General features: G+C 33.7%; 11 protein-coding genes, 2 non-coding genes and 2 pseudogenes across 23 annotated transcripts; 8 read left to right on the forward strand and 7 right to left on the reverse strand.

Annotated features, from left to right (window-relative positions):
- The first annotated feature begins 2,471 nt into the window (after nucleotides 1-2,471).
- LOC100527694 (uncharacterized) lies at nucleotides 2,472-6,745 on the forward strand. 3 transcript variants are annotated; one of them, XM_003551827.5, is made up of 9 exons: nucleotides 2,472-2,770; nucleotides 3,515-3,540; nucleotides 3,850-3,931; nucleotides 4,010-4,219; nucleotides 5,186-5,308; nucleotides 5,385-5,442; nucleotides 5,551-5,624; nucleotides 6,040-6,128; nucleotides 6,210-6,745. In XM_003551827.5, exons 1-9 carry the CDS (start codon nucleotides 2,696-2,698, stop codon nucleotides 6,277-6,279), a joined length of 807 nt encoding a protein of 268 aa, XP_003551875.1. In that variant the 5' UTR covers nucleotides 2,472-2,695; the 3' UTR covers nucleotides 6,280-6,745. The 3 variants fall into 3 exon arrangements, with proteins under 3 accessions (XP_003551875.1, XP_040868243.1, XP_006602192.1); XM_041012309.1 differs by having other exon boundaries at nucleotides 2,492-2,770; nucleotides 3,646-3,931; XM_006602129.4 differs by having other exon boundaries at nucleotides 2,492-2,770; nucleotides 3,814-3,931.
- Nucleotides 6,746-6,843: 98 nt separating this feature from the next.
- LOC100788249 (small heat shock protein, chloroplastic) lies at nucleotides 6,844-7,849 on the reverse strand. Its single transcript, XM_003551828.5, has 2 exons — nucleotides 7,442-7,849; nucleotides 6,844-7,343 (listed from the first exon to the last, which is right to left on the reverse strand). The coding sequence occupies exons 1-2, from the start codon at nucleotides 7,665-7,667 to the stop codon at nucleotides 6,877-6,879; spliced, it is 693 nt and encodes a 230-aa protein (XP_003551876.1). The 5' UTR covers nucleotides 7,668-7,849; the 3' UTR covers nucleotides 6,844-6,876.
- Nucleotides 7,850-9,386: 1,537 nt separating this feature from the next.
- On the reverse strand, nucleotides 9,387-9,851 carry LOC102663570 (uncharacterized protein DDB_G0290685-like). The gene is made up of 2 exons (XM_006603126.1): nucleotides 9,629-9,851; nucleotides 9,387-9,559 (listed from the first exon to the last, which is right to left on the reverse strand). Exons 1-2 carry the CDS (start codon nucleotides 9,849-9,851, stop codon nucleotides 9,387-9,389), a joined length of 396 nt encoding a protein of 131 aa, XP_006603189.1.
- A 1,385-nt stretch (nucleotides 9,852-11,236) lies between these two features.
- Nucleotides 11,237-16,999, forward strand: LOC100789149 (pentatricopeptide repeat-containing protein At3g62890). Of its 7 annotated transcripts, none has more exons than XM_041012315.1 (3): nucleotides 11,237-14,439; nucleotides 14,903-14,944; nucleotides 15,989-16,999. In XM_041012315.1, exon 1 carries the CDS (start codon nucleotides 11,271-11,273, stop codon nucleotides 13,596-13,598), a length of 2,328 nt encoding a protein of 775 aa, XP_040868249.1. In that variant the 5' UTR covers nucleotides 11,237-11,270; the 3' UTR covers nucleotides 13,599-14,439; nucleotides 14,903-14,944; nucleotides 15,989-16,999. The 7 variants fall into 7 exon arrangements, with proteins under 7 accessions (XP_040868249.1, XP_040868248.1, XP_040868247.1 ...); XM_041012314.1 differs by having other exon boundaries at nucleotides 11,237-14,421; XM_041012313.1 differs by having other exon boundaries at nucleotides 11,237-14,421; nucleotides 14,907-14,944.
- Nucleotides 17,000-19,261: 2,262 nt separating this feature from the next.
- Nucleotides 19,262-19,422, forward strand: LOC113000313 (U1 spliceosomal RNA). The gene has a single exon (XR_003265603.1). It is a non-coding gene; the product is annotated as a U1 spliceosomal RNA (small nuclear RNA).
- A 3,316-nt stretch (nucleotides 19,423-22,738) lies between these two features.
- LOC113000262 (U2 spliceosomal RNA) lies at nucleotides 22,739-22,936 on the forward strand. Its single transcript, XR_003265553.1, has one exon. It is a non-coding gene; the product is annotated as a U2 spliceosomal RNA (small nuclear RNA).
- Nucleotides 22,937-40,848: 17,912 nt separating this feature from the next.
- Nucleotides 40,849-52,248, reverse strand: LOC100791260 (uncharacterized; annotated as a pseudogene).
- LOC102669969 (L10-interacting MYB domain-containing protein) lies at nucleotides 41,833-48,695 on the forward strand. 2 transcript variants are annotated; one of them, XM_026126643.2, is made up of 4 exons: nucleotides 41,840-42,246; nucleotides 42,487-42,668; nucleotides 46,534-48,059; nucleotides 48,138-48,695. In XM_026126643.2, exons 3-4 carry the CDS (start codon nucleotides 47,177-47,179, stop codon nucleotides 48,602-48,604), a joined length of 1,350 nt encoding a protein of 449 aa, XP_025982428.1. In that variant the 5' UTR covers nucleotides 41,840-42,246; nucleotides 42,487-42,668; nucleotides 46,534-47,176; the 3' UTR covers nucleotides 48,605-48,695. The 2 variants fall into 2 exon arrangements, with proteins under 2 accessions (XP_040868251.1, XP_025982428.1); XM_041012317.1 differs by having other exon boundaries at nucleotides 41,833-42,668.
- Nucleotides 52,249-61,765: 9,517 nt separating the features above from the next.
- On the reverse strand, nucleotides 61,766-65,203 carry LOC100791790 (GDSL esterase/lipase At5g55050). Its single transcript, XM_006602134.4, has 5 exons — nucleotides 64,778-65,203; nucleotides 63,811-63,956; nucleotides 63,081-63,314; nucleotides 62,398-62,644; nucleotides 61,766-62,185 (listed from the first exon to the last, which is right to left on the reverse strand). The coding sequence occupies exons 1-5, from the start codon at nucleotides 65,007-65,009 to the stop codon at nucleotides 61,965-61,967; spliced, it is 1,080 nt and encodes a 359-aa protein (XP_006602197.1). The 5' UTR covers nucleotides 65,010-65,203; the 3' UTR covers nucleotides 61,766-61,964.
- Nucleotides 65,204-77,076: 11,873 nt separating this feature from the next.
- Nucleotides 77,077-81,244, reverse strand: LOC100792315 (probable tetraacyldisaccharide 4'-kinase, mitochondrial; annotated as a pseudogene).
- Nucleotides 81,245-89,944: 8,700 nt separating this feature from the next.
- On the forward strand, nucleotides 89,945-95,663 carry LOC100792844 (uncharacterized). The gene is made up of 9 exons (XM_006602135.4): nucleotides 89,945-90,540; nucleotides 90,958-91,021; nucleotides 91,189-91,267; nucleotides 91,418-91,463; nucleotides 91,555-91,653; nucleotides 92,886-92,954; nucleotides 93,052-93,388; nucleotides 93,530-93,675; nucleotides 93,781-95,663. The coding sequence occupies exons 1-9, from the start codon at nucleotides 90,136-90,138 to the stop codon at nucleotides 95,137-95,139; spliced, it is 2,604 nt and encodes an 867-aa protein (XP_006602198.1). The 5' UTR covers nucleotides 89,945-90,135; the 3' UTR covers nucleotides 95,140-95,663.
- A 2,577-nt stretch (nucleotides 95,664-98,240) lies between these two features.
- On the reverse strand, nucleotides 98,241-100,413 carry LOC100793367 (probable tetraacyldisaccharide 4'-kinase, mitochondrial). Its single transcript, XM_041011760.1, is given in 5 exon segments — nucleotides 98,241-98,663; nucleotides 99,143-99,352; nucleotides 99,516-99,665; nucleotides 99,949-100,182; nucleotides 100,405-100,413. Coding segments are annotated over 5 exon segments (738 nt in total). The 3' UTR covers nucleotides 98,241-98,528.
- A 5,702-nt stretch (nucleotides 100,414-106,115) lies between these two features.
- LOC100793896 (uncharacterized) lies at nucleotides 106,116-111,757 on the forward strand. 2 transcript variants are annotated; one of them, XM_041011934.1, is made up of 10 exons: nucleotides 106,116-106,800; nucleotides 107,539-107,590; nucleotides 107,786-107,864; nucleotides 108,009-108,054; nucleotides 108,144-108,245; nucleotides 109,267-109,335; nucleotides 109,426-109,759; nucleotides 109,903-110,048; nucleotides 110,149-111,259; nucleotides 111,428-111,757. In XM_041011934.1, the coding sequence occupies exons 1-10, from the start codon at nucleotides 106,405-106,407 to the stop codon at nucleotides 111,496-111,498; spliced, it is 2,406 nt and encodes an 801-aa protein (XP_040867868.1). In that variant the 5' UTR covers nucleotides 106,116-106,404; the 3' UTR covers nucleotides 111,499-111,757. The 2 variants fall into 2 exon arrangements, with proteins under 2 accessions (XP_040867868.1, XP_003553076.1); XM_003553028.5 differs by having other exon boundaries at nucleotides 110,149-111,757.
- A 20,381-nt stretch (nucleotides 111,758-132,138) lies between these two features.
- LOC102664736 (putative glycine-rich cell wall structural protein 1) lies at nucleotides 132,139-133,024 on the reverse strand. Its single transcript, XM_006603129.1, has 2 exons — nucleotides 133,005-133,024; nucleotides 132,139-132,427 (listed from the first exon to the last, which is right to left on the reverse strand). The coding sequence occupies exons 1-2, from the start codon at nucleotides 133,022-133,024 to the stop codon at nucleotides 132,139-132,141; spliced, it is 309 nt and encodes a 102-aa protein (XP_006603192.1).
- A 49-nt stretch (nucleotides 133,025-133,073) lies between these two features.
- Nucleotides 133,074-141,353, forward strand: LOC121173922 (uncharacterized). The gene is made up of 7 exons (XM_041011761.1): nucleotides 133,074-133,107; nucleotides 133,638-133,731; nucleotides 133,802-133,943; nucleotides 134,098-134,255; nucleotides 134,333-134,395; nucleotides 134,495-134,553; nucleotides 141,296-141,353. The coding sequence occupies exons 1-6, from the start codon at nucleotides 133,074-133,076 to the stop codon at nucleotides 134,502-134,504; spliced, it is 501 nt and encodes a 166-aa protein (XP_040867695.1). The 3' UTR covers nucleotides 134,505-134,553; nucleotides 141,296-141,353.
- The last annotated feature ends 2,826 nt before the right edge of the window (nucleotides 141,354-144,179 follow it).

Raw genomic sequence — 144,179 nt, forward strand, 5'->3', positions numbered from 1 at the left:
AATATCAATTTCCCTTGTCCTCCTCTAGTTATGTGTTTCTTATAATTAAAAATTATTTTGATTGAAATGAAATCAAATTTTATATGACTATTATTTTTCTTTATCAGGCAAATATTATTTGGTGGATTTTGGTTATCCAACACCAATAAAATATATTGGTCCATATAGATATGAACATTATCACCTTTCAGATTTTAGGCATCAATGTATATTTGATAACTACAACGAGGTATTCAATTATTATCATTCAAGTTTAAGGTGCACAATTGAAAAGACTTTTGGGGTATGAAAAAATAGGCTCACAATTTTATGACAGATGCCAAAGTTCAGATTTGAAACACAAGTTTAAATAGTTAGTGCAACAATGACTATCCATAACTTTATTAGAAAGAAGTCAAAAACTTATTCTGAATTTCAGCACTATGAAGATGAAAATATAGTTGAAGATGAAAGTGGTAATCATATTCATGAAGATCAATCCTTACCTTTAATTGTGGCCTCTTCAAGAGAGATGGATCTTGTTTGTGATTCAATCAAAGATTAAATTATAGAGCATATGTAATCTAATTAGTAATGTTATTTATATTACAAATGTATTATATTTTTCTATGTTGTACATGATTTTGGAGTATAATGAATTGATTATTGTTATTCGGTTGATTGTATTTTATTTTAATTATTGTATTAATTTGCATTTCTCATATCTTGATTAATTAAAAATATATTTTTAAGTATATATATTTTTGAAAAATTATTCTTTTTAATTAATAATATTACCACCAATTTTTAACAAGATGTAATAATATATTATCAATTCAAATATACTAAAATAAAAATAATGAAACAATTCAGTGTAGTATTATATTATAAAATCTATGCATATTTTAGTAATTATATATTTCAACGTACTTTTCCAACAAAATCACCCAACACAACTTTGTTTTCTTAAAAGTACTTTTAGAATAAAACTATCCATACATAAATCAAGTTATATTTAACTTACTCTTATCTTAAGTTTAAAAAGTTACGTTTAATGGAACTTAACTTTTTAACTTTAATTCAAACATACTTTATATCTCCTTCTTCAACAACAAAGACCATCAAAATCGAGTAGAATATAAAAAAAAGATACTCACCCTAAGGAGATTTTTTTAGCAATTCACAATTAGGGCCGCTAAAAAGATTGGAATTTTCAGTTCCTTTATTCTAGAATTGTTTTTTCTGTTGCGGTTTTTATATGAAGTTGGTTTTTGTACATGATTCATTTTCTTCCCACATTCAATCCTTATCTTCTACAATGTTCAATAATAAACAATAACATATGTTCTGATCCACTAAGGTTGAGCTTTGTGATGGACAAACCTTTATAAATAAAATCGGATGCTCTTAATTTTGATCACCAAGCTTACTCTTCTCTTCAGATAAACACACCATCAAGTTTGAACAAGTGAGGATTTGGAAAGTTAAAATGGTGAAAGCTGAAGAAAATTGATAGCAATGACTGGAGGTAGATATCTCTAAAATTTATTTTTCTTCTCTGCTTTTGTTGTTTGGTCTAAATGTGTTAGTTATGGTTGTTAACATGTTCAAACCAATATATTTATATATTTATGTTATTATAAAAAAACTAATTTTGAAATAAATAACCATAATTAATAATAATTTAAGTCATAATCCTACCTTTAAACAATATTTAATCCCAATGGAGGAGATAAAAAATATTTATTCCTATGGGACAAGAATCACCATTGGTGAGTAAAAATACACATATATCATCTTACTACTCAGTATCTCATTACCTCTTAATGCTCCCTATGCTCCCTACGAGTACGCTTTTTGGGTAAAATATAATCATTGGTAAAATAATCAAGGATTGTGATGAATTGAAGTGATATTTTTTAGACACATGTTTTGAGGTTTTCGTGTGAATTGTTACATTTGTACCTACTTTAAACATATTTGTATATTTATTTTAACAAACTTTAATAATAAAGATATTTCAATAATTAGTATATATATTCCTATAAAAAAAATGTTAAAGAAACACATATTTTAATTATTCCTAAGCATATAAAATATATTCCAACATTTTCAACAATTAATCAAACATATTTTTTTATAATATACGAAAATAATATTTTCATATTTTATTCCCAAAAATAATATTCTTAGGACTAAATAAATTATCCGTAAAACAAACACCCCTATATATATATATATTATTTTATGAGAATAGTATAAAAAGTTTTATATCCTCGTTAAATCAAAATTTATTATATATATTAGGTTTGATGATTTTAAGATAAATATTTTAAAAATCTTATCAATGATAAATTATGAGGGGATAATTATATAAAATTGTTTTACATTTAATTCTTACTTTATTATATTTTATTAAATACATGTTAAAAACTGAAATATTCTGAATCTATATAAAATCACCTCACAAGTTACCAATGCAAAAGAAAATTGAAGTCAACGAAGCTTAGACCCCAGAAGTCAAAGAAAGGGGCGTGCCAAATATTCCGTGGTTTGCCACGTGGCAAGTTCTGATAGGCCAAAGCGTCGTGGCTGCACAGGGGGGTTCTGGTACCCAGCAGAGACTGCACCAGAACATTTTCGGTGCAAGTTTCAATTTTTTTGGGTTAGGAATTTGCTTTGAACGGAACAAGAATCCAATAGAAGAAAGAAGAAGATGTGGCTTTCGGATCATCGATTGTTTCTTCTCTGCATTGTTTGTGGCCTTTACTTTTCTCTGCAGTTCACAACGGTATCTTTCAATTTCACCTGCTTCATACACTGATCATGTAATTATTAAAAATAAACATTACCCTTTTATGTGTTTTTGTCAGTTTTATCAAATTATTCAAAATGCCCATTTTTTTCTGGTGAGGATTTTGCTGAATTCAATCATGGGCTGTTTGGATTGTGTGAATTTGGATTGGCATAGATTGGAAATCCAAGTGTTTGAGGATTTTTGGTTCACTGTCTGCACAAATCAGTAGGTTATTGTGTGATTTTTCTACTTGAGGAATGGTAATTGCATGCTGTGTTTCTTGTTCTCATTATGTGGTTACCTCCTGTTTCTTCCCTGAAAGTTTGATTTTGTCGCCACGGGCTGTTTTGATTGCTTGAATTTAGATTGCCATATATGGAAATGTAAATGTGTAAGGACTTGGTTTGTTTGTTGGAACAATTAATAGCTTAATTTGTGAATTTTTCTACTTGAGAAATATGAGAATAGAAGTTCTTATTATCTTTTTTTGACAGCAAGAAGTTCTTATTATCTAGCTACCTCCTTTTTTTATGTTAATATTGATCTGTATGATTTTTCAATGAAAAACCACAGAACTAGTAACTTTTTAAATTAGTTTTGTGTGCTTTTTTTGGAATTGTCTTCAGCTACAAGGTTAGGTCCTTGTTTAGTTTGTTTTTGGTTCAGAACTTCTGCACTTATTTTTTCTAATTTTCGTGACAGTATAGAATTAAACCTTCAATTGTTGCTTTGTTACAGGGTCATGCAGATTCAAATGCTGGAAGGTGAGTGAGTTTTAAAGTTTGATTGGAGGTATTTTGAACTAGGAGAACATTTTTAGTTTGCATTTTAGAGTTAACTGCTTCACTTCTTGGTTATCCAATTGTTAGTATGGGCGAGGAAATAAATAATGTAAAATGGTGTTTGACACTGTGACTGGTACATGATAAACTCCCATCATTTGTTTCATGTGAGCAATTGATATGCTTTGTTTATTTGTTTCCTTCTTTTACTTTCTTTCAGTCTATGTTTTCTTCCTTTCGTGCTTTTTGTTCCAGGAATTGGTGTGGCTAATATATGATGTCAATGTTCAGAACTTTGAATCAGGAGGGTGGTGATCATCAAATACATTGCTCTAGAGAAAGAAGTAGAACAGCTTGGAAAATCATTCAAGAGGTATTAGAATATATCCAAACAAATAACTCTCTCAATGATATTAGTGTGCATTCTCTTGATATATGATTTTTCCTGCAGTATTTGATGCCCTTTGTGGAGAAAGAAAAATACCACATCTCAAAAAGGTGTAGGCTTCACCCTGACAATGACATATACAGAGATCAGGAGCAACATAAGTTTCATACAGATATAAACGAATGGCAGTGTGGGTTCTGTAAGAAAAGTTTCTATGAAGAGAAACATCTTGACCAGCATTTTGACAACAGACACTCCAATTTGCTTAATTTGGTATGAACTATGATGCTTCTTGTTCAATACAGTATATATTTTTTCCTTCAACGGAAAAATGGCTAGTTAGTGGAAAACCACTCATCATATCTTTGAAAAGGACAAATTGGGTTAGACTGAATAATCAGAATGCTGTTTAGATAATGAATGTTGTATTTCATGACATTATTATGGTCATTCATGAGGAATATGGAGTTGTGATAGTGCCAAACTGAAGCTCTGTGACTTCTTACCATTGCCTTGAGAAGATTCTGCTGGTCAAGCCTAACATTTAAGAACATACTTAATTCATGTTCAGGACAAAATAAAACACTGAAACAAGGTTTTGGGTTGGTAGTAAAACAAACTGAAATAGTTCAGCCAAACCTTGAGACCGTACTTTCCCAAAAATAACAACACCTTCATATCTTTACTTTATTTTAAGTTTTAAAGCTCATAATTTGAGCTGTTTCTTTAAGCTCTATCTCTCTCTGTTTTGTGAGTTATCCCCTCTTGACCTAGAAGCACCTCAAAAAATTTAGTGTTAGGCACCCCCATTAGTAATTAGTTATTCATTTGTCAGTTATGTTAGTGAGTTAGTTGGGGCTGGGATAATTAGAGAAATAAGGCATGTTGCCTATAAATAGGAAGAGGGCTTGAGAGGAGGAGTTAGTAGGTTGATCAGTTGGTATTGTGGCTAGGGAGAGCCTTGGATCTCTCCAATATCCAGGGAATCTACTATTCTTTGTATAGTTTCAGTTCTTGGCAGTTGGTACTGTACACAAATTGGCAGTTTCAATTCTTGGTGTTGTGTGGTTGATTTGATTCTTTAACTTCCCTTGTCAAAAGTAAATAATATTTTACAGCACTTAATTGATCTGTGATTCTAATAGTAACTCAAAAGATGACAATTTTGGTAGCTTTCTCTGCTCAAACTGTGATGCAGTAGGATTAATTACTGAAATGAGATAGTTGTGTTCAATCCAGAGTGAAAGCCAGTGCATAGCAGATGTTTGTGGTGCACTGCACTGTGACCATGAAATGAATTCTGGATCAAAAAAATCAAAGTGCAATCCTGCTGCTGCTGCAAAAAATAAACATCTATGTGAGGTATGCTTTGGTCTGTATTCATTTGCTGTAACGTAACCAAATTTATTTGTGTTTCTAATTTACCTGTTTTTCATAGAGCTTAGCCGATAGTTGTTTTCCTGTCACTGAGGGCCCTGCGGCAAGCCGACTTCATGGTATTACAAATTTACAATATTTTCTTCATTATTGCAAAATATTGTATACTTTGTATTGTGTATTTATGTAGTTTGTGAAATTGCTTTCTTATGTTAACAATTTGGCAGAATTCTTCTTGCACCAATTCTGTGATGCACACAGCTGCACTGGAAATAGGAAACCTTTCTCCAGAGGGCGCAGGGTAATTCTGAAATCTTTAATTAAACTCTTCTTTTTCCAAATCACTTCATAACTTTGATGTACTTTTATGGGTGCTTATGATATTTGTCCAATTCTATATGTTATCTTGTATGAGTGATGTTCAATTTTTTGGAAATCCTAATTTGTGGTTAAGGACTCAGAAATTGTGGAGAATGTAATTTGAAAAATGGTATGGCTAACTGGAAAGAAAATTATCAAATATCCCGTTTACTTGTTACAAGGGATCTTAGGAAATAGATCTCTCGGTGAAGATAAGACAATAAAGGTCAACATGATATTTGCAACTTTGTGGTGGAATGGTGGAAATATATCTGTGGGATGCAATTCCCTTGATGTCAAGCTGTAGGGTCGAAATTAAGAGAAACTATTGTTAACTGGTTTCTTGATATGTGCAGAAGAAGACAAATGTGTTCTACATCTTTGTGTCTATTTTGCTTGTGATACTGCTGCTACTATACTACCTCTACATTTACTTATATCAGAGGTATTTACTTCAAAACTTCTCAGTCACGACCTTATTTTAGGAAACTTTATAATGGCTCCAATTTGGTCTTTTCTATTACAGAGGAATGAAAAGGGAAACTCAAGTGCTGAAGCGCGTCTCACAAGCCAGCAGAAAGAAAAAGCCATCTTAATTGATTGTTCTTTCCACAAAAAGAAGTTCTCAACCTACATTTTCAGAAAGTAAAGGTGTCACTAATGGATAGAGTGTGAACTGCACGTAAATCTACCTACATTACATTTTCAGAAAGTTAAGGTGTAACTAATGGATACAGTCAGAACTGCACTTGGAATCCAGTTTACGCTATTCTGCTATTTGCAAGAGTACGTTTGAAGGCAGAAAGAGATTGTCAGCTTCAAAAATGACTTCTATGTGATTTGCTAGTTTGTAAACCAAATTCTTGTAAACTTTTTGAACAAAAAGGGGGCTGCATGACTGAATCCACCTTAGTTGGCCATTTGCATTTGATTGTGCATGACAGCACTAACAAGAAAAAATAACATGAACATTTGCAACATATTCTCTCAATTTGTTTACTGACTTTATCAGGATTTATTATGTACCTTTTCACATCATCTAAAGTGATTTGTTTTAAATGATCTTTGAGAATTTTCTTCTGAATTTTATGTTATGTGTAGAATGAATAAGGTCTCAGTTTATCCCTCATAGCAGAAATTAGATAACAAAATCTTAAATGTAGCCGTGAACAAACTTTATTATGAGCTTATAGTTACTGTACATCTATGCCAATTATTTTTGCAGAGGTGCTGGATTTAGGAATTGTTACATAAAGAATCCCATCTTTGACCTGTGCCTTAATTTTATCAAACTCAATATTTTCTGGGAGGGCTATCCTGTGGTTATATCTACCATAGCTATTGGCAGGCCAGTCTTCATTGCCATTTGCTCGACCTTCATGATTCTCTTCGAGTGCCTTCTCTGCCTTCACCACCAGCATGTTCTCTTCTACCCATACCTTGACATCATTCTTGTTCATTCCTGGCATGTTGAATCTCATTTTGTAATCTTTTTGGCCTTCCTTTATTGCCCAAGGAATCTTCCCCTTACTGTATTCATCATCTCCCGCAACTATCACAGGTGAAGTTCTACCATAAACCAAGAGATCCTCCCCCATCCTCTCCATTGTATCCATCATTTGCTGCACAGTCCTTGCTACAGGAAACTGGTTCAGCAGCACTGTATAAAGAATCATTATTTGTCAGCTGTCAGTGTCACTATATTCAATGTCTGAGGAAGGAATAAAAAGAATATATGAACCAGTAATGTTCAATTACCTTTAGGTGAACCTTGTGGCACCTTCATCTTTGGCTGCACTTGCTGCTGGTGCTGATTTGACTTCTGCAAACTCGCTTCACCTCCTGCCATAGCCTTTACACTGTAGCTGAAAGTTCTATTCCTTGTGCTTGACACTGGTAGCAATTTGACATTGGAAAATTTGTTCATTCTGCCAGATGAAGTGTGGGCATAGAAACTCATATATGGTACTACAGTTGAAGCCATTTTCTGTTAGACAACGATGCTAGAGGGATGCCAATGCTATTGTAAGGCATAGAACATTGAGAAGCTGACGTTTGCATTTAAATTTATAGGATGCATTGGACTTTTCTGGACCCAGATAAGCATTAAAAAAATCTTATCTTTTATGATTGTGACTTGGGTTCTTGGTGAGATCTAGAGTTCTCTATACAATTCTTTAGTGTCCTATCCTATTTCCATATTTGGATGGGGATTTGGGAAACATATTCCACATTCCAATTTATTTGTCCTTATGTAGCTTACATACTACTAATTCAGCTTGTAGAGAATTGTTGTGAAGTCCTTAGTTTGTCTTTTTGAGACAAAGCCAAGCAAAACCCACTGGACCACACACACACAAATGCAAATCCCTTCCTTATTCTAACCTAAAAATGTAAATTTACTTACACTTTCTGTATGATTAGGTGTAAAAAGTGTTTCAATGTAATTAAGCTATATTTAGATGAAGTAAGGTTTGTAGATATAAATAAAATGAATAATTAGTGTCCAACTTGTGTGTTATTGCAGAACCGTTAGATGTTGCAGTTCTACCAGATGCAATATTGTAACCTCTTCACTGAATTCCTTTCTCTTTTTCCTCTTCGCCGGCAACCACCAATGGTTAACCCCACCGCCTCCTCCGACGGCAACTCGCGGCGGCACGAGTTTTACATCAAGATTCAAGAGCCGCGGGAGAATACAACCGGAGTGGTAAAGTTGCTTGCATATTAATATTATAATTTAAATTTTATGTATTACTTAATTAGAAATTACTTTATATATTTTTTAAATAATTATTATAAAACTCAGAATTTCAGTACATACTATAATAATTTATAATTAAATAATAATACAAAAAGTATTTATATTATTAATTTAATTAAATTCGTATAATAAAATAGAAGAATATAAAAAAGTTTAAAAAATAAATGTAAGTTAAAAAAACCTATTTAAAATAATAATTTCTAAAACTTAATTAAAAATTGCTACCAAATAATTCAAAAAATAAAAAATAATTTAATTTATTTAATTTCTCTTCATTGAAATACTTAACTAATTTGTTCTCGTGATTGTCATGCTAATTGACACGTTGGTTGCATTATTATCTTTTCTTTATATATATATATATATATATATATATATATATATATATATATATATATATATAGTTTTGCATAGGAGTGTTGATGACCTGGCTTTTGGATTTTTTATTTATCAAAATGTTATGATTTGAATTTATTATCAAATTTGAATCAAACCAAATTAATCTTTTATGATTTGGTTTGGATCGATTTTTGTAGTGTTTATTAAAATATTATTTCATTAATAACAATATACAAAATTTGTTAATATGTTAAACATTTTATAGTAAAAATTAATCTACCAAATTTTTATCCATTTTAAGTTAAAAGCACATGAAAAGTTCACATAAAAAAGAAAGTAATATACAATGTATAAGTTATATATATATATATATATATATATATATATATATATATATATCACTATAAAACGTTGTGAAACTTAAGTAGTATACATATAAAAAAAACATAACACTAAATGTAATTTTCAAAACAAAATGCATTTGACAAAAAATGGAGCTGAAATGATTTTTAAATCATTTTCGAAACACTTTTGCACTCATCTTCAAAAAAGAAAAAATGTTTTGTGAATTTGGTTTAGTTTTTAAAAAATACACAATTTTTACATTTGACAATCCCACTTTTTGTTGTTACCACCATCGCTATTATCATCATTGCTCTCAATGTCGATATCACCACCATTACCACCACTGTCACTACCATCGTCACTGACACCAATTATATTATTACTATCATCACCACCATCGTCGCCGCTATCACTACCACCAATACCACCTTAGTTATCGTCACCATTGATATTACTAATATCACCACCGTTGTCGCCACTTTCGTTACCACCAATACCACGTTTGTTATCGTCACCATCAACATTGTCGCCGCTACCACTACTACTATCATCGTCAATGTCATCACTATCACTATTGACATTGGTATTACCATCATCACTACCACCACCACTATCATTGTCACCAATACCACATTTGTCGCTGTCGCCACCAACGTCATCACCACTAGTTGCCACCACCATCAATGCCACCAACACCCCCACCATTTGCATCACTACCATCACCACTATCGTTGCCCCATTACCACTGCAACCATTATTGGTATCTCTACCTTCATTGCTGCTGACCCCATCACCATCATTATTGTTATCACCCTCACACAAAATACTCTTAAACTAATTTTAATATAGTATGAAACTTTCAAAATGAGTTTATTTTGGAATTAATCATATTTTAAAACCTAGTTTTATTTTTTAAACTAAAACTAAAATTTGGTTGTTATTTTTAAAAATTTCAAAACTCAAACCTAAGAATGACCCCAAACACGGCTTAAAGTAGTATATAAGTGTTGCAATTTTGTTCGGTTTGAACACAAAATAGTCCAAACAAATCCAAAAATTATTGGTTTGGTTCAATTTTTATTTTAGACCGATTTGGATTTAAATACCCCTAGTTTTGCACTATCTTTTAATCCCAATCTATAAAATATAGGTTAAAACATATTTTTCGTCCTCATAAATATAAAAATGTTCAAAATTTGTCATTGCAAAATTTTTAGTATTTTTTTCCTCGCAAAATTAAAATGTGTTATTTTTTGACACGAAACAAGGTGATGACATCCGAACCTATGTGCATGACTTTTTTACATTTTTTATGTGCATAATCAATTAAAAAAATGTCATATTTTACATCGATTATATGTGTAACTAATGTAAAAAATGTCACAGTTACATCAATTATATGTATAACTAATGTAGGAAATCATCATTGTATGTTTGATAATTCCAAACCTACATTTGGACCAAAAATGATATATTTTATTTTTGTGAGAATAAAAAATATATTAAAATTTTTGCAGGAATAAATTCTGAATATTTTATATTTAGGAAGATGAAAAATATATTTTAACCTAAAATATAATAAATTTATTAATTTTTATAATAATTATCTTAAAAATTATATAAATATTAATTTTTAATTAGTTAAGAAAGTAAAGAATTTTGCCCTACTATAGCACATTCATTTATTTTTTTATGTGTGTTTATTTAATTTGTTACTTTTTTTGTATTCTAATGGAAAAAAATAAGTTACTTTAATAATGCCTATTAAAAAAGAATGTTTCCTTGATTTTTTTTTCTGTTTTGTTTCCTACTAAGTACTAACCAACCATGTATACCAAAACAAGTTAAAAGAAAACAAAGGTTATTTGTCATCAATGAGCACATCAACATTAATTCTTAGGAGATGTGTAAATTTAGGATGAAAAATAACCTTAATTTCATCAAACATAATCTCAAGGGTTGGTTGAATAGAGTGGAAAAAAATAAAATAAAAATAAATTTTTTGAATTAAAGTAGAAAAGTAAAGGTCTAATTTTATTTTCCTGTTCATTTTACTCTGCTTTGCAAACCAAGCTTATAATAGTTTCATAACATGCACAGATGCACTAATGCAGCAACCGTAGATATGTGACTTGAAGCATGAAGGTAAGCACGTTAGACTCATTGTTGCAATCTTGCAAATGTCCGAGACACTTCAAACAGCTTCTCTCTCAAACGATCCTCACAGGCCTCATCACCGACCCCTACGCCGCAAGCAGACTCATCAACTTCTCTTCCCACTCCACTACTCTCGTTCCCTTCCACTATTCCCTCCGCATCTTCAACCACCTCCGCAACCCCAACACCTTCACATGGAACACCATCATGCGCGCCCACTTGTACCTCCAAAACTCCCCCCACCAAGCCCTCTTGCATTACAAGCTCTTCCTTGCGAGCCACGCAAAGCCCGATAGCTACACTTACCCGATCCTCCTCCAATGCTGCGCTGCCCGCGTGTCCGAATTTGAGGGCCGGCAGCTGCACGCGCATGCTGTGAGTTCCGGCTTTGATGGGGATGTGTACGTCCGGAACACGCTGATGAATCTGTATGCTGTTTGTGGGAGCGTGGGGAGTGCGCGCAGGGTGTTTGAGGAAAGTCCTGTGTTGGATTTGGTCTCGTGGAACACGCTTTTGGCCGGGTATGTTCAGGCAGGGGAGGTGGAGGAGGCGGAGCGTGTGTTTGAGGGAATGCCGGAGAGGAACACCATTGCTTCGAATTCTATGATTGCGCTCTTTGGAAGGAAGGGGTGCGTGGAGAAGGCGAGGCGGATTTTTAATGGGGTGAGAGGGAGGGAGAGGGATATGGTTTCGTGGAGCGCGATGGTTTCGTGCTATGAGCAGAATGAGATGGGTGAGGAGGCATTGGTTTTGTTTGTGGAGATGAAGGGGAGTGGAGTGGCGGTGGATGAGGTGGTTGTGGTTAGTGCTTTGTCGGCGTGTTCGAGGGTTTTGAATGTTGAGATGGGGAGGTGGGTGCATGGGTTGGCGGTGAAAGTTGGGGTGGAGGATTATGTTAGTCTTAAGAATGCGTTGATACATTTGTACTCGAGTTGTGGGGAGATAGTGGATGCGAGAAGAATTTTCGATGATGGTGGTGAGCTCTTGGATCTGATATCTTGGAACTCGATGATTTCTGGGTACTTGAGGTGTGGTTCAATTCAGGATGCTGAGATGTTGTTTTATTCCATGCCGGAGAAGGATGTTGTGTCTTGGAGTGCTATGATATCGGGTTATGCTCAACATGAATGTTTCTCAGAGGCTTTGGCATTGTTCCAAGAAATGCAGCTTCATGGAGTTAGACCAGATGAGACTGCTTTAGTGAGTGCCATCTCGGCTTGCACCCATCTGGCTACTTTGGACTTGGGAAAATGGATTCATGCTTACATAAGTAGAAATAAGTTACAGGTTAATGTTATTCTGAGCACGACACTTATAGATATGTATATGAAATGTGGGTGTGTGGAAAATGCATTGGAGGTTTTCTATGCAATGGAGGAAAAGGGGGTTTCTACCTGGAATGCTGTCATTCTTGGGTTGGCAATGAATGGTTCGGTAGAGCAGTCACTTAACATGTTTGCAGATATGAAAAAAACTGGGACAGTTCCTAATGAGATAACATTTATGGGAGTTCTTGGGGCCTGTCGGCACATGGGCCTAGTGAATGATGGGCGTCACTACTTTAATTCCATGATCCACGAACACAAAATAGAGGCTAATATTAAGCATTATGGATGCATGGTTGATCTTTTAGGACGTGCAGGTTTGCTTAAAGAAGCAGAGGAACTGATTGATAGTATGCCTATGGCACCTGATGTTGCCACTTGGGGTGCTTTGCTTGGGGCTTGTAGAAAACACCGTGACAATGAAATGGGGGAGAGGCTGGGAAGGAAACTCATTCAGCTTCAGCCTGACCATGATGGTTTCCATGTATTGTTGTCAAATATATATGCTTCAAAAGGAAATTGGGGCAATGTTCTTGAAATTAGGGGAATTATGGCACAACATGGGGTGGTAAAGACACCTGGTTGTAGCATGATTGAAGCAAATGGGACAGTTCATGAATTCTTGGCCGGAGATAAGACACACCCACAAATAAATGATATTGAGCACATGTTAGATGTAGTGGCTGCAAAATTAAAGATTGAGGGCTACGTACCAACCACAAGTGAGGTTTCACTAGACATAGATGAAGAAGAGAAGGAAACAGCACTTTTCAGGCACAGTGAGAAACTTGCAGTGGCCTTTGGACTTATCACTATTTCTCCGCCAACTCCAATCAGAGTTACGAAGAACTTGCGCATATGTAATGATTGCCACACTGTTGTAAAGTTAATCTCCAAAGCATTTGATCGTGACATTGTGGTAAGGGATCGTCATCGCTTTCATCACTTTAAGCACGGAGCTTGTTCCTGCATGGATTTTTGGTAGCAAATTGTAAGTGCTATTAAAGTGAGTGACTATCCTATGCTTCAGGAAGCTGCACCCAATTTTCACAATATTCTGGGCTCGCATATCAAAGCATGAAGAATTGAAGATTTTTCACATTTGGTTTGTTTCCTTGCTGCAGAATCAAATGTCGTTCAATCTTAATGCTCTTGCTGGCAAAGAATGATCGGTAGAGTACCTTATACACTCCAAGATATATCATTCCAACTTTTCTGATGTTGATGATCTATCTTTTCCAGTCTTGAAGCTCCAAGGGTCTGAAGAGAAATGATATGTAATGAAATGTATTATAAGGGTTCTTGTTGTTGCAGATACATCTGTCAATGTTGATTGAGTTTGCATGAAGGGGTTGACCACTCTTCTTGGTGAAGCATGCAATAGTCCAAAGCATCTCTTATTCAGTCCTTTGAATCAATAGCCATTCTTGTGAAGAAGCTGGGGTTGTAGAGGGACTCATCTACTGTATTTGTTTTTGAAGCAAACCCTTTTCTTAGGTTTGGGATAATGCTGGCTGGTGATGTTACTGATTTTTTGCCATGCACACTAAAGTTGTTTGCTCAGGCATTCGGGTTAAACGGACTACCCATCCCACCAATCTATGTGCAAATATTTGAGATTCTTTTATCTTCTAATTTGTGCAAAAGAAACCCAAACAAATGTTCCTTCCCTTTAGCATCTACTCTAGACCTTCTTCAAAAGGTACCAAAGGAGCCAAAAGGATGCCCTTGGCATATTTGACAGCAGGCCAGTTTCTATGCACTGTTAGTATAAACTTTTATACGCTGTCAACCGATAAAAAAGGATGGTAAGTATGACTTTTAAGGTAATTATTGTAAAAGTCAACAAACTTATCGTATATGAAAATTTGTGATTGGATAGTAGTGTAAAAATCCTTTAAACTGTCAGTGCATAAACTATTTACTTATTTGACAAACTTATACAATCTTGAAGCACATCTGAGCAAGATTTTATTTGCTTAACACTGTCATTGAAAGTCTTCGGTATGATGTTGTTGAACCTTATACTTCTCACATTTGGTCTGCCCTTATAGATAGCTCCAGAAAAGGCACACAGTAAAGCTCATCAAGTCTCTTTTGTTATATATATCATTCTTTCTATTTAAACATGGTTCTCCAAATGTTGTTTATACTGTGAAACATGTGTCAAATGAGATTCGTACTACAGACTGTGTCCAGCATGATATATTAATCATTTAAGTGATCTGTGTGGTTCTTGATTCTTTAAATTGTCTAAATCATAACTGGTGGTTCATGTTTGTTTGGAAGGTAGCAAGAAGAATCTGCAAGAATGAAGAGGATATGAGTTTGGTATCACCATTGGCCCTATTTTGCATTGTTTCCTCTGTTTTTCTCTACAGCTCACTAGTGTTTCTTAAACTTCACCTGCTCCACACAATGACTGTAATTATAAAAAATAATTATCTTTCATTGAATTTTTCATTGTTTTCCAAATAATTGAATCTCCCATTTTTGTTATGGTGACAACTTGACTGGATTTAATCCTGGGTTGTTTGGATTGTATGAATTTGGATTATCATAGAATGGAAATCAAACTCTCTAAGGATTTTTGGTTCATAGCCTGGACTAGTCCACAGTTTATTGAATGATTTTTCTTACTTGAGAAATGGGAATTGAGAGCTAATAGACGTGTTTTAGTTCTAATATGTAGTTATCTCCTTTTTATTTACTGAAGGATTCATTTCATTCCCATGGGTTATTTGGATTTCTTGAATTTGGATTATAGAATGGAAATGTGAAAGTGTAAGGACTTGGTTTATTTTCTGAAGCAATCAAAAGCTTAATTTTTTAATTTTTCTACTTGAGCTAAAAGAGTAAGTTCTTGTTGTGTTCTAATTAATTTTATCAAGCTACCTCCTTTTAAATGTATATTGATGATCGATTTTTTTTTCAATGGATTACCAAAAAACTGCTAACATTTTAGCTTAGTTTTGTGTTACACTCTTTCCGGAATCATCTTTTGCAACAAAGTTAGGCCTTATTTTTTGTTCATTGTTTTCCTAACTTTTCACGAAACTATAAAAATAAACTTACAATTTTTTATCTGTTACAGGGTTATATAGATTCAAATGCTGAAACGTGGTTGAGTTTTTATCGTTGATTGGAGGCATTTTTGAATATGAGAACATTTTAGTTTGCATTTCAGAGTTAACTTCACATTTTGGTGACCCTTCCTGTTATTATTAAGGATGAGGAAATCAATAAATTAAATAGTGCATCTCATATATGATAAACCCCCGTCGTTTGTTTCATGTCAGTAATTGATATGCTTATTTTCATTTATTTCCTTCTTTTACTTTTGTTTGGTCTATGTTTGTGCCTGTCTTGTTTCAGTTTCCAGGAATTGGTGTGGCTTTCATTTAGTGCCTACGGAATCTTTACCTTGCTGTATTCATCATCACCTGCAACTATCCAAGGTGAATTGTAACTGTGAACCAAGGGATGCTCCACAATCCTTTCCATTGCATCGGATCATTTGTTGCACAGTCCTTGCTACTAGAAACTGTTTCAACAGCAGTGTATAATGAAAGTCAACATTTGTCAGTGTGACTAAATTTAATGTCTGATGAAGGAATGAATAAAAAGAAACGTTGAATCATTACTCTTCAATTACCTTTTGGTGAAACTTCTGGCTCTTTAATCTTTAGTTGCAATTGCTGATGGTGCTTTGACCTCTGCAAGCTTGCTTCACCTCTAACCATAGGTATTGATTGTGCTTTCATGGCTGAGATCATGGCAGCTATTTCTGAAAATTGGGCTTGGGTTTGGCTTGAAACTGATTCTAGGCTTTTAATTCATGCTTATTTTGAGCCGGCTATTGCACCTTGGGATGTTTACAATTGCTGGTTGAATTGTGGAGTCTACGCATACTTTCAACTTTTGGATTTCTCACATTTATAGGGTGAGCAATGCTTGTGCTGATAAGCTTGCCTCTTTTGTTGGCAAAGTTTAGGTTATACTTGGTGGAATTCTCCACCCTCTTTCCTTTCTCAGGAGCTTCTTAGGTATAGAAATGGGCTCCCATCGTATAGACTCAGATAGTTTGGTTTCCTTGGGTATGGTTTGGTCCTCTCAAGTGTACTGATCTTTTTTTCATCAATGATATTCTGGGTGTGCTGTTTAGGTGCGGTTGGGGTTGTTGAGGTGTCAACATAGTTGGGATGCCAACTTCCTTAACTTGACCTTTGCGCACCGCCTCCTTTTTTGCTTGAAAAAAACCCTCTAGCTATAGATTTTGCATTGTTGCAGAAAGTTCTGTTCCTTGTTGACAAATGCAGCAATTTGACATTGGGAAATTTGTTGGTTCTGCTGCATGAACTCGAAGTAAAGCTCATATTTGGCAGAGTTGAGGCTATCTTTTTTTATTTGACTAAGATGCTAGAGGAATGTTGATGTTATAGCAAAGTGTATTGAAGCTGACGTTTGTTCTGTTAACCTTTGAAGATGAAATCAATTCTGAGTGGTATATTTCAATGATCAAATTATATAATAATGTGTATAAAATCACACAAAATTTGCAAGAGTTTAATTTCTATATTATGTCAAATTTATCACTATCAATTATTTAAAAATCACTATTAATATAACTTTTAATATAATTAATATAAAAGTCAATAAAATTATCATAGATGACAAAATAAAAATTCTTTATACAATCTATGTATTTACTATTTACTTTGAAAATTAATTAACTGATATGATATCATTGAAAATAACTAGTGATCCTTTTCTTTAATTCAAGTTCTTTTTTTGTTAATGTATACTTTATGAAATCAAAATAGCTTCTTATAATACCGTCTTAATATTTGAACCATTTTTAGTATATGGGATAAAAAGGAAACAAACAAAAAGTAAAATGCAAAATATCAACACATTAAATGATCTTCTAGAAAATTCTTAACAATAACAATAATAAATAAAAAAATAACAGTTTTTTATTTGCTAAGAAAGTATTAATCTATCAAAGAAAAAGTATGAATAATTTTTTGAATAAATATCAGTATCTATTATTAGTAAATAGTAATATACTTTTTTTCTAAAATTAAATTAAAATTATGAGTAAAAAAGTAATCTTGAAAAATATACAAGATGCCTTTATTTTTACATCACCTGAAAAATTAAATGGTTCAAATACATCTTAGAAGATTATATGGAACCAGCTTTCCTAGTGTATGGTAATTGTTCAACAATTCCAACACGATTCAGGTTCGCATGCGGGTACCTTACAGAAAACTATATTGATTTCCTTTAATTTTAAACACTGAGAGATTAAAATGACATCCAAAATCTTTATAGGACCTTAATATCTCGGATATCTAGAATAACTTCTTTAAAAATTTAGTGTAATTAGAATAACTCATTCTAAAAAACATAATCTCCTTTATAGTTAACTTCCTCAGAATTTTGGCATGATAAGGGTTTTGGCATAACATTTTTCAGAGAACTCTTGCAAGTTGCAACTAAGTAAAAGGAATGTAATAGATTACAAATCCTATTAAATGTATATGCTTAACAAGTTTACATAAACTTGTATGGTGAAAAAAGAAGACTCTGAAACAATTTAAATACAACCTGATCTAAAATGAGATCAGGATCTCCACAGATATTACAGAACTGCCTTTGCAGATGATTATATGATCTTTTCCTCAGTCTCTTCTCCAAATGTAGGCTAATTGTATTGATGCACAAAACTCACATTTCATTAAACACAAAGTCTTCAGTTTCAACAAATGTTTGCCATCACAGTGTGCCATGTTGACAAATAACAAAATAGATTTAAGTTTGATTAATTGAAATCTGCATCATTTCCTTCCACGTGGAACCTGACTAATTCTATATTTTGTCAGTGTTTTAATGTAAATTCTCAATAGGGTAAATTTTGTAGCTTCCTAGATGGTAGAAATAATCCCAGCAATAAATACCAGTTTTATGCATGTCATCAAAATTGAGCCTGGACTATCCAATTCAAGAACCTTGCATCACATTTTAGTTAAGAGATTAGACATGATTCCAACATAACACCCGGTTCAAGGGAACAGTTATTTAACAACATAATCAATTGAATTCATACCTGACTGCTGGTGAAATAACTCACCGCTAACTTACAGGAAACAAAAAGCCCGTGAAATAGATTGATGCTTTTCATTGGGACTTGTCGTTTCATTTTGGTTTGGTCTGACTGATTTATAAATGCTAAAATCAATGTGGAAAAACCTATATATAACACTGCACAGAAAGAAGGTTTGCTACCTTTTTCGTATCATTTTTGGCTTTTACAATCCAAATTACAGAAGATACCCACAGACTGAAAGAACAACATCACCTGCTGTGTAATCTTGTACCATTAAAACAAAGAAGACACAAGAGCATGTATGAAGAGTTCTAGATGCCAAAACAGGATCAACCCCTCAAGCCACTATAGTTTTCAGTTATAGTTCTGCAACCAGATTCATGTCTACAATGGTTCAAGTTTGGAAGGAGCATTTGCAACTTGAGACCATGCATGGATTGCCGGGAGCCAAATCAGAATGAGTCCCACATCGAAAACATTAGTCAAAGTAGTCTGACACTTGAGTTATAAAAGTTAAGTGTAAGACATTAAACAACATACTTACCTGGACGGGGTTAATGGATAATCATGAAGGTCCATGGCCTAGGGAAGTGACCTCCATTGCACTTAGGAGGGGTGTTTTCCTAAGGTCTGTCCAAATGGCAGAGCCTACGTCATAATTTGTGATAGTGGGGGCCTGCGTTCGCGCGGCCCCTTTCAATAGAGTCTAAATTTCCATGATTTAGGGTTTGGTTTATTAGTTTGCTACTTGGGTTCTTGCTCTTCCTGTGCTCTTCTGTGAAATAATAATAGGTCAAAATACTGAGATGACAAAGGAGATTGAATAAGTAAAAGGTATCAACCAATACCAATTAATTTATATTTGAAGTAAATAATTAAAAACAGAAAAATAATTGTTGCAATCATCGATTTAAATTTAAATTAATGAATCAATAATAATTAAAGCATATATATATATATATATATATATATATATATATATTATATGAGAAAAAATGTTATACCCAGTATAAAATAATTTTATATTCTATAACTCTTAAATAATGTATATAATAAACATAAATTAAGATAATGATTTTATAATTTTAAAATATAAAGACAGATCCGTGTATGCCATACTAGTATTATATATTATTAATTATCTCACAACTTAGTAAGCGAGAAGAAAAGCTGTGTTTCTTTGTCCATCTTTAGTATGGCCTAGCCTTTTTCTATTTTTGTTGGTTCCTTATCTTTGGGATGGAAGAGGGTGTTTTCCTTACTATGATCTGCATGGATTTGTAGATGAAATGAAACTCAGAAGAAAATTTTTCTGTTTTCTCTCTGAATTCCAACACATGGAAGCAACTCAAGCAAGTGAGCATGGATATATTGAACCCAGCAAGGTCCCATCGTTCTAGGTAAGCAGGCCTTACACTGACAGCAAGATAGGGAAGTTGTTGCCAAATATAAACTCAAGACAAAGCAAAGAAAATAGGATAATCAGCATGAAATGGATGTGCATATACCAATGAGAGACACTGACTAACAATATACATTCCAATTTTGTTGTTACAAGCATAGATACAAATATCGGTCCCAAAAGTAACACTCTACCTTTATCAGAGTTTTTTGGATGCCAAAAAGTAGATGAATTGCCCTACCCTACGACAATACTTTCTTGCAAAATCTACTTTTCTTTAAATTTCAAAAGAAAAGGAATCAAAACATCATCAAAAGTTTTGATTCAAAAGTCTCCATTATGAAGTTGACACCACCTTTAAATTTTCTGTGGATCCATGCACGAGGGTCAATATATATCCATAACATGTGAAAACTAACTTTTTTTTTCTTCCTTCTGATAGATTGTGAAGCCCGGATACGTGAAAAAAGGAAAAGTATCGGTGTCGCACCCGTATCCGACACCGATACTCCACGGATACGGCCAGATACGTATCCTAGGAGTATCCAATTTTTTTTTTTTAAATACAAGATACGGCTAGGATATGGCTTCCTAAGGCTAGACACGGCTTCAATACGACTCCAATACGGCTCGGATACGGGACTGTTGAGCAGCTTGCAGATCCTCGGACACAGCTTCTGAAACGCCGCCACCGGCACCGCCTCCCCTCCTCCGCTGCCACTGCCACACTCCACCATCTTGGCCATGCACACCGCCGCCCCCGCCTGCACCCCCTTGTTCTGCTCCCCCATTGCCTCGAACAGCGGCTTCACGAACAGTCCCACCACTGTCCCTACACCTCCCCTGCCACCCCCTCCATCGTCTCCCTTCAAATACTGCACGATGAGGGCTCCCACGGTGTTGCGGCAGGCATCGCGGACGGCGGAGTTGGCGTCTTTGAGGCGGCGGACGACGTGGGCCACCGCGGCGTCGGAGTGCCTGGCGCAGACGGCGGCGAGGAGGCGGAGCGTGACCCGCTTGACGGCGGGCTTGGGGTTGGTGGCGGCCTCGTAAAGACTGTTAAAAATCATTGGAATGGCGTCCGGCAAGAGTCCCAAGATAGTGTTCTCCAAGTCCTCCACCGCGATTTGATGCGTGTCGCAGTCGGAGAGCTTCGAAAGAGAGGTTAAGATCTTCTGCTTCAGCTCCACCATAGCGAGGTGGGACGAGAGAGAAGAAGATCTTGAAGAAGGTGATGGTGTTGGGGTTGATTGGGTTTGGGGTTTTGGGTGCTTCATTGTGTGAAGTGAGTGAGTGAGAGAAAAAAAATGGTTTTGTTGAATGAAATTAGAGAGAGAAAGGTGGAAGAATTAAAAATAATGTGTGAAAGGAAAATGTGAACTGATTTGAAGGGGAGTGAGGGAGGTGGAAAGGAATGGTGGATCTATGAGTAGTAGTAATGGAAAAAAAAGGGTGAAAGACAAGTTTTGAAATGAAAATGATGGATGAGGTTTTTTCTTTTCTGGTTTGTGTTTTTGTGAATTGTAAGTCAAGGGATAGGGGCCATTAATGCATTATTATAATTATGGGAAAATGGAAATAGTTTTTGGGTACAACAAACAACGGGTTTTTGGAATTTGTTTTTGTCCTTTTTCAAGTTATTTCTGTGTTGTACCTTCGAATATTATTTTTAGAATTTTTAAAATTAAATCACAATTAAATATTAACACAAGTGTTATGTAAAATTGTTTTAAATAAACAGCAGAGAAGACATATCTAGATTCTTGCTAGGGTAGAAAGATACCCAGGACAAGGTAAGAGATCTTAGGGGTATAGGATGGGGTAGGGGTTACTGTGTTAGGGTAGACAAGGTAAGGGATCTAAGGCTAGACATATCTAGATTTTTTTTAATATGAATTTGAAGCTATTCCAATGAAAAATCTAACTGTTCTAGAAAAAAAAATCTGAAACTATATATAACTTTTTATATATTTTATTAATGTATCCAAGACGCTTCGTATCTTTAATTTTAAAAATTTGCCGTATCCCTATATCTGTGTCGTATCGTATCCGTATCGTATCTCGTATCTAGGCTTCATAAGACAATGAAAACTGAGAAAATTGTGTTGTTTCCATTGTCTTTTCTTTCATCATCGTTAGTGTTATTTAGCAACAAGATGGACTCAGGTGCCGGGACTGACACCGTTCCAAAATAACTAGCATGAGTTTTAATTCACAACCTGTGTAAAATTTCATATATGAATACTAAGAAATACATACAAGAGATCTTGTTCTTCTGTTAGTAGAATTTTAAATTATCCTCTTCCATGCAGGAATCAGTCCAATCGTTCTAACAATCCATGATGATTTGCAAGGTCAGAAGAATCAACATAGTAGGTAATAGTAACATATCCAAGTAAAATATTTCTGGGAAGATTATAATTTGTTTGAACCTTTATTAGTCTCAGGTTTGAACAACAATATATAAATTCAGTTGCTGATCTAATTTTTTTAACCCTGTTGCTCTTGGCTAAGGGATGTTGGGACGATCTGATGCCAGTGATGAATTAGTCCCACATTTGTCAGAACTTTGTCAGGCAGCTGAAGCTTCCAGTATAAAAGTTGGATACTTACATGATGCAGACCTTTTGGCTAAGATCAAGTGTAGTATCTGTTCTTGCCAGTTTAATATTTGATATGTGGGCCATTGGTTCACATGATATTAAAATTACTTTTTAAGGGTAGTGTCCAACACAGTAGCTTGCTATTGGGGTTCTTAATTAAGTGTCACTCAATCGTTGCACTATAGCATGGGTCTGGCGCACCATACAACTCACTTTAGGACTTTTTTTCTTTTCTCACTCTTTGTTCTTTGGACGGAAATTAAATGGCCATTGGCTAGAATTTTCACTTGTGCTCTAAGATTCACTTCAGAACACAACCTTTTATGCTCTAAGATTCACTTCGGAACACAACTTTTTATGCTCCAAGATTTTTATTTTTGAAGACAAATGATTAGATAATTTTACCAAAGCTTCATCTCTTTTCTTTGATAATTTTTCAAGGGCTTTAGATAAGCATATTCATTCTTTTTATTTTTAATATCTTTGGTCTTGAATGTTATGAGTTGCATAGCTTGTGCTTGGGTATCCTTATTTATATGCTTTAATAGATTTTAGGTAACATTGTGGTTACCTATTAAACCAGCAGTATGCAGTAATTCAGACCTAGGTAGCATTTACTAGACAAGGAACTGTGTAATTTGTGTCAAGAACTTTTGCTGCCTAACTAAGAATCATCCCCTAAAACAACCAAGTTTTTTTAATGTTTCTGCAACCGGGTGATGGTTCATGCTCAAAGATTACTGGGACTTCACTGTTGGAATTTTCTATAGTATTTCATTCCCTTTATGTTATGTAGTGTTAATTTTGCCTCCTTTTGCTATTATGAGTGTGCATTATGTCCTAAAATTCCTGCTTCAGACTTTGTCTCCTATAATATAGACTCATGGGATATAACACCGACATACTGGACTCTGCTTTAATTTCTTGTGTTAGTATAAGACACGATAAGTTGAATACATAATACACAAAACTTTACTGGTCATCACAGGCTTATTTTTGCAGCTGTTTAGACGAAGCACACAGCAACTTCGAGACCATTTTACTGTAGCCAGCGAAGTACTCAGCTCAAATAAATCCAGGGAGAATGGCCTATAAAAATGAGATGGTGTCAGTGAGAGCAACTTGAGTATCTCCCGATGACCTTTCCTAGATAGAATCTTCAATGAGTGGAAACAACTTACTAATCAAGTTGCTCATGAATTGGTAATTAGTTTGATCCAATTGGGCTTATGGATTTTTTTTTCTTTCTAATTTGTTAGTTTGTTTAAACTTATTTGTTTTTTAAAAAAATTTATCTTTAAGTAATTTTTTGTGTTTTAATATGCTTGTTTAAATTGTTCTGCAAAAAAAAAAAGTAATTCTCTGTTAATTTTGAGAAACAAATTTTATTTGCTTATTAAATAAACATTTTTTTAAAAGTGCTTATTTTAAAATTACTTATTTTAAGGTAAAACAAATGTTCCTTCCCTTTAGCCTCTACTCCAGACCTTATATCATTATGATTAATTAACGCGGTTCTTACAAATGCTGTTGATACTATGAAATGTGTTTCAAATCATATTGAAATTGAAACTATGGGCGGTCTCCAGCATGATATATTAATTGATGGAGCAATCTTTGTGGTGTTTTGATTCTTTAAATTGTCTAAATTAAATATATACATGGTTCATATTTGTTTGGAAGGTGACAAGAAGAATCTGCAATATTAAGAATAAAGAGGATATGAATTTGGTATCATCCTTGGTCCTGTTCTGCATTGTTTGTTTCCTGTTTTTTCTCAGCAGCTCACTAGGGTTTTCTTAAACCTCACCTGGTCCACACACTTACTGTAATTATAATATATATATTATTTTGCATTTTTCAATTTTTCCTAATTATTTAATTACTTTTTTTTTCTTATGGTAAGAAAGTTACTGAGTTTAATCATGGGTTGTTTGGAACTTTGGATTGTCAGCCCAAGAGATTTTCAGAAACAAATTATGACCAAAAATCATTTTTTATAGTTTATTTTGAAATTTTTTTTATATCAATTCCTATTATACAAAATTTAATTTAAAGTAAATATTTAAAGGTTTCATAAAATTTTCATTGACTTAACGTAATAAAACATTTATTGACTAATCCTACTTTTACTTTAAATATAATAAAAACATATAACCTCAAAAGTGTAATGCTAAATATCTTCATAAAAAAATATGCTTCTTAACTTAAAGAACTAAAAGAAAAATATGTATAAGTGTGAGGAAGTCCCATATTAAGAGTAGAGTAGAAGTAAAAAAATTGAACACCATATAAGTGAAGAAAACTCATAATCTTAATCTTTAAGGTTTTGGGTTAATGTGATTGCTCATGACTTATTGGTATAAATCTCTTTGGTATTTATTCTCCTCAATTCCCTAACAATTATTTACGACTATGGTTCAGAAACAAACCATGCTTTAATTTTTCAAATGTTGTGGGTACTTGTGTGTGTCGTTTAATTTTTCCTAAAGTTTCTCTGAGTTTTTTTCTTCTTTAAAACTTCTACCAGAGCAGCAGAGCCAAGAGCACACTGACAAGGTTGTTCCATTCTGTAGTTTTTCAGTTTTTATTTATTTTATTATTTTTTTATCAAAACACCTAAAGCGGAAGTAGTGAGAAACAAATTTGCATTGTGAGGATTGTTTGAGCTGATTTCTATTGACCTATGGTTTGACCTGATTTCATTTCTGCGAAGTTTAGTCTCAATTGGTCCTTCTATTCTATTGTGTAATGACTGATTGACTTTTTTTTTTTTTTTTTTTTTAAGTTTTGATTCATGTTGTTGCATGTAAGGATTCAATCTTAACTTTAGATTTGTAAGTTTTTTATTCTCTTGACAGTGACAACGTGGAAAGTTTGAGAATCTAATATTTTTTTTCTTGCATTGCAGTGTCAGATGCATGGTAATACCATTGGACTTGGGAAAACGTGTCAGAAGCATGGTATATATTCCTTTGCAGCAACTTTCCCCAACTGTCATGGCTGTATAACTTTAATGTAAACCTGTGTCTTTAGATCTAACACTGGTTTCATTTAGAATCTTAGTACTTCATGTCAGGAATTGCAGTTTTAAGTGTATGATCTTTTATGGTGTAGGGTTTAATCAGTTTAAGTGTATGATATTTTACTTGAAAAATTTGTATATCTCCAAGACCTGCTACCTACTACAATCCTGTCAAATAATTGAAATGGCATCTTATTTGTAGAAAAAAACCACCTTCACTACAAAAAATTGGTGAGTGCAATTGTTAAAAATATGAAACCCTGTAAGGTTTTGCAAACCACAACTTCTAATGCAAGGTATGGTATCAATGATAGATCTGCTATAGAGTTGACACACAGTGAACGCAATTGTTAAAAAGAAAATTATTTATTATATTTTTTTTATTAAAAATACATATTTGATAATATTTTTTTCGTCTGTACATATAATGGTTAAGTGGATTGCTTGAACTAAACCTACTTCAAGTCGTCAATCTAACCACAAAAGAAGTTCCTGCTTTATCGTACATTTTTGGGAAATCAAATGTAGATAAAATGGATAGGTAAATTTTTTAGTTAAAAACTAATGATAGTTGTATTGAATATGCATTGAAGTGAACAATGATTTTGCTTTTTTTTTTTTTAAAAAAAAAAAACTTGTATAATTGTTGTTATTGGATTCTAATTTACTTATTTGTAATATTTCAACAATGAGATTTTAATAACTACATCTAGAGATTTTTGCCGTGGTAATAGGAAAACATTAAAAGATTTGGTGCCCAGAAAAAAAATTTGGCAAGAAGTACTCATATCTATCTACCTTTCTTTTGCTATTAATTTTTTTTATTAATTAACATTATTAATAGGTAATATTTATAGATACTTGATCTGATGACCTATGAAGTTAGATCAAAATCCAATCACCGAAGTGTTTGGTTCATGCCTACCCATTTTTTAGTATTTTTTCTTCATCTAACAGCATTCCATTCAGTTAATTTGAACATTATTTTTACTTGACTTTTTGTTTTAAAAAAATAATATTAACATATTTTTTTCACTTGGTAGCATTGTGCTCTTGGTTTAATTAAGCCCCCCTCTCTCCAAAAAAATGAGAGAATATTATCAAGATTCTTTTATAGGTAAAGTGGAATTTTTTTACAAAAGCAAGTAACATCAATAAAATTTTATTGTCATTTTATCCTTACATTTTGATAGTCTAATTTCTTGTATATGAATAAATATTTTTCCCTGTCAAAGGAAAAATCCCATTGATTTTTGGTGGTTGTTGATGTGTCAAAGAAAGAGATTGTTGTCCTTGACTCATTTTCAACCACATCAAACAGGAATGAATGAGAATCCAACTTTAAACTATTGGTAAATATTACCCACTATTATAATACTTAAAATGACATTAATTCAACCATCATTGTTAATGTAATAAATCAATTTTGTGTAGGCACGGTGTGTAGAAAAATTTATGCAGCATGAATCTTTCTACTCATGTTTCTTGGTAGAGATTACTAATTAGCAAATATGATATTGTGCATCTTGAAGGAAGAGATTTAAAAAAGCATGGCTCGCAAGTTTATTTATTATATTTAGTTTATTAAATATGTACACTAATTACAAGTTAAAAATGGGTGATTTTATAAAATAGGAATGATTGTGGTGTTTGGGTAGCAACTTGGATGACGCAAATGGGTGCAAATGGTTGCATAATACAAGTAAGTTTAAATATTAATTTTAGTTAACTATTTTATATTGTTGTTAAATTTTACAAGTATATTTCATTAACAAATAATTGAAAAAAAAATTGTTTATAGGTGAACGATGGAACAAGAATGCGGTTCAACTTAGATTTGACTTTTAAGCCTCATAACCTAAAGAGTAAAAAATTGATTGAAAGGTCACTTGAGCACCTAAGTTATGAGCTGACATAACATGAACAAATTATGTTATAGTGCTTTTTGATGATGTTTTCTGTCTCGAAAACATTTTATTAGATACAATATTTTAGTTTTCTTTAACATTTTAGATATCAATGATTATTCGTTAATGTTTTAAATGTCACACTTTGTCGAATTTTCTTATATAATATTTTTGCTTTTAATATTTATATTTTTAGTGTACACATTTTTGTTAAATATTTTTACACCTGAACTATAATGAAATTCCTTTACACCAATGTATCGATTAATGGATAAGATGGTAAAAAAATATGGTTATTATTATTGTTATTATTATTATTATTATTATTATTATTATGCATAATATAAATTAAAGTAATAATGTAATAAAACATTATAATTATATTTTCAGGTTAAACATATTTTAAGTTATTTCATATATTTAATTTATTAAATTATATTATTATAATATTATTAAATATTGAGTTTAATTGATATACATTCTTATTGCAAAAAAAAAATATTATTGGTTAACGGTGTAAAACATCATTATACCATCTGTGTATAACATCATTATTATTTTATTAATTAAATATATATTAAAATTAATTTTATTTAATTGATAATATTTATTTGATTTTTTTTATTGTTTAAGAATAGGATCTTTCCTAGAGTTAGAGATCTCCTATTCTAGAGTATAAAGTGTATAAAAGCTGCACTATTTCATATTACGTTGCCACATCAAAGAAAATGATGATGTGGAAGAAGAAGAGCATTCTTCTATTCAGTGATACTCACCATCTTCCAAAATCTTATATAATACATTTCAATTGAGTGATACTCAGCATTCCCTTCTACGTACCAGCTCTTTATCTCAAGGTTTTTCACATACAACTTCATCTTCTCCCAGATCTTCAGCATAGAAGAACCTTCTAAAATTTGATCGCTTCATTCATTCGCGTTTCACTTTCTTTAGATTTTCGTCAATATTAGATATTCTACGTTCGCAATTATGATGATGATGCTATAGCAGCAGTATTTCGTGTACCATATTCACATCAAAGACTGAATCACAGGACCTCCAATCACATATGGCAACTGATGATAACCTCAATCATACGAATTTGGGGTTGTGCAAGCCTCTTCGCATCAAACCCCGAATCGCATGACACTCCATGAAACCTTGGTCAGACCCTCCGAATCGCGTGACACTCAACGAAAACTCGGTCAAACAAATTTGGGTATGTGCAAGCATCTTCACATGAAAGACTGAATCGCAGGACACTCCATGAAACCTTAGTCAGGCCCTCCGAATCGCGCGACACTCGATGAAAACTCGGTCAAACGAATTTGGGGATGTGCAAGCATCTTCATATGAAAGACTGAATCACATGAAACTCTCCCAATCGCAGACACTCCATGAAACCTCGGTCAGACCCTCTGAATAGCACGACAATCGATGAAAACTTGGTCAAATGAATTTGGGGATGTGCAAGCATCTTCACATGAAAGACCGAATCGTAGGATGTAACACCCTGAAATATTTATAGTTATAAATTGATGTTTAATTGTATTTATTGTGTTATTTGACTATATGGTTGACTTGAATGATTTGAGGTATGACTTGAGTTAGTCATGTGTGAATTTCTTGATGTGGATGTTGAGTATGTGGAGTTTTGTTGAGCTAAGTTGAAATTATGAGATTTTAGATTTTACCTAAACCTAGTTCAGTAAAATCACAATCCCGAATTTGTTAAACGTTGGATCGTCTTCAAATTTTGTCTGGAGCTTTCTAAGACATGTTTCCACAGTCTGACTATTGGGATTTTGAAAATAACAAATTTTGGTCTCTCACTAAGCGCAATTCCAACCCAAGAGGGAATTGCACTGAGCGAGCAGGGGCGTGCTAAGCGAGCCATAGTGTAGTGGAAGTTTCGCTAAGCGCGAATTCTCACACTAAGTGCGAAAAGTGGACTCTAGCTTAGCGAGATGAGCTTACTAAGTGAGATTTGCAGGTTATAAATACGTTTTCAGCATGAAAAACACAATTTTTTCACTCTCCTCTTCTCCAAAACGCCACCCAAACCCTAAAACCTCATTTTTCCACCACCTAAGACCACCGGTGGCCGTTGTTGCTTGCCATTGAATCCTCAGAATCCTCCTCAAAGATTCGATGGAGAAAATCCCTCAATCCTCCATTTCAAAGTTTCTCTGAGGTAATCTTGACTTCTAAACCTTCTCCTAGTTAGTTTGAGTTCCTTTTAGTGTCTCTTATGTGTTGGGTACTATCATAAGGTGTTTTTACACTTTCTTTGAAAAACCCTAGAGAATGAGACATTGTAAAAATTATCTTTTTACAACATTGATGTTATTTTTGTGACCTTCACTGAACCCCGATCACATTGGCGTGATCGAAATTTCAAAATGATGTTTCCTTTTTGTAGAATTTGAAACACCCCTCAGTCCTTTATGTTTTGATATGGGTATTTAACTCCGAATGTTGTCTTTGACCTTGTTTTTTAAATCTATATTGATTTTCCTTCAATTTGGCATATAGAGCCTTACGTTTGGACTGAAGAACGTGAACAAGAGAGAGAGGCCTTAGAGCAATGCAAAGAGGAACTGAAGGAGAGATCACGATAGGTGAGGGGAGTTTATTATAAATTTACTGTTTTGATGCCACGGTTAGGGTCAGGGAACCTAACTATGGGAATATATGCCTATCCCTATTGCATGTTGATTTTGATTTTAGAAAACAATGTTTTTGACGAATGGGATGTGATATATTTATTGTTGATGAATAACGTTATTGTCTTTATTAGACTTGTTTTGTCTGAAGACCTGGGGAATGTGAATCCCAGGCATGAAAGATATATGTATATGCGGGATGCGAATTACTGTTGATGTTGCTATTGATGACTTAAATTGATATGTGGTGATGTTGATATTTATGATGATATTGATTTGAGATGACGTTGTTAGTGATGATTAGGTCAACATGAATTGATGTTATTATTGATGATTATGTTGATATGGAATGAGGTTGTTGTTGTTGATAATGTCATTGAGATGAGATGATGTTTATGTTGAGAATGATATTGAAATGAAATGTTGATGATGTTGGAAATGCATTGAGATGATGCATGTTGTGTTGGACATTTTAGTGTAATTGATATCTTTATTATGTTAAAATAAGAGTGCACACTTGTTTTAATGTAATAACGAGATGTTCGGTTTAGGCAAATTTTGGAAATTACATGGAAGTGACTTTCAGGAAAAGGCAGTTTTTAAAAAAAGATAAAACTTCCATCAACCGCCAAAAACCACATGTTCTTTGATCATAAATAATCATTCTGGTTCAGAAAGCATGACGGGTGACAAAACATACAAGACCAAAACAAAACTCTTGAATTATAATCTTCTGATTTTATCCAATTGAACAATTTTGGTTGAACCCCGAAATTTGATTCAATCTGAAAGTGTTATACATGACTTCAGATTTATCCAGTATTATCTCGATTTTCAAATTAAACAACAAAAGATTGAATCAAATCTTTCGAGATGACAAACGATAAATCGAAGATGACAAGCAAGTTTGCGAAGTTGGACAAGTTTGAAGGGCAGGATTTCAGAAGATGGCAGAAGAAGATGCACTTTCTCTTGACAACATTGAAGGTGGTGTATATGCTGAGTACACCGATGCCGGTGTTTATGGAAGACGAAACTCTGGATCAAACAAGGAAGCGTTCGAAATGGGAGAACGACGATTACATTTGTTGTGGACACATTCTGAACGGTATGCCTGACTCTCTCTTTGATATTTATCAAAATGTTGAGTCTGATAAGGAATTATGGGACTCTCTTGAATCCAAGTATATGGCAGAAGATGCCTCAAGTAACAAATTCTTAGTTAGTAATTTCTTTAATTATAAAATGATTGATTCGAGGCCTGTTGTGGAACAATATAATGAACTGCTGCGGATTTTGGGTCAGTTTACTCAACATGATTTGAAAATGGATGAATCCATTGCAATTTCATCTATAATTGATAAACTGCCTTCTTCTTGGAAAGACTTCAAGCATACCTTGAAACATAAAAAGGAAGAGTTGACTCTGGTTCAACTCGGTAGTCATTTCATGATTGAGGAGTCGCTGAGGGCTCTGGAAATTGACAAAGTCAATGATAAAAACGTAGCAGGTTCCTCTTTTGTTAATATGGTAGAGGAAAGTGGAACAGTTAAGCAAAATTACAATGCTAAAGGTAACAAACGAAAATTTCAAGGAAATAAGAACAAAGGTCCAAACAAACAGACAAAATTGTCATGTTGGAAGTGTGGGAAACCTGGTCATTTAAAGAGGGATTGCCGGGTGTTCAAAGGAAAGAACAAGGCTGGTCCAAGTGGGTCTAATGATCCTGAAAAGCAACAAGGTCAGATTGTAGTGAATAATTTTAATTCGAATACGAATTTAAATTATGTATCACTAATATCTGATGCATTCTATGTGTAGGATGATGACGTTGCTTGGTGGTTTGATTCGGGAGCAACAAGCCATGTGTGCAAAGATCTTCGTTGGTTCAAGGAATTTAGACCAATCGATGATGGCTCTATTGTGAAGATGAGCAATGTTGCAACTGAACCAATCCTAGCATTAGGTTGTGTGAATTTAGTTTTTACTTCCGGAAAAAGTTTGTATTTGGATAATGTCTTATTTGTACCTGGTATTCGTAAGAACTTATTGTCTGGTATGGTTTTAAATAATTATGGTTTCAAGCAAGTACTTGAAAGTGACAAGTACATCTTGTCAAGACATGGTTCGTTTGTTGGATTTGGTTATCGTTGTAATGGAATGTTTAAATTAAACATTGATGTTCCTTTTGTTCATGAATCTGTTTGTATGGCCTCGTGTAGTTCTATAACTAATATGACAAAATCAGAAATTTGGCATGCTAGATTAGGACATGTTCATTACAAAAGATTAAAAGATATGTCAAAAACAAGTATGATTCCTCCTTTTGATATGAACATTAAAAAATGCAAAACTTGCATGTTGACCAAGATCACTAGGAAACCTTTTAAGGATGTTAAAAGTGAGACTAAAGTCTTAGACCTTATTCATAGTGATTTGTGTGATTTGCATGCTACTCCATCATTAGGTCATAAAAAATATCTTGTTACTTTTATTGATGATGCATCAAGGTATTGTTATGTATATTTATTAAATACAAAAGATGAAGCTCTTGATAAATTTAAAATTTATAAGAAAGAGGTAGAACTTCATCAAAATGGGCTAATCAAAACTCTTCGTATAGATAGGGGAGGTGAGTATTATGATCCGGTTTATTTTCAATCTACTGGAATAATACATCAAACTACAACTCCCTATACACCACAACAGAATGGTGTAGCCGAAAGGAAGAATAGAACCTTGAAAGAAATGGTGAATTCCATGTTATCCTATTCGGGTTTAAGTGAAGGATTTTGGGGTGAGGCTATGTTGACAGCTTGCTACTTGTTGAACCGAATTCCTAACAAAAGGAATAAGGTTACCCCATATGAACTTTGGCATAAAAAGACACCAAATTTGAGTTATCTCAAAATTTGGGGATGTAGGGTTGTAGTCAGGCTTACAGAACCTAAAAGGAAAACCATAGGTGAAAGAGGTATAGATTGCATATTTATTGGATATGTTGAACATTCTAAAGCATATAGATTCTATGTGCTAGAATCTAATGATTATGTTGCTGTGAACTCGGTTATACAGTCACGGGATGCTATCTTTGATGAACAAAGGTTTACATCTATACCTAGGCCAAAGGACATGAATTCCATGTCGAAAGTCTCAGTTAATATTGAGGATATACCTTCAACTAGTACTGAAACTAGAAATAGTACGAGAGTAAGAAAGGCTAAGTCATTTGGTGATGACTTTCAACTCTATTTGGTTGAAGGGTCAAGGAATGATGAATTTCAATATCAATATTGCCTTAATGTTGAGGAAGACCCAAAGACTTTTAGTGAAGCAATGGCTTCAAGGGATGTTGTATTCTCGAAAGAAGCAATCCAAAGTGAGATGGATTCCATCATGCAAAATAATACCTAGAAATTGGTTGACTTACCTCCTGGATGTAAGCCATTAGGATGTAAGATGATCTTTAGGAGAAAGATGAAAGTGGATGGTACCGTTGACAAGTACAAAGCCAGATTGGTTATCCAAGGCTTTAGGCAAAATGAGGGTATTGATTTTTTCGATACATATGCTCCTGTTGCTAGGATATCCACTATTAGACTATTGTTAGCACTTGCTGCTATCCACAATCTGGTGATTCACCAAATGGATGTGAAAATTGCATTCTTAAATGATGAATTGGATGAAGAGATATACATGAAACAACCTGAAGGGTTTGTTATGCCAGGAAATGAAAATAAGGTGTGTAAACTAATGAAATCTCTTTATGGCTTGAAACAAGCACCTAAACAATGGCATCAAAAATTTGATGAGGTTGTGTTGTCTAGTGGTTTTGTTCTAAACCAAGCAGATAAATGTCTATACAGCAAGTTTGATACTCATGGCAAAGGAGTTATCATTTGTCTGTATGTAGACAACATGCTGATCTTTGGTACCGACCAAGATCAAGTTGATGAAACTAAGACATTTTTTTCTTCTAAGTTTGATATGAAAGATATGGGGGAGGCGGATGTGATCTTAGAAATAAAGATCAAATGTGGAAACAATGGCATTTCCATCTCTCAATCACATTATATTGAGAAGATATTGGAGAAATTTAATTTTAAAGATTGTTCTCCGGTAAGTACTCCCATTGATCCTAACCTGAAGCTATTACCTAATAAAGGTGTAGCAGTGTCTCAACTTGAATACTCAAGGGCGATAGGATCACTCATGTATGCAATGATTAGTACTAGGCCTGATATAGCTTATGCTGTTGCTAAACTTAGTAGGTTTACAAGTAATCTCAGTTCTCATCATTGGCAAGCTATGAATAGAGTATTCAAGTACTTAAAGGGAACCATTGACTATGGTTTGACATATACTGGATTTCCTTCAGTTATTGAAGGTTACTCTGATGCAAGTTGGATAACCAATATGGAAGATTATTCATCCACAAGTGGTTGGGTATTCCCCCTTGGAGGAGGTGCTATCTCTTGGGCATCCAAGAAACAGACCTGCATTACAAATTCAACAATGGAATCTGAATTTGTAGCTTTAGCAGCAGCTGGTAAAGAAGTTGAGTGGCTAAGAAATCTGATCTATGAGATTCCATTGTGGCCCAAACCTATACCTCCCATGTCTATCAGGTGCGATAGTCAGGCTACTTTGGCTAAGGCATATAGTCAAGAGTATAATGGGAAGTCTAGACACTTAGGTGTTAGACACAACATGGTCCGGGAGTTAATCATGCATGGTGTGATATCAGTGGAGTTTGTGAGAACTCAGCATAATTTGGCCGATCATTTAACCAAAGGGTTAAGTAGAGATCTCGTGAAAAGGTCGGCTGTGGGATTAGGATTAAAGTCCATATGAAATCTCTTATGTTAAGATACCCAATTCCCATCTAATATGACATTAGGTGCTGAATTCAATGTGGAAAGCTTAACATGTAGAGATTGGAACACATCATCGAAAGTATCCCAAAAGGTATGTGTTCGGTTCTGTAAGTTAAAGAGGTTGAAGTATAACTTCTCAATGGTTCTTTTGAAAAATTGCATTTGCAGGTGCAAGAAAGAAAAAGACTACCTATATAAGCATAAAGTTTAGCCGCTTCAAGAAGCTGAGACTTGGCTTTGATATGCTTATGAAGGATAGGGACACAGGCTAGTAAACTAGTGTCGAGCAAGAATAATGTTATAAACTATTGTGCAGATTATCTTCATGTATTCATTATGAATAAAAAGGGTTCAATCCTTAGTGACACCCTGATATTCGAATATTTGAAACGTGTAATTTGCTAAGATGAAATTCAATCGTCACGATATTTCATCTATGCAGTAGTTTGTGATATGTTATGACTTTGGTGATTTGATCGGTAATTACACTAAAATGGGGGAGGTTTGTTGGACATTTTAGTGTAATTGATCTCTTTATTATGTTAAAATAAGAGTGCACGCTAGTTTTAATGTAATAACGAGATGTTCGATTTAGGCAAATTTTGGAAATTACATGGAAGTGACTTTCAGGAAAATGCAGTTTTTAAAAAAAGATAAAACTTCCATCAACCGCCAAAAACCACCTGTTCATCAACCGCCAAAAACCACCTGTTCTTTGATCATAAATAATCATTCTGGTTCAGAAAGCATGACAGGTGACAAAACATACAAGACCAAAACAAAACTCTTGAATTATAATCTTCTGATTTTATCCGATTGAACAATTTTGGTTAAACCCCGAAATTTGATTCAATCTGAAAGTGTTATACACGACTTCAGATTTATCCAGTATTATCTCGATTTTCAAATTAACCAACATGTTGTGTATGTCCATGGGGGGTGCATTGGCCTTGTTGGATGTCCCTGGTGTGGGAAAATAGAGTGGTTAAAGAGTTTAAGCATCTCCGAGGGGATGCCTTAGGATCTTTAATTCATCCATGATCAGTGTACTTGATGGTGCCCATGTTTCATTCGTTGGATGTTGTGTATGTTCGTGGGGGGGGGGTGTATTGACCTTGCCGAATGTCCCTGGTGGGGGAAAATAGAGTGGTTAAAGAGTTTAAACATCTCTGAGGGGATGTTTAGGATCTTTAATTCATCCATGGTCTTTGTACTTAATGGTGCTCACGTTCATACGTCGTATGTTGTGTATGTTCATGGGGGGTGCATTGACCTTGTCGAATGTCCTTGGTGGGGGAAAAATAGAGTGGTTAAAGAGTTTAAACATCTCTGAGGGGATGTTTAGGATCTTTAATTCATCCATGGTCTTTGCACTTGATGGTGCCCATGTTTCATGCCTCATATGACACGGGAAATAGTATAAACTATGGCAGTATGTACTTGTAGTTCCTTGTGAGGAGGACTACTTGTACTAAGGGGGTGTCACCCAATTTAGGAACTCCCTTGTGGCCCAGGCTGATCGCCGTGAGGGAGAGTTACGGTGCATGACAGGGTGGCCTCGACACTTATTGCATAGTTTCCCTAAGTGAGGTGTCCTGGGGACACGCTTAGGCTATTTCCTTGAGAATGGTACGTTACCACATTGCATCTAAGAGTTGAGGTCAGGTGCATGCATCATACTGAGCAACGATTGATGGGATCCATGGATGAATAATGACTAATTGTTGAGTGCATGTGGATTAATGAATGTATGTGTATTCTTATGATAATTGTTAATGTGTTTCTTCTAATTGTGATTGTTTGGTTTTTGTGTTAATTCTTTTTATAATGAACTTACCCTTGCAATTTTGTATCGTGTGGTTGATACCTGTGATGATCGCGAACCTTGTTCGTGGGAGCAAAATGACAGTAGTAGGGTGCAGGAAGTGAGACTCTGTTGAGGAGCCGCCAAGCCGACGTGATGATGCTGGGATTATTTTGGGAAAGAGTTGTGTTTTGTTAATCAACTTCTCCATAGTTGGTCCATGATTATTTTGTTGAACTAAAGATGTAAATGATAGAGTTAATTACATGTATGAACAAGTTTAATTTCCATTATGTGTATGACGTTTACTGAGTTACTATTCCTATATGTATATGTATTCACTTATTAAGTAATGGTGTGTTGTTTGGTGAATGTATGTTGAGACAAAAAAAATTACTTCCATTTTTTTCATTAGCAAATTTACGGAGTTTTTATCTAAAATTTGAAATTTAGAGTGGTGATATCATAGTGACAAGGCAGGTCAGGACACTCCCCCAATTGCATAGTGAGAGCCTCTCCATAATCGCATACTTCAAAGTTTTGGTCCCACACATATGCAAGACTTTTGATACTGAGTTTTGTTGATTTTTATTTTCACTTTTGTGATATATTTATTTTTCTGATGCGTAGATTTTCCCATTGTAAAAAATAATTCTGCTAAAAAATATTCAAAAGATAGATGCAAAATTATGAAAAGAGGGTAGACACTGCAAAAACACAATATAACTTGAAAAGAAGAAGGAGATTAGCAGAGAGGTGCATCCAAATGATGGTATGTAAACAATTTATATTTCTTCATATGCAAATTATTTTTTGTATTAAATTGAAATTCAAATTAGTCATTGGAATTTAAATTCAAATCTAATAGACATAAGTGTTTGATTTGTGTCCTTTTCTTTAATATTGACATTTTATAAGCTAGAAACCAAATGCACAGACACGCACACACACTTGTGTGAAAGTTGATCTATTAGTGTTTTATATAATTTTAAGTAAATGTGAACTTTTGTTAGGCTTAATTAATAAGGTTGATGAATTTGTGTCTTCGGAATGTTCCTTTGTTTAAATAATCACATTTTCTCACTTTAGGGATACAAGTATACATTTTAAAATATATTGTTAGTCTTTGGTTGATAGCAACAGAACATGGTTCTAGAGAAAAATAAGCATAAGAGTCAGAGGTATAACTCAAAGGCATCAGATCAACATTTGAACGTGTATCACCCAGAAATTTAAAATACACAAATTTTAACAAATAAAGTCATTATATATTTTTGTTAATTTATTTATCTCCATATTTGTTAATGTATACACATGCTTATTATATATGTTGCTTCAAGAAATTTATTTCACCTCCAAGAGTTCAAGGAGTTGATTATGAATATCACAATTTTTTCTCAATATTAAGATAATTGACCAAACAGACGTTTCATAAATTCTAATAATAGGTCCAAATGTAGCAACACAACTTTATCTCTTCTAAGGACATTATACAATCATGGTTACTTAAGACCCGCTTTCCTCTTTTAGAAGAGAATGCTCTTAATATAGACTTGCAACTACAATCTACAAGGATTTTTTTTTCTAACTCAACTTTTTATAGTTAAACAATGTTTTTCACAATTTATGAATAAATTTTAACTTAAATAAGATATGCTTAATTATTCATTGCATACAGGTAAAAAAAAAGACTTCAAGAAGTTGGTTATGAATATCACAATCTTTTTCCAATATTAAGATAATTGATCAACATGACAGAGGTCTTGGAGATGTTTGACCATTTGGTTAGCCATCAACATAAGCATAAAGAGGGAGAGTAGTTGTGAGAATAATTTGATGGAACACCTGTTTCAAGTGATTAATCTCTTCTCATCTTGTAGCTATTTGATATAGTTTAATTTTTTTATATAATAATGCAAATAAATTATTTAAATATTATTTAACTATAGTGAGCAGTTGAGTGTCAATTGTTTATCCCCTATTTTCATAGCAAGGTGATGTGCATTATATTATATTTTACCATGACAACCTAACCATGATTAGCATGACACAAAACTTGCATAAATGTTACTTTTAAATGAATATACAATATCATGGGTGTGCTAGCTAATATGATCTAATTTTAATATTTTGGCATGATACTTCATGAGTGGCTGATGTTCAACTGTTGGTTTGGCCTATTGGTCTTCCACTACCCTATGTCAAACATGAATTTATGATTATTTAGTAACTTTAGGAATATATGCTATGTTAAAGGTGAATTTATGATTATTTTGTAACTTTGTCTATAATTTAATTTGGACTCAAGCATGCTCTATAATTGATTAGTGTGTAACGGAAGTGTGTAGCAGTCACTTTGTTTATAATTAGTATTAATGCTATCATAACATTAGACCATGTTGTATGCAACTTAGTATCCATGCTCCTTCTCTTTTCTTTTTGTTTTTGTTCTAACAAAATACATATATGAAAACTAAAACATTTTCCAGCACATCTACCACCATGGATATCAAGTTAATCACCTAGAGTAGCCTGGACTTTGGCTCAAGCTCCTACTATAACTCCTGCTTATGCTATAACTCCTACTTCTGATGCGGCTTCTTGATGCATAAGGTGATCTACAATCCTATACTTTCTATCCCTTGGTGAGATTAACCTAAATCATAATAAAGGTGAGTATAAACACTGTAGATCATAAAAAATGAAATTTTAGCTAATGTAATAACAAACCTGTAATGTCACCTTTGTCTTGGAGGACAATAGTCTCGATTAGGTATCACCTAGAAATTTAAAATACGCTAATTTTAACAAATAAAGTCATTATATATTTTTGTTAATTTATTTATCTCCATATTTGTTAATGTATACACATGCTTATTATATATGTTGCTTCATGAAATTTCATTATTACCTCCTTAATTTCATAAATTCTAATAATAGGTCAAAATGTAGCAACACAACTTTGTCTCTTCCAACAAGTCAAAAGGTGCATCTTTATCATTTGATGAAGAAGTTTATGAAATCTCACAAAAAAAAGGCAAATGAAGAAGATGACACAACTCAAAGTCCAAAGCTACAACTATCCAAGTCAAAAGATGCATCTTCATCATCAAAAGAAGAAGGAAGTCCGTTAAAGAAAAATGTGGAAAAAAAATGTCATAAGTAAAAGCTCCAAGCATCCAAGAAGCCAAAAGATACATCATCATCAAATAAAGTTTATTCAATCTCATAAAGTCCATTAAGGAGAAAGGTCAATAAACAAATTGTTCTAATATCCTCTGATGATGAAGAGTCAATCTTATTTCAAAATTTAAAAAGAAGCACATCAAAGAAAACAAAATTCAACAACAGGTCGTCAATAAAAAAGAAATAAATACAAAAAGTCTATTTAAACAAATAATTTTTGGAGTTTTATTATCATAATTTTTATGTGTTTTAACATTATAGTTGACTATTTTTATTTCATTATATATATTTCACATTATGTGTTTTAACGTTATGTGTTTTATTATGTCAATTTCACTTTATTCTTATATTACTCTTATAATATTTATGCATAACACTTACTTTTACCTTCATGTTACTTAACTTTAGTTGAACGGTCATACTTTAATTTTAAAATATTTTCTTATAAATATATGGATAAATATAAATTATCTTAATTTATACATATTTTTTTGACTCATTTAACCGTCAATGATATAAAATATCATTAATAATTATATTTTTAATTTTTATTTATCAATCAAATTATTTATTTAAATATTTTTTAAATTATTTATAAACCCGTACATCGCGTGGGTCTATCTAGTTTACCTAACAAGAATACCTAATCATGTTTGAAATTACCCTTTGCATTTACATCAGTAAATAAACTAGCAAGTGAATCCCCCATGTCATCCTTTGTTTGGCTACTTCAATTTCCCATGAAGTTGAATGTCTTAACATTAGTAGTTAAGATTTGTGTCGCGTTAGTGTAGGATTCTTGATTGAGACAAATGCCACCTTCTTCGAACAAGAATGAAGTTTATCAATGGTAAAGATTTGTTTATGGAGGCTTTCATGATGCCTTGATTTTCTTCTTCCTCATTATATGTAGTCTCCTTATCATCAATATGTGATCAGCCAGTCAACAAATCAGTACTCATCATTGATATGACAGGGATCTTCTTTGGCAGCGACATCTGCTTCTACTCTCTTTGGGACAAACTGATCATCTGCACAAGACAATTTACCAAGACTTGGTTAAAACTAATGACACCAACAAATTCCAAGTTAACTTTGGATATAAAATGATGTCACAAGTAAAGGTGAGAGAAAGTATTTCTTTTTTTTTTTGCAAAGCAACAAGGCCAGATCCTGAAAAGCAATTTATTTATGTGGTTTGTATTCAACTTAATGCATACAAATCAGTAATCACTTGCAAACACTGTCAACCGTTGATATGCCTATTTTTAATCCTAATTAAAAGCTAGAACTCTGGAAACCAAAGTATAACAACGCTGACAAGATCAAATTAATAACAACAAACAATAATAGTCTTATCCCATTAGATGAGGTCAATCAACATGGATCAAATGATGCCATTGAACTCGGTTAAAAATCAAATTCTAATGGATATTACTCATAATGAGATCCCTTATAATAATTTCTTCCAGTGTTCTTGGATGACAAGATCAATTCAATCAAAATAATTAGTTTTATGTTGCATTTAACAACATTGGAATGTTTGAGATCCAAAGATCACAGAAACAACTAAAAGAATAGGATATTGGCTCCCAATTGTACTCAACAAGTGATTGAGTTTGGTACTATGGGCCCGTTTGGATGTGGCTCAGAAGATCTTTTATCATCTTATCTACTGAAAAAAGATCTTTTTTATTTTTTAAGAGTGTTTGGTTATTATTTTTTTTAGCTTTTACAAAAGCAAAAGCTCTCAGTAGATCTTTCTCTTAAGCTCTGATTTCCAGCTTCTCAAATCTCCTTTTTGGGAAGCTGATCCCAAAATAAGGCTTGGACAATAATGTCCTCAAGAAAATTTCAAAATGACAAGCATACCCTCCTCATTTTTCTGAACCCTAAAATTTTCTCTGGTTCCTGAGAACGGCCGTGCTGTGCCTTCCTCGAAATTTTTCTCCCATGCTTCCGATCTCCTTCGTCATCTCTTCCGATCATCCTTGGTCATCTCTTCCGATCATCCTTCGTCATTTTTTCTTCTTCCTTTGTTAGCATCACATGTTTTTTTCTTCGTCATTCTTTTTCTTCTTCCTTCGTCACATTTTCTTCTTCCTTTGTATGCTTTTGTTTGTTTCGTTAAGCTTGTAAAATGTCTCTCAATCAAGTTCCTGTGAAAAGAAAGAAAACAGAATGGTGTGATAAAAATACTGAGATTATGTTGAAAGTGTGCATAGAAGAGGTGAATGCTGGAAATAAACCTCACAACCACTTCACTAAGCTTGGTTGGGCAAATATTGCAGAAAAGTTCAATAAGGCAACAAATTTGAGATATGAATATAAGCAATTCAGAAATAGGTGGGATTCTTTGAAAAATGAATGGCAATTATGGGCTAAGCTTATTGGGAAGGACACAGGTCTTGGCTACGATGGGGAGAAGAAAACCATTGCAGCTAGTGATGAATGGTGGGAAGCCAAAATTCAGGTATGTGTTATTCAACGAAAACCATTGCAGCCTTCTTTTGTTCTTTTGTTTTTTATGTGTGATTCTTGATTTTGATTTTGATTTTTATGTGTTATTCAACGAAAACCATTGCAACCAGTGTAATGACAAGAAAACTGAGGTAGAACCAACCTCGCCTATTATTTATTCTGATTTTTGTTAAATAGACATACATATCATTGAAGAATAGTTGCTCAATATACTAGTGCTGGAACTTACACTTTTGTCAGTTTGGGAATAAATAGAAGGGTATATTCAATTTTCTAACTGTGATTTCTTTGCCTGAATGTGTATGCAAGGACAAAACAGAAGAAGCAAGTAAAATCAAATATATTTGACTGATGAATTGTCTATATGACTTATGAACTAATCAGCAAAATGATTGGATAAGTAAACTATTTTCTCCTCTTGAAATCCTCATCCGAATCCACACTCTTGAGTCTTCTGTGTTCCACAATCCAGAAGAATGAAGTGAAATTTATTGTATTAAACTTCAATTGTTTTCTGATTGAGAGTTGTGTATCTCCATCTCTCCTTCTCCACAAAATCAGCATCAAGGAACCTGGCAACAAAAGTCCATAGTTTATATACATCTTTAAAATTAGCCAGGAAGCTTAATGCAGCAGTAACCACAGTTACTCCTAGCTCATCTCTATCTTTCTTCTTGTTGGTGGTAACTCCTTGGACTCTTCCTTCTTTGGTCTGTAGAACTTTCCCCTTGTCTTCTTCATACTTATCTGCAAACCAAACATGATGGAGAAATCCATAGCTGAGAGATATATTGTTCCTATCAGCAAGCTTCTGTACAAGGACAGGCTTAACCTTTTCACCTTTCCAATCAAACACATTGAAAGCCAAAGCAGGTCCCCTATCAAATTTCACCTTAGGACCATAAATCTTGACTAGGGGAACCCCTTCTGCATTAGGGTGCTTCAGCTTCATCATGGAGTTCACCAGCCAATTTATAAGGTACCTCGTTCTATTGGTGATCATTATCAATCCCAAAGAGTCCACTTGATCCAAACATCTGCACTCAATGTTAAACCCCCCATTCTCACCACTATCTTGTGCTTTCTTACTTTGAAGGCTCTCAACTGGTCCTTTTGCTTCCACACTTCCAGAACCTTCTTTTGGTTTTGCAGGTGCTGCTATGTGCCTTGGCTCCTCTCTTCTCTGAGCAACTAATCATTGCTTCCACTGCCTCATTCTCATAGTCACAAACTGTCAGAAGCTTCTTGCTAGATTGGAATGGATATGAGTCTGCCACAAGCTTGAAAGCTGAGGTTCTGTTTGCTGTGAAAACCATGTAGTCATTGTCAGAAATGTTGAGGAACTTCATTATTCTTCTCCTCATTGCAGACTCAAATGCATCGCACAAGACTAAGGATATTCCCAGCACATCCTCTGCTCAACAAAGAAAGTGGTCCATCCTCTGCCTTTAGTCTCACAGCTAATGCACTTTTACTGTGAGATTGGTACCACAGATTTTTCTTCTGAAACTCCATGCATTTAATTTTAATCAGCAAACATGTCTCTGCATAAACAGAACAAGCAATGAAATGTGAGTCTGTGACAGAAAATTCCATCCATGTGAAAGGCATAACTCTTCTCTATTCCTTTTCTAAGTTAAGAATATGCTGGCAGTGAATACCTATTCCAGAACTATGTCCATTCTCAATGTCATGGTTGAAAAATCAATCCCCCTTTTTTTTTTTCACAAGTGACGCATTACCAAATTCTGAAATGACAACAAGTCTAATGATATTGTGATCTGCTTTCAAAAATCAATGTGATCTTCCCATTCAAATGACTAAATGTATTAGTGATTGCTGAGATCATACGGCTTGTGTAGTATACTGAGTAACCAGTGCAGTTGACACTTTGAAATTCCATTTAGAAATTGAAATTTAGATGCAAGTTGTTTAAGTGCTTTTCGTGCTATTGTCTAATTAGAATTGGAATTTAGATTATTGAAATTAAATTCTAATTCTGATTTGAAAATAATAGTAAACATATTCAAGAAACTGCGTCTAAATTTTGTGGACAGTGTCACAGTGATATGGTGTTTTATGTGGGTGTTTAATTTTTCGTATAAGAGAGGTCAGGCGTGCCTTATGTTATGTATGTGTATATCTTAGGTCTAAGAGCATTGTTAGTTTAGGTGAAAGAATGAGATGAAGACCGTTCTATTTGATGTTATTGAATTTAGCAATACCATCAAGCACCAGCTCAGGAGATTAGAACGTAGTTCTATGCTACTATATTTGAAAAATGTGAACTCCTGTACCTTTTTTGTGTTCATTGTTCATATAAGTCAAAGATTGCATCTTGCTGCTTGTAGCAAGAACCAGCACAGGGTTCACACTGAGTCCATGTAAGATCACTACCTGTGTCAAAAATGAGTGACAAGTCCCTCTTGGGTGTACCAAGACCAACAACAAAATAGTTTCCAGACCCAAAATGGCTATCAGACTTGGTGGGTAGGGTAGTTGAATCCAATTCCTTCACACTATTTTCTCGACCCAAATTCTTAGAGAGCCTGGAGTGAATATACTTTACCCTTTCATTGTCTAGGTTCATAATATCATTGTGTGATATTGTAGCCTCTGCATTGCCATTATGATGAAGTCTGAAAGGTTGAGCCGTTCAGGTGCTTAACACATTTTAAGGAAATGCAGACTTGCTTATGCTCATAAAAAAGACAGGTCTAAGGGTGCAGGTTTCCCTGTAAAGTTCTCATCATTGTCATAAAGTTTTTTTTTTAAAATTTAAAAATAACAAATAATAATAATTTAAATCCTTTCTCCTTTGCCATCTCTCATTTCTACCTTCTACAGCTCTGCAACATGATGTCTAATCTAAATGGTGTAGGTATAGCTAATTAGTTATAGGTATATATGAGTTGGCTCACCACCTCTCATTTCTCTGTTTTGCCTCTGTAAGCTATTACATTGTTATTTGTATCTTTCCAATAGTTAAATGTTAATACAACGATTTGATTGATAATTGATTTATCATGTCTAGTGTGATAGTGTCGATAGTGGGATTGAATTATTCATAACTAACAAAGTTCAAGTCCTTTTTTAATATTTTATAAATAGGAAATCTAAAATTAACGTATTAGCAATTAAGCATACGTTTAACTATTTCTTACCATATTATATGAAATCAAACAAAATATGAATGCCTTGCTGTTACTTGTGGTACGTAGGCCAATAAGACCTTCCAAGCTGTAGAAGCTGTTTCCTTTTTTTCTTCAGTAGTACTCTTTGGTTCCAATCCTGTTATCCTCCTAAGCAGATTTCAGAAAAGTATTATAAATGTTAAACACGTTATAGAAAACTTTAAATATTATATTACTTTAAATGTTAAACACGTTATAGAAAACTTTATTAATAGAAATGAAAGAAATTTTATAAACTTTATTAATAGAAATGAAAGAAATTTATTATAAATGTTCAACACGTTATAGAAAACACGTTATAGAAAACTTTAAATTAATAAAAAGTTTATTACATTTATTGTTGCACCTAATTAAATTATTTTGCTTACTTGTACTGACTAGTGACCCCTCTCCATTTCTTATTCTTTTGTTCTTTTGCTCAATTCAACTTGTCATTTTTTTTAATAGTGATTATTCGTGATAACACTTGAAGGTCACCAAATTGATTATCTAAATAGGCACAAATACTACAGAACACAAGTTCTGTCAGCTAGAAAGTTGGTTTTGCTTAATTTAAATTATATAGGAATGTCAACCTTACCAAATATATTATAATGAGATTGATTTTTATCTCTTAATTCTCATGCTAAATATATATTATAATTTTTATTTTTTATTTTATAGGAGGATCCTGAAGTAGCAAAGTTTAGAGAGCAATGCCTCAAATTTTTACCTGAGATGAAATTCCTTTTTAAAGGTACTATTGCTACTGGTTTTGCAGCATATGCACCATCTGAAGATTCAAGAAAATATGAAGGATTCAACACAAGAACAGAAGAGACAAATGATAACATTGATGATAACACTGACATGGAAGTGAATGAGCCTGAGATAGACACGACAACTCAGAACACGTCTTTGGCAAAGGAAAATGGACAGAGGAAGAGAGGAAGAGAGGGTGATAAAAGAATTGGGGTTGCTGCCAAGCTTTCCTCACAATTAGATCGTATTATTCAAACATTTGAATCTAGTGTATATGCTCAAGACCCAACTAGCATTACTACATGTGTAGCAAAGTTGAAAGATCTACCAGGACTTGAGCGTGGGAGTCAACTATTTTACAAAGCCACTAAACTTATAAAAAAAAGGGCAAATAGGATCACCTTTGTTGCTTTAGAAGAGCCTGAGCTACAACTTGGATGGATCAAGTCTGAAACTTAAGCACAAATTCCTAAGTTTCTCCTCTATTTGATATCATTGACACTTGCTAGTTTTGCTTGGTTATGAACCTTGGTTGTGTTATGGATCTTAGTTTTTAATTTCAGTTATGTCATGGATCTTTGATTTTAATTTTGGTTATGTTATGGATATTAGTTATGGTTTGGCTCTTGATTTTTTTATTTTCAGTTATGTTATGATTTTTTTTTCCTTCTACAGGATGTCTTCATCATTATCATCAAATGACTCAGCACTATCATCAAATGACTCTTCATCTGACGATGACGATCACATTACGAAGAACAAAGTGTTGATGTTTGCTGTAGCTAATGTTACCAATTACTTCATGAAATATGTTGTGAAAAATCCATGTAGAGATTCAAGCATGACAGGCCATCGTTGGGTATTTGAAATTCTAAATGGTCATCCAATACGTTGTTATCAGATGTTTAGAATGAAGAAACTTGTCTTTCTTGAATTATGTGATATCTTGGAAACCAAGTACAACTTAAAGAAAACTCGAAATGTCAGCATTTATGAGCAAGTTGGCTTGTTTTTATACATGTTGAGTCAACCAGGTTCTGTTCGTAATTGTGAGGAAAGATTTCAACATTCAGGTGAAACAATATCTAGACATTTCCATAATGTCTTAGAAGCTGTGTGTATGTTTGCAAAGGATATAATTAAGCCTGTTGATCCATCATTTAGGGATACTCCTGATGAGATTCTAAAAGATGCCAGATATCGCCCTTACTTTAGGGATTGTATTGGTGCAATAGATGGTACTCACATACGAGTTTGTGTTCCCTCTCATCTACAAGGAGTCTATATTGGTCGGAAAGGCTACACTACCACTAATGTCATGGTTGTTTGTGACTTTAGCATGTGTTTCACTTTTGTTTGGGCAGGTTGGGAAGGTTCTGCACATGATACTAAGATATTTATGGAGGCTTTACATAAGCCTGCATTGCATTTTCCACATCCTCCTCAAGGTACTTAAAATTTATATATTATAAATATGTATCTTTATAATTTTGTGCCCTAACATGCTCTATTGTTTTATTCTTTAGGTAAATATTATCTTGTTGATTCTGGTTACCCTACTTTTATGGGTTTTCTAGGACCGTACAAGAAAACTAGGTATCATCTCCCGCAATTTAGAATTGGGCCTAGAATCAGGGGAAGAGTTGAAGTTTTTAATTATTATCATTCCAGTCTTCGAAGTACAATTGAACGTGCATTTGGTTTATGTAAAGCAAGATGGAAGATATTGGGTAATATGCCACCTTTTGCTTTGAAGACACAAAACCAAATCATTGTTGCTTGCATGGCTATACATAACTTCATTCAAAGAAATGACAAGAGTGATGGAGAATTTGATTCGCTAGATGAAGATAATGAAGATATAGATAGTGATGAGGATGAAAGTGAAGTTGGTCCTAGTACTATAACATGGGAAGAACCGGATGCTCAAAGTACTCTACAAATGGAACGATTTAGAGAATCTCTGAAGAATATGTTTCCAACACGTATTTAATTTCTTTATTTTTTAATACTACAAGGTTGCATGTTTATGGTATGGGTACATTTGAACAATTTTATATTGAAAGACATTATTGATCGTATTATTACCAGGTTAATGATATTTTATATTTTGTTATAAATTATAATTACATAGATAATAATTAAATTATAAACTAGAATGTATGTGACAACATTACTAAAACAATAAATTAATTAGATTTTAAATACGAAAAGTAATTATGTAGAAAGGCGTATAATTATATTTTTATGAGATACATTTATTTTATTTTTATAAAAATAATTATTTTTTAATCAAAATTTCTAGAAAATATATAACAATATTTTAAATATAATGATAAAGTTAAAATATTTTTATAAATGAAATAGAAGAAAAAAATAATTTTATTATTTTTAATAATATTTAATTATTTAAGGCATTTAATAATTATATAATAATGTTTAAGTATTTAATTATTAGTTTTAATAATGTCAAAGCATATAATATCCTTTTTGGTAATTTTAATTATGCAAAAGATCTTCTACAATTTCATCCAAACACCATATTAATTTAAATAAGCACTTAAGAGTTTATTATCCAAACATCAAATTAACTTATGTAAAAGTAACTTTTCAGATAAGAGCTTCTTGAATAAGTTCTTTCTCTATAAGATCTTTTACAATAATGCATCCAAACAGACCCTATATAAAATTGTTGAGTCCAAACATATAGTAATATGAAAAAGACAAAATGGTTAGCAGTACATTTTTTATAGAGCAGTTAAATTGCTATAAACTGAACTACCCAGCATAAAATTAAATATTAAAATTAATAAGACTTGGAGAATATGAACAGCAGACACAAGCACACCATTCTTAACCCCCAAGAAAAGACACGATACAATTATAATTAACATTTGATGTTTGGACAGAGACGTTTCCACCAGAGTCTACAGCTTGACTTTCATTCACCGTTCTATGCTTCCTCTCAAGTAATATAAACACATTCTAATGTAACAAAATCATCACTAACAGGGTAAAAATCTCTAAAAACCTGAATCAATAGTATACACACACATATATATGACATAATATATTAGTATGTAGAAATTAGAATATCACTTTTGAATCATATCCATGTTTATGCATAAATACGTATACAATAGAGATTTATGTAACAAACCTCAGTTCCATTGTCAGTTATTTTTATTGATTGCTTCTTTATAGCGAGGGAAGAAACCATGTTGAACAATGAAACAACATCAAGTAATATCTGCATAGGGAAAAAGAAGGATTGAGTAACTAAACCAATAGAGCTACAAGATTAATTTACAATCACGTAGAGATACTATTTACATCTTATAGTTATACTATCTAATGCCATCCTAATAATATCACTTTTACATTGCACCTAATTTAAAACAACTCCAGCATCAGTGTTCTGTTGGACAAGTGGAGCCAAAAATTTAAGAGGGGGATGAATTAAGTTTCAAAATTTTTCTACAACAAAATTTTAACCCCCATTTTAAAATGATAGACTCAGAATGCAACAGAAGAAACAACAATATATCAATTTAATGATGTTCTTTAAACGTGCAAGATAAAATTGATTGCAATAAAATAAATAAGATAAGGGAAGAGTCGATTTATACTGGTTCAGCCACTTTCTGTGTCTACGTCCAATCCTTAAGCAACCTACTTGAGATTTTTCACTATCTCTGTAAATCCTTTATAGACTTTGAACACACCTTGAGATTCCTCACCCTTGTGTTTAAGATTCTCCAAGAGACAACCAGTCTCTTGATTACAATTCTCCAAAAGACAACCAGTCTCTTGATTACAACTGACTTTCTAAGATGAACAGAAAGATTTATCTCCTTTAGAGTGAATGATACAAATTGAAGTTCCTAGAGGAATTTCTCTCTTTTAGAGATCATAATACAATTTGAAGTTCCTGGATGAATTCTCAATAGATTTGCAAGTGGTTGTCCAAGAGTTGTTGAGAGAGCATTTGACAATTAAGTTCTCTTAGAATATCTCTCTCTTACTTTTCAAAGTTAGATACACATATATATAGGCCTTTCGTGTCTTTTCAAAATGGTTTGAAGAGATGTGTCTTTTCAAAAAAAAATTTCTAAAATTTTTCACTGTAATCGATTACAGGTTTCTGGTAATCGATTACACAGTTATATTTTGAAAGGTCATGACTTTTTAAATTGAATTTCAGGAGTTCCGGTAATCGATTACACATCAATGGTAATCGATTACAACTTTTAAATTCAAATTTCAAAACCCTTCAAAAAGCTTATTTTTAAAATTATCTTCTGGTAATCAATTACACTATTTGGTAATCGATTACCAAAACCTTGGATGTTGGAAATAATGTGTTTTGAGGAAAAAGTTTGATCATGAATTAATCTTGAAGCAATGCTTGTTTGTTGAAGCAACCTTGTATTAATCTTGAAACAATGTTTAACCTTTGAATGTCTGTTGAAGTAATCTTGAAAGCAACCTTGTTTGATTATTCTTTGACATCATCAAAATCATGTATTTATACATTCACATGTTTCACATTAAATAAATTCCAACTTGATTAAAAATGATACAACCTGGATTAAATATAATTTGTAAACTCAAGAAACTTACTTGTTGAATTAGAACTTGGAGACGTGCAAGTAAAGCCATAATTGTCACAGAAAATCCCATAAAAAAGATTGAGCAAACAATACTAATACCTCACTATTAAATAGTCAAGGAAAGAACTTTGATGTAGCATTGTTAAACAGATTACTCAAAATGTTCATGAAGAATACTACAGCCACTACCGACAGTAACAATGATAAAAAATTTCCAAGGGTTTGTATATTCTACTTTTCCAAAGTATAAAGTAAAATAATGATCCGTGGATGAAATAACAGAGCAAGATATCACATTAACAATAACCAATCATAACTTGAAAAGGGCCTCCATGTTTCAATGAAGATCAATCTCTTTGTAGAGCATCGAAATCAACATATTTTAGGACTTTAGAAAGGAAAGGGAAGAAGACGACATCAAAGTTGGCAAGTGCGAACTAAGAAGTCCATGTTTCAATGAAGATCAATATCAACCAACACACATGCAAAGGGAAAAATATCAACATAAATGAGTAACAAAAAGATAGACCACAAAAAAAAATTCCAACATAAAATTATTATATAGAATTTGTGTATGCAAGCAAACTCCTAATGTTCACTACTACAAAATATAGATTTAACATCGCACGATTAACATCAGCTTTTCTCAAAACCGATGTTAACTACTTGATATTAACATTAGTTATTTAAATCAATGAACTAGTGAGGTAAACACAGCTTCAAGATGATCGAGGTGGGTGGCGAACGACGGACTATATACCAATATGTTGTCGAATAAGACCGCGAAAAATTTATGGAGGAATGGCTGGAGTAACTCATTCATTGTTTCTTGGAAGGTGGATGGAGCATTGGTCAGGCCAAATGGCATGACCTTAAACTCATAGTGGCCATGGTGGGTGCGGAACACCGTCTTTGGGATGTCGTCCTCGTGCATCCTGATTTGATGGAACCCTTGCCGGAGGTCCAGCTTTGAGAACCATGAAGCTTTGCCGATTTCATCTAAGAGTTCATCAACAGTAGGCATTGGAAACCTATCCTTAATGGTTATGGCGTTCAGTGCTCGATAATCGACACAGTAGCGCCAACTCCGTCCTTCTTCTTTACTAATAATACCAGAGAAGAAAAAGGGTTGTGGCTTGGGCAGATGAGATTAGCGTCGAGCATGGCGGTGACTTGGCATTCCAACTCATTTTTCTGGGAATATGGGTACCTCTAAGAACGCACGTTCACTGGGCTAGAATTGGGAAGGAGATGGATGCGGTGGGTGATGTTGCGGGGAGGGGGAAGCTGGTTGGGTTCGTGAAATAGGGAGGAGTAGCGCTAAAGAAGAAGGTCGAGTAGTGGGGGGTTATGTTTTGTAAGTAGGGGTGTGGGTGGAGTAGAGGAAGGGTAAACAAGGAAAGTGGGTTGTGGGTCAGGTACGTGGGTGAGGTGGTAAAGAGCAGAAATGTCGTGGGTTTGGGCTAAGCATTTAAGTTGTTGGGCCAATGCTGGGCTGGGTAGCATGGGAATGTCAGCACTAAGAGAAGTAGGCTGGCTTGGGAACGTGAAGCTCATCTTCAACGATGAGTAATCGGTGGTGACCGGGCCAAGTGTCTTCAGCCACTGGACCCCGAGGACTATATCGGCGCCACTGATGGGTAATTGAAACAAATCCACAGCAAAGGAGAATCCCTGAATCGTGATCGGAACCGAAGGGAACTTGGTGTTACACTCAATGGTGCTGCCATTACCAATCATGACATGCATGGTAGTGGCTGGAACCTGCTGTAACTGGAGAAAGGAAGCAAGGCGAAACTAGATGAAATTATGCATACTCCCACCATCTACTAGAATAATTACCTGATGGCGAGCAATGGTCCCATAGATTCGAAATGTTTCCAGTGTCGGCATCCTGGATAAAGCATTCAAGCTGATTTGGGGCACGTCGAGAGGTGGTTGTGGCTGGTTGGAAACTTCAGGGACAATGGATGGAGCAAGGTATGGCATGCCTATGCAATCGTCATCCTCATCTGCGATGAGCAAGTGGAGTCGTGGGCGGCAACGATGACCTACGATCCACTTATCGTCGCAATGGTAGCAAATGCCTTTGTCGCAGCGTACTGTGAGTTCCTCGGCGGTGAGCCTCTTAATCAGAGGTCGAGCTGGGGAGGGAACTAGAGAAGAGCTAGTGACGGGAGGTGACACCTGTGACTGATGCACAGGTGGTGTTCGAGGTGGTCGACGACGATCTTGGAGTTTTTCCTCTTGAAGCTTGCGAGAGTCACTGCTTGCGGCAACGACATAGGCTGAAGCACCTGAACCTCTCACCGGAGCTCCGGGTATAACCCTGAAATAAAAAACTCAACAAAGAAGGTGAAGACAGTCCAATGATACGATTAGCTAAGCATTCAAATTCTGTTAAGTAATCATTAACAGAACCGCGTTGTTGTAATTTAAAAAGAGCCCCTTGTGGATCTTCATAAAATGTAGGAGCAAATCTGGATTCCAAAGCTTGGAGTAGCGCCGGCCAGGAGGAAATGAATCCGTTGCGGGTCATCCATTGGTACCATGAAAGCGCTGGACCATCCATATAGAAGGAGGCTACGGTGATCCTCTCTTGGTCAGGCAAGCCTTGGTAGTCGAAGAATTGACTGATTTTGAAAATCCAGCCCACAGGGTCCTGCCCATCGAAACGAGGAACGTCAAGCTTCATATGCGGTTTTGGAGTGGGTGGCAAAGGTGAGGTGGTGTGCGGGGGTGGTTGAGGGGTGGGGGTTGGAATGGTTAAGGCGACGAGGTGTTCGAGAGCAGAGTCGAGTTTGGTGGTCATGGAGGTTTGTGTTTGGGCGAGGTTGGCGTGGTTCTGGGATAAGGCTGCTTGAGCTTGGGTGAGGCGGTGTACGGCTTCCTCCAGGCGGTCAAGGGTGGCCTGGCGGGTATTATGTTCTGGGATGGTGGTTACTGAACGGAGATGGTGGGTCGGACCAAAAATGCTATGAACTTCTACTGCTAAAAGGCTACAGGCGATAATGGAAACTATGAATAAGCTTTTTCATATATTTCATGGTATGGAAAGCGTACATTTATAGTAATAGCAGATGTAAATATGTTACAATCAGTCTAGTCTGTCCCCTAGTGCCCGACATTCCTAACAACCCTACACATAATCACGTAAATATCCAAGCCTTGTGCAAGTGCGGTTATTGCCACGTGCGGGTTCCTCTGTGTGTGCCTCTTGCATGGGAGCCTCGAATATTCTAGATGCATGTGGGATTTGCGTGGCGCTATCACTATCACAGAGCATGGTGTGAGATTAATATACAAACAACTTCGAAGAGAACATTAAACAACACTAGCCATGGACACTAAACGCTTATTTTCACAGCACACAATTACAATAACCATTAACCATGAAAGAATGATTATTGGCAGAGAGCAGAGACATGGAAAATAATACACATTAAGCGTTAAATAGAAATCTTGCTTTCTGTCTGATTTTTTAGCATAACCGAAATTGTGAACGCGAATGAAAACAACAGAGAGTGAAAAGAAAACGAATGAAGAATTAATGGTATCGAGAAATTGAGTTGGGAAAAATAGGGTTTCGAAGTTTAAATTCAATGACAATGTAATCCACACAGTAAGTTGCAGTGTACTCAGATTTGGCGTCTGGTGCTCTCTTCAATCTTCCACTGATTTGATTACTATTTTTTTTTTGTATTAGTTGTGTTTCTACCAAAACCTTAATCGTCGTTCACACGGTAGCGTGTGTAAATGTATTTTTGGCTCCAATTAGCTTCACAGTGAGACTGAGAAAGAAAAGTTTTCGATGGTGGCAGGACAGAAAGGTTAGGGTTTTTATTCACGTGTACGTGGCACGTGCCACTTTTCCCTTTATGTCATTTTATTTATTATTAATTTAATTATTAAAGAGTATCCAATGGATAATACCATAAAGGCAAAATTGCATTTTGGCTCCCCAATTTATCTTCAGTTTCGAATTTGGTCCCCCAGTAATTTAATTCATGAATTGGGTCCTCCTATTTTGTAAAATCGTGCAATGTTGGTCCCCCAGGTCACAATTGGACGTTGACCGTTAGTAAGTGACGTTAACGGCCACGTGTCACGTTTTATATTAGATGGTGACTACCACGTGTCATGTTCTGATTGGATATCAATTCCATGAAAGATGAAATGCATTGTTGTTTTCATTGACCAATCAAAACATGACACGTGACAACCATCATCCAATAAGAATGTGACATGTGACAATCAACATTCCTTTGTAACGGTCAACGTCCAATTGTGGTTTGGGGGACCAACATTGCACGATTTTATAAAATAGGAGGACTCAATTTGTGAATTAAATTACTGGGGAACCACATCCGAAACTGAAGATAAATGGAGGGACCAAATTTACAATTTTGCCTACCATAAAAGAGTATCTAAAGTTTAAGTTGATAAAATTATTTTACATTTACTAGGGTCTGTGCCTTTCTTCACATTTTAAATAAAAATAAATAGAAAAAAATTAGAAATTAAAAAATAAAAAATAAATCTAATAAAAATAACTAACAAACATGAGAGTAGTTGATAATTATTAAAAGAGAGTAGTTGAAGTTTAAAAATTAAAAAAAAATCTAAAATTTATGGATATCTAAAGGAATATTTTGTTTATTAATAGTATAGATTATATTAATTTTATGTTATTTTATTAATATCGTTATAGTTATCTTTAACCATTTAATTCTAAAATTATTAATTTCATTATTCTAAGTGTATTCAAATGTTAAAATTATGATTTTCTCATTATCCAATGTTATTTTAACTTATTATATTATAGTTCTAATTGTTTTGGTTACTAAGTATAATTATTTGACTTATTTTCGTACAATCCATTAAAAACTTATTTCTAAAATAAATTAGTAATTTAGTAATTTTTTCTAAAAAAAAAAGAGAGAATTTGTGTCCCACGATTCCATCACCGACCCTTTTCTCAACTTACCAAATTCATAAACCCTACTTCACAAAAAATTTCCTCTCTTGAAAGATGGAATATTTTTTATTTTATTCACTATTAATTGTGAGTATATAAGAAATATATATAGAATATAGAAGAATAACACTCTAGATTATATATTAAATTATCTACAACTTGAATTAAATTGTAACAAGTTACAACTAATTGTTGTGTCATATCAGCCATCTAACTTGTTTCCACAAGATGATGACGGTCAAGACAATGCTAATCTTGTTTATTAGAAATTTGTGATGTGAAAATATAAGATATCTCTAGTGTAAAGGTTCACACATTAATGAAAGTCAACAGACATAAACTTAATCATTAACTAAAAGCAAACACATTAAACACTATAAGACATAAGCAAAAAGATTTAATCACCTAAAGGCAAAAACAAGAAGGACTTATCCATCAGGATTGATTTTGGATGAAGAACACGTTATGTGATCCTCGTTACATAGTCAAGAAGTTCTGACTTCAAGAAGATGAGTCATTTGATAATTGAAAGAAACTAAATTTGATGATAGATTGGAAGCAATGGTGAGTGATCACGAGGGAAAAACAATAAAGAAAAAGGATGGATTTGATTATTAAGCTCCTGATTATATGATATCATATTGAAAGAAGGAATAACTATGATTTTATTCACTATTAATGTGAGTGTGCTACATTCGTTAAATTGCATCCTCAAAGGTGCTCCAAGAACACTCACGTCCTATTAGGATTTAAGAACAATGAAAGCAGGTATTGTTCCGCACCTTGCTCCATACATGATTTACTCGAGAACCCATTATCACTGTTGTTGGTAGCTACCCATTGAATCACGATTGCACTGTCTTGGGTGTCTGCAATGGACTGGTTTGCTTCCAACATTATTATTATTATTACTATTTACTAGTATAGAGATGATCATGATCATGATGATTTTGTAAAATACTGGTTCCAATTTTGGAACCCGGCCACAATATCCGAAGATTCGCCAAGCATACGTTTTCATTTGAGCGATTATCCTTCCTGGCATTCACGTATGTTTGGGTTTGGGTACAATGATTGGAGTGACACTTACCAAGTAGTTCTTTTGGATATTAAACCATAGAAAATGGAGGTGAGAGTTCACTGCTAGGGCGACACTTGTTGGAGAAATGGTTTAACCTGCCCTTCATTTCCCATTTCGGGACAACATGGAGCGTTTGTGAGTGGCAGTGGCACCCTTAACTGGATAGCACTTCCCAAGCTGAGTTCTTGTTATCAATATCAATGGGATAACGTTGCTGTCAATGAGTTGGTGATTTTTTCTTTTTATCTAAAGGATAAGACGTACAGGTATTTTATTTGTCAATGCCTGATGGTCTTATTGAAGCAGTCCCTTCTTGGTCGTCTTTACTCGAGGTTTTGAAGGGTTGCCTATGTTTTTCTCATTATCACAGGAGAACCCATGCATTTTAGTTTTTGGCTAATGAGGGAGTTTGGAAATGAAAAATCTTTGACTCACTTGCTTAATACAAGTTATGAGCAACTTCAAATTGATAACTTCTATCCACTTATTCCATCGATTTTGTGCATGTCTGAATATGATAATGTCATGTTGCTGGCAAACCACGGATGTGAACATTTATTGTGTATGATGTTTGATACAATAGAATAGATCGATCGGTGTGAACATTTCAACAACGGTGAAAAGTGAGGCAGTTTTTTGTCATGTGATTATGTTCAAAGCTTGGTTTTGCCATATCGAAACTAAGGTACCCTAACTTTTGCTTATACAAGTGGTTTCAGAAGCTTGAATTTATGTTAAATTATGAAATTATGTAACTGGCTTTGATAATATGCACTATGCAACATGTATGTGTTAATAATAATATAGATTAATTGTTCTTTTCGAAAAGTTATTGGATTAATTGGCCATATTCCATGATTATTTTACTGAGACGCTTCACTAATGTCATCATTTATACAGTTTGTAGATACTGGATTGGGTTTCTCTAGGCCACTGTCTCTTGGGATTCTAGTTCTTCTCTGCTTCCACTCACATGCTTAAAGTTTAATTTTACGATATAGTTAGTATTGGTCTCAGTACTTGAACATCTTGCGATGAAGAAGGTACAGTGTTTTGGGGATTATCCTATACTTTTTTTTATCACTCATCACCAATTTAACTACACATTTCCACAAATATCTACAGGGATACATAGGTTTTGTTTTTTCCTTTTTGCCTTCTGTTAATTATGAATCCATGGCACATTTCACAATTAACATTCATCCTGTGATGCTTACTAGAAAATATTTAAGCTTGAGTTTGTCATTATACTTGACTACCTATAAAATCACTGCATATGCTAGCTACTTGAAGTTTACGTTCTACCAAAGTAATGCTAACGATAACGAAAAGTTTCACTTTCTGTTTGTTTTAATGTAAGCCAGCAATTTCTGATTTTTTTTTTAGCTTTAAATGCATTTATTGCACAATCTGGTTCTGTCAAACAGAAAAATAACAATGACGAACTTAGTATAAGACTTGGAGAAAAGTTTGGTGGTCGACATCAAACCCTAGTAGACACCCAAGCCCCTTATAAGTGATCATACTTAGTTTGTTTTGTTTTGTTTCTTACATTTATTATATGCCATAAGTACTTTGTTTTGGTGGTTAGATAGGTGATGATTTTCCAAAAATGGAATTCATTCTCTCTGAAATATTCTTTGTGGGTTGGTCTTTGAAAAGTTTTGAACAATATGCCAGAAAAAAAGTAGAAATATTTTATTCTTCCAACTTTCATTAATTTAATTTACTTCAAAATTTTGTTACAGTTATAGAATACTCGAAATGATTTTTTTTAAAATTTTGTTTAATGTGTAATCTCCTTTTGATTGCATGTGACTTGCTAATGGTCTTAAAAAGGCATATTTACTGTCAGTATACAGGAAATTTTTCTCTGGATCAGTCTGTCAACTGAAACTTTCACGTTTTGAACTTTCGTGTTTTATGCTTCCAAGATACAAGCTTCGAACTTATTATTGGCTATAAGGTTTCATTAGCATACTAGGGTCTTGTTTAAAGATGTTGAGGTTGAAGCATGTGGTTTAGATAATAAGTCTTCATTTTTTTTTTACTGGAAACTTTAGATAAGTCTTCAGAAATTCAGTTTTTTGGAAATTGAATTAGGTAAGTATATTGTTGAGCTAATCATTGAGAAGCATGTAAATGCTGAAAATATAGTTTAACTAATTTTCTGCCTTGTTCTTAGTTTAAAAGTTGGCTATCTATGCATATCAAAAGCTTTATTAGAGAAGTTTTCTGCAAATTGCATGTAAGAAATATTTTACATTTTTTTTAACATTTGTTACATATTTATTTAATCCCAAATTAATTGACAAACATACTGGCTTCTTGTATGGAAGTTAAAAATATACAATGCCATAAATAATGCATATGTTTTTAGTTCTACGGGAACTTAATTATTATTAGATTAAATTACTCTTTTGTTCTCTCTTGTTTTATTGTCCAGTGGATTTTTAATTCATATAATTTACATTTTAATTCTTTTTTAATTCCTATAATTTTAAAAGTAGTTTTTTTAGTTCTTATAATTTGTATTTTAATTCTCTTTTAGTCTCTATAGTTTGAAAGTGATATTTTTAGTTCCTATACTATATATTTTAATTCCATTTTAGTCCTTATCATCAAAATATGAGAAAAATTATCAATTACAATTAACTACAAAAATATTAGTAAGTAATTCGTAACAAATTTATCGTAACATAATTTATAATAAAAAATAATTGATAATTTATAACTAATTTGTAGTTAATTATTTTTATAATTTTTGTAATAAGGACTAAAAGGTAATTAAAATATAAATTATAGAAACTAAAAATGTCACTTTTAAATTATAAGGACTAAAAGAGAATTAAAATATAAAGTATAAGGACTAAAAAAAATACTTTTAAACTACACGGTCTAAGAGAATTAAAATGTAAACTATATAGACTAAAAATACCACTTTTAAATTATAAAGACTAAAAAAATAAGAATCATAAAATTATAGGAATCAAATGAATAATTTAATCTTATTATTATTTTGTTTGCACATGTGCAAGCACTTTCGCACAGATTTCAGAATCAATTAGAATTGGATGAATGTTTTCTAATTTTATACCTGACAATGTTATTACTGTAGAATCTCATTTATAAGAACACAGCTCTTGCCTTACAAGCTTGTATTATTGACATCATTACAAGCTTGTATTATTGACATCATGGTTGAAGCTAATTAATTTCCTTTCGTATATAAAGGGATATGGCTGCACGTTTGAACATGATGTATTTACTTTTTTCCTTAGTGTCTTTGTTTTTAGTTTTACTATGTTGCAGTTTTTGTTGTTCTTGGTTGATGCGCCTACCTCACCTTATTAATCAATATACTTATAATAGAATCTTATTATTCTTTTGGTTTAATTATTGTTGTTATAATTTTATTATTTGTATATTATACTCTTTATAGTTTAAAATTGGTTTTTTTAATTCTTATAATTTATATTTTAATTCTCTTTTAGTCTTTTAAGGTTGAAAATGATATTTTTAATTTTTATAATTTGCATTCAATTCTTTTAGTCTGTATAAAAAGATCACTTTCAAATTATAAGGACTAAAAAAATTAAAATACAAATTAAAGACTAAAAAATTTACTTTTAAACTAAGAACTAGATAATTAAAATGTAAATTATAAGAATTAAAAATATCACTTTCAGACTATAAAAACGAAAAGATACGAATCGTGAAACTATAAGAATAAATGAATAATTTAACCTATTCTTTTTTATAAAATATTTACTAGGAATTATTTTGTGTGCCAAAATAAAAAACTTGGGAAAGGCCTATCAACTGTGTAAATGCTGGATCTTTCCAATTAAGCATCTCACTGTTAAAATTTTAACTGCTCTAATCTGTTCAATTTTGCTTTTGTAAATTTGACCCTTCCAATGTGTGAGGTACATAATTTTTTTCTTCTTGAATTGTGCTAGGGTTTGTTTTGGCTGGAAAAACAAGGTTCTTTTTAAAATTTTAGATCTGCAACCCCAGCTTTAAGAAAATCATGGATTTTCATGGTATGCAGAGGGATGGAAGGAAGGAAGAAAGATGGAGAGTTCAGATCACCCTTTTTTGTCTTCGCCAAAATCTTATCAGCTTTGGTCTTTCTATTTATGGTTGGCTTGGAGTTTCAGTTGCTCTACCACATGATGGAATTGCCCATTATCTAAAACATGGTAGCTTATTGTAATATTGTTACATTGTTTTGCATATTGTAAACTGGTCAAGCTGGATCATGTGTAACAAGATATTATTTGAGGTGTACCTTTGACCTGCTTACTTTATTGTACATTATTAAATCTAGGTTTAATTATGTTTTTAATCTCTCAAATTAAGTGTTTTATTTTTTTCGAATTAGAAGCAAATAATAGAGTATATAAAGTAAGAACCAAGGATGCAGAATTTAAAGCGTACGTCGGGACAGTTTTAGTAAATAAATCACTTGAGCTAAAAGTTCATAAACTAACTCTTTCATACTCTTAGATTAATCCAAATGTGTTCAATCTAATTTTTTCGACCATAATTAAAATAGACATTCACTAATAACTTTGGGATTTAGCTAATTGTGTATCTTTTTTTCTTAATTTTTGTGCTCTATTTTTGCTTAACAAAAAAGAAAAGCACATTACAAAGGACTAACTAATTTGCCAATTCAGATGGCCAGTAACTGTTCCATATTAATAGGAGATATGTATTTTGAAGGTCCATTAAAAATTTCATCCACAAAGATGCGAGCAGCTGCTTCTGTAGGATGGAATGCATCCCAGAAAATATGGTCTTTTCTATTGGAACACATGCTCGAAATTGGCAGGCACGGAATTTGGGCATTCAACTCACCAAATCCACAACATGCAGCTTTCACATTAGCAAATCCTGAAAAAAGGGTCGTGAATTCCTTTAAAATTCTCTTTCTCCTCATTTCAATCTTAGCAACTTTCTAAACTTAATATATTCTATAAGATTAGAAATTATTATAAACATGAAATCAACAGTAATTAATTAAGGATTAGTTTTAATAACAAGTTTTGTAAAGTGATTATAAATATATAATGTAAATAGATATTGAACAATGTGTTAATATATACCGTATGAAGTTGGATTGTGAACGAGGTCTTGGATGGCAGCATAAGTATCAAAGTAAGAGTAACCTATGTCCCTGTTCTCCAATTGCCATTCCTTTAACATGGATTGAAGAGCTTCATTATATTTAACCGACAAGTCATTGGCTTCAGAAACGCATTCTGTTTTGTTCTTGACCCTGTATGCAGGGCAGCACCCAATTGCACCAACACCAGCAATCTCAAATTTCTTTGCACCATTGTTGTATAATCTCTGATAAAAAGTTGCCAAACCAAAATGAAAATATATGTAAATAATGCAAGTTTTGACCCTTCTAAGCTTATAATTTCGATCATAGAAGTAATAACTAGTAGTATGTCTTTGGATTCATGTGTAGATCATCTAAAATTTCGTTGAAATATCAGGCTAACATGATTTTAGGCAAATGTTCACGTTTGGTTGTCATGGTAAGAAATTAATTTTGCGTCCAAAATTGATTTTAAATTGAAATAACTTTAAATAGTTTTTGCATCAGACAAATAAATTGATATTAAGTTTTACTATTGACTTAATTTTAGAATAAAAGCATTTAAATATAAATTACTATATTTTAAAATTAAGTTTAACCAAAATCAGTTTCATTCAATTGCAAACACTCAATCAAACACAATCTAAGTAGCAGCTTACTATTTACAACCATTGTGTTTACCTGTAGTAGCACTTTTAATGTGGAAGCCATGGAATCCACGTACTGCTGAGGGGTGTTTTTCTTTTGAAGATCCTTTGAGTCAAAGTAACCAAAGATATCGTTGCCTCCAATCACCACAATGAAGATGGACTTTGAGAGGTGTTTCCCAAGAGAAGATGCTCCTATTTGTTGTGCCAGTTGTTCGTGCACTAGTGAGTAGTAGTCCACTTGCTTTGGCAAAGGTATTGATTGCCTCTACAAGAAATGTCATCCAGAAGGGATATAGCTCAGTTGGGGGAAGATTTTCTTTAGTTTGTCATTTTCTTATCATTTTGAGTTTTTGGGGACATCTCCTAGTAGTCTAGTACTTATGAGTCATTTTGGTTTTGATATTTGTTCTTTTCGTGGTCATGTACTTTTTTTTCTAGGTTGAAATAAATGTTAGCAACATAATCTTTGATATGTTGTTTATTATTTGGATGAATTGCATGTCTACCTTACTAAATAATGAATGAAAAAAAGTTTATGTAGTTTATATGCTTTTAGTCAATTTTCACATGACATATAATTTTATTTTATTAATTTTTTTGCCAATTGAAAAACTCAATTACATGTCATAATTAAATTGACTAAAACTATATATAGATATGTAATAGTCCCGACCTTCTTACAATAATCTCTTGTGAATAAGGACATGATAAATAAAAACAAAAACTGGAAGAAGAAAAGAGAAAATTAGAACTGTACTTACAAAACCATTATCTGAGACATTGAATATTCCAGCACCTCCGGAGGCAAAGTTAACACCACGCAAAAAAGATACGTTGTTGCTGTTGTTGTGGACATTAGATACTAGGGAGAGATAAGGTGGTGAAGTAGGTAGGCCCAATTTTTCAGCTGCAACCCAACCATCCATTTAATGCAAATATTAGCCAAAACACAATTTGTAATTTTGTATCACTATTTTCAATATTCATGCCTCAATAAAAACAACAATAAGACAATCAGATTAACTTTTAGGCCCTTTATGTACAATACATGTTTTCTTTGTCCCCAATTTCTTGTCTCCGATCCCAATCAAAAGAAAAATATGTCAATCGTTTCTTTCCCACCTTTCTATAAACAAAGTGCCTTTGGTTTTCCTATTGCCTATGTTCTTATATTCCATAAAACAGTATTAAATTATATAAACTTTTCTGAAGTCAGTACACTAAAACATGTACTTCTGACTCCCATGTTGATGACCGTCTTATGCCTCTTGGGAGCCATCCCATCAACCATGATTTTCTTACCGGAGAAAACATTGCAGAAAATAAAGAATATGGCTTAAAGTGTTGCTCACAATTTTTTGTCAATTAAAAATTCCTAACTACAAGACTCGTAAATTGTAACTTATTAAACATGTAGTAGGAGAGAAACATGCAGAAACTATACAACTTAATGACAACTATGGAATAATTGGGAGAATAGACAGATTTCAATGATGAAAAAAATCTCTCACTTTAAGCTGTTTTAAAAACAGAAAAGTGATTATATTCTCAATGTTTAATATTGCAATAGAGAAGCAGAGAAGCCAATAATGAGATTATAGCAAAAGACCAATAATGTTCATAATATAATTCAGATTATAATATTCAAAGGTAGTTATCTGCAGTAAAGTAAACAATTTATTATATGAAAGTTTGAAGAACCAATAGAGTAAATTTTGAATCACAGACCAATTAAATCTGCAGCATTCTTGCCATTGCTAAATCTCCCAGTGGGTTTCTTAGTTGGAAAATCAATGCCATAGTGAGGAAGAATTGCCTTTTCAATGGAGAGACTCAAGTAGTTGTTGTTGCCAATATCAACAAGTGAGTCTCCAAACACATAAACTGCTGGAGCCTTTTGAGCCTCCAAGAAACCAAAGCTGAAGATGAAGAAAGAGATAAAGAGAACGGAATTCCCCATTACAATCCTGTTGCCTATATTGGAATGATCCTGCTAAGAATTGGTGTGTGGAAGTAGAGAGGGTTTGGTTAGAGATATAAGGATGCAAAAATCAAAAACTTGACAAGTGCAGAAGATGGTGTGAAAAGAAGAATTTTTATTGAAGGCTAGTGAGAAGTGACTGACTATAGTGACAGATTGTGGAGCAAAGACTACCCCAAATATTCAATGTCAACCAACTTTGGTTCATATTGTTATAAACTGGAGAGGGCACAAATATAAATTGTCATTGTCACAGGAAAAAAATAACTACAATTCCAATCCCAATAAAAAAAAAGGAAATCATTAACTGGTATTCAAGAAATAGAAGTAAAAATAAATATTTATATTAAAATATATTTTTATTTAACATTTTTGAATTATTGAAAATATTTTAAAAAATATGAGGAATGGTCAAGTTATGAGTAACTTGAGAAAGTTATTCCTTTTAATTATTCTTTGTACATATAGAAGTTTATTAATTTAATTGCTAATTTAAAACTATTTATTGAGTAGAATAAGCCTATATATAATTATATATTTGGCACTTTATTAAATAAATTTAATTTAATGCATAATATAATTTAAAAAAATATAAGTAAATATTAATTATAAGATATCATAATTCAATGGGTGTAACTCAGTTGACAACATATATTAAGTCAATGAGAAAGAAGTTGGATTTGATTCTACAAAACATATATTCGTGACCCAAATAACAAATAACTTAATCTCTTTAATCATATGACAAAGATTTGATCCATGGTTATATGTATATAGCAACACTTATGGATAAAGGAGTTATCTCATAATTGATATTCTATTTTCTTGAAAAGTTAGTCTCAGGCTAGCTATGAGTGTTAGCTTATTAGATTGATAGGTTTTTTTAAGGGAAAAATCATCTAATCTAATCACTTTTAATTTTCTTAATTTATCATCCAATCGATTTTGTCCAAAATTTTAATTCAATCCAATCTAATATAGAATAGATCTGTGGAGATTTTTGTAATTTATTTTATTTATTAATTAAAAAGTATAAAAATATAATAAATATTTTTAATAAAAAAATCTTATTTTTATATCCTTAATGAAACATGGTGTTATTCATGAGTTATAAAAGTGAACAGTGAGAAATGAGAACCCATGATTATAATGAGACAGACCAACCCACTATATTAGCCACTTACATATATATAGAAGGAAAAAAAAAAAAAAAAAAAAGGAAAGTGGAACTCATGTTTCCCTGATTAATGTTTGATTCCTCCAGCAACGTGTCCTCTACCGGCCTTTATTGTTGATGTATTCAAATTAAAGTAGGACGAGTTTTAAGGCTCATTATGTGAAAGGAAAGGATTATCAATTCTGATAGAACAAAAACTGCCGACGGTGGATAGATACATGAAAATTGAAGAGTAAAACAAGTCACTCTACAGTCTACACTGTTTATTATGACACGGCATCATTAATAGCATTTCAACTGCAAATTAAATTTAACTTTTACAGTTTAAAATTAAAAGTTGTATTTTGTTTATTTTATAAATTTATACTTGTTTTTTAATCAAAATTTATGCTACCTAATTAAGCTTTTACATCATGATTTAACCTACTAAAATCGGTTTAATGGTGAAAGAATTGAGATAAATGAACGACGATCGAGTTAAAGACGTAGATTTTGATACACGTGATGATATTTGTTTTCAGAAAATAATTATTTTTAATTTGCAGAGTCTTCTTTTCGTAATTCATAATTTCATATTCAATTTGACGTGGTTAGTTAACATTTAATATTCTATTAACTTCAACTCATATTTAATTTGATACTTTTCGTATTTAAAAGCATTGAATGTTCTATAAACTATAATTTGATGTGAATTGTGGGGCTGAATATATTAACAAATCATATACGTTGGTGATCATTATTTATCACGTGATTAGTGAACATTGTTAGAAAGAAGTACCAAAGTGGCTTATTGTAAGGAAGATCAATTGATGAACTTTAAATTTTATGATAACTATTGTCTGTTGACAATATTTCCAAAGTTCAGAGGATGTGCCTGCATTTTTCCATGTTAATTGTATTATTATTATTATAATAATTGTTATTATTTTTATTATTATAATAATTTTCATTATTCTATCTATTTTTTATAGATAATTTTTATTAATAGATGAAAAAAGATAAGTATAAATAAATCACTATTATTCAATTGGGTCAAATTAATAGACCCATTTAACAAAACTATCATAATATTGTAATATTGACAATATTAATAAAAGGAGAAGAAGAATGATTTAATTGTAATATTAACCATATATAAGTTTTTTTATAACTATTCAATTATAGGTTGTGAATATAATTGAAAATTGTTGAGTTTTATAATAAATATTTGACTAAATTATAATTTTAGCCCCAATTTTTTAGAATAAATTATTTTTGTCATTCGGTAACAAGGCATTTGATAAGATGAAACATATAAAAAATATCTTGACAGGAATTAAACATGTAACTTTTTATTTAAAGATAAAACAACAAAACACTAAAATACTTGTTTTATTTAATTAATTTTATCATTATTATTTTACAAGTATCATTAGTAACCAGTTATTATTTTTTTTAATTATAAAAATTTATAAATTAAAATAAAATATTTAATGTATAAGTATATTTAATATTTAGTTTTACATGTATTTTTTATTATATAATTTTATTTTAATATAAACTAATAAATTATAATATATAAAAATTTGTTCTTATTTTATTATATTTTAAAAAAAATACATATCTTAATAAATAATTATTTAAAAAAATTATTTCATGCAATTTATACAAATCACCTAAATTTAAAATAATATTTAAATCACAACTATCAGTATCGATCAATTGGATATAAGTCATTATCATATTTTAAACCAATGTTAATATATCATTATAACGTGTGATATCTGACCTTGAGGATGCATTTACTCGTAATTACATTACCACCCTCTGTGTCACAAATGACAATTTGGGAGATTTATAATGACACATTCCACGTTATTTGACTTTGTACGTGACTAGTATATAAAAAAACATTTATTGGTTGATAAGTAAATAAATAAGAAAAAACAATAAAATCTCATAAAATAAACGTTTGCTAATGATATTTTGTTGTTGATGCGATTAACATAGTGTTGCAGCTATTTAACTTAGCTTTCAACTAAGTTCTTTTTTCTACCACTATTTATAATGTGTATTCAATTATCTCCTGCAACGTGTAGTTGAACTTATCGTGTATTGGTATACAAGTACACAAACTTATAATATTCAAGTTAGTTTGAATGAATGTTCAATGATAAACCGAATTGCTTTTTTTTTTTTGTAATTTCCCACAGATTAAAAAAATGATAAATCCGAATTGCTATCTTTTCTACCTTGAGTTCTTGCAACATGGTAGCAAAGCTTGATTGTTTAAAGTTTTGCTCCGTTAATATGAGCCATTAAATCATGAGAATCTTTTTCGTTCTCCTTTTTCAATCTCTTATGTTCTTCTTTGATCTGTAATTTTTTGGGATTCATCAAATTGGCAACGACAAATCCTTCAATAGATTCTTTGATCCCGTATTTTCTTCATCCAGATGAGAATTTATACTCGATACTAGTCTCAACATCTCTCATCAAGGGCCATTGTTATTCTTGGTCAAGAGCTACGGTTCTTGTTTTGAAGTCAAAGAATAAGTTCTAGTTTATATAGATGGAACTCTTCGCAAGCCTACGGCTAAGCGTCCACTTTTTCATCATGGGGCAGGTGCAATATTATGGTCCTATCATGAACTAATTAGGCCTTATCAATTACACCATCCCAAAACATTGACGTGATGATATAAGATTTAATTGTATTCCTATGTGAGATAACGATCTATTTAATAGAATAATCTATGTTTAATTTCTTCCATTTGTAAAAAAAAATTAGACCAACACAATCACACATCATCACTAAAGTTAACTTCTGATCCAATAAATTAAAAGATACACTCCATAACGAGGATAAAAAAAATCCATGAAATATAGTGTATACTTTGGATGGAATATGTTTTTGAGGTCCGGAAGGATCTCAAGGAAAGATCATGTCGAGGACACATATTCAGAATTGTTGAATTACAAGAGGTTGTTCAGACTCAAACACGAAAGGGGATTAGATTGTGATGTTTGTAGAATCTATTGTTAGTAATAAAAGAACAACCAAGCTTGCCATGTGTTGATCTCTCGTTTTTTCTACTATTTTTTTATTTCACTCACTGCCTTCCACGCTCTGCTTCCAGGCTTCTTCAACTCGCTCCACCGTTTCGCGCTAAAGGATTGAAATTTTTTAAAATTCATAGGCCAGCCTCCTACGACGTTAAGTAGCAGACCTGGAAGGTCAAATCACCCAAGCTAAGCTTCATCTACGTGCGCTCATCTTCCTCCTCTGCTTCTTACATTCATTTCGCAGTTTGTTTAAAATTCCAATTTTGAAATCTCATAGCTTTCTTCTCACTAGGTTCCAGAGCTACAAGGTGATCAGAGGCTTCTACCACATGTTTAAAATTCCAATTTGAAATCTCACAACTTCATCTATGCATGCTCATCTTCTTCCTCTGCTTCTACCACATTTTTCTCAAAGGTTGTCGAACGGTGGTTACTCAACAAGGTTACGATGCTTATTTTTTAGTTGTTGTGTGTTCACTATATTACCGCCATACCAACTGTAGTAACATTTGGTCTATTGTGCATTTTCATTTTGTGTTGCAGGAAGCTTCTACCACTGTCACATTAATAACTCATTCTACTTCGTAAGTGTGTATTGCTTTGTATATGATTTCATTTAGCCTAATGGATGTTTAATGTCTTTATGACTATCATGTTTTTGGATATTTGGAATTTTTGTAGTTAGTGTTGAAAGCTTAATGACAATTGGTATGGATTTATAGCAGTTCCTTTAAGTTGTGGTTTTTCGATTTTCATCCATATTTTGTTTGGAATAATTGTAATTTGTGTATTTGTGTAGCATTATTTCAAAGGTTGACCTCGAGAGCTGAAATAGATGACAAAAAGGAAACTTGGAAGATTGTTGTTCGAGTGATTAACATGTGGACCATACCAAGATCGCCTAAGTGTATTGTTCAGCTAATTTTAGTTGACAAGAATGTCAGGTTAACTGATTTTTGCTAGATATGTTGTATGTAATTGTTGTTGGTTGTTGTTTATAGCAAATGTTTTAAAAAATAGCACCGCTCATGTTAATTGTACAGGGTGATAAAATTTTAGCACAAATGAGGAATGTTGATGTTCAACTCAATAATGTTATTTTTTATGTAGGTCACACATATGTTATTTAGAACTTTGAAGTTGAAAAGAATAGTGGTCATTATAAAGCAACACACCATGGATTCAAAATAAATTTTGTAAAAGCAACTAAAGTCACACCTCACAAAATACTAGAAATACCTAAAACAATGTTTAACTTCACAATGTTTGATGACATTGTAAGTGGCTCAATCAGCACTGACTTTTTGATAGGTACATTTTTAAAATATGTGCTTATGAACAACTTTAAATGTTTGTGTGGTTGGTCTCTCTAATGATGGGTTTTGTTTGATCATGGGTTTTGTTTGAAGATGTTATTAGTGAGGTTGTTGAGATTGGGCAGTGGAATCTACATGGCAAACCAAAGAAAGTTGTATTTACTATGAAGGATGGATGGTATTCATTATTATTTACAAAAACAGAAACCTGAGTTAGTTTGAAATGTTAGTTGCATGAATAATTCATTTTTAATGTGACATAGTGAAAGTATCATGAGTTGTACTTTATGGGAGTCATTGGCTCTGAAGTTTAAGGATTGTTTTGATAGGCATGTTTCTGGTTCTGTGGTGTTGTTGCTCAATCTGGCTAAAATCAAAGAAGGAAACGGTTGTTGTTTCATTGTAAGTGCATTTTTGTAAATATACATTTGATTTTGAGCTAATATAAACTTTTTTTGGTTTTGTATAGGCACTTATCCGATATCAATCCAGAAATCGTGCGGGTGTGCAAGTATATTGATTGGTGCAGGAAGCAAAATTGGGGTTGCTGAACCATGGTTCAGTCTTTAAAGCGCAAATATTGACTCATGAGTTTCCTTTGCATTTCAAAACCTCATGTGCTTCTTCCATCAACAGTGGAAAAACCATGGATAATGTGCCAAAAATCAAGACAGAGTCTGGCTTGAAAGATGAAAATCATCTACCTCACGTGGCACGACAGAGTCATGCTCCACCAATGTTACTGCAGACACCTTTTAACCAGACAACTAACACGTGTACAACCTCTGCGCCTGGTAAGATTGTTGTTACCTATACATTGTAGTTACATTTTTCTACTGTCTCCCATGGAGCTGAGATCAAGTTAGTGTTACGATTCTTTGCTTCTCCTTTCTTGGTTATCATAGTAAATTCATTTTTGGATGATCATACCACTGTGGAACACAAAACAGAGAAGCGAACATTTTATTTTTAATAAATTATGTGTATAGCAGGCGAAAAAAAATATATCAACTATTCTAAATGTGTCTATTGTCAACACTAAATCATATTTTAAAACAAAACCATTTCAATCTTGTGCTATTACAACATTGGTTGCTTCATGTACTTCATTTAATCTGATTTACAGACATGTACTGTAATATGAAAGAGTAGCTGGTGTGATTTGTGACCTGTTGAAATTGGCTTTCCTACCAATTATTTGTCCTGAAGCTTTTTAATGTAATTACAATTTTGTATTTATTAGTTATTTTGTTTCATTTCTTAATATAGATAATCGTGGGCACATTGGCAATGGAAATAGATGTGTCATCTGCATTTTTATCTCAGCATAACAATAGATAGCAGATTTTGATTTACATTGCATAACAATATTAACTATAAAAATAATGTCAAAAATATGTTGGTTGTTTTTTATCCAATATTTAATGGTGCAAAGATTATCAATCCATATTAAGTTTAGAATTCATCACCAATATAAGTTAACTATAACAATTCCTATGCATTGCTTATTCTGTGGAGCCTGTGAATATTATTTGTTGCCTTTTATATTTCATGGTCAATGATTTTCCAATCTTTGCCATGCAAGTCCATAATGCTCCTATAATTTTCCTTCTAATCAAAAGCTATTCTCAAGTTCCATGACAAACCAGTATTATTAGGCAAGTTGTTGAGTTTTTCTGCCCTGTCCAGCCTGTTCCTTGGTTATTTTTATGATCACCGCTATGAACTACAACATTATATGAATTAGAAAATAGTAATAGATGAAAATGGTCTGTGTTGTTGTTTGCCTTTTCTCTATGCCAGTCCAGTAACATTAAGCTTTGCCTACTTACTTCCAAAGAAATTGTACTTTTTGAGGCTGCTGAAACTCATATGTGCTATGAAGTTCCAAGCAATACTTTTTTCAGCCTTCATTAGTATCCTGAAATGATGACACTGACTGTGTGACACTCCCAGACACAACCTCACTAATATCTGATAGTGTACCCTTATAAATCATAGACAAGAAATATATGTATATCAAGCTCCAAATAAGAGTACCAAATCATGACATTTTGAGTACCAAATATATGTGTATCAGCAACAACAACCTATGACCAGTAGGTTGCAAGATTATTTATGACTCGGTATGATATATATACATATAGTCTATTATGAAACACAACTTGACAATTTTACATGTCAGATTTGTTGTGTTACTTCTTGCAATTGGCTTTTATGCAAATTTGGTTTACTGCGTATTTATTAATGTCATTTCAGTTGTGTATTGATGATTTGTTCTGTTTCAATAGTTAATGTGCATAATGGTTGCCACATTGCACATGGAAAATGGTTGGGTCATCTGAATTTTTATGTTAACCTAGCAAGGAATTGTTGATTTCTATATAACATTCTATATTAGTATTAGGTACAACCTTAATAGCAATTTCTTTTATAGCATTGTGTAATGTAGTGACATTTATTGATGTTAATATTTTAATGCCATATGGAGTTCAGAGTTGATGAATAACTTGAAGGCAAACTGCTATCAATTGGCAAAAAAAAATGATGCAGATAAGAAAAACTGAACTTGAGATGTTCCAGACCATACTTGCAAAGGATCAAGTCAACCATTTATTATGATATAACTATCATTTCCAATTACCATATTGATTTTTGAATCATTGTGCTACACCTAAGCAACCAATTAGGCTCATTCTAATGTTGAACTATTTCAAATGTAGATGTTTGGTGAAGTCAATAGGCCTTTTGCTGTTAGATGGAAAGACCAACTTGATCATCACTGACATTTAATTAACAGACATGGCAATCTGGATGATGTTGTCTACAATAAAAATTTGACCAGTCCAACCATTGTGCACGGATGCATGGACAACACTAAGGACTTTCTATGGGCTCGAGGGAGATCACTATATTACATTAGCCTATTATGGCCAGCCTCTCTTCTTGCTAACCATATTCAAAACCTCCAGTGATCCAAAAGCTTTTCTAAAATGACACTCATTATACCATCAAGTGCCAAATTCAATGACTTTCAAGATGCTTCTTAATGAATACAAGGCCACGTGCAGCGGCTTGGTAAGATACTTAGTTACATACTTCATTAATTAACAAGCATCTTCATTTGTTTTTTTAAAATTATCCGTTAACTCAAATTCATTTATTAGTTATGGTAGGATGTTCCAAGTTGTATGTACTACTTTATGAAAGAGAAACAGTTCACTCAATTGAACATAGCAGACTGTGCCGAATGCCACATTATTTACAATGACTAGCGAAAGATAGCAAAAATTGGATCTGGATGGAGAGATTTTTCCAAATCCCATAGCTTCAAAGCTGGCATGGAATTAGTGTTTGAATTTCCTGATCCCAATGTCAACTATGCTTTCATTTGACCTTGCTTATAAATTTATTGCAATATTGAAGTAACATTTGTATATTTTTGTAAATCACACACTTATTTGCTTCTCAACCTTTTGCGCTAAACTTTGACTTTAACAACGTGACTTTGTTATTTCCGTTATGGTATATAACATCTGCTTTTATTTTGTATCATCATCAGATTTCATTTGTACATATCGATTATCCGCTTTTTTATCCTATATAGCTTTTTAGCTCATTCAATTGCTTTTAAATTTAGGAAATTGCAATATTATATAATATTATCACTATTCAATTGATGCCTATATTGTCAATTTTATTTTTTAGCTTACCCGTGAAAACGCACGGGTGACTTACTAGTTTATGAATTCAAACTCTTCTTCATCCTCTGTTTGTTGTCCTACTGTACAATAGATGAAAAAGAACAATCTAATTAGCTCTAACTTATAATGTAAACCTATGATTGAACTGAGTACCCAAAAGATTAAACTTGATGATTTTGTTTTTAACAATACACTATATTGATCCTTGAAATTATGAGTATTGGTAATTTTAGTTCATGAAATTAAAAAAAAAAGTCACTTTAGTCTCTTATAACTACCAAAAGAGGCTAATTTAGTTCCTAAAAAAACTATGGACTATAATACCTAACGTTTTGTAATTTCTTTGTAATTTCAAAGACTAAAATGATGTTTTTAGAATTTCAAAAATTAAATTGACCAATGTCATAATTTTCATATAGTAATTTAATATAAAGTGAGATCCAGTTTTCAAAAAAATCAATCTACTTAATTTGGTCGTTAAAGAAAAAAAAAAGTAACTAAATAGTCCCTCAATATTATAAATCTGAGATACTTTATTTCTATTACATGATTAGTCACTAAAAAACAATGTAAGGTGGTTTGCAGAGTGACATCAAGGTGGAGTTAGAAATGAAGTGAAGTTAATTATCATACCAATATTTGACGTATTTTATACCATGTTTATGAAAAAAATGGATTATTCAGCTATCATCACACAAAACGTGTGCCGCAGGTGAGGTGTCATGCGTCCAACGTGACCAACTTCTCTTTGTGGCCGAAAAGATTGTCGCTCCAACCCAAATATTGAGGTTCTCGGGTTGTGTTAGTGGGATGGAACAGAGATTCAGCTTGGCCAATCTAGGTTATTTGAGGATCTTGGTTTCCATGATGTCGATATCCTACTTAGAGAACATACTACAAGCTAAAATATATCGTTGCTACTAACATGATAGTTTTTTATTTAATCGAAAGTCAGCATAATTATTTAGTTAAATGTAGTAAAAAGTTAAAACATGTCCCATCGTATCACAACTCACAACTATCACTATCGATCAGTTGGATATAAGTCATTATCATATTTTAAACCAATGTTAATATATTATTATAACGTGTGATATCTGACCTTGAGGATGCATTTACTCGTGGTCAATTACATTACCACCCTCTGTGTCCCAAATGACAATTTAGGAGATTTATAATGACACATTCCACGTTGTTTGACTTTGTACGTGACTAGTATATAAAAAAAACATTTATTGGTTGATAAGTAAATAAATAAGAAAAAGCAATAAAAACTCATAAAATAGACGTTTGCTAATAATGTTTTGTTGTTGATGCGATTAACATGGTGTTGCAGCTATTTAACTTAGCTTTCTGATAAGTTCTTTTTTCTACCACTATTTATCTTTAGCAACTTGTAGTTGAACTTATCGCGTGTGTATTGGTATATAAGTACACAAACTTATAATATTCAAGTTAGTCTGAATGAATGTTCAATGATAAAACCGAATTGTTTTTTTTTTTTTTTTTTGTAATTTCCCACTGATTAAAAAAATGATAAATCTGAATTGCTATCTTTTCTACCTTGAGTTCTTGAAACATGGTAGCAAAGCTTGATTGTTTAAAGTTTTGCTACGTTAATATGAACCATTAAATCATGAGAATTTTTTTTGTTCTCTTTTCTGAATCTCTTATGCTCTTCTTTGATCTGTAATTTTTTGGGATTCATCAAATTGGCAACGACAAATCCTTCAACAGATTCTTTGATCCCGTATTTTCTTCATCCTGATGAGAATTTATACTCGATACTAGTCTCAACATCTCTCATCAAGGGCCATTGTTATTCTTGGTCAAGAGCTACGATTCTTGTTTTGAAGTCAAGGAATAAGTTCTAGTTTATATAGATGGAACTCTTCGCAAGCCTACGGCTAAGCGTCCACTCTTTAATCATGGGGCAGGTGCAATATTATGGTCCTATCATGGACTAATTAGGCCTTATCAATTACACTATCCCAAAAGATTAACGTGATGATATAAGATTTAATTGTATTCGTATGTGAAATAACGATCTATTTAACAAAATAATCTGTGTTTAATTTCTTCCATTTGTAAAAAATTTTAGATCAACACAGTCACACCATCACTGAATTTAACTTCTGATCCAATAAATTAAAAGATACACTCTATAATGGAGGATAAAAAAATCCATGAAATATAGTGTATACTTTGGATGGAATATGCTTTTGAGGTCTGGAAGGATCTCAAGGAAAGATCCTGTCGAGGACACGTGTTTAGAATTGTTGAATTACAAGATATTGTTCGGACTCAAACACCAAAAGGGATTAGATTGTGATGTTTGTAGAATTTATGAATTCAAACTCTTCCTCATCCTCATTCTGTCCTACTATACACGAGATGGAAAAAAACAATCTAATTAGCTCTAACTTATAATGTAGACCTATGATTGAACTGAGTACCCAAAAGATTAAACTTGATGATTTTGTTTTTAACAATACACTATATTAATCCTTGAAATTATAAGTATTGATCATTTTAGTTCATGAAATTAAAAAAAAAAAGTCACTTTAGTCTCTTATAACTACCAAAAGAGGCTAATTTAGTTCCCAAAAAAAATTATGGACTATAATACCTAATGTTTTGTAATTTCAAAGACTAAAATGATGTTTTTACAATTTCAGAAATTAAATTGACCAATATCATAATTTTCATATACTATTTTGATATAAAGTGAGATCCGGTTTTCAAAAAAATCAATCTACTTAATTTGGTCGTTACAGAAAAAAAAAAGTAACTAAATAGTCCCTCAATATTATAAATCTGAGATACTTTATTTCTATTACATGATTAGTCACTAAAAAAAACAATATATATCAACTTTGTAAAGCCCCTTATGTAATCAGGAAAACAATACCATCAACAAATATAAAAATAATCAGGACTAGTTACATAAGACTAACGTGCTGGAGGCAATTCTAATTTTAAATGGTCCTTCAGAAATTTCTTAAAGCTATCCTCTCTGCTTCCTCTATAGGGCAGAACCTTCAATGCAGAACAGAGAACAAAAACTTTAAATGGATGCAATTGCTTAAGAATTTCAGGGTCCCTATCATAATCCTGCAAAGAAGAAATAATTAAAGGGCTGTGATTCCCCATACTAACAAAAAATATGTAACTAAAACGAGAAGTATGTCTACCCACCTTTTCAGTTATTACAACAATTGGTTTGGAACCAAACTTCCCCTCTAGTTCTCCAAGTTTGGCTCTGATCATCTCAATATCCTGGATTAAGTGAGATTATGGTATAGTAGCATCTTAGTCAGTGTAAAACTAAACCACATGAGAAAATTCTCAATAAATAAATAATTAGAAGTAGGCAGGACTCAATATGATCCTCATGCAATTTTCTCACAAACTACTGTCATTAAGTTTAACAGCACAGCAGCGAAAAGAACACATGACAGGTTTAAACCTTAATTTAAAATAACACAGTATTCATCAGTCAATAAGCTATTACTTCCAAATTCAGGAGAGCAAAATGTACCCTGGCATGGAATATGTGATGATCACTAAAATCTATTCAATCAACATAAAGTGCTCCCATCTGCACCAAGTTATCTGCAGTTTAGAGATCAGATAATAAATAAATACAGACAGAAGGAGAAAAGAAAGTGAAAATCCACTTAAAAAGCTATACAACATTATATTTAGATATCATGGCAAACAAAGGGGTTGGTGTGTGTCACTCATTATGTCTGGAACACGCATTTATCCCTTATACTGTCTTTCAATTCCGTAGACGATCCTTCTCTAGTATATAATATATAATAGACAGTTGTGACAAGAAGCTCGCCCACTTAGTTTAGCATTTCATTATCTATTGTTGAGTTATTTTACTTATACTAGAATCCAATGTTAAGAAATTTCACAATTTCATGATTTTAGATAAAAACAGTACAATGGTATATAAGCTGAACATGTTAAAACAAAATAGTCAACTAATATGTTTGTGTCCAGATTAATCTCCAATCATTATCATCAACATAAATTTCATTTGGATAATGAAAGATTACTAAGGAGGAATACCTTTTGAATAAGCTTCACAAAAGGCTTTGCAGAACCAATAGCAGAAACACATAATACAGTAGCTTCATGAAGAGCCGTCAATGGTATTTTGGCATTGATAGTTCCCACCTCAAATAAGTAAGTTGGATCCATTTTTGTTAAGAAAATAGGAACAGACTTATTAATCCCTAGGACCATGGATTCAATATCCTTGAGGGTATGCTCAGAAACCTGTTCTTCCAACGTATACAATTTTCAGTAATATGTCATTGCCATGTTTTTAGAACTCAGCAAACCCATTTGCCACCTAAATGAGCAAACACATGGTGATGAACAAAAAATTGCCAAAAATTTATGCAATTTTTCCTTGAAAAAGGAACTATGAATATCATTTTAGCATACTAAATCTGCATGATGGATAACAACTTCATCTGCCCGTCTAAGTGCAGTCAAAGGTTCCATTAAAGGTCCACGTGGCAGCAGTTGAAGGTTACCCCAAAGAGTTAATTCATTAACCATTACAATATCCAAATCTCGCTCCAATGCTACCTTACATGCAAATAATATGGTTTAGAGCAAATGTCATGCCAAGGCATAAAAAAGAAAATCTTTGTTTCAAGCATTTGTGTCACTAGCAGCAAAGCAGTAAATGCCAATGAACATAACTACCGGAGCAGATTTCAATTGGGAAACAAGGTATTTTCAGGATCATCATTTAAGAAAAAAATTATCTTATAGTATATAAACAAAGAGAAGAAAAATGTCAGGTGGTGACAAGAGTTGCATTACCTGCATTGCATCATCAAGAACTACAACCCCAATTTTTTCTGAATCAAGAGAATCCTGGACCTTCTGATCAAGGTATTGCTTCTCATGCCATGAACTCTTACCAATATCAATGTAGCCATACTTTTGGATAAAATGACTTGCAACAACAGCTCGATTAGCACCGACACCAAACTTAGTTGATGTCCCAAGTAAATGCCTGCGAAGCATGTTGACTTCATCCCCACCACCATAACCCTGTAAGAAGAAGAGACACAATAATCAAGCTAGGCAACTTAGCAAAACCAAAATATTAAATGAATAGACATTGATTGCATCAGTTTGAATTTGACATGAAGAGACCAATATCTTCAATAACTTAAGAGAGCATGAAAACCCAAGAAAACCAGTCATAATCAAGTGTCATTTTTTTAACATGAAAGTAAATCCTAACTGTATCACAAAACAATATACACTTCAGCCATTGTAAAATTTATTTATTGACCAATTACCAAACTAAATTAATCATTTATGCACTTACAATCATAGTTATCAAAACCGGCTCGGACTAGCTGAGTAGCTTGTCAAACCGATCTGACTAAGAATAAATGATATAATCGCACTAAGCTAGTGGTTGGATTGGAAATGTTATGGAACCAGTGTGACATGGTGTAATCCAGCCAGTTTTTCCTAATTGAACTGGTAATCTAGCAGGTTTTCAAGTAAACTAATACATTTAATAAAAAAATGGGATTTTATACAGTATTTTTTTTAATAATTGTTTTAAAGTATGAAATTTAAAAGATTGTTTCATCTTAACCAGTAATCTCGAGTCTGAGTCTTGGATGCAATTGTCTTAAATACTTACTTTGCCGTTAAAGATTTTGTCCGGTTCAAACAAAATAATCTGTTGTGGAAGATATTTGTGGTCTCTCACCAAAAAAAAAAGTTTATTAGTCAAGATTTTTTTAAAAAAAAAAACAGTTAGTTAGTTATGTAAGGTTATGTTTGGAGATACAATATGTTTTGGATGGTTAAGGAGAAGGAATGAAGGAAAAGTTGAGAATTTAATCTCCTCTCTTAACAATTCTAACATTTATCGATAAAAAAAAAGTTATGGAAGCTATGACTGCTAGGTTGGTGGAAACATTGATGGAAAGAAAATACATTGGCAAAGCTGGAAAAAAACTTGTAGACATAAATCTGAAGGTGGGATGGGATTTAGATTGATGAAGGCTTTTAATGAAGCGTTGGTGGCAAAACAATTTTGGACAATCTTGGTCAATGAGCATTCCTTAGTGGCGAAGGTATTCAAGGCCAGATATTTCCCAAATAAATCTGTGTGGGAAGCATCTAAAGGTTATAGGCCAAGTTTCGTGTGGTCTTGTATAATGGATGCGAAATGGATTGGTGAAGAAGGATGCGTTTGGAGGATAGGAAATGGCACAACGGTGAGCGTGTTTAAGAAACAATGAGTTCCTAATCTACCTGGGAACCGAGTACCCATTGGAGAACCAGACTCAATGCATGATGAAATACAGGTTGATGAGTTGATGGAGGGAGGTGGAATGGGGAACTTATAGAGTATTTTCCCTATGGAGGCATAAAAAGCAATCAAAGCTATCCCCCTCAAAATGTTTTCAACAGAGGATTGGGTAGCATGGAAGCATAATAGCATTGGAATTTATTCTGTCAAAATGGGTTACCACATAGCCCGAATGAAGCACAACTCGGTGGAGTCAAGCTCGAATAGTCAGAACTAGATATGGGGGTTGGTCTGGAGCAGAAAGGCATTGCCAAAATGCAAAAATCTTATTTGGAGGGTGCTTGGATATCCTCCCCAGTCGAAGTAATTTGGCTGCAAGGAAGGTGCTGGAGGATCAAAGTTGTCCTCTGTGTGGGAACGATTCTAAATCAGTTATGCACGACTTGGTTTTGTGTCTGTTTGTGTAGAGAATTTGGTGTGCTTCCCCAGTTGGTATCCATATAAATCCTGAACAATTTGGAGATTTCAAGGAGTGGATCCTTTTCTAGAGCCAGAAGGTTGATGAGGATACAAAGGATTTGATGTTAACCTTAGCATGGACCATTTAGTACCCGCGAAACCAGTATGTGTTCAACAACAGAAAGCTTGATTGTAGCCATGTCTTGGCCAAAATGTTCTTTTTTCCTTGCTCCAGTTGAGAAGCATTTCCTCAACTTTTCTTTCTCCCTCCCATATTTCAGCCGATGCATTTCCAGCAAACTTCTCCCTCTTTCTTTCTGTCGCTCTAAAATTTTGGTTGCCTTTAAGAGTGACTTTCTAAGTCATATTTTTCGGTTGCCTTTCAGAGTGACTTTTCAAGTCATATTTTCGGGTGGCTTTAGAGTGACTTTTCAAGTCATACAAGAGGGTGTAATTCTAGAAAAGGTTCCCTCAGTGCATTGGGAATTTTATACAGTTATCAGTGCTGTTTTATCCTGGGGACGTCGTGGTTGATAGTCTGCTTGCACAATTTTTGGCAGTGCCACGAAACGTCTTAAAGAAAGCGACATTGTCCGTGACTCAGCCAGTAATTTTTCGGTTTGCCATAAACTTTTGTTACAACAATTTTAAGACGTTTTCTATTCTGCTATGGCTACTGTAGATATTACTGGCTCGAACAACAATGACCTCAACAAACCTTTTAGGTTTGAAGGGTATCATTTCAAACGTTGGCAACAAAAGATGATGTTTTATTTAACTATGAGAAAAGTTGCCTATGTTTTGAACACTGATATTTCGGTGGTATTTGAGGATGCTGAGAAGGAAGTGAAGGATAAAATGACTATGGAATTAGCTCTCTGGAATGAAAATGATTATCTATGCAAGAATTTCATTTTGAATGGGTTAGCTAATGATCTCTATGATTATTATAGCCCATATAAGTCTGCCAAATTAGTTTGGCTGGCTTTGGAAAAGAAGTATGATACTGAGGAAGCTGGGACTAAAAAGTATGTTGTTAGCCGCTACCTCAAGTATCAAATGACTGATGATAAATCAGTAGAGTCTCAATCCCATGAGATACAGAAAATTGCTCATGATATCATATCAGAGGGTATGACATTGGATGAGCAATTTTAGGTTGCTGTCATCATAGACAAATTGCCTCCTGGCTGGAAGGATTTCAAAAACCTTCTCAGACACAAGACCAAAGAATTCTCTTTGGAGTCTCTGATCACACATTTGCGCATTGAGGAAGAGGCACGCAGACAAGATCAAAAAGATGAAGTGTTGGTTGTGTCTCACAACAACACTAAAAGGAAGAACACAGGTGCAGTTCTGAAGCCTATTGGCAAAAACTTTAAGAATTAGAACCGCAATGTGAGCAATACCTCCAACTGCAACAAGAACCCCCCAAGGGTCCAACATGCTAGACAACATCCACCTACCAAGAATAATCCCGGTGAGCCATTCCTCTGCTACAATTGTGGCAAACCGGGACATATGGCACGTAAATGCAGAAATCCTTCAATGACAGGTGCTCCCCAGGCTAACATGACTCAAGAGCCATACATAGCTGTGATAACAGAAATCAATATGATTGGAGGATCAGATGGATGGTGGGTAGACACTGGCGCCTCCCGCCATGTCTGCTATGATCATGCTATGTTTAAAACATACACGAATGTTGAAAATAAGAAAGTGTTGTTGGGTGATTCCCACACCACTACTGTTGCTAGAACTGGAGATGTTGAACTGAAGTTTACCTCTGGAAAGACTTTGATTCTCAAAGATGTGATGCATACTCCAGAGATGAGAAAGAATCTGGTTTCTGGTTTTCTTTTAAACAAGGCTGGGTTTACTCAGACCATAGGTGCAGATTTATTTACTTTGACCAAGAATGGGGTATTTGTAGGGAAAGGGTACGCCACTGATGGCATGTTCAAATTGAATCTTGATATTAATAAAGTTTCTCCTTCTGCTTACATGCTGTGTGATTTTAATATCTGGCATTCTAGACTTTGTCATATAAATAGTCGTTGCATATCTAATATGAGTAACTTAGGTTTTATTCCAAAGCTATCTTCAAATCACTTTGAAAAATGTGTTTTTTGCAGTCAATCTAAAATAACTAAGAAATCACAAAAATCAGTAGTTAAAGAATCTGAGCCATTGGATTTAATACATTCTGATATATGTGAATTTGATGGAACGTTGACCAGAAATGGAAAACGATATTTTATCACTTTTATTGATGACTGCTCTGATTATATATATGTATATCTTATGAAAAATAAAAGTGAAGCGCTTGACATGTTTAAGTTATTTGTAACAGAAATTGAAAATCAATTCAATAAGAAAATTAAGAAACTTCGAAGTGATAGAGGCACAGAGTATGATTCCAGTTTGTTTAATGAGTTTTATAATTTGCATGGAATCATACATGAAACAACTGCTCCATATTCACCTGAAATGAACGGTAAAGCTGAAAGAAAGAACAGAACTTTTACAGAATTAGTTGTAGCTACTATGTTGAGTTCTAGTGCAACATCTTTTTGGTGGGGCGAAATTTTGTTAACTGTTTGTTATGTGCTAAATAGAATCCCCAAATCAAAAAGCAAGACATCTCCCTATGAGATATTAAAGAAAAGACAACCAAATTTGTCTTATTTGAGAACTTGGGGATGTCTGGCCTATGTAAGGATCCCAGATCCTAAGAGGGTTAAACTTGCAAGTAGAGCCTATGAATGTGTATTCATTGGTTATGCTATTAATAGCAAAGCGTATAGGTTTTATGACCTAAACGCAAAAGTGATCATAGAGTCAAATGATGCTGATTTTTATGAAAATAAATTTCCTTTTAAATTAAGGGATAGTGGGGGTACTTCATCCAATTATCTTCCTGCTATTAGTAGTGAAAATCTTGCACAACCAAACCCAGATATAGAGCCTCGAAGAGGTAAGAGAGCAAGAATTGCTAAAGATTATGGGCCCGATTATATGGCTTATACATTAGAGGAGGATCCATCAAACCTCCAAGAAGCTTTATCTTCTTTGGATGCTGACTTGTGGCAAGAAGCCATTAATGATGAGATGGATTCTTTAGAATCTAACAAGACATGACATTTAGTAGACTTGCCTCCTGGTTGCAAACCAATTGGTTGTAAATGGATCTTGAAAAAGAAACTAAAACTTGATGGTATTGTGGATAAATACAAGGCTCGCCTTGTAGCCAAGGGTTTTAGGCAAAGAGAGAATGTGGATTTCTTCGACACCTTTTCAACAGTCACTAGAATAACATCTATTCGGGTGCTAATATCTCTTGCTGCTATTCACAGTCTAGTGGTACACCAAATGGATGTTAAAATTGCTTTTTTAAATGGTGAATTGGAAGAGGAAATCTATATGGAACAACCTGAAGGGTTTGTGATTCATGGACAAGAAGATAAAGTCTGCAAGTTAGATAAATCTTTGTATGGCCTAAAACAAGCACCTAAGCAGTGGCATGAAAAGTTTGATGACTTAATAGTCTCGAATGGGTTTAAGGTGAATGAAAGTGACAAATGCATTTACTACAAATCTGTAAATAATATTTGCACTATCATATGTGTATATGTCGATGACCTTCTCATATTTGGTTCAAATATTCATGTAGTGAACATGGTGAAATCATTGTTGTGTAACAACTTTGATATGAAAGACCTTGGAGAAGCAAGTGTAATCCTTGGTATTAAGATTACTAGGTCAAAAGAGGGAATTTCTCTAGATCAATCTCACTACATTGAGAAGATCTTAAAGAAATATGACTACTTTAACTCTAAACCTGCTAGTACACCATATGATCCAAGTGTAAAACTGTTTAAGAACACTGGTGAAGGTATACGACAAACTGAGTACACAAGTATCATTGGCAACCTTAAGTATGCCACTGATTGTACTAGACCCGACATAGCCTATGTTGTGGGATTATTATGCAGGTTTACCAGTAGACCTAGTATGGAGCACTGGCACGCTATTGAAAGGGTAATGAGGTACCTTAAAAGAACCATAAATCTTGGATTACATTATAAAAGGTTTCCCGCTGTACTTGAAGGATACAGCGATGCAGATTGGAACACTCTTTCAGATGATTTCAAAGCAACCAGCGGCTATATATTTAGCATAGCTGGTGGGGTTGTTTCTTGGAAGTCAAAGAAACAGACTATCTTAGCTCAGTCCACTATGGAATCTGAGATGATAGCACTAGCAACTGCTAGTGAGGAAGCAAGTTGGCTAAGAAGCTTACTTGCAGAGATTCCTTTATGGGAAAGACCGATACCAGTTGTGTTGATCCATTGTGATAGTACCGCGGCTATTGCAAAAATTGAGAACCGTTATTACAATGGTAAGAAACGAAAGATATGTCGTAAGCACAACACTGTTAGAGAATTACTCTCAACAGGAGCTGTTAGAGTGGATCACGTACGCACTAATGATAATTTAGCAGATCCTTTGACGAAAGGATTAGCTAGAGAGAAAGTCCATAACACTTCTAAAAGAATGAGACTATTGCCCTTACTGCGATGATCATTCATGATGGTAACCCGACCTATATGACTAGAGATCCCAAGAACTAGGTTCAATGGGTAATAACAAGTTATGAAGTGATATGAGATGAACATGCTGTTATAAGTGAAAGCAACATGATTCCTGAAGTAACAAGAGGATGAGTTATGAAAAAAAAAATTCATAATTCTTAATGAGATCTATGCTCTACATTGAGTGGAGTACCTAGGCTACATGAGTACTCTTGATAGACTCACCTATGTGAATGTTGAAGTGGGGGCCGCTTCATATGAAATTTTGGGCAAAAATTTCTAGAGCGTTCACTATACCGGGATAGACGTGCATGGCCTTTAACGCACGGGCTTTATAGAATACACCTATGAAAAGGTTGTGTGTGGTTTGATGTCGGAGATAGAGTTCAAGACTTCGAGTCACTCTAGTAAAATCTGAATCTTACTCACTATGCAAAGGTTCAAGTTGTATGACACCTTTGTTTATGCACAATTTTATGATATCCTCGAAAATCTTCTTTTCAAATTTCAAGTGGGGGATTGTTAGTACAAATGAAAGTTTGAAAAAAAAAGAAAGGAAAAAAAAGAAAAAAAAAGCTTCAAGTCCCACATCGCTCAGGATAAACACTTGAATAGTGTTTCACTCCCTATATATAGAGAGCTCATTTCTTCTTTTTTCCTTGCCCCAGTTGAGAAGCATTTCCTCAACTTTTCTTTCTCCCTCCCATATTTCAGCCGATGCATTTCTGGCAAACTTCTCCCTCTTTCTTTCTGTCACTCTAAAATTTAGGTTGCCTTTAAGAGTGACTTTCTAAGTCATATTTTTTGGTTGCCTTTCAGAGTGACTTTTCAAGTCATATTTTCGGGTGGCTTTAGAGTGACTTTTCAAGTCATACAAGAGGGTGTAATTCTAGAAAAGGTTCCCTCAGTGCAGTGGGAATCTTATACAGTGATCAGGGCTGTTTTATCCTGGGGACGTCGTGGTTGATAGTCTGCTTGCACAATTTTTGGCAGTGCCACGAAACGTCTTAAAGAAAGCGACATTGTTCGTGACTCAGCCAGTAATTTTTCGGTTTGCCATAAACTTTTGTTACAACATATCCATATAAATCCTGAACAATTTGGAGATTTCAAGGAGTGGATCCTTTTCTAGAGCCAGAAGGTTGATGAGGATACAAAGGATTTGATGGTCACCTTAGCATGGACCATTTAGTACCTGCGAAACCAGTATGTGTTCAACAATAGAAAGCTTGATTGTAGCCATGTCTTGGCCAAAATGTTCAGCAACTTAAGGAGTCAAGATGTGCCCCAAGTGACTCAAACCCCACCCATCCAAGGTTCTGTTGTGTGGAAACCACCTAGAGTTGGATTGTTTAAGTTAAATTTTGATGCATCCGTAAGGCAAGGTACTGGAACTGGTATGGGAATGATAGTTAGGGACCACCAAGGGCAAGTGCTTGTAGCTGCAACGTATTTATCAGATGTTGTAATGGAGATTAGAGAGGTAGAAGCAACAACTTTCAGATGGGCTATTATTAAAGCAGGTGATTTATGGTTATTGGGATCTCAATTTGAAACAAATTGCCTAAATCTGTACCAATGTTGGAATTCAAGGGAGATAAGTGGTAGAAACCTTTCCCACAGGCTTGTAATGGATTTTAGGAGACTGTTGCATGGCTCGAATGAGAATAAATTGCCATTTACTAAAAGACAAGGCAACAAAGCAGCTCATAATTTAGCTTCATTAGCTTTTGTTTTTATTAATCAGTGTTGGATAAACTAGGTTCCATCGCAATTGAACCAAATCATATCTACTGATGTAAACTCTATCAGTGTTATCATTGAATAAATTCAGCAGTTTTGAACCTAAAATAATGCATATTTGTATAAAAGTTTGCAAATTTAACTTTAAGTCAAACTTAAATTTATAAATCGAGTTTGCATAAATATCCCAAGTTCGACTTCTTTAAAATTGAATTTTCAGATAAAATTAACCTTTAACATAATCTTAGGAAATAACCAAATAAAACCTCAAATTAATTTACTCTCAAGTATACTTTTGAAATCTCCCTTAAATTCAAATATACCTTAAACCTAAGGAAAAAAAATATAAAAAAGGCGTGTGGCTAACTCAAGTTTGAAACTTGAAGGTTTAATTATCAATTTAGTCCCCAAATTATTTTAAATTGTTCAATTTAATCCTCAAATTTTTAAAATGTTCAATTTGATCTTCAAGTTCTTAAAAAATAAATCAATTTGATACTTTTGGTCAAATTGGCAATGACACCACTAAGTTAGAAATTCTAGTTGTTAAATTGCAAACAGTGACGGCTATAAATTGTCACTATATTTTTTGTTCTTTCGTTTCTTTCTTTATCTTCTTCTTCTCTCCATAATCTTTGTGGATGAGGCGGTAGAAGTTGATGACAATGACATCGATGCAAGTGACGAGGGCAATGATAAAGTCAAACAACATCCTTGCGACCTCATATCCTTGACCCACCACCATCTACGGATGTAAGATCGGATCTAAAGGATGAATGATGCAGGTAACAATGTTTCATCAGCACCATAATCGCGAATGTGATATTAGATCTGCCATGGTCTTGCGACCTTGGAGCCGTGACCCACCACCAACCTAAAACCCCCATTCTGCAATCTAGACCCTTAATCTACCACCCACCACAATCGTGCAATCCAAACCTCTCTCCTTCAATGAACCTATGATTTGGGTTTTCTCGCAAAGGTTTTGGAAATTTGTTTTTACCATATCTAAGTGGTGACCTCTGATTTTGTGATTTGCTTGCATGTTGTGATCTTGCCAAAGATGTTGCTCTTCTACAGAGGGAGAACTTCTACACAGGAATTATCGAGAGGGGAATACGAGAAAGAAGGAAAGGAAAAAAAGAAAAAAAAAATAGTAGCGAAGAAGAGAAAGAAGGAAAGGAAATAAAAAAAAAAATAGAGTGCCATTTTTAGTTGCCACTATTTGCAAATTAAACCACTAGAATTTTTTTACCTTTACATTGTCAACACTAATTTGATAGAAATGATCAAATTGATTCATCTTTTAAGAACTTAAGGATCAAATTAAATCATTTAAAAATTTGGGGATCAAATTGATAATTAGGCCAAACTTCAAAGACAAAAACAAAGAATAAATGATCATTTTAGTTCCTAAATGTGTAAACCTGTGATATAAAAGAACAAAAATTCTCTTTTAGCCATTGCATGTGTAAAAAATATGATAATTTTGTCTTGATGTTAAGTTTGTGAAATCATTTTATCATTAAGATGCAACGTTCAAAGACTAATTTAACAATAAATTATATTTTTAAAGATTAATTGACATTAAATTGTAAAGTTAAGAATCAATTTATCATTAAGTTGTATGCAAGATGTAAATGTAGCATTCACATTAGGGATCTAATTTAAAATTTTTGTTCTTTAAACTATTAAATTGTCATTGATTTACATATTCAACAACCCAACTAAAATAATCATGATAAATGCGAAACAATGCCTTAGAGTATAGAACATTGGTTAAATAACTAAAATGAGAAGTATTTTTAATTAGATATGTAAAATTAGACAGTTTATAAATTTTTTTAATATTTTTTATGATTTTCATGATAAATATTTTTTTTAATTCTTTAACGAATAATAATTAGTAAGACCCAATAATCATTAATCCAAAAAGAACGAAAATGACATAGCATCCGAGCAGCAAGCAAAGTGACATGTAGGGTCATGCAAGCAATAGGCACTAGTCAGCACCAGGTGTCGTTTTTAGAGTACAGACCCTTCAAAGCATATCCAATGGTGTTGGTGTATACGATCCAATTTATGTCATTTTAATTTAAGTAATTCAATTTTTTTTTCCTATGAGTATTTATATTAACAAGTCTCATAAATATTTTATTTTTCTTTCTCATATTTAATAACTAATAAACCAACTCATGAGTAATAATTATTTATATAAATAATTTTATCTAATTTTAAGCAACTCAATATCACATATATAATAATAAAATAATATTTTTTTAAGTAATCCATTGAGCAACTTTGATTCACGACCATAAGAGTCATCATTAATTAATATTATTATGTACTAGTTGAAAGAGAGACAATTTGAGTCTCTATTTATAATTTTTAAAAATAAAGAGAAAAAATAGTTGAAGAAAAGGTTCATGAAAGAAATGTAATCAATTATATATTATATATTGAATGATAATTTAAGAATTAAAAATTTGTACACTTAAAAAAATAATTATTTTATTAATAGTTATAGATTAGGTACATCCTATTCAACCGAGCCTCAGTTAGGCAAGTTCGGGGCACAGGTTCGGGAGCCGAGCCTCCGGTACGATTCCAAAGCTGTGACCCTCGAAAACCCCACTGAAAGAGAGACGAAGCAAGGGGCAAGAGAGAGAAGACAAAAACACAGCGCATTTCTAGAGGGAGAAAAAAAGAAAGAACCGATTTTAGAGAGAGAAACAGCGGAGGGCGCATGCGCGATGGTTCAGATCGCGAGGAGGAAGAAGGGACGGCCGTCGAAGGCGGATCTGGCGCGCCGCTCCGGCGAGTCTCAGTCCGATCCCCGGCGGAGCCTCCGGCGCCGGAGCGTGAGGTACAACATCATTGACTACGACGGAGATTATCTTGACGACGACGAGGAGGACGAGAGGAGGCGCGAGAAGAAGAAGCTCAAGCTCATGGCGAAGCTGAACCAGGACGGCGGAGAAGAAGAAGAAGAGGAAGAGCGGGAAGAAGAAGAAGAAAACGAGACTGCAACGAACCACACTCGTGCCGAGTCGCGTGAGGAGCACGCGCCGGTAGAAGAATACGACGACGAAAAAGAGCAAGAGGAGGAGAACGAAAACGAACAAGAGGAAGAGAATGAAGAAGACGAAGACAGTGTGGTAATGCATTAGTGTGTCTAAGGTTTTAAATTGAGTTTGCGGTTGCGGTTTCTTCGCGATCTTTGATGCCACTAAAAATTTCGGCCACAATTACAGTAATAAATATTCTCTCTATTTTCTCTCTCTAGATTTCTCTGTCTGTGTCGGGATCTAGAGAGATTAACTAACAAGTCAACTGTCAAAAACTAACATGCACAGAATCTGATCTCTCTCTCTCTCTCTCTCTCTCTCTCTCTCTCTCTCTCTCTCTATATATATATATATATATATATATATATATATATATATAGCTGTCTCTGTCTGTATTGTTTGTGTCTCTATCACACTCTATTACATAAAAAAAAAGTGACGGGTGAAGTGTTTGGCCTTTGGACGCTATTAATTGTGTGTGCGTGTGTTTGTTTCTAATGATAACAGGTCAAGGGCAGAAAAGTGGAATCGAAAGGGCTCCACTCTGTTTCTGTTAATGTTTCTGTTTCAGGTTCGTGTGATTTTTATTGGGGTACTTTGTTTTGAGGTTGTGGGTGTTAGTTTATATATAAGTTGAAAAGAAAAAAGTGATGACTGCTGAAAGGGTGCTAGTGTTTGTGTTTCTGCATTGTCCTTTGTGTGTTCTCATCTATTTGCTTCTTTTTTTTTCACTGTTAGGAGCTCCGGTGATTCTTCAATCTGGGATTCCGTTGCCTGATAAGAGGACTCTGGAATTGATCCTTGACAAGCTTCAGAAGTATGTGTCTTCCTTTTCCATTTTTCAGTGTTTTGTTGGGTTTGGTGTTTAACTGTTTATGGTGATGAGTGATTGCAATCGGGTGCATGTTTTTGGGTACTATTTTGTTTTCTGACTTGGGACTATTGTGGGGGTTATGGATGATGGCAGGAAGGATACTTATGGTGTGTTTGCAGACCCTGTTGATCTGGAGGAGGTGTGTCGATTTTTCTTCCTGTGAGTTGGTAAATCTTGCTTTTGGAAGACACCCCTGAGTTGGAAGTTCAAATTCTGTTTTTGACTTGCAGCTTCCTGATTATCTTGATGTGATCGAGCATCCCATGGACTTTGCCACTGTGAGGAAGAAGTTGGGAAATGGATCTTATACTACCTTAGAACAATTTGAGGTATGCAAACTTGATATACTTACGATGCTCAGACTTGAGAGCTTAGACTCATAATGTGGGTTGTTAGCAAGAGTCAGCCAAATGTAGTTAGTACTTAGCATGTAAAGAAAACATTTGGAATGGCTAATTTCTTGATTTATTCAGCTTATTGTCAAGTTTCAACAGGTCTTTCTGTAGTATTACTTACAGATGGTCATTGCATCATTTTATTAGGCGACTAAGTATGTGCGGCACAATTTAATTTCTTATTGGTTGATGCATCATCCCATGTTTATTGTATTGTTAAATGAAGTCTGTCAGGATTTTGCTAATACGTGCTGAAAATGGCATATGCTACACGTTAACTATAAAGTATCTACAATTCTTCATTAACCTATAGGGTGGAAGAAAATCTTTTCATTTTGTGTTTGATTGTAACCCACTTGATTGTCATTGAATCATGATAGTCTAACACTCTAACTTGGTGTTAATATTACAGTTTAGCTCTTTGGAATATGGAACTTTAAAACATTTTATCCTCATCATTTGATTTGATAATGCTTAAACTATCTTATGAGCATGAGTTTCCTAGACTGTTTCTTGCAAACAATGTTGTTTAATATTATTGATGACACAATCTTCGTGTAATTATTGATTTATTTGTCTATTGCCACCCATTTAGATATCATTTGTCAGAAGTCTAAAAAGAAAATGATATTTTGCATACGATTTCTGTTTCTTCCTGTTCTTCATGGGTATTACTCATATGCTTATGCCTGGGAGGATATGATAGCTTAGATCTTTGGATGGAAATCTTGATTTTCTAGGATAACAGAGGCAGTGCCTCTGGTAATACCTATAGCGATCTTGATTTTTAGTTAAAAATGTAGTGGAAGAATTCCCTCATCAAAGATAGTTCTTGTTCACGATGTACTAAAATTTGTACTGGGAAGAAATTGATTTTATTTTATTTTTTTATAATTTGTTTGTCTCTCTGACTAGTGTGGTTTATCTTTGTACTGACAACTTGTAGATGCTTTTAAAACAATTGCAATTATGATGAATGATACTGCTATTTAATAAATGTGAGAATGAACTTGCTTCACTGCTAATAGATCCCTCCATTACATAAATTCCAGAATATTGTTTCCTTTCTATCATCTTAACTGCACATTAATTGTTTTCCTACTTGAGTAAAAATTGGAAGACAATATTTACAATCACTGACTTGTAAATGAAATTGTTGAATGCAGAGTGATGTATTTTTAATTTGCTCAAATGCAATGCAGTACAATGCACCGGAGACTATATACCACAAACAGGTATAAAGCTCAATGCTTCCCTGTGTTCCCTCCCAACAAACGTGATATCAATAATTGTTTTATTGTGCTTACTGTCTGTCCCCTATATTTGTCACAGGCTCGATCAATACAAGAACTTGGGCGGAAGAAATTTGAGAAGTTAAGGATTGGCTTTGAACGCTCTCAGATTGAGCTTAAATCAGAAGAAAAAGCAGGATCCAATTATTTGGTTAAGAAGCAACCAAAGAAGCCACTGGCACGTGCTTCACAAGAACCTGTTGGCTCTGATTTCTCCTCAGGGGCAACTCTTGCTACTATTGCAGATGTACAGCCAACTTCCCATCTGATGCAAGGTGGTAGTAGATGTGAGAGGTCTGGCAATATTGATGGTATTTTGGAGGCAAATGCTTTCTGGATCGATGCAAATCAAGAGAGAGCTGATGATGTTTTGTCCGGTATGTTAGTAACGAGATCATGCTATTATCTTTCTCCCCTGTTACATTTGCCCTCATTTTTCCTATACACACTGTTAAAGGGGGATACTTATGTCAAAATCTAGTTATTCCATTTTTGATTGTGTTGCTGTATTGTTTCAGGGAAAGGTCTTCTCTCTAAGTGGGGAAGGAAGTCCTCTGTGCTTGACGAAAGTCGTCGTGCATCTTATAATATGTCCAATCAACCAATTGTTAGATCAGATTCAATATTTATGACCTTTGAGAGTAAAATGAAGCATCTGGTTACTGTATGTATCAAAATAACTGAATTTTTTTTCTTGTATAGTTGGCTTGGTTTTACTCACATTGTCAAAACATAATAAAACATTACAATTTGTAATTTTTGGATACAGGTTGGACTTGATGCTGAATATTCCTATGCTAGGAGTTTGGCTCGTTTTGGTGCATCTCTAGGACCTATTGCTTGGAAAATTGCTTCCCACAGGATTCAAAATGCACTGCCAGCTGGATGTAAATTTGGTCGTGGTTGGGTTGGAGAGTATGAACCGCTTCCAACCCCAATATTAATGGTTAATAATCGTGTCCAAAAAGAAACTAGTTTGGATATGAAGTTGCATTCCACCACTGAATTACCAAAGGGTAACCAAAATTGTAAGAATGTGGAATCCAGCATTGAGCATCCTGTAAATGGACAGATGCTTGAGGGAAAACATCCTTCAATGCCTGATTTCGAAGGAAAACCTTTCTTTGGTTCTGCTGGAGTAAGGCTCAGTGCTCCCTTCAACATCCGTAATCAGGAGCAGAACGCCCAATCCAGGATGTTAGGCAAGTCTGAGAAAAATGGTTTGAAACAAGTGGAATTGAATTCTTTACCCTCAAGTAATCAAAATAATAATGGTCTGGTTGCAAAGTTTACAAGTCATGCTCCTGCAGCTAATTCTCTTGCAGCAGAGTCCAAGCCCAGAGAAATGGTGCCAAGGAACATGTTCAAACAGCCAGATACTAATGGAGTTGTTGGTGGAGAGTCAGCTAATGGAAAAGTCAGGAATACAAGTTTGAATAGACAGGTGACTGGTTCATCACCTGAAAGCACATTGCATCAATCAAGCAGAGCTGCTCCTGCTGTTGTCCATGGACAGGAGCAGGGTCTTGGTGACCCAGTTCAGTTGATGAGAATGTTCGCAGAAAGGGCTCAAAAGCAACACACTTCTTCCAATCATTTGCTTGTTGATATTCCGCCAGTGACACTATCAGGTCCATCTGGACAGAGAAATGACTCGGGCAATGCTTCAGCAGCAGCTGCCCATGCATGGATGTCTGTTGGGGCAGGAGGGTTTAAACAAGGACCCGGCAATTCTAGTTCACCAAAAAATCAGATATCTGCAGATTCTCTGTACAACTCAACAAGAGAGTTGCATCAGCATATTTCGAGAATTCGGGGGGAGTTTCCCTCTGGTGGAATGCCTTTCCAACCATTTCAAGCAGTTGCTCCTCAACCTATTCACACAGGTGCTGTTTCACAGTTTCCCAACCGGCCTATGGTTTTCCCCCAGTTAGCATCTGCTGATCAATCTAGATTTCAAATGCAGTCCCCTTGGCGAGGTATTAGTCCTCATAGCCAGTCAAGGCAGAAACAGGAAACCCTTCCACCTGACTTGAATATTGATTTTGAATCACCAGGGTCACCTGTAAAACAGTCTTCTGGTGTCCTTGTTGACTCACAGCAACCAGACCTAGCTTTGCAACTATGATGAGGCATTGCTGTCATGGCAGGGATGTTTCCACTTGAATTGGACTGGTCATGGAATTTGCAGCACCTGTAATCGAATGTTGAATTTTGATCCTTGAAGGCTTGCATAATAAATGTGAAAATGCCAAAGTCTACTCGGATTGGAATTTAGCACAAGGTTGGTCCTGAGTTGGTGCTGGAGATTTCGGTGGATTTATCAGAAATAACTTCATGGCTTACCATAATTTCCTGATGAGGATTCCCGAATCCATGCACCATGTCTCTGTTAACCTAGGGTTGAAGTTGTAGAAAAAGTCTGCAAGTTGATTGATTATATAGGTAGCCGGCAAATTGCAAAATATATTGTTGATGCCTTTTATGTATATTGTTTACAAATTGATTAAATTTGGTTGCCTAGATATTTCGTTCCATTGATGACTAATGTATCTGAATTAGCGGTAGGGCATCACTTCTTAATTGTGCTATTATTTTGTACATGAGATTTACATGTTACTAATGGAAAGCGATTGCTTGTCTTTTTCCTTATTTTGTACATCAGTTCTTAACTCTATTTTATACATAAGTTCCAGGCCTATAAAGCAAAGACTCGTTCTGCTTGATAAGGTATTCTTTGAAAGTTTAGAAAATTATATCATTGAGCCATGTTAATTTTCCATATGGCACCCATAAAGTATTTCTTCTCTTTGAAACACTAGCCAATTATTCTTTGCTACCACTCTTAATCACCTCTACAGAATCATGAGGATGTTTTTTTTTGGTAACTAAATGAGAATGTACATGTAGGAATGGAAAGAGAAAAATGCCCATTTCTCTTTTTCCCCTTTCCCCATAGTGTAGGCTTAGGCACGCTGAAGCAATTATAAATCACATGAAACCATAGGATAGGCTTTAAGGCATTTGATGGCCGCTACCAACGAATTTGGACACTCTTTGGACATGCAAAATTGGTTCTGCTTTGCAGCTTTCTGTTGGATTTAGATCCTTTTCGCCTGTGTTTCTTCTGATCCGTCAAAAGCATGCCATCACTGTAAGTCAATTGGATCCTGAAGATTCAGGGCAGCAACAGAAGCTGTTTGAGAACGACAAAACCATGAAAGTTTCTAGCTCCAAGGTGGTGAAGAATTTGCTCGTTGATTTCCTTTGTTTTCTGCTTGTCCTCTGGTTGATTATTATAAGCCACATTTGCAAAACCATGTCACGCTGGCGTGGTTGCATGAAGCCTAGAATTGAGGCAACTCTTTAGAAACTTGGTGATCCAAATTGGCAGGGTGCGGTGAGGGCCACAAGATTCTTGAAATTATCTGATGCTCCTATAACATATTGCTCCTAGATTCCAACCACTGGGATCAATCCCACGTTAAAAAAGTTCTAACGTTAATTCGGTAGCACGTGATACTATTTATATTAAAATATAATTTTATTTAACATTTTTTTTATAAAGTTATTCCTTTTAATTACTCCTTGTACATATAGAAACTTATGAATTAAACTGCTAAATTAAAAGTATTTATTGAGTAGAATAAGTCTATAATTATATATTTGGTATTTTGTTAAATAAATTTAAATTAAATGCATAATATACTTTTAAAAATATAAGTAAATATTGACAATACATGTTGTGTTTGTGGGAGAGGATTTGGGTTCAGTTCCCGCAAAATACATCCTTAAGAAGAGAAGGTGAGGAACTTTAAATATAACTAAGTCTTAAACTGAGCATTAGTCTCATAGTCGACTCAAAGGATCAAAGCTTGTGAAATATCTCGTGATTCCAATGAGGAGCCAAATGTTCTAATTTCAGTGGTTGCAAAAAAACATAACTACAAATGTCTAATTTACTCATGTAAAAAAAACATAACATAACTACGAATGTCTGAATTCAACACTCTTGATGAAGTTTGATATAACTTTTGGCATAACATTGCCAAAATTGTATCGTTTTTTTAGTAGATGAAAACAGTGTATTGTTGCACACAATGGAGAAGGTGTGTTATGAGTACAAATTGGTGACAAGTCTTGACGGAGTTTTTGAAGGATAACTTAAATTTATCTAATGAAGATGAGGTTCAAAATAGGATTTAAAGGACAATAAAGATATAATAAATATAAGATTTTTGATAGGATTTAAAGAGCAATAATGATAGGATAAAAATAAGACTAACAAACATGAGAGTGTAAGATAAATATTTACAACTTCAACAATATTAAGTTTATTGTTATTGGAAATGTCTTTCTAGAATAACATATATTTATTCCGAAGATACATTTCGGGAATAGACATATGGTATTCTGGAAAAGAAAATAGGTTCCAGGGGTATACTCGTTTAAGGAAAAATGGTATAATGGATAATTAAGATGTAAAAAAGGGAATTGGAGTGTACTTAGCAAAAGTGAGACGTGTAAATAGCAAGTGCCCAATTACAATGCATACTCGGGATGGAATAATTGACAGTTATTTAATGCATCCCATTTTTTCCTGGTGCACCTCTAAAAAGCCTCAAACAGTAAAAAATGCAAAAAAATACATTACCAATTAAGCACTTCGTAATACATTTGCATTAAGGATTGTTTAATCTGTAATGCGTTTTGTGGGTGTGCGCCAATGATGGTGAGACCTGGATAGGTTTCGCATGTGATTGCACATAGGTGACGGGGTAAAGTTGCGCTCATGCAAGTGCGAATATGGTGATGATGGTATTGTGATTGGTCGTGTGGGTACAAGGGTGATGGTGGTTCGGTGAAGGTTTTGGAAGGAGGTGGTGGGAGAGGAAGAAGGGTAGAAAGGACATATTAGAATATTTAGAGGTGTACCAAACGAAAAATGGGACACCTTAAGTAATTGTCATATGCTTTTGAGGTCTGGAAGGATCTCAAGGAAAGATATTATTAAGGACATGTGTGTAGAATTGTTGAATTGCAAGAAGAGGTTGTTCACTCTCAAACAAGAAAGGCAATTAGATTGTTCACTCTACTTAATTTGGTCAAGTTTGAAAGGCCCCTTATGTAATTAGGAAAAAAAATACAATCAACAGATATAAAAATAATCGGGACTAGTGACATAAGACTATCAAAAAATATGTAACTAAATACATACACAAGAACATAAATATGAGAAGTATGTCTACCTACCTTTTTCAGTTATTACAACAATAGGTTTGGAACCAAACTTCCCCTCTAATTCTACGAGTTTGGCTCTGATCATCTTAATATCCTGGATTAATGAAGAATATGGTAGAATAGCATCTTAGTCAATGTAAAACTAAACCACATAAGAAAATTCAAAACAAATTAATAAATAGAAGTATGCAGGACTCAAATATGATCCTCGAGCAATTTTCTCACAAACTATTGTCAAGTATAACAGCACAGCAGCAAAAAGAACGCATGACAGGTTTAAATGTTGATCTGAAGTAACATAGTATTCATCAACAAATTAGTACTTCCAAATTCAGGAGGGGAAAAATGTATCCTGGCAAGGAGTAGGTGATGATCACTGAAATCTATTCGATCAACGTAAAGTGCTCCCATCTGCATCAAGTTATCTGTTTAGAGATCAGATAATAAACACAGACAGAAGGACTAAGGAGAAAAGAAAGTGAAAATCCACTTAAAAGGCTATACAACATCATATTTAGATAGCATGGCAAACAAAGGGGTTGGTGTGTGTCACTCATTATGTCTAGGACACCCATTTGACCCTTAATGTCTTTCAATTCCATAGACAATACTTTTCTAGTATATACTACTATAATATAATATATTAGACAGTTGTGACAAGAAGCTCGCCCACTTAGTTATGCATTTCATTATATATTGTTATTTTACTTATACTAGAATCCAATGTTAAGAAATTTCACAATTTTATGATTTTAGATGAAATGGTAGATAAGCCTGAACATATTAAAAACAAAACAATCAATTAATATGTTTGTGTCTAGATTAATCTCCAATGATTATCATCAAAACAAATTTCATTTGAATAATGAAAGATTACTAAGGAGGAATACCTTCTGAATCTGCTTCACAAAAGGCTCTGCAGAACCTATAGCAGAGACACATAATATAGTAGCTTCATGAAGAGCCGTCAATAGTATTTTGACATTGATAGTTCCCACCTCAAATAAGTAAGTTGGATCCATTTTTATTAAGAAAATAGGAACAGACTTTTCAATCCCTAGGACTATTGATTCAATATCCTTGAGAGTATGCTCAGAAACCTGTTCACCCAAAGTACAATTTTCAGTAATATGCTAAGTTTCTAAAACTCAGCAATCCTACATGTCACCTAAATGAGCAAACACACACTGATGAGAGAAAAACTTGCCCAAAAAATTAAGCATTTTACTTGGAAAAGGAACAACAAATATCGTTTTAACATACCAAGTCTGCATGATGGATTACAACTGCATCTGCTCGTCTAAGTGCAGTCAAAGGTTCCCTTAATGGTCCACATGGAAGCAGTTGAAGGTTACCCCAAAGAGTTAATCCATTAACCCTTACAATATCCAAATCTCACGACAAGCTTCAATGCTACCTCACATGTAAATAATACGGTTTAGAGCAAATGCCGTGTCCAGGCAAAAAAAAAAAAACTTAATCTCAAACATTTGTGTCTCTAGCAACAAAGCATTAGCTAATGTAATGAAAATGAACATATTAGCTAATGCAATGAAAATGAACATAACTATCGGAGCAGATTTCAATAGGGGAACAATGAGTTTTCAGGATCACGGATCACCATTAAGAAGAAAACCATGGAATAGTATATCAACAAAGAAATAAAAAAATCAGGTGGGGAGAAGAGTTGCAATACTTGCATTGCATCATCAAGAACTACAACCCCAACTTTTTCTGAATCAAGAGAATCCTGGACCTTCTGATCAAGGTATTGTTTCTCATGCCATGAACTCTTATCAATATCAATGCAGCCATATTTTTGGATAAAATGACTTGCAACACCAGCTCCATTAGCACCAACACCAAACTTAGTTGGTGTCCCAAGTAAAAGCCTCCGAAGCATGTTGACTTCATCCCCACCACCATAACCCTGCAAGAAGAAGAAACACAATAATCAAGCTAGGCAACTTAGCAAAACCAAATTATTAAATGAACAGATATTGATTGCTTCAGTTTGAATTTGATATGAGGGTGCAATATCTTCAATAGCTTAAGAGCATGAAAATCCAAGAAAACCAGTCATAAGTCATAACCAAGTGTCATTGTTTTAAGACGGAAGTAAATCCTAACAGTATCTCAAAACAATACACACTTCAGCCATTGTAACATTTACTTATTAACCAATTACCAAACTAAACTAATCATTTATGCACTTGCAATCATAGTTATCAAAACCGGTTCGGACTAGTAGAGTAGCTGGTCAAACCGATCTGACCAAGAATCAATGATATAAACAGTCTAAGCTGGTGGTTGGAATGGAAATGTTATGGAACCAGTGTGACTTGGTGTAATCCAGCAAGTTTTTTTTTCTAATTGAACCGGTATTCTAGCAGTTTTTTTCAAGTAAACTAATACATTGTAGAAAAATTTGGGATTTTATACCGTATGTTTTTTTTAATAATTGTTTTAAAGTATGAAACTTTAAAGGTTGTTGCAGCTTAACTAGTGATCTTGATTGAGTCTTGGATATGCAATTATATTAAATACTCGCTTTGCCATTAATTATTCTGTCCAGCTCAAACAAAATAGTCTTGGAAGATATTTGTGGACTCTTACATAAAAAATAAAAAAAAAATACTAGTCATGACTATTCTACCCAGCTCCTATTAATCCATATCAAATAATGTCAAAGTTCTTAGCTCCAACAAATAAAACAAAGAAAAAAGATACGTACAAGAAAACAAGAACAGAACATAATGTCAATTCATTTTTATCTCATCTAAAGAAGCAATGCAATTCATCATGCCAACTTATTGTAAAAACCACCCATAATGTAGAAAAAATTACATAAACTCAAATGCTTCATAACGGATGAGCTGCTCCCTCCCCCGGTCTTCCCTTTGAATTGATAGCTTCCGCTGGAGCACTTGCCTTCGTGATGAATCCCTTGAGCTTTGACTATCTTTTTGCTTCTTCTTGCTAGCCTTCGATTCTGTGGTTGTGCTCAAATAGAATATTCGTTGACATCAATCTTTACAGCCTACCAAAAATTCTTTTGAAACTTTTTCCTATTCTTTCAATCCACGATTCTCTATTGATATCAGAACCACCATATCAGAAATTTTTTCCATTATTACACAGCATTAACCACAAAAACATAAGACTATTGCAAAAATATATGATAAACAATAGACAAAAAAGGAAAGAAAACATAAAAAAATACCACTCACCTTATGGTGGAGGATGGCCAGCGACAACAACCCAAAGGTGCGATTTGTTTCTCAGGGAAATCATATAGGAAAAGAGCACGTATTGTGATAAAATTAGACATAAAAGGAAAGAAAACATAAAAAAAGTACCACTTGCCTTATGGTGAAGGCTGACCAAGGACAACAACCCAAAGGTGTGATTTTTTCTCCTTGACGGAAATCCTGTGCTTCAGGAACTTCATCATGCCTGCACCCACTACTAGAAAAAAGCGTTTTAGCGACGGAAACTAGTGGACGAAACATATTGGTTACAAATAGCAACCAAATTAGCCACTAATTACAAAAATTATCATTTGCACAATTTGGCGACCACCTTTGCAACCAACATACTCAGTGGCAACACAAGAAGTGACTAATTTGATCGTCGAACCGATGGGTCATTGATCCCAATTTGGTTATTGATCCAGTCGAGATAGTGAATCAATGGTCTAATCGATGGGTCAATAATGGGCCGGTTTGATCCGATATATATTAAAAATTCAAAATTATATATGTATCTATTATATATAAGTATATGACTAACATTATTTGATTAACAAAATCAATATAATTCTTAAAAAAATTGTTAGAAATTCAACATGACATAAAAGTGACAAAACAGACCATGCAAAGAGCATTTCAACAATTAAAACTTCAACCAACTTAATACTTTGTCAACCAAAGTCCTCAGATATTGTAAAAATAATTGAAAAATAAAAAAACAAAAAAATGAAGAACCAAAACCTTAGCTATTTCTTGCTTAATTTTTCCGAGACAGAATATAATGTCATGGCCTCACAGGCACACAACACACAAGTATTATTCACAGCTTTTTAATAGCCAAAAATAAATAAATGAAACCCATCCAGCCTCTCAATTCCTTTCCTAGTAAATTTAAGGAGCACAATACATAAAATTATTTTCCACTTTAAATCAAATACTTGGCGTGCAAGCAAGATTGCGCAAAAGGAAACAACACTTCATACACAGATCTATTTAATTTTCCTTGAAATCCATTTTTTTTAAAAATAAATTATATAGGCCATCATAGGGAACTCAGCCATCGGAAACAGAACAAAGATCAAGCTTAAAATGCTCAACTTCTAGAACCATAGCCGTCAATATTCATTCCTCAAGCACATCGAAAAAATATCAATGTGTTTTTGCGATATGTTATGCATTCATAGAATCACAACATATATGAATCACATGCATATGCATAAAATATACAAATTCAGAGAACCGCAACCTAACCAATAAGACGCAACAAAATCCAGAATTATGAAAAGAAGAATGGGATAGGCACAATGGTTAATGCAAGTAGTACAAGCTGGAGCATGGTTGAAAGATGATAAATCTAAAAGAATACGAAGAAGAGAAGCAAACCACAAGGAAAGAGAGAAACGACAAAAGAATCGACCTTTGAGATACAAAACAACATCGTTTTGTAGTGTTGTTTTTTTATAACATGAAAAACCTTGTCCGAGTTTTAAGTATCGGCCAAGTCGTCGGGTTTACTCAAACCGGTCGGGTTTGACCATATCATCCCGAGCCAGATGTATGATCGGTCCAATAGTCAAATCAGCTCGGTTATGTCATTGAGTCCCGGTTGGACTGGTCAAGCCGAATCAGGTTTTTCAACTATGACTACAACAACTAATTTTGACTCCGCAACCGATTTAAATTAGGTATTAGAGACTTAGAAATAGCAACTTCATGTGTTTCAGTCGCCGTTTGCCAACATTTTTTTATTCCTTAGCAACCGAATTTGTTTTGGTCGTTGTTTTGCTCATTTTGAATCTTGAGATAACCACCAATAAGGGAATCCGTTCCAAGGATAATATGGAGTTTATACCAATTTAGCGACCGATTAATTTTTTTTCGCTATTTTAATATTATGATTTCCAATTTCCCATGATTACTACTATTTAATTATTTAATATATATTTTTATATATCACTTTACATATAGTCATGTTAATAGTGGATAAACACTATTTATATTATTAAAATTATAAATAATAATAGATTTGTTTTTGGTTACAAAATAAACCTACAAATATAAAAGAAAATCCATATATTACAAGTAATAAAAAGGATAAGAATATAACATTAAAAATACAGTGTTCCATTAAAAAGAATAAGAATAAGTTAGAAATACAATATGATCCAAATGCTACATCGATAATTGATTATGTCTCAATAAAACCCAAGTGTAACATTGGTGATTGATTATGGCTCAATAAGATCCAACAGTAACAATTATGATTGATTAAGGCCTAATAAGGTCCAAGTGTAATACTTATGATTTACCAAGGCACAATAAGGCTTAAGTGTAACACTTGTTATTGTCCAAGGCCTAATAAGGTCCAAGAACAACACTGATTATTGATCAAGTCTCAATAAGACTTAAGTATAACACTTATGATTAATCAAGATCCAATAAGGTCCAAGAGCAACATTAATGATTAATCAAAACCCAATAAGGTCTAAGTGTAACACTTATGATTGACCAAGGTCTAATAATGCTCAAGAGCAACACTGGAGATTGATTATGGACCAATGTGGCCCAAATGTAACACTCATGATTGGTTATTATCCAATTAAGCTCAATAAGGCCTAAGTGTAATACTTATGATTGACCAAGTCAAAACAAGATCCAAGAGCAACACTAATGATTGATTATGGTCCAATAAATTTCAAGTGTAACACTTATGATTTACAAGGCCCAATAGCAACTCTAATGATTGATCAAGACCCAATAATGCTAGAGTGTAACACTTATGATTGAGCATGGCCCAATAAGGTCCTAAGTGCAACACTTATGATTAACCAATGTCTAATAAAGGTTTAAGAGCAACATTGGTGATTGATTATGGATTAATAAGACCTAAGTGTAACACTTATGATTGACCAAGGTCTAAAGGTCCAACTACAACACTAATGATTGATTATGATTCCATAAGACTCAAGTGTAACACTTATGATTTATAAGACCCTTGCAATTATCAATGAATAAAATGATTAGATTAATAGAAACAAAAAGATTATGTGAATATATTTTTTTTTTCAAAATAAAAATATTATATAAAATACAGCATAAGGGGATTATATATATATATATATATATATATATATATATATATATATATATATATATATATATAAATTTATTAGAATGAAAGTTACACTTGAGAATGAATATTTTTTTATGAAAACAAGTAGATAAATTATACTAGATTCACGAGGATAATTTTTTAAATATATATATAAATTTATTAAAATGGAAATTATATATAACACATGAGGGTGAATATTTTTTATGAAAGTAAGTAGATAATCTTACACCTAAGTACAACCGGCTTTCAAGTTTAAAGTTTAAAGTCAACAAACTGATATTTTGAAGATCAGAATTTGGCAAAAAAATTTGTGTTGTGTTTGCATTTGGTTCAAATTCATGCTTATTTAATATTTATATCATCTATAGATATAAATATAGTATAACCATTACTATTTTTTGTTCCTCTTTGGTACAATTGATATCTTATATTAATGAAGATGTTTTCTTTGTCGATCTTTTAAAATAATCTATTGTTTAGTTTTTTTCATAATATACATAATTGTCGGTATTATCTATGCATACACGATGCCATATTAATTAAAGTTATAAAGAATGTGATAAATTTTCTGACAACTTTATTCAAATATGTAAAATTTGATATGACCTAAACATGAAAACATATGAATGTGATTTTTTAGTAAGTTTTCCAAAATATATGATAAGTATCTCAAAATTGATTCATTGTATTTATAATATTTATTTCTTTATAAAATACTAATCATATTCCTGAAAACTACGTAGACACTCCAACAACAATTGAGGGCATTTTGATTCAACATTGAATATATTATGGTAAGTGCTTTTAAAAAATGATGTTCTTAGGTTCAATACTCTTGCTTCCAATTCACAAATTCAAATATTATTGACAATATACTTTTTGATATAAAAATCTAAAGAAGGATAATACCAACTATTATACTACAAATTTTGCTGATAAATATTTTTAGAAATATATATTTGTGTTGATACTAATCAATCAATATTTAAATTTCTGATCATATAAAACATTAATTTGCTAATATAATTTGTCATTAGGTACCATTCTACCAAAACATATTCAACCACAATTTTATATGCAATATACTATATATCCACAAACTTTTGTCAATTTGAATTATAAGTTTATTTTGAAAAAAAATTGTAAATATTAAAACATCCAACTACAATTATATCATTTTGTTAATTTATTGTAATAAAAATAGTTATATTTAAGATAAAAAAATTAATCAAACTTCTTTCTTAATATTATAATTTTATCTTTTTAGTTATGTAGTTTACTATCAATCTTATTTATGTTAGATACATTCATTTGAAAAATAATCACTAACAATATTTTACTTTTTAAAAAGCCAATCAATAATATATCTTTCTTTTAAATATATAATTTTATTTAATTACTCATTTCGCGTAGATAATAGTATTATCCTTGCGTTTACACAGTAAACGTACTAGTTGCTTAAAAGGGACAAAATAGAACGAGAATGATTAGCATCCGGGCAGCAAGCAAAGCGACACGCAGGACCGTTCGGGCAACGGGCAGCACTAGGCGCCGTTTTCAGAGTTCAGACCCTCGAAAACCCCACTGGAAGAGAGACGAAGCAAGGGGCAAGAGAGAGAAAGCACAGCGCATTTCTAGTGAGAGAAAGCACAGCGCATTTCTAGTGAGAGAAAGCACAGCGCATTTCTAGAGAGAGAAAGACGAGGACGAAAAAGGTACAAGGAACCGATTCTAGAGAGAGAAAGCGTGTTGAATTTCTAGAGAGAGAGAGCGGAGGGCGCGCGGGATGGTTCAGATCGCAAGGAGGAGGAAGAAGGGACGGCCGTCGAAGGCGGATCTGGCGCGCCGCTCAGGCCAGTCTCCGGCCGCCGCATCGCAGCCTGATTCTCGGCGGAGCCTCCGGCGCCGAAGCGTGAGGTACAACATCATCGACTACGACGGCGATTACCTCTCCGATGAGGAGGATGAGAGGAGGCGCGAGAAGAAGAAGCTGAAGCTCATGGCGAAGCTGAACCAGGACGGCGAAGAAGAAGAAGAGCGAGAAGAAGAAGAAGAAATCGAGACGACGCCGAGCCGCACTCGCGCCGAGCCGGTGGAAGAATACGATGACGACGAAAAAGAACAAGAGGAAGAGAACGAAAACGAACAAGAGGAAGAGAACGAAGAAGACAAAGACAGTGTGGTAATGCATTAGTGTGTATAAGGTTTTAAATTGCGGGTGCGGTTTCGTCGCGATCTTTGATGCCATTAGAAATTGCGGCCACAATCACAGTTGCAATGAGTGTCACTGAGATTCTTCTTTAGTGTAATAAAACTTGTCTCTATTTTCTCTCCCTAGATTTCTCTTTCCGTGTCGGGATCTAGAGAGAGATTAACTAACAGTTCAACTGTCAAAAGCTAACATGCACAGAATCTGATCTCTCTATGTACTCTCTCTGAATCACCAACACCTCTCTTACACTTCCTCCCTTACTCGAAGTGTGGCCGTTCCGATACTGACACACTTGACACACTCGAGACTTGTTCGTCAATTGTTTGACATTTCTTATTAGACATGTGACAAAAATTAGTTTTTGTTGGCTTAAACACTTAAAATGCTGTCACTTTTAAACAACTAATACACTTGAAAATCAAAGTTGATTTAAAAGGATGAATATATTATCAATTTAAATATTGTTATATTTATCCATATTTTCTTTAGTTAGAATGTGTTGTGTTGTGTTAGAGTCCGTGCTTCAAGGCTCTCTCTATGCATATGTATGTATATTTATGCTTATATTCTCTCTCTGTAGCTGTCTCTTTATTGTTTGTGTCTCTATCACAATCTCTATTATATAAATATATGTGATGAGTGAAGTGTTTGGCCTTTGGACGCTATTAATTGTGTGTGCGTTTGTTTGTTTGTTTCTAATGATGACAGGTAAAGGGCAGAAAAGTGGAATCGAAAGGGCTCCACTCTTTTCCTGTTTCAGGTTCGTGTGATTTTAATTGGGGTACTTGTTTTGTGGTTGTGGGTGTGATTTTTTTTCTTTCTATATTATATATAGACAATTTGAAAAGAAGAAGTGATGACTGCTGAAAGGGTACTAGTGATTTTGTTTCTGCATCGTCCTTTGTGTGTTTTCTCATCAATTTGTTTTTTTGTTTTTGTTTTTTTTTACTGGTAGGAGCTCCGGTGATTCTTCAATCTGGGATTCCATTGCCTGATAAGAGGACTCTGGAATTGATACTTGACAAGCTTCAGAAGTATGTTTCGTTTCCTGTTTTAAAGTTCTTCTTTGGGTTTGGTGTTTAACTGTTTATGGCGATGAGTAATTGCATTACGGTGCATGCTTTTGGGTACTGTTTTGTTTTCTGACTTGGGACTACTGGGGGTATCGATGATGGCAGGAAAGACACTTATGGTGTGTTTGCAGACCCTGTTGATCCAGAAGAGGTGTGTCGAATTATTTTTCCTGTGAGTTGTTAATCTTGCTTTTGGAAGACACCTGAGTTGGAAGTTTAAATTCTGTTTTTGACATGTAGCTTCCTGATTATCACGATGTGATCAAGCATCCCATGGACTTTGCCACTGTGAGGAAGAAGTTGGGAAATGAATCTTCTTATACTACCTTAGAACAATTTGAGGTATGCAAACTTGTCTCAGTTGGTCACATTATTGGAGTAGTTTTGTTTGTTTGTTTGTGATTTCAATTGTTTTGCAATTTGGTACTGGATTTGGTCCTTGGATGTTGATTGTGCTCTTCTACTGAGATATTACTTGTATGTGTTTGAACTTGATATACTTAGGATGCTCAGACTTGAGAGCTGAGACTCAAATTTAGGCATAGCATACCCTGCTCTGTCTTTTCTTTAATGGATTCAGCAAGGATGATTGTTGTCAATGATTTATCAGACTATCAGGAAAAAAATGTGGGTTGTTAGCAAGAGTCAGCCACATGTAGTTAGTACTTAGCATGTAAAGAAAACATTTGGAATGGTTAATTTCTTGATTGATTTAGCATATTGTCAAGTTTCAACAGGTCTTTTGTTGTATTACTTACACATGGTCATTGCATCATGTTATTAGGAAACTAAGTATGTGCTGCATATTTTAATTTCTTATTGGTTGATGCATCATCCCATGTTTATTGTACTGTTAAATGAAGTCTGTCAGGATTTTGCTAATACATGCTGAAAATGGCATATGCTACACTGTAACTAAAAAGTATCTACATTAACCTAGAGGATAGAAGAAATCTTTTCATTTTGTTTTTGATTGTAACCTGCTTGATTGGCATTGAATCATGATAGTCTAACACTCTAACTTGGTGTTAATATTACAGTTTAGCTTCATGAAGTACTATAATTTGTATGGGGAAGAAATTGATTTTTTTAATAATTTGTTTGCCTCTCTGCCTATTGTGGTTTTTCTCTGTACTGACAATTTTTAGATGCTTTTTAAACAATTGCAATTATGATGACAATATTCAAGAAATTTGAGAATGAACTTGCTTCTCTGTTAATAGATCCCTCTATTACATAAAATTCCAGAATATTGTTTCCTTTCTATCATCTTAACTGCACATTAATTGTTTTCCTACTTGAGTAAAAATTGGAAGACAATATTTACAAAACACTGACTTGTGAATGAAATTGTTGAATGCAGAGTGATGTATTTTTAATTTGCTCAAATGCAATGCAGTACAATGCACCGGAGACTATATACCACAAACAGGTATAAAGCTCAATTCTTCCATGTTCCCTTCCCAACAAACGTGAGTCAATAATTTTTTATTGTGCTTATTGTCTGTCCCCTATGTCACAGGCTCGATCAATACAAGAACTTGGACGGAAAAAATTTGAGAAGTTAAGGATTGGCTTTGAACGCTCTCAGATTGAGCTGAAATCAGAACAAAAAGCAGGATCCAATTATTTGGTTAAGAAGCAACCAAAGAAGCCACTTGCATGTGCCTCACAAGAACCTGTTGGCTCTGATTTCTCCTCAGGGGCAACTCTTGCTACTATTGCAGATGTACAGCCAACTTCCCATCTGATGCAAAGTGGTAGATGTGAGAGGACTGGCAATATTGGTGGTATTTTGGAGGCAAATGCTTTCTGGATTGATGCAAATCAAGAGAAAGCTGAAGATGTTTTGTCAGGTATGTCAGTAATGAGAACAAGCTATTATCTTTCTCCCCTGTTACATTTGCCCTCATTATTCCTATAATACTGTTAAAGGAGGATACTTATGTCAAAAGCTAGTTATTAATTCCATTTTGATTGTGTTGATTTATTGTTTCAGGGAAAGTTCTTCTCTCTAAGTGGGGAAGGAAGTCCTTTGTGCTTGACGAAAGTCGCCGTGCATCTTATAATATGTCCAATCTACCAATTGCTAGATCAGATTCAATATTTATGACCTTTGAGAGTGGAATGAAGCATCTAGTTACTGTGTGTATCAAAAGGACTGAATTCTTTTCCTTGTAATGTTGTCTTCCTTCTACTCATATTGTCAAAACAAAACATTACAAATTGTAATTTTTGGATACAGGTTGGACTTCATGCAGAATATTCCTATGCTAGGAGTGTGGCTCGTTTTAGTGCATCTCTAGGTCCTATTGCTTGGAAAATTGCTTCCCACAGGATTCATCAGGCACTGCCAGCTGGTTGTGAATTTGGTCGTGGTTGGGTTGGAGAGTATGAAGCACTTCCAACCCCAGTATTAATGGTTAATAATTGTGTCCAAAAAGAAACTAGTTTGGTTATGAAGTTGCATTCCGCTACCGAATTACCAAAGGCTGACCAAAATTGTAAGAATGTGGAATCCAGCATCGAGCATCCTGTTAATAGACAGATGCTTGAAGGAAAACATCCTTCAATGCCAGATTCCGAAGGAAAGCCTTTCTTTGGTTCTGCTGGAGTAAGGCTCAGTGCTCCTGTCAACATCCTAAATGAGGAGCAGAATGCCCAATCCAGGAAATTAGGCAATTCTGAGAGCAAGGGTTCGAAACAATTGGAGTTGAATTCTTTACCCTCAAGTAATCAGAATAATAAGGGTCTGGTTGCAAAGTTTACAAGTAATGCTCCTGCAGCTAATTCTCTTGCAGCAGAGTCCAAGCCCAGAGAGATGGCGTCACGGAACATGTTCAAACAGCCAGATACTAATGGAGTTGTTAATGGAGAGTTGGCTAATGTAAAAGTCACAAATACAAGTTTGAATAGACAGGTGACTGGTTCTTCACCTGAAAGTACATCAAACCAATCAAGCAGAGCAGCTCCTTCTGTTGTGCATGGGCAGGGTGCTAGTGACCCAGTTCAGTTGATGAGATTGCTCGCAGAAAGGGCTCATAAGCAACACACTTCTTCCAATGATTTGCTTGTTGATACTCCTCCAGTGACACTGTCAGGTCCATCTGGACAGAGAGATGACTCGGGCAATGCTTCAGCAGCAGCTGCCGAGGCATGGATGTCTGCTGGGGCAGGAGGGTTTAAACAAGGACCCAGAAATTCTAGTTCCCCCAAAAATCAGATATCTGCAGATTCCTTGTACAACTCAACAAGAGAGTTCCGTCAGCATATTTCAAGAATTCGGGGGGAGTTTCCCCCTGGTGGAATGCCTTTCCAACCGTTTCTAGCTGTTGCCGCTCAACCTATTCATACAGGTGCTGTTTCACTGTTTCCAAACCAGCCTATGGTTCCTCAGTTAGCATCTTTTGACCAATCTAGATTTCAAATTCAGTCCCCTTGGCGAGGTCTTAGTCCTTGTAGCCTGTCAAGGCAGAGAGAGGAAGCCCTTCCACCTGACTTGAATATTGGTTTTCAATCTCCAGGGTCTCCTGCAAAACAAACTTCTGGTGTCCCTGTTGACTCACAGCAACCAGACCTAGCTTTGCAGCTATGATGAGGCATTGCTGTCATGGTATGGATGTTTCCACTTGAATTGGACTGGTCATGGAATTTGCAGCTCCTGTCATCGAATGTTGAATTTTGATCTTGAAGGCTTGCATAGTAAATGCGAAAATGCCAAAGTCTACCCGGGTTGATGACTACTTAAATTTGTATGTATATCTGAATTGGTGGTATGACATCACTTCTTAATTATGCTATTATTTTGTACACGAGATTTGCATGTTACTAATGGAAAGCGATTGCTTTTGTCTTTTTCCTTATTTTGTACATCAGTTCTTAACTCTATTTTGTACATAAGTTCCAGGCCTATAAAGCAAAGACTTGTTCTCCTTTGATAAGGTATTCTTTGAAAGTTTAGCAAATTATATTATTGAGCCATATCTATTTTCCATCTGGCACCCATAAAGTATTTCTTGTCTTTGAAGCAATAGTTGATTATCTTTTCTGCCACTCTTAATCACCTGTACACAAACCAGTGTTGTCAAATGACGGTTATGGCAGCGCCATGACAGTATGGTGTGCGGGTTTCAAATGGAGGTGCCATGGCGGCTGCCATAGGCTTAACGGTGGTGACAGAATGACGGTTATGGCGGAAGAAGCTTTTTTTTTAAAAAAAATTTCCCAAAATTACAGATTGGATCGTCTTGGGCTGACCCGACCCAACCCCAAACCCGGTTTTCGAATCAAAATGGAATGAACAGCACGCAGCACATGAACTCCCGAACTCCAAAGCGAGCACCACGCGAACTCCAGCGCAAGCACGAGCATGAGCAGCACCCACCAACATGAGTTCTCTCACGGTCTCACCCGAAGTCAACGACAGCATCATGCACGCGAGCAATGAACGGCGACGGTGACAGCAGCAACGGCTACAGACTGCGTGATGGCAACACCCTGTTTTTTTGTTCTGTTTTTTTTGTTTGACACTTTTTTTTTTAATTTTTGGTTCTGTTTTTTTTTTTTTTTTTTTTTCTGTTTGACACTCTTTTTTAATTTTTGGTTCTGTTTTTTTTTTCTTTTTTTCTGTTCAGTCCTCTTCTACTAATTATAATGGCTGAACCATCATCTAATGCTGTAACCTTTACTTTGTACTTTGCATTATGTTTTTTATCCTTTTGTTATTTTGAACTTTTGAATGAGTTTATTTGGTGTTGGTTATTGTGTGAACTCATAAAACTTTTTTAGTTTATTTAAATGCAATTCATTGTTTTTTTAATTTTTTATCTATTGTTTTGTTAATATATATATATATATATATATTGTCCGTCATGACGTCTGTCATTTGTTGCTACGCCATCTTTCATATTTTTGTGGTGGGTTTTTGACTTTTCGTCATAAATCGCTATCCGTCATTAACAACATTGACACAAACATGAGGATGTACATGTATGAATGGAAAGAGAAAAATGTCCATTTCTCTTTTCCCCTTTCCCCAAAGGATAGGCTTAGACACGCCGAAGCGCTTACATGAAACCAAACAGCGGATGGTGGTTCCAAGGCTTTAAGGCACTTGATGGCAGTTACCAACAACCAAAATTGGATACTCTTTGAACATACAAAATTGGTTCTGCTTGGCAGCTTTCTGTTGGATTTAGATCCTTTTTCATTGTGTTCCTTCCGATCTGTCAAAAACATCACCATTACTAATGTTCATTGAATCCTGAAGATTCAGAGAAGCAACAGAAGATGCTTAAGGATGACAAAATCATGAAAGTTTCTAGCTCCAATGTAAAGAAGAATTTGCTTGTTGATTTCCTTTGTTTGTTGCTTGCCCTCTGGTTGATTACTATAAGCCACATTTGCAAAACAATGTGGCTCATTGAACTAGTTGGAAATGCAAAATAATGGTCGACAATGGAGCAATTGAAATTTTAAGCCACTAATTAGTTGCCAACAAAACATGTCAAACTGGCGAGGTTGCATGAAGTCTAGAATTGAGGCAACTCTTAGAAGCTTGATGATCCAAATTCTGAGGGTGAGGACCACAAGATCTATGAATTTATCTGATGCTCCGTTAGAAAAGTTCAAACGTTATGTTATGACATTCTCTGGAATTTGTAATTCGGTAGCACGTGATGCTATTTCCTATATATACTCCATTAATTGTTACTTCTAGTCTTTTTATTGGGAATCTTTTGAGAGAAACTGTCTTCATCTTTTTTATAATAAGATTCACTCTGAATTGTTTAATGCATAATCCTTCGTCTCTAATTATAAGTTTTTTTTCAAAAATTTATTTATTCTTTTTTTGTAAGATTTTTTTAATTTTTAGATATATTGATTTTTTTCTTACATATTTTAACTTAATTATTCTTTCTCTAAACAATAATAAAAAACAATTAAGAGGATAAAAAAATAAGAAAATGATTATTTTGAAATGATAATACACATAATTGATAAATTTAATGTGATAAATTAAATTAATTATTTTTTTTAAAGAATGTGAATTAATTGAAAGAGTTTTATAATTAGGAATGAAGAGAGTATTTCTTTTAAAATAAAAATATCCTTAGTGCAGATGGATTAATTGATTAGGTGACAACAGATTAAGAGAATGAAATTTCAATAAAGATAATTCTGAAACAAATTTATACAAAATGTTAATAAATTGAATACATTTTAAATTTCATAATTCTTATACACGTGAAGTATTTAAGAGAATCTTATATGTAAGACTACATAATATTTACCATAAGTTATTAGTCCAAATAGTATTTGTTAAGAAAGATTTTGAAATTAAGTTTTACAAATGAAAAAAAAAATGTAATTAAAAAGAAAAATTATATTAATGGTGGTCAATCATATTCTCTGGTACAAATTAACTAGTGACAAGATTGTACATACTTCACAGTTTACACTAATAATACGCTTATAAAAGTTCACTTAATATTTAATGAAAAAAGTGGAGATCCTTGTTAGTTGTTACTTTTTAAAGTGGAGATCCTTATAACAATAATTTCTTAATAAATAAAATGTATTTAAGTTTCAAATATTCTAATCTCAATTTTCATATTCTTCGAAGAACAATGTTATTTATACAATAATTTTTTTAACAATTCTTACCACATTCACTTTTTTGTATTTTTTTCTGATCACATAATTTATCGTATTGTTTTCTGTTAAGCAAGTGGTTAAGGGGTTCAAATTCCAAATCTTGTGTATGGAGAAAATCAGTTTGAAAAAGAGACAACCCACCCGCTTTAAGTCTTGATGAACGATTGGAGATACTCCTTGCAATCATATACATATAAAAAATATACTCTCTTTTCTTAACTCTCTTACGTACTACTATAATATATCGTAAAAATTAGACTGATAAAAAAATATATATCACAATTTTTTTATATCTTCCTTGTTAATAACTTGTAAAATATTGAGGTATACATATTTGCTGCGTGGAAAAGAATCTCTTGCTTTTGCCCATCAGTGTGACACCCTCTACCCCTCACATATATATTAATAAAGGAATAAAAATTCAAATATTAATTAAAAGTATTTTTAAAACATTTTTAAATACAAGCTTTTCAAATGGGTAAAAGGCTCACATTCACTTTCTTCTACATCATATTCAAACTTGTCCAAATAAATAATAAAGTCATCTCGACTCAAAGAAAGTCATATAAGTCTCATACAATTAATATAGAACCTATATCCTAATGTCACATCCTATCAGAGCGTGGTGTTCACGTGTCCTCTAGCATGAGGTTCTTCATAGTCATCCACCTATTCGTCTGCTCCCCCGAACACAAGTTCAAGATCATCACATGATCCAAACACAACAACACACAGGGAGTGAGTTATCACATTCCTAGCTAATAGAGAAACAAGACAATTAAATATACATATTATATAAATGAGATACCACTTGCTTAAACATAGCTCGCGTAACTTCACCACTTCGTCATTCAAAATTCACTTTTCAATTATCAATCACATTACACAAGAATCCCACACTTCGATCAAGATATAATAGCACATCAATTAGCAAGCATATGCAATAGTTATGCTAAGACTCAATTCTATATGCAATGTGGTACCATGTCAGTGAAAAACCACCCTGGGGCGCTTAGGAGTACATAACAAGACACACCACACAATGGGTTTATCAGGTCACTCTCACTAAGTAAGATCATAGGGAGACCAGTCAGGGTCACGATGTTTTGCGAGAATGCTCCAACCATATGAGATCAGCATAGGCTTAAAGGAGCACTCAAACCCGGTGACCCCCAAGGCCTACACTCCGAAGAGTCCGTCAGGGCCTCTCCCTCCTGATTCAGGTCCAACCCCTAAAATAATTTTTTTTACATGCAGACACTGCTCATGAATTATACAATACCCACGACCTTACACTCGTGTTTTAAACACGTTCAACACAATTGCGCTACGATTTAACACTGGTTCCTAAATAGGAAACCTACATTTTCTCTTTAACACTGCGCATCAACGCTTTTCTCAAGATAACGCTGGTCGGGTATTGTACAATTCATAGCTTACAACACAAGTAATTTCACATCAAGTGTTAACTACACACTTATCCACAACTAGAACTCATTCACAATTTCACATCTCATAGTGTCACAATCCACCATCACATGTTTACAAGTATCTCACAAATTAACACATGTTCAACTTTACACTTATACTCAATCTCAATAACAATATTATAATCTCAAAGCAACATGTTCTTCTACAATTCATCACATACTCACAATTTGAATCATCATTTCATATCCTCAATATAACAATTTATATAAAACACTATCACAACATTAGGACTAAAACCCCTTAACTAATATTACACAATTATATCAAAATCATAGGTCAAAATATACAAATATCAAGAGCACAATTTATCAAGCAATTTTCATTAGGACATCAATATTTTATTTATAATCATAAAGGAAAAATTGCAATTTAACAAACATCCCAAAATAAAATTCCAATTTAATCCTCTAAGGATCCCTACACATGTTCTCACTAATCCCCAACTGTGAATAACTCATCCCTTACCTCTAAGCGGGCTCACGTGTCTTCAGCCAGCGATAGCAACACCTCTAGCGGTTCCCGGAAATTCTTTCAATTATTCATCCGACTGCTCCGATAGAATTCCCAAACGTCAGAGAGACGGAGAAGAGATTGAAACCTCCACTTGTACTGTCTTCATACGATTCCTTTTTCTCCCTCCACGAATATTATCTCGCAAATCCCAACGGTGGAAGCGTGCGGAATTGAATTTCGAACAACATATCCAAATTATTTCACAATAATCCAACGGTTAACGAAACCGGGATCGTAGTTTTACCAAGACAGCTCTGGGTTTCTGCGGGAAAGAAAAAGGCTACAATGCGAAGGGTTTTTCTCTCAGTTCAGACATGATATCAAAATTCCCAACGGTGAGAATGCTCGGAATTATGTTGCGAACATGATACTCAAATTTCACGACGATCCAACGGTGAACGGGTTCGAGATCGTCGTTTTTCTGAGACTGGTTTGGTGGGCTGCGGAAAAAAGAAAGGGTTTTGAGAGGAGAAGGGGAAAAACGAAAATGAGGCCAAAAGGAGGCAGCTGACTTAACATAACTATTTATACCTAGGGTACTCAGCCTATTATTTGCTCTATATTTATTTATTTATTTATTTATTACTAAAAAGCTTTTTAAATTTATTTACGAAAAATTGGGATGTTACAATCAGTCAAGACAAAAAGGAACTACTTATGGATAAAAGTCTTAGAACGAAGCAAGAAATTAGTAGGCACACTATACCCAAAACAAAATTTTATTTTGAAAGAAGCATTAGCCAGTTATCAAATATCCATCCACAACCTTTCTCAGCTGTGTCCTACGTAGACATGAGAATATATTCTAAATAATCAAGGAGATCGAAGTGGATAAAAAAATTCTTTCTCCAATCTTCAGGATTTTACCATAAAACCAATAGTAACTTGCACAAAATCAAACAGCATACGTAGGACATAGTTCTAACTTAAGCTTGCATAACACCATCTTTTCTAATGCTTGTTTGTTGGTTTTTAGAGAATGAATGCAGTAAAAAAAAAAACAGAAATAAAATACTGAAGGATATATGCTTTGAAGGGAAACGAATTGGGAGAATGTTTTATTCAGTTGCAAACGTATACATTTATATATGCTGTAGAAAATAGAAAATAAACTAACTTAGATAAATCAAAATTGCTTTCTCCTAAAGTTTAGGAACAACTTTCTAACAAATTGCAATAACTACTTTGATTAGGAGGACTTATTCAAAAACAGAAAAATTGAAAAGAAATAATGATCACGTTGTAGTCCAAAGCAGTTTCTTAACACTTCTCCTTGTTTTAAGATCTGCAAAGTCCTAACTTCTGTTTGAGAAACTCGAACTTGCTAACTGGCAATTGCTTGGTAAATAAATCTACAACTTGGTTCTCTGTTTTGCAGTGGACAAGACTAACAGCTCCATCTTTCTGTACTTCTCTTACAAAGAACAACTTGATATTGAAATGCTTAGTTTTTCCATGAAAGACAGGATTGTGGGAAATAGCTATGGCAGCTTTGTTGTCAACAAGAATCTCAGTGCTCTCATTCTGCTCCATGTTAAGATCAATCAACATTTTTTTTAGCCACAAAGCTTGATTAACAGCAGCTGCAACAGCAAAAAATTCAGCTTCTACTGTAGATTGAGCAACATTCTCTTGTTTTTTTTTAGCTCCATGAGAAGACACCTGATCCAAAGCTGAAATTGTACCCTGAAGTACTTTTCATATCATCAATTGAATCACCCCAGTCACTGTCAGAGAAGTCTATCAGCTTGAACTTTCCAGTTTTCTTGTACTTGATGCCAAAATTGCAAGTTCCTTTAACATATCTAATAACTCTTTTTGCAGCCTTGAGATTCATTTCACTTGCACAATGCATAAACCGAGACAAAATGCTTACAACATTTAGGATGTCAGGCTGAGTTGCTGAAAGGTACAACAAACATCCAATCATGCTTCGGAAGTGTGTTTGATCTATCTTCTCGGTTCCATCTTCCTTGCAAAGCCTTTCCTTTTGATTCATCGGAGTGTTCATTTCTTTGCATTCTTCAAGTTTAAACTTCTTTAAAATCTCTTTGGCATACTTCTTTTGGCAGACAAAGACTTCATGTTCTCCTTGTTTAATTTCCATTCCAAGAAAGAATGTCATTAACCCAAGATCTGTCATCTCAAACACCACCATCATCTCTTTCTTGAACTTCTCTACAAGACTTGAATTGCTACCTGTCACATAAAGATCATCCACATACAATGAAATGATAAGAATATCAGCTCCATCTATTTTGACATATAATGTTGACTTTGACAGACTTTTAGAAAACCCCAAGTTCAGCAAATGCTCATCTATTCTGCTGTTCCATGCTCTTGGAGCTTGATTAAACCCATAATGGGCTTTCTTGAGAAGATAAACTTTATTTTCTTCTTCATCCTTTATAAAACCCTGAGGTTGCTCAACATAAATTTCTTCTTGTAGGAAGCCATTTAAAAATGCTGATTTAATGTCAAGTTGATAAATTCTCCAATTCTTCTGAGCAGCCACAGCAAGCAACAACCTGATGATGTCTAACCGAGCAACTGGAGCAAATGTTTCTGAGTAATTTACTCCAAACACTTGAGCGCAGCCCTTCACAACGAGTCTTGTCTTATGTTTATTGATAGAACCATCAACATTAAGCTTTGTTCTGAACACCCATTTGACTCCAATCACATTCTTGTCTTGAGGTCTTTCTACAAGATGCCAAGTTTGGTTTTTCTCTATCATTGATAGCTCCTCCTTCATTACAGCAACCCAAACTTGATTTTTCTTGGCTTCTTCATAATTTTTAGGCTAACATACAACAATGTTACATCTGTCATAGATATCAGAGAGCAGTCTAGTACCTCTAACAGGAACATCATCAACTAACTCATTCTGCCAACCTTCAATTTCGGAACTTGGTGCATGAAATTTCAAGTTTAGATGTTCAGAGGCATGATTTTTCATCTTTGGATCATCCCAACTCCATTCTTTATCTTCTGCAAAGTGCACATCCCTACTAACAACAATTTTTCCAGTTTGTGGTTGGAAGATTTTATAGGCTTTGCTTGTTGTACTGTAGCCTATAAAGATGCCTGGTGATGCTCTTTTATCCAGCTTATCTCTCTTGCTGGCTGGAACGTGAGTAAAACACAAGCAACCAAATATTTTAAGAAATTTCAATGATGGTTTGTAACCATACCAGGCCTCAAATGGTGTTTGATTCATCAATGCCTTCGTGGGAAGTCTATTTTGAAGAAAAACATGTGTTTGCTGCCTTCGCCCAGAACTTCTTTGGCAAATTCTTCTTATACAACATGCATCTTGTCATCTCTAGTATATATCGATTTCTTCTCTCACTAACTCCATTTTGTTGTGGAGTATAGGGAGTGGTGAATTGATGTTCAATGCTAGAATCTTCACAAAATAGGTTGAATTTTTCAGATGTGTACTTTGTTCCATTGTCTGACCTCAAAATTTGAATTTTTAGACTGCTTTCATTCTTAACCTTGACTTTGAACTTCCAAAATATTTCAGCCACCTCTGATTTGTACTTGAAAAAAAAAATCCAACACATTCTGGTGAAGTTATCAACAAATATAATGTAGTAAAGATTGCCTTTTAATGAAGGAGTTCTTTGTGGCCCTGCAACATCTGTGTGGATCAATTGCAACTTTCTTGACGCTCTCCATGTTGCCTTTGGAAAAGGTTTTCTATTTTGCTTTCCAAATTGACAGGCCTTGCAGATTGAAATTTGATCATTAAGCTCAAGAACATCAAGTGCCAACCCTTTTTCAGTTAGCTGCTGCAATCCTTGTTGATGATAATGCTTGAGCCTCTTGTGCCAGACTTCTGCGAGATCTTCCTTGAGCGAGAAAACAGCTTGCTCCTCCTCCAATGGATTTAGAGTAAAACTTTTCCCTTTCATTTTCACCTTGAAAATATCTTAACCAATTGCATCTTTTATCAAGCAATATTTGTCTTCAAAAACAACTTTAAATCCTCTATCAATCAATTGACCAACGCTTAGCAAACTTTGGTCAATTTTAGGAACAAAGAGAACGTCAGGAATAAGCTTTGTGCCAGCATAACTTGTGATTGCAACTGTCCCTTTTCCTCTAACTGAGATAGAATCGCCATTTTCAATTCTGACTTTGGTGATATTGGTTGGCCTCAAATCTCTAAAGAGTGCTTTGTCAAAAGTTATATGGTTGGTACAACCACTATCAATCAACCAACTTTCACTTGATTCACTACTCAAGTAACAAGTGGCCACAAACAATTGATCTTCCTCTTCCTGATTAGCAGTGAGCTCCTTCACCTTGATGATTTTTATTGTGGAAAATCATAGCTTCATGCCCCATTTGGTTGCACTTACTGCATTTTGCATATGGTCTCTTCCAACATCTGAATGGAGGGTGACCCATTTTGCCGCAATGCTGACAAGGAGGGTAACTTTTCTTTTTACCATTTCCTTTGTTGGGATTATTTGCACTGCTTTCATTGCTGGTTGGATGATTCTTCTTGTATTTTTTCCTTTTCCAAGTTCCATCTTGTTGGCTCTTAGCTAGTAGAGCACTTTCAACAGCATGTTCTTGCCTCATCAATCTTTGTTGCTCTTGGGCTTGCAAGGCGTGTATCACTTCTGCCAAAGTGATCTTGGAGAGATCCTTTGCGTTTTTCAATGAAGCAATAGATGTTTCGTACTTTTCCGGCATTGTTACCAGAATTTTCTCGACAATTCTGGAATCAGCAAAATCACTTCCCAACAATTTTATCTTGTTGGCAATACTCAACAATTTGTTTGATTATTCTTTGATTGTCTCAGATTGTTTCATCCTTTGCAGCTCAAATTCTCTCCCTTAAATTAAGTACTTGCATACCTCGTATTTTTTTGTCCCTTGCATATTCTTCCTTCAAAAATTCCCAAATTTCTTTGGGTGATTTGAGAGTCATGATTCTAGTCTGGATCATTTTTGAAACACCAGCAAACAAGCATGACTTTGCCTTTGCTTTCCTCGTTTTTCCTTCTTTGTGGTTTTTTATTTGGGCCATGGCGGGATTTTCAGGCAACAGTTGAACAACATAATTCTCTTCCACAACATCCCATAAATATAGTCCCTCTAGATAAAACTGCATTCTCACTGACCATAGGTCATTACCTTCGCCATCAAAGAGTGGAAGAGCGACTTGAGAGAAATTTCCTTCCCCTTCCATTTCACAGGTCTCGTATGAAGATAGCTCTAGATACCAGCGGTTGGTTTTTAGAGAATGAATGCAGTAAACAAAAAACAGAGAAATAAAATACTGAAGGATATATAATTTGTAGGGAAACGAATTGGGGGAATGTTTTATTCAGCTGCAAACGTATACATTTATAAATGCTGCAGAAAATAGAAAAGAAACTAACTTAGATACATCAGAATTTCTTTCTCGTAAAGTTTAGGAACAACTTTCTAACAAATTGCAATAACTACTTTGATTAGGAGGACTTATTCAAAAACAGAAAAACTGAAAAATAATGATCACGTTGCATTTTTTGGCTCTTGGATTTTTTGGCTTTGTACTTCTTCCTATCTCTAAGCATGCAAACTTCACCTTCGCATATAAACTCTTTGGATTCTGAGGACTCAGAGAAGCAGCAATAGTGAAAGAAAGACAAAGCCATGGACTGATCAAGCTTGAAGCCACGTACAAGAAAGAAAAAATTAACAAAGTGGCTTGCTTATTTATTTGCATGCCTGATATGATGCTATATTTAACATATAATATACTAATATGAACACATTTTTGTGATGTAGTGGGTGACAAGTAGCATATGAAAAAACATTAAAATAATGGTCAAAGATTGCACAATCTGTCAGTGTCAGCAATGAAAACACGTCTTGTTGCTTTGTTGACAATTGTTAGGGACAAGAGTAGTTGCCACGAAACACAGTTGGACTGTCATGGTAGCTGAAGTCAACAACAATGGATGAATGCCAAATGAAGGAGTAAATAAATAACCACTTTCTTCCTTGATGTAGGATGGCAAGGGGCAGGTAGGATTGGTGATGAATTTGGTTCTCTTGTGTCCCCACAAAAGGTGGAGCGGATAGGTTATAAAAGTGAGGGATTTAAAATTTAAATACTTATCTCCATTTTCATGGGATGTTATCGGATTTGAATATACTTTGTGGATAATTTAATTTACTATACACTATTTTATAATTTTAATTTACTTATATATTTGTAAATAAATTATATATTAAGTTTTTAATTATATTTTTATCCAAATAATATATAAATATAATGAAAGAAATTAAAGATAAAAATGTATATTTTAAGTTTGTTATTTAAGTTAATTGATTTATATTTTTGAAAATTATAGAAATAAAATATTATATATATATATATATATATATATATATATATATATATAATGCATATATATGTTGTGAAATTTTTTTTATAAAAAATATAATGGTGACGAGTATAGATATGATGAATATAATTTGATACTTATTTTCGCTTCAAAAGTTCGAATAATATCCATATCTAATCAAAGCAAATATTTTCCATCAAAGTTCGAACCAGTTCGAAGTGGTGCTCACGGGTATGAGATTATTATTTGTCATGCCGCTAGGTGAAGAAAGTGAATCCATGTTGTCACATAAATTTGTAAATCAAAGAAAATTCACCCCTTGAAAATATAATTCTTCACTTACATTAGTTTAAGTTTTTAAGGCATGTGTGAGTGATAATATAATATATGTAAATATAAAAGATTTAGATATGTTTAAGGTTATTTTATTTGAACTCATTGTCATTAATGACATAACATCGTCTCAATTAGTCATATATATTAAGAACAACAATTACTTACATATATTGATAACAACAAGTTGTCATGTAAATAAGTTAATAGTAGACTTCATATTTACACACTTACACTAATTCAACCCGAATACATTTAAAAGATGCATGATTCACCCAACTTAAAAAGCTAACTGAGTGGCCTTCTTAATGTGGCGTAGGTTTTAAGTAAAGAATTACTAAAATGTTCACCAATAGAGAAGTAAAGAATTACAAAAACTTGATGCTCAGGAAAGAATTTAGGGAAACTTGCAGAATCTATCTTTTCTAAATAAGAGGGCGAATAATCTTCAAGGTATTTCGGAGGGAAAAGGAATAAAAAATAGAACCATTCATTTAATTGGAGATATATAAAAGCTCCATTTTCTTCTACGGACTAGAAGTAAGCGTTGACTATAAATTTAAATTTATACACATCTAAATATGTAAATCAATTTAAATGTCATATTCAGATCAAACAATGGAAGCAAAAGAAGCGCAAGCGTACCTCCAACCATTACAGATCGAACGCGAAGCGACGCAAGCACGAACCCAAAGGTAACTTTGTTTTTTCAGACCTTTACTTACTTTGAATAGATGGTGTATTTTTTTTCTGAATAAAGAAGTAGACTTGGTGATACAAAACTGAGAGCACTCCATCCTATTTATAGAGTCTGCCCATCACAGAGCTCACCAATTTGTATTAGAATGTGGGTTTGAGGATAGGGACGTGAGTTTGTTACTGAACGTGGCAAAGATAAGGGTTGAACATGGGAGGAAAATGGACCAGATTTAGAAAATAAATTCTCGAAAAAACTACAATGGGAAAAAATAGTGGAAGGACAACGTGGACCCATCCGAAATTCCATCATTCTCCCACTTGGTTCATTTAACTCAATATCAACCATAACAAGAAACATAATATATGAGTTATGACAATAGGTTCTCTGATGATGAGTAATATCTTCCATGTACCATAATATATCAAGTCTTTCAACACTAGCTCTCAACTTAATGAATAAACCATATGTTTATTCTAGATCTAAACTGAATGATTTTTCTCGAAATAAATAAATATGTGCACAAATCCATATGAGAAAATATCTAACTGAATAAGAGTTTCATTGAAAATAACAAATGTACGTACAATGAAATTACATCATGGAACCAAGTCTCATTCATACTACATGATCCTTAAAATTCTTTGGTGGCATGCCTTTAGTTAAAGGATTAGCAATCATCAACTCAGTGCTGACGTGTTCAATGACCACTTTCTTCTCTTTAACACGTTCCTTTATGGCTAAGTACTTGATGTCGATGTGCTTACTTCGACTTCCACTTTTGTTGTTTTTAGCCATAAACACCGCTGTAGAGTTGTCACAGTACAACTTTAATGGCTTGGAAATAGAGTCCACAACTCTAAGGCCATACATGAAACTCTTCAACCATACACTATGCGAGGTAGTCTCAAAACAGGAAACGAACTCAGCCTCCATAGTGGAAGTAGTAGTTAAGGTTTGCTTGGTACTTCTCCAAGATACAGCTCCACCGACTAACATAAAAATATAACCAGATGTTGATTTTCGTGAATTAACGCAACCAGCAAAGTCTGAATTGGAGTAGCCAATCACTTCCAGACAATTAGTCCGTCTATACATGAACATGTAATCCTTTGTCCCTTGAAGATATCTCATTACTTTCTTTGCAGCTTTCCAGTGGTCAATACCTGGATTACTCTGATATCTTCCCAAAACTTCAACAACATATGCAATGTCAGGTCTGGTGCATATTTGAGCATAAATAAGGCTTCCAATAGTTGAAGCATATGGAGTATTCTTCATGTGTTCCCGCTCAAAATCATTTTTCGGGCACTGACTCAAAGCGAGTTTGTCACCCTTCACAATGAGAGCTATACTTGATGAACAATCTTTCATGTTAAATCTCTCTAAAACTTTGTTAATATAAGTTTCTTGAGACAAACCCAAAATGCCTCGAGATCTTTCCCTATGGATCTTAATGCCAATGACATAAGATGTCTCTCCCATATCCTTCATATCAAAGTTCTTCAAGAGAAAATGTTTCACCTCATATAGCAAACCCTTATCATTAGTTGCAAGCAAAATGTCATCCACGTATAACACAAGAAAACAAATCTTACTCCCACTAACCTTTTGGTATATACATTGATCCATGATGTTCTCTTCAAAGCCAAATGAAGTAATGACATCATGAAACTTCAGATACCATTAGCGGGAGGCTTGTTTCAAGCCATAGATTGATTTATTAAGCTTGTAAACTAAGTGCTCACCTTTAGTAGAGGAAAATCCTTTAGGTTGTTTCATGTAAACCTCTTCCTCTAAATGACCATTAAAGAATGTCGTTTTCACATCCATTTGATGTAACTCAAAGTCAAAATGAGCTACTAATGCCATAATTACTCGAAAGGAAGCTTTCTTAGATACAGGAGAAAAAGTCTCTGTGTAATCAATTCCTTCTCTTTGAGTGAACCCTTTGGCAACAAGTCTTGACTTATGTCTCTCAATGTTGCCTTGTGAGTCTTTCTTGGTTTTAAAAACCCATCTACATCCAATTGCTTTTACACCACTAGGAGACTGTACGAGATCCCAGACTTGGTTAAACGCCATAGAATCCATCTCATCTTTCATGGCATTGTGCCACAAGTTTGATTCTTTAGAACTTATGGCCTATGAAAATGTTTCAGGATCATTTACAACTCCAATGTTGTAATCCAATTCTTGTAGATACACTACATAATCACTAGGAATTTTTGACCTTTTGACTCTAGTAGATCTTCTTAATGTTACCTCATCACTTTCTTGAGGAACTTGTTGCTCAACTGGTTGTTCAATAGGTTGTTCAACATTATCTTGATATTACTCATCAATAACTTGATCTGTATGATTGTTTCCAATAATTTGTGGATTTCCAATCATTGGTTGTCTAACACCAGTTTGTACTTGAAGGGTGTGAATGACAATCAATCTGTCACTTGAGCTAGTGGGTTGAGCTTCATAGTGATCCTTTTCAAAAGCAATGTCCTGAAATTGATCACTCCTACTAATCAAGTCATTCTTAAGAAATTTTGCATTTCTTGATTCCACAATCCTAGTTCTATGTGATGGACAATAGAATCTATACCCTTTGGACTTTTCAGCATATCCAATGAAATATCAACTAATAGTCCTTGGGTCTAGTTTCTTCTCTTGTGGGTTATAAACTCTCACTTTAGATAGGCATCCCCAAACGTGTATATGTCGCAAACTCGGTTTCCAACCTTTGAATAACTCGAAAGGTGTCTTTAAGAGAGCCTTGGTTGGAACTCGATTTAGTATACACACAACTGTCTTTAATGCTTCAATCCACAAGAATTGAAGAAGTTTTCTATTACTTCTCATACTTCTTACCATGTCCATTAAAGTTCGGTTTCTTCTTTCTGCCACACCATTCTGATCCGAAGAACCAGGCATAGTGTACTGGGCAACAATCCCATGTTCCTGAAGAAACTTTGCAAATAGACCATGTGCTTGTCCATTCTCTGTGTATCTACCATAGTACTCTCCACCTCAATCAGATCTCATGATCTTAATTTTCTTTCCACATTATTTCTCGACTTCAGCCTTCAAAAATTTTAAAGGCATCCAAAGCTTCATCCTTAGTACGAAGTAAGTAGAGATACATATATCGTGAATAATTGTCTATAAAGGTGATAAACTATTTCGAACTACTTGCATCCATATCTGGACAACAAATATCTATATGTATGATTTCTAATAGGTTTAAGTTTCTCTTTGCACCTTTTTTAGACTTGTTAGTTTGCTTACCCTTAATGCAATCCACACAAGTCTCAAAATCAATAAAATCCTAAGTACTAAGTACTTCTTCATTTACCAATCTCTTAATTCTCTCAATAGAGATGTGTCCTAATCTACGGTGCCACAACATAGAGGATTCCTTATTCATAACACATCGTTTAACCCCGGCGGTAACATGCATAGAATTATAAGCAGCATCATTTTGCAATTCAATATAGTAAAGACCATCGAGTAATGCACTAGAACCAATAATTCTAGATTTATCAATTAAAGTAAAACCAGAATCCGAAAAATTAAAAGAAAAACCCAATGGCGCAAGTCTCGATATAGAAATCAAACTCTTAGAAAAACTTGGAACATAAAAAGTCTTTTCTAAACGTAAAATGAAACCGCTGCTTAAAACCAAATTGCACGTTCCAATGGACTCCACATGTGAACTCATATTGCCTCCTGAATAGATGTGTTGCTCACTTCCCATTGGCCTCCTTAGGTTTTCCATACCTTGTAAGGTATTAGAAACATGGATTGTAGAACCAGAATCAATCAACCAAGTGTTATGATTAATACTAACCATAATAGATTCATAACAAACAAAAGCAAATGGAGTACCTTTCTTGTCCATCCAGCTCTTAAACTTTAAGCAATCTTTCTTCATGTGCCCTTTCTTCTTGCAAAAGAAACACTTGGACTCTTTCTTTATGACTGACTGAGCAGGAATATTGCCCTTGTTTTTGGGTTAATCCCCTTTCTTCTTTCCATGAACGGTTAAGTTCACCCTTTCGCCTTCTTCCATAATTAACCTTTCCTCTTCTTGAACACACATGGTCATCAACTCATTAATTGAACATTTTTCTTTATGTGTGTTATAAGAGATTTTGAAGGGAGCATATTGCAAGGGCAAAGTACACAAAATATAATGTACTAGGAAAGAATCAGACATTGTAACCTCTAAGGCTTTTAGTTGAGCCACTATATTCCTCATGCGCATGATGTGATCACGTACATCCCTTATCCCTTGGACCTTTAAGGATGAGAGCTGCATTATATGGGTGCTGGCAAGGGCCTTATCAGATGTAATAAACTGATCATCAATGGCCTTCAAAAGATCCTTGACTTTTTCATGTTGATCGACAGAACTACGAATACTAGCAGATATATTAGTCTTTATGAACATTACGGATAGACGATTAGATCTCTCCCACTTTTCATAAAGATCGACAATGTCTAGAGTGTTAGTTTCAGTAATGCCTAGCGGCTCATCTTTCCTAATAGCATAGTCAATATCCATCCAGCCTAAATGAAGGAGAATTCTCTCCCTCCAAACCTTATAATAGTCCCCTTTCAATTCATGAATGTCACACTTAATATCAAAAATGTTTGCAGATTGATTAACTACAAAGTTCAAGAATACATTCTCATTATTCATAATTTGAGACTCAATAAATTGTCATGTTTTACCAATATAAAATATGTATTAGTTCATGAACCTAGTGACATACAACTTGCCTGTGGGCCAAAGTCTTACTCAATTATATTCATACTTATGATAAAACTATTAAATTATGTTTCATTTTCTCAATTCCTGTGGGTAAATTAAGAAATATAACATGATATTTTATCCTAATTAATCATACAAACATAACAAAATTCTTGTGGGTATATTTTATCACATTAAATATGATTAATCACAATCAATGTTTTTTAAAGTGATTTTTTTATACTTAATATATAAACCTAATCAATTAAAGATGTTGTGGCTATTCTTTAATTAATTAAATCATATTAGTCACTTAACATTAATTCTTAATAAGAGCTAAATATTTACATAATATTCTAAGTAATGTAAATAAATTGAATAACATTGCATAAAAATATTCAAGATAATTTCGCATGTATAAAATCATAAAATCATACACACAAAACTTCAAAAGTAAATAAATAATATATGCATATGATTATCCAAGATTTAAAACATATGAGCTCTTAACCATTAAATTTAATGTGCATAAATTATTTAGCTTAATATTGCATGCTTAAATACCAAAATAAACATACAATTAATCTTAATAAATAAATAATTCAAACACACTAAAAGGCACTTAACAACTCATATTTTAATCATGTTGATTAAGTAGAAAAATAATAAATTAATATGCTTTTTACTACGGATGAAAGATGACCTTATTATATATATATATATATCTTCTTTCACTCCTCTGTTTCTCTCTCCTCCGATGGCTTCACACTTTTCACTCTAAAGTCTGCTGTGGATGCCTCCTACGCCGCCGCTTTCTCTAATTGGAATGACAACGGCCCCAACATCTCCGACCTCCAGCCAATAAATGGGTTTATGACTCCAGCCATACCAAATAGAACAACTTTACTCACATATAGTTCCAAAACAAAAGCAAGACAGAGACATATAGTGCTCTGATACCAAATGTAAATTTATACACATGCTGATCTAAACATGTAAATCAATTTAAATATCATATTCAGATCAAACAAGAGAATCGTACCTCCAGTCATTGCAGATCGAACGCGAAGCGGCGTAAGCACGAACTCGAAGGCAGCTTTGTTTTTCTAGACCCTTACCTACTCTAAATAGATGGTGTATTTTTTTTATGAATAGAGAAGTAGGCTTGGTGATACCAAAGTGAAAGCATCCCATCCTATTTATAGAGTTTGTCCATCACAGAGCTCAACCAATTTGTATCAGAACGTAGGTTTGAGGATAAGGACGTGAATTTGTTATTGAACGTGATAGAGATAAGGGTTAAATGTGAGAGGAAAATAAACCAGATTCAGAAAATAAATTTCCGAAAAAATTGCAACAGGAATAATCAGTGGAAGGGAAACGTGGACCCATCCGAAATTCCGTCATTGAGTGCCTGCCTGTCATTGAGTGCCTGCCTTACATATCTCAACAGGTAACATTTAATATTACAAACCTTTTCTATCTTATCATTTTCATTGCCATAATCTATTTCATTTCGGATTATACTTCCACACACAACACAAAAGCATGAAGTTAATTTATTTGTCATTTATTAACACCACCCTTTGAGAACCATTTTTGTATATTGTTTCAAAATTGTTAAATCCTCGGTCCAGTTGTTTAAGTTACGACATTTAAATTATGAATATGAGGATTCCATATTAATGCATAATGTAGTCTGCAATAATGGGTTCCTCTTTTATTTCTTTATTCCTTACCCTGAAAATTTATCAGAGGATATATAAAAGTAGTTGATTAATTTCCAAGCTATTCCATTATTTTGATCCTAGCTATAAAAGAAATAAAACATCACGTTTTAACTTGTAATCACTTTTTAAACCATTTCTAAACCATGCATTTTTCATCAATCAAAACGTATTTTCATGAATTAGAAACTTTCTACTGCACACGCACACCCTTTTCTCCTCACATTCTCATCTTGTTCTTACATTTGGTTCATGGAAATACCATGGCTGTGTTGGTGGCTTTATCTATGGATCAAGAAGGGGGGATTTTCAAGTCAAAGCATCACTTTCTTCACAAAGTGCACTCCTTTCTTTAGATCTACAAGGGTAAGGGATATATATATATATATATATATATATATATATATATATATATATATATATATATATATATATATATATATATATATATATATATATGCTTGCCTTGTTTTCCACTCAATATTAATATGTTTAAAATTTAAATGATGTGGTTGTTGTTTGTTTGGATAAATATTCTTTGCCTGATGAGTCATTGTGCCTAAGAATTTGTTGAGTATGATGTCAAGCATTTTCGCACTATACATGCTTGATTATTTCAATTACATCTCAATATTGTAAACTAGTTTTGAAAAGGTTACAAAACTAGAAACTAGACTTCTTGAGATTCATTTTAGACACAAATTCCATTTAAAAATTTTAACTGTTTTTGATCACTCAAATCTTGTGACAAAATGAACCTACTGTCATTGAACTTTTTCCAACATAAGTTATTTCGATGATTTCTCTTTTTATACAAAACTTTTGTAAAAGCCAACCATAGATTTGCAAACTAAACTCTAAGGGGTCATTCGGAGTGATTGTCAGAGTTTTTTATTTTTTATTTTTAAATGTATTTTTCAAAACAAAACATGTTTGATAAAAATAGTTAAAATTGTTTTTACATTATTTTTGAAATACTTTTATACTCTTTTTCAAAATCAAAAAAAGAAGATTTTGTAAATTTGATTTTTAGTTAAAAAACATTTCATACATTTGACAATGATATATTTTACTGTCATCATTACTTTCATCATCACTCTCAACACGATCATCAATACCACCTTCATGATCGTCACCACCTGTTAGGGAAGGAAACACAAGGTCAAAAACTTATGAACAGAAGGAAAGAAGGCTTAATTAATACTTTTTTCATGTCCATTCATTTCAATACACCACCTATATATAGCAACATGCAATTGTTACATGACAAAAGCTAATAACAGAATCACAAAAGTACTATTGGCTAATAACAAAATCACAAAAGCATAAAAGTACTATTGCAATTCCCATAACAGAATAACAGAATTGGTGCCAAATCCATTAGAGTAATCCTTTAACAGAATAACAGAATTGCTCCTGGGGTCTTTCACCGTGGGCTTGTTGGATCATTATCTTCCTTTACCTATCACCACCACACCATCTCCATCATAACCATAACTTAATTGCTATCACTATCACGACCACCAACATCACTAATTTTGTTATTGTCATTGTCACCACCATTACCATTACCACTGACATTGTTACCATCACCACCACTTGTTACCATCACCACCACTAGCATCAATGTCACTGTCACCACCATTACCACTATCACCTTCATCATCGCCACCAAACGTTGTTGCAACCACTACTACCTCCACCATCATTACTACTTGGTGCCACCACCAACACCGCCATCGCCACCACCACCACCACCACCGCTACTATCACTATTGTCACCAACATCATCAACATTGTTATCACCACCACCACTAATACTACTTCTGTCACTGCTGTCGCCGCCACCACCATCATTGACTGTCACAACCACATTATCACTACCCCCACCATTGATATCATGACCACCACTGTCACTGTCACCGTGACCTCCACCAGTATTTCTACTATCGTTGCTGCTGCTGATGTTACCACCATCACCACATAAAAGCAGTCGTAAACTAATTTTAATACAACATGAAACTTTCAAAATGAGTTTAATTAAAATTAGTTATATTTTTAAAACTAATTTACAATTTTTTTGAAACTAAAACTAAAAAATGGTAGTTATTTTTAAAAAATTTCAAAACTCAATTAAAAATCACCCAAACATGACCTAAGTTTTCATTTGATGGGTCCTTTTATTAAAAACCCTTTCATTTGAGTGGTTAAGTCTATATCTCAAATAATGTGGACATACTTGTGATAAAAGTGACTTTATTATCTAATAAATGAATGCTAGTTCATGTCTTTTTTTTTTTACATATTAATGTCTGATTAAAGGATTAAAAATAAAATTATTTTATGAAATTATATTATCATAATTTTAATTAATTTTTAATTTGTTAATTTCTTAATTAGTATTGCTCTCTCTTTAATAAAACTCTTAATTAATTATTTGACGCACGTTTTTTTATTTATTAGTATTTATATAGCCTGCTGCTGATGGTAATAAGAAGCTAATATATAGAAGAGCCATTACTTCAGCTTTCTGTAAAAGCACAGTGGAGTTCAGTTTAAGTGAAAAGGAAGACATACCAACAAGCAACTATATACATTGATATATATTCTTGCTGCTCTATTCAACATCTGTATATATATGGAACTATGGAACAATGGGCACCTCGTGGAGCATGGGCAGGTAAGACCAATTGGGCCATTGTCTTAGACCTCCCACCAAGTTCTTAATTTTATAAATATTTATAAAAATTAATTTAAATTTAAATTATTAGGTAATATATTTTATTATATTATTTATTATTATTTATTTAGTAAAATTATAAAATTTTAATATATGTATACACACAGATATATTAAATCATTTGAGAAGTTTATAATTGATTTGAAAATTATAGAAAAATTAGTTTTCTTTTACTTTAAATTAAAAATGAGCATATTATAATGAATATAGTGATTAAATTTTATAAAAAAATATGATGTGTGTTTTGATGAAAATGAGAGTGGTGAGATTGCACATTTTTCTTTTGTAAAAGATAAAATTACTTTGCACTTTTTATTTGAATCATAATAATTGAAAATTGTAAATTGTTGGTGGTTATGTTAACATTGGCTAAGATCAAAGATGTCAAAGGTGAATATAATGTATATTTTTTTGTTTCAATCTAATGTATGACTGCATATTATTACATGTAAGTATAACATTTTTTGTAGACAAGTATCTCCTCAGTGTCCAAAATATAAAAAATGACTCCAAGTTGTATGTGAACATCGATGATATTGCCGAGATAAAGAAGTTCCGTAATAGGTACGATAACTGCATACAAAGTTATATATTTTGTTTATAATAACAAAGTTATATATTTTCTTCATTGTAGTTTATGTGTCCCATTTTATGTTGGTGGAGTATTAGATGAAGGGAGTGGTTCGCAGTCCAAGTATTCACAAAGAAGCGCACAGGATAAGTTCTTGCATAATGCTCAAATGGTGAAGTTAGGTGACATAAGCAGATTGAGAGAGGTAAGAACAACAATTTTTTTCACTTATTTGGTATATTGTGTATGATTATGTTATGCAATTGTTATCAGACCTTATCTGTGTATCAGGCCTTTCCACTTTCAATTGTTATTTTTTTTAATTCAATTTCAATTGTTATTTATTTTAATTCAATTAGGACTGTTTCTGTTTGACCATTGCTACGGTGGATGAAATCCTAATTGATACACCATGGAATTATGATAGTTGTTCCAACTGCACTACAACATTTGATCCGTTAAAAATAGTGGGTACTTGCCGTTCGTGCCAGAGCGAAGTTAGTCATACGGTTCCTAGGTATAATGTATTTATTCCCAAATGAGTTATAATGTACTTAACATTCAAGTGTTTACTCATGGATATTCTGTTGTTAGGTATAAATTAGTTGTGAAAATGGAGCACAATGGGGACAAAGCTAACTTTCATTTCGAGTACAGGTTTGTCATCTATTCTATTTCTCTAGTTTTGTGTTTGTTGAAATTTTAATATTGTTTGCATTCTTTATTGTTCTGAATTGGGTTTGGTCTTTGTTGCAGTGGTTGTTAATGTCAGAGTCACCGGCGATGCTTCTATTCTGAAGCAATCCAAATTCAAGGTATCCCCTTTCGCCCTTCCTTTTTAATAGGTATGTTCTTCTGAGTTATACTTAATTTGTTGCAAGTGCAAGTTTGTGGGTGAGAGAGATGGTTCTTAAATCTAAGTTGATGATGGAGATGTTCTTTTGGTTGGATTTTTGTATGCTTTTCAATTGCGTGATTATTTGAATTTTCATCATTGGTTAGGTTGACCCAAATTAATATTTACATCTTAAATTGTATGTTTAAGACCTTCTATTTGGACTTTTAGAGAATTTTACCCAGACTTTCATTTAAATAAGTAACTAGCATTTTACTCCTATTTGAATATTACCAACATGTGTTCATTCTCAGATTTGAGGTTTCTTAATTGTTAAATATTAATAATCTTTTAAAAAATTTATAAAAAAACTAATTTGTATATTCAAACAGATAATACAGGCTGAAAAGGCTGTTAATGTATAAAGATGTAACATTGTCTGAAAAGGCTGCTAATGTAATTACAATTCAAAGTACAATGTCAAACACACATAACATATGAGGTTCCATCTTCAATTAGCGTCTCTGATCCCTTACAATAAATCTCAACAACTTTAATCCGTAGAGAGGAAAAGTGTTAGTGTTGGATCAATGGTCTGCAACAGTAAATGTATACAATAAGTAAAAAAAATCAATCACAAAGTAGACAAAGAAAGATAACTTACATGTACTTCAAGCATATGAAGCTGTACATTTCATTGTCTCTTGGTTCTGCAAAGGTGAACAACCACTTTCACTAAAGTGCAGGCTTTTTTCGAAAGCCCAAGTGATATTATTTGGAAACAACCAACATTGAATATAACTAAATAATAAATATAGCATAGAAAAATTGAACCCACAAACATAGAATATAACATAATAATATTTGTAGTTTTGCTAGCAATGTTTAAACAGAAACAAAAGAAAAAAAATTGTTCGTTACCCGAGGGTAATTAAGTTACAAACATAATATATCAAAATAAAACAAAGATAAGTAATTAAATAGTTCTTCAAGGGGAGTCAACTTCATCCTCTTCGTCATCCCATTTAACTTGCTTCCTATAGAGGACCTCCCATAAATGTTGATCAATGTTGTAGAAGAAGATGACCTCATCTCCAGGCTTCAAATGACATTCACCTAAATAATGGATCTAGGCCTCAACAACACATGATAGGCCATTATTCATGGTGATGATCCATTTGTGATGCCTACCACTACCACGATCTACAATCATATTTTTTTTTATGCAGTTAAATAAATTGAAGCCTCTGGTGACAAAACCTAGGTTAGAAGGAACACAATGATTAAAAAATAAGAAGTTAACAATAAATAATATAAAGGATTATGATTATATTAACAAAGACCTACCAATTGATAATTGTGTTGTATCATATCTTCAGAAACATCAATGGTAAAAACATGGTTCCTTATGGTTGTGGCTACCCTTTGGTGTAGAGGTCCCACAATGTCCACACTGAAAGTAGTATTTTTGTCCCTTCCAACAAAACACATGACAACACTTTCGTGAATGCCATGGGTTCTCCTAAGTTCCTTCAGTCCATCGCCAAAAAAAAATCGGTTACCATATTTATGAAGCTTTATAAAGTGTTTGTTTCTTTCGTAGTCGAATAACACATAAGTTGGATAATTTGGGGACCATTGTCTATGATAAGCAAAATGAACCTCAATGACTCTGCACATTAACATTTCAAACATATTATTTATTTGATATTAACATAAATAAGTAAATGTTTAGGGGTGAAAGTCGTGACCTGATCAAGATGGAATGACGCGTCAAATCGATGCACAATTCTCGATACATGTAAATTTGATGGGCCCTAGATGAGAAACGTTTATGTAATGAGTAATTGAACAAACATGTACCGTTAAAGGAGAAGATAAATATGAGCATATCGAACATGTACTATGAACGAAAAGAGCAAGCAGAGAAGGATGAAGGATGCATGATGAAGCAAAACTCGAACATATATTTATAAGAAGGTAAACATAAAGGATGGAAAAGTTAAACTTACAGCATCAGACACATTCGATGATGATGTATTCATAGTGTTTTGTGTTTGGAGATATTCTTCGACAAATGGGTGAAGATTTGGTGATACTGGGTGGTTATAGATATATATAATACTGCGTTTTAATTATGGGAGGGGGAGGGTGAACAGTTATCAAGAACAGTTAACAATGTACAAAGTAACCGATAATCTTTTCGTTCATAGTACATGTTCGATATTGCGCATATTTATCTTCTCCTTGTTCACTTACTCATTACATAAATGATTGCCATCTAGGGCCCGTCAAATTTGCAAGTATCAACAATTGTGCACCGATTTGAGGCGTCATTTCGTCTTAAGAAGGTCACGATTTTCACACCTAAAAATTTATCTATTTATGTTAATCTCAAATAAATAATATGTTTAAAATGTTAGCGTGCAGAACATCATTGGGGTTCCTTTTTCTTATCATAGACAATGGTCCTCAAATTATCCAACTTATGTGCTATTTGACTACAAAGGAAACAAGCACTTTATAAAGCTTCATAAATATGCTAACCGATTCTTTTTTGGCGATGGACGGAAGGAACTTAGGAGAACCCATGGAATTTATGAAAGTGTTATCATGCGTTTTGTTGCATGGGACAAAAATACTAATTTCAATGTGGACGTTGTGAGACCTCTACATAGACAAACACACCAAAGGTCATCCACAACCACCAGGCGCCATGTTTTTACCATTGATGTCTCTGAAGATATGATACAACACAATTATCAATTGGTAGGTATTTCTTAATATAATCATAATCCTTTATATTATTTATTGTTGACGTTTTATCTTTAATCACTGTGTTCGTTCTAACCTAGGTTCTGCCACCAGAGGCTTCAAATTATTTATCTTGATCAAAAAAAATATATGATTGTAGATCATGGTCGTGGTAGACTTTACGAATGGATGATCACCATGAATAATGGCCTATCATGTGTTGTTGAGTCCTGAATCCAATATTTAGCTGACAGTCATTTGAAACCTGGAGATGAGGTCGTCTTCTTCTACAACTTTGACCAACATTTATGGGAGGTCCTTTATAGGAAGCAAGTTAAATGGAATCAGGAAGAGGACGAAGCTGACCCCACTTGAAGAACTCTTTAATTATTTATGTTTATTCTATTTTTATATATTATGTTTGTAACTTAATTACCTTCGGGTAACAGACAATTTTTTTTTGTGTTTACTTTCTGTTGAACATTGTTAACAAAACTACAAATATTATTATCTTATATTCTATGTTTGTGGATTCAATGTTATTATTTTGTTATATTCAATGTTTGTTGTTTCCAAATAATATGAGCTCGGCCTTTGAAAAAGGCCTGCACTTTAGTGAAAGTGGTTATTCACCTTTGCAGAACCAAGAGACATTAAAATGTAGAGCTTCATTTGCTAAAAGTACATGTAAGTTATTTTTCTTTGTCTACTTTGTGATTGATTTTTATGTATTTAGTGTATACATTTACTGTTGCAGACCATTGATCCAACGCCAACACTCCGTAGTGCTTTCTTCTATGCGAATTAAAGTTGTGGAGGTTTATTGTTTGGGATCAGAGACTTCGATTGAAGATGGAACCTCATATGTTTTTTATATAATTGTTTGTTCGTAAATATGTTATGTGTGACTGTCATAGTACTTTGAATTGTAATCTGAATCATATTATTATATATTGGGTTATTTATTATCTGTTTAAATATACAAATTAATTTTTTAGAAATTTTTTTAAAGATTAGTAATATTTAACATTTAAGAAACCTCAATTCTGAGTATGAGCACATATGTTGGTAATATTCAAATAGGAATATGAACCCAGACGTAAGCACGGACAAAAGGCTAATAAAGAAATAAAAAAGGAATATTGAATCCACATATTCATAATTTAAATGTCGTAACTTAAATAACTAAACTATTAGGAAACATGTATGATATTTTTAGTTTTAGAAAAGAATAATTTAATTTATCTTTAAGAATTGTTATTTGATTCAAATCTTTAGGAAATCTTTTAGAATTAAAAAATATATTCTCTTTTTTAGGTAATTTTAAAAATTTAAATATATTATTTATATTTAGGATTTGTTTTCTTTTTCAGATTAAGATTCTAGGTCAATAATTATGACACGAGATTTTAACAATTTTGAAACAATATACAAATGGTAAACTCAAAGGGTGGTGTTAATTAATAAATGAGAAACAAACTTCATGCTTTTTGTGGTGTGGGTGGAAAGTATAATGCGAAACAAAATAGATTATGGCAGCATGAAAATTTCAAGATAGAAAAAGTTTGAAATATCATTAAATAATGTTACCTGAGGTGTACGTTTGTCACGCTATTTTCTTGGCATTCGAAATGCTGAAGAAAGATAATTTCATATATCCATCAAATCAAAATATATGTAACGCAGGCACTCAACCTTTAACTCTAGTCTGCAGAAGAAAAGGGGGCTTTTATATATCTCCACTTAGAAATTAAAATGAATGGTTATTTTTTCCCCCAATAAAATACCTTGAAAATTATTCGCCCTCTCATTTAGAGAAGATCGAGCATCAAGTTTTGGTAATTCTTTACTTTAATTTTATTTTGATGAACGTAGCAATACTTCACTTAAAACCTACGGCATATTATGGGATCTGTTTAACGTGAAGGTCCAAAACCCTTGAAACATCAATTTTTGGCCGTTACTCTTGCGTTTAATACTTATTACACTTATTTCTTTCTTGTTGAACTCTTACTATAAACTTCTTAACTTTTGCAATTTTATTACACTACCCTGCACCCTAAGTCCGTAACAGTGAACATGCTTATTTAATGAAATTCTTAAACAAAATTATCCTCATTTTCTTCCTGAGCACCTCAAACAGTGAACATGCTTTTGTCCCTTTTTCTACTGGTTTGCTTCTTGCCCACCTCAACTTGACCGTTGCCGTCAAGCCAACCAAAGGCCATCAACATCGAAGAAGAATAAGAACAAAGAGAGGAGCATCAACAATATTTCTGAACCAAAACCAAATATTTCAAAATCATTAATTATAGACTTGTGCTATAAATAGATAATTAATAGTAAATTATAGACTTTAAATATTGAGAGAATTAAAGTAATCAAAATTTAAATGAAAATTGCATAAAAATAAAGAGTTTCAGAAAAGAAAATTAGTTCGGAAATTTTCTTAAAACACTTGATATGTGTAGAAAAAGAGATTTGTATTAATGATAAAAATTACCGGGGATTTGACTTCATCACATCGACCTAACATACTCATCAAATTTAGAGTGATGAAATCTCAAGACAGAAAAAGTCTAAACTTAAAATACTAACAAATGTCTTATTTTACTTGACTAACTTTTTTGCAGTCTCGATCTTATGTTTTAATTTTAACTTTGTTGAGTACTCTCCCTGGCAAATTTTCCAGTTTGGGGTTGTTTTACAAACAATTTCCCAAACTAGGGCTGTTTTGGAAGTTATTCCCACCAGCGCGTCTCCTTTTGCTGAGGTGGCTTTGGAAGCACCAGCAGTAATGGTGATTTGGTGATGGCCCTAGGTTGCAGCGTTGCAGATTGGCCTGCAGAGTTGCAGGGAGGCGCCAGTGGTGGTTGCAATTTGTAGGAGGGAGGCGCCATTGGTTCCTGCGACTTACCTGAAAACGCCATTGCTGATGGCGTTTGAGGGTGTTTAAATACCCAAACTCTTCCGCATTTCTTCAGCACTTTCCCTTTGAACATTTTGTTTTTGTTTTCGTGGCTTTGGCATTCTGGTGACTTTGGAAATTTTTGTGGTATGAAGTATTTATTTTTTAAAAAATTATATTAGCTTTTATGTTTAATAGGCTTGTTAGTGTGTATTTAAATGTAAAAAATAAACAGAAAAATTGTATAAGAATGTTTATTTGAAGAAAATATTTTCAGTCAAAATAAAATATTTTGAATATGAAATTTGTATTATTTTTTTAATTAAATTAGGTTGGTGTTGATGAATGTTTGAACTTTGAATAAAAAAAAATTATAGATGATATTTATTTGAAGTAAGTATTTTGAGTACGAATTTTTTTTTTTATATGAAGTTGTAGTATTTTTTTAATTAGATTAAGTTGGTTTGTTGGTGTGTTAAAAATTTATAAACGTTGAACTTGAAAGTGTTATTTGATGCTTTGTTTTTTCTCGTACTACAAATATTTTATTATATTTTTAGTAACTTTGTAATTACCTTTTTCCATTTTAAAGTTATTAATGGTTAAGATTAATTATTTATACTACTAACTTCATTAATGAATTATTTAATTTTTTGTTAAAAATGACTATCTTGAAATTGTTCATTTTTTTTAAGTTTGTCCCATAAAATTAATTTGAAGTTGATTAAATTTTTTTAAAAGAGAAATTGAATGTGAAGTTCCAATAAAGAGATCTTTTGTGATTACATTTTATTAGTTTTGATTTAAAGTTTTATAAAATCGTTTGTGTTATTTAAGTGTGTTGATGTGAAATTTATTTAAAGTTAATAATTTTAATTACATCTTGATTAGTTTAAAATTACTACATTGAAATCGTTAATATTTTTAAAGTGTCTTAATGTGAAATTGATTTGAAGTTATTTTTTTTTAAAAATAAAGTTTTATTTTGAAGTTCTAGTAATGACTTTTTGTGATACCCATTTTTTAATTTATTTGACGTGTTAAAATATTGTTTTTGTAGGTACACGATGAATTCGGTTATAACAGTGTTGTATTTCAATGGAAGGGTATATGAAGATAATGATGGTGTAATATTTTAAGGCAGTAAAAAAACGATTCAGATTAAACGTGGAATTAGTTTCAATGCTTTGAAGAAAAAAATTGGAGATAAGGTAAAGTTACAAAATAATGAAATTATTTATGTTATCAGTTGTAGATTTTTAGTGTCAGGAAAATATATTGTCTTGCAAATTTGTGATGACGAAGACGTTGAAATAATGCTGGAAAGTTTTAAACAACAAGACCAAATGTCAGTTCTGGAATTGTACATAGAAAAAGATGTGGCTGGTGGTTCAATGTTTCATTCTGCCAATTCGCTTACATCACGTGGAAATTATTTATCTAATGATGAGACACAACCGGCAACAAATATGAGCAATTTACATATTGACGAAGACGATGATGATGATTATCTTGTGTCTAACTCATACGTTCAAGAGTCTTTAGACGAAGATGACATTGTTGACGGTATATCTGATACAAACGATGAAGTCACCAACATTCCTCAACCAGTAAGAATTGTTCACCCAGCAGAAGGTATAATTTGCTGTATAAAAAAATTAGACAATACATTTATTATTTGATGACAATTGTATTTAATGCTAAATAAGTATTATTTGATTTTTTATTTTATTTTTTATTTTGAACTGTTAGGTGCACAACGAATTGAAAATCCATTTTGGAATGATGCCTTACATTATAATAATATCAACTGGAGTTATCCTGATGAGGAGGACATTTACGGATTGGAGATGTCGTCGACCTTTAATGTTGACCAAGAATTATATGTTGGCATGGAATTTGATAGTAAAGATGCGGTAAAAAATGCAGTCAAACAATATGTTATGAAGGTGCATCAAAGTTTCAAAGTTGTTGAAAGCAAATCGAACAAGTATGTGGTTTGTTGCTTGAATAAAAATGCAGAGTGTCCTTGCCCTTTCTATATGAGGGCAATTTTATCTAAAAAAACAGATACGTGGAAAGTCACACAATGGGGTGGACCACACACATGTCTGAATATGACCATGACACAAGATCACGAGAAACTTGATTCAGATTTAATTGCCACTTGTGTAGTAGGTACGTATTTTATGTTCATTTTTTGTTAATTGTCATTTAAATTTTGTTATGTTATTGACAGACATGATCAGAGAAGATCCATCTATAAAAATTTCTTTGATTCAAGAGAGGATTAACAGTGAATTTGCGTACAAGGTGTCGTACAAAAAAGCTTGGTTGGTGAAACAGAAAGCCATTGCAATTGAATATGGCGATTGGGATGAGTCATATGTGAAACTTTCGTCGTGGCTAACACACATGCAAAATCATTCTCTTGTATCATATTTTCAAGTACTACATGACGATTTTATCGTTGGGAATACGGTTAGTCGCGAACACCGTCAGTTTCATAGAGTTTTTTGGACTTTTGGCCAATGTAAAGAGGCTTTCAAGTACTGTAAGCCAATCATACAAGTTGACGGCACACATTTGTACGGCAAATACCGTGGGACCCTCTTAATGGCCACATCACAAGTTGGAAATGGTGGTGTCCTTCCTCTAGCATTCGCCGTGGTTGAAGGTGAGATGTTGACAGCGTGGTCATGGTTTTTGGCACACTTGCATGAACACGTCACAGATAAAAATGGTATTTTTCTTATATCTGATCGACACACGAGTATAAAGTCCGTTGTCGCTAACGAAGCACTTGGTTGACAACCTCCCCACGGTTATCATGTCTACTGCGTGTGACACATAGCAAGCAACTTCAATCGGAAATTCAATAATGCCAAACAAAAAGAAATGTTGAAGAAATTGGGTAAGATTTCATATTTGATGGTCACGTTTATTTAACTTTCATATATACTTAAAATTGTTATTCATAACTAATTTTATGCAGCCTACACTCCTTGCAAGCACATTTTTGATCAAAAGTTAGAAAAATTTCGTGAATTGAGTCCAGCCATAACAACATGGATTTATCGCATTTCAAAGGAAAAATAGACGATGGCTTATGATAGAGAAGGATGTCGATATGACCACATGACAACCAACCTCTCAGAAAGTATTAATAAGGCTTTGAAGGATTGTCGCAAGATTCCCATAACAACATTGGTCAAATCAACGTACAGTAGGTGTCGAAAGTACTTTGTTGAGCGTAGACATGGCAATGGGGCGGGTCGGGTACGGGTATTGTCTTCCCAATCCCTTACCCCGACTCCTCAACATATCCCCATACCCGTACCCGATACCCGACGGGTTTGAGTTTATTGTCCCATCCCCATACCCGTCGGGTACCCGTTGGGTATCGGGTATCCCCAACCCTGTTCCACACACCATTTAGAAAAATATTTTTTTTTGTAAAAGAAATATTAAAAATTTGATTTTAGAAAAAAATAAATTGATTGTTAAACAATTATTTTTAACTGCTTATATATCAATAAATTTATTATAACGTGTGTGTCTACATAAATAGTTAAGAAAATAATATTAAATTATGTAAAAATTCTAAAATAAAATTAACTAGTAATAAAAATTATGTCTTTTGATTAAATTATGCAAAAATTCTAAAGATTTTAAGTGGCGGGGCGGGTTCGGGTTTGGGGTCGGGACGGGTCTAATAATCTCATACCCGTACCCGTACCCGACTTTTGGTTATCGGGGAAAACCCGAACCCGAACTCATTCCTGATCAACTCGGGTATTACCCATCAAAGTCGGGACAGATTCGGACGGGTTTTCTTACCATGTCTAGTTGAGCGTGGCCGCCAAGCCTAGCGACAGTTAAATGAAGGGCAAGTATATTGTTCAAAGCTTGTTAAAGAACTTAGAAAAAATCAAGAACAAGCT

The sequence above is a fragment of the Glycine max genome, chromosome 18 (genome assembly GCF_000004515.6).
Source record: "Glycine max cultivar Williams 82 chromosome 18, Glycine_max_v4.0, whole genome shotgun sequence".
Classification (NCBI taxonomy): domain Eukaryota; kingdom Viridiplantae; phylum Streptophyta; class Magnoliopsida; order Fabales; family Fabaceae; genus Glycine; species Glycine max.

Bases quoted from the DNA above. Each gene is read 5' to 3' on its own strand.
- LOC100791790 (XM_006602134.4), bottom strand. From the start codon at position 65,009: ATGGGGAATTCCGTTCTCTTTATCTCTTTCTTCATCTTCAGCTTTGGT. The intron at 63,957-64,777 runs GTCTGTGATTCA...GTTGGGTTGCAG, and splicing joins GAATGCTGCAGATTTAATTG to CTGAAAAATTGGGCCTACCT. The intron at 63,315-63,810 runs GTAAGTACAGTT...CATTTCTTGTAG, and splicing joins ATGTCTCAGATAATGGTTTT to AGGCAATCAATACCTTTGCC.
- LOC100788249 (XM_003551828.5), bottom strand. From the start codon at position 7,667: ATGGCTTCAACTGTAGTACCATATATGAGTTTCTATGCCCACACTTCA. The intron at 7,344-7,441 runs GTAATTGAACAT...TTCTTTATACAG, and splicing joins GCCACAAGGTTCACCTAAAG to TGCTGCTGAACCAGTTTCCT.
- LOC102669969 (XM_026126643.2), top strand. From the start codon at position 47,177: ATGTCATGGATCTTTGATTTTAATTTTGGTTATGTTATGGATATTAGT. The intron at 48,060-48,137 runs GTACTTAAAATT...TTTATTCTTTAG, and splicing joins TTTTCCACATCCTCCTCAAG to GTAAATATTATCTTGTTGAT.
- LOC100793896 (XM_003553028.5), top strand. From the start codon at position 106,405: ATGGTTCAGATCGCAAGGAGGAGGAAGAAGGGACGGCCGTCGAAGGCG. The intron at 108,055-108,143 runs GTGTGTCGAATT...TTTGACATGTAG, and splicing joins ACCCTGTTGATCCAGAAGAG to CTTCCTGATTATCACGATGT. The intron at 109,336-109,425 runs GTATAAAGCTCA...CCTATGTCACAG, and splicing joins AGACTATATACCACAAACAG to GCTCGATCAATACAAGAACT.
- LOC100792844 (XM_006602135.4), top strand. From the start codon at position 90,136: ATGGTTCAGATCGCGAGGAGGAAGAAGGGACGGCCGTCGAAGGCGGAT. The intron at 91,464-91,554 runs GTGTGTCGATTT...TTTGACTTGCAG, and splicing joins ACCCTGTTGATCTGGAGGAG to CTTCCTGATTATCTTGATGT. The intron at 93,389-93,529 runs GTATGTTAGTAA...GTATTGTTTCAG, and splicing joins AGCTGATGATGTTTTGTCCG to GGAAAGGTCTTCTCTCTAAG.
- LOC100527694 (XM_003551827.5), top strand. From the start codon at position 2,696: ATGTGGCTTTCGGATCATCGATTGTTTCTTCTCTGCATTGTTTGTGGC. The intron at 3,932-4,009 runs GTATTAGAATAT...TTTTTCCTGCAG, and splicing joins CTTGGAAAATCATTCAAGAG to TATTTGATGCCCTTTGTGGA. The intron at 6,129-6,209 runs GTATTTACTTCA...TTTCTATTACAG, and splicing joins TACATTTACTTATATCAGAG to AGGAATGAAAAGGGAAACTC.
- LOC102663570 (XM_006603126.1), bottom strand. From the start codon at position 9,851: ATGGTAGTGATGCAAATGGTGGGGGTGTTGGTGGCATTGATGGTGGTG. The intron at 9,560-9,628 runs GTATTGGTGGTA...ACGATAACTAAG, and splicing joins TGGTGACGATAACAAACGTG to GTGGTATTGGTGGTAGTGAT.
- LOC100789149 (XM_041012310.1), top strand. From the start codon at position 11,271: ATGAAGGTAAGCACGTTAGACTCATTGTTGCAATCTTGCAAATGTCCG.
- LOC121173922 (XM_041011761.1), top strand. From the start codon at position 133,074: ATGGAACAATGGGCACCTCGTGGAGCATGGGCAG. The intron at 133,108-133,637 runs GTAAGACCAATT...CATTTTTTGTAG, and splicing joins ACCTCGTGGAGCATGGGCAG to ACAAGTATCTCCTCAGTGTC. The intron at 133,732-133,801 runs GTACGATAACTG...TCTTCATTGTAG, and splicing joins ATAAAGAAGTTCCGTAATAG to TTTATGTGTCCCATTTTATG.
- LOC102664736 (XM_006603129.1), bottom strand. From the start codon at position 133,024: ATGTATATAGTTGCTTGTTG. The intron at 132,428-133,004 runs GTATGTCTTCCT...TATTAAAATTAG, and splicing joins ATGTATATAGTTGCTTGTTG to TTTACGACTGCTTTTATGTG.